The sequence below is a fragment of the Sciurus vulgaris genome (assembly GCF_902686455.1).
Source record: "Sciurus vulgaris genome assembly, chromosome: 9".
Taxonomy (NCBI): Eukaryota; Metazoa; Chordata; class Mammalia; order Rodentia; family Sciuridae; genus Sciurus; species Sciurus vulgaris.
Window position 1 is genome coordinate 77404586 of NC_136469.1, and position 112575 is coordinate 77517160.

Sequence of the window (112575 nt, forward strand, 5' to 3'; positions counted from 1 at the left end):
TGCATGAGACTGCTTGTATATTGAGGGTGTTATTTGAATAAAGGAAGCTGCTTCATGAACTTCAGAAGAGTACGTGTCTTTTGTCCCACTGGTCGGGCCGAAAGAGCAAGAAGCGGCGCGAGCCGCTTAAAGCAACCCCAGCGGCAAGCAGTGGTTTTCCGTAAGTGGTGGCCCGGGCCACGATCAGACGAGGATCAAACTGGGAATTGGTGAGCGCTCAGATAAATAAAAGACAGTTTCGCTAGCGTAATTAACGAGAAGGTTTCCGTATTTGAGGAAATGGTTGCCTTAAGGTTTTAACAGAAGGCTCCCCTAGAGAGGGAGCGTAACGGAAGATTCTCCTAGAGAGAGAATATATTGAAAGGCTGTCCCAAGAGACAGCGAAGGACATCCCATAACGAATATGTGTAAGTTATTTGTGTTACTTTTCCTTGTTTGGTTTCTGTTTGTTGTTGTTGTTGCTGTTGTTGTAGCGATGTGTACATTAGTTCGTTTCTGTCTGACTTCCAAAAAACCAAAATTTCAAAAACAGTTAAGAGAAGGGGAAAAGATATTAGAAATTGTAGAAAAAGAACAATCAAGTCAAGCTTCTGAAAGAGAAAGTAGATGTTCAGATCTCTGTGCCTCTGCCAGAGCAGTATTAACTCCAGAGATGGAAGTACAACCAATGCCAACTTTGGTTGTCGGCCCATTACCTAAAGGAACAGTGGGACTAGTTCTGGGGAAGAGTTCTTCTGCTTTAAAAGGATTAAATATTGTCCCTGGAGTTATAGACCCTGATTTTACAGGAGAAATAAAAATCCTTGCTTCTTCACCAAGAGGTGTAGCAATAATAGCTCAGGGTGATCGCATAGCACAATTGTTGGTCTTACCCAGTTGCTATGATCAATATCCATCAAAAAATATTATTAGGGAAAATAAAGGATTAGGTTCTACTGGCCAAAATATGGTCATGTTAACATGGGGTTTAAAAGATAGGCCTATGACAAAGTTAGTGATAGAAGGCAGAAGTTTTGAGGGCTTATTAGATACTGGGGCTGACAAAAGCAGTATCAAAATTACAGAATGGCCCAAAGCCTGGCCACTTCAGCAGGCAGATCAGACTTTAAGGGAATTGGGTATGGCTCCCAATCCTAACAAAAGCACAGCCATATTAAAATGGAAGGTGGCTAACCAGGAGTTATGTTCTGATACTGCCTGACCGTAATGCAGTTGCGGGCAATCCTCAATGGAATCTAAACATGCTGACAGGCCAAGGACCATATGAAGGGCAAGGTAATCAGATTAATTTCCACCCCGGTGTGTATCAACAAATTAACCCTCAACTTTTAATCTATCATTATATGGATAATATTTTGCTAGCTCATAAGGAAAAACCTGTCTTAGAGCAATGTTATAATCCCTTACTAAAGTCACTGGACCTTCATTTACCCACCTCAAGTTTGGGCCCCCTGATTGATATTCTTAAAGGTGATTCTGACCCCCTTTCTAAGCGGGTGCTTACCCCTAAGGCTCCAACAGCTCTCAAGCTTGTTGAAACAGCTATGGAAAAGGTTCATCTTGATCGTATTGACCTAGCTAAGCCTTTATCATTCATTGTCTTGGCCACAAATAAGTTACCCACAGGAGTGTTTTGGCAAAAGGGTCCTATTCTATGGGTTCACATGAATTATACCCCTAACAAGGTCTTATCCTTGTTTACTGAATCTGTGGCAGAATTAATCCTTAAGGCCTTAAAAGTATCCCTTTCCACCTTTGGATCACATCCCTCAACAATCACTACTCCATATACTACTGATATGTCCCAGGCCTTTAAACAATTTTGTTCCTCCTTTGGTATTCAACGTGTCACAGGAATTCCCTATAATCCTACTAGACAAAGCATTGTTGAGTGTGTCCATTTAATGCTTAAAAACATGCTTTATAAACAAAAAGGGGGAATAGGGGCATCATACAGATTCCCCAAAAGACAAAATATCTGTTGCCTTGTTCATCTCAAATTTTTTAAATCTCAATTCTGAGGGCCAATCGGCTGCTGACCATCATTCAGAGCCTAATAAAAAAACATCTACCTCAAGTGCTCTGGAAGGACATTTTATCAGGACAATGGAAAGGCCGGGATCCGGTGTTAATCTGGACCCGAGGGTCTGTTTGTGTTTTCCCACAGGACACACAATCGCCAATTTGGGTGCCGGAGAGATTGGTCAAGGCCTCAACAGAGACCCCAAAACAGGAAGAAGATGAGGAGGCTTCTCCTGCTGATGGTGTTGGCGATTTCTCACCAAGTTAATGGAGGAGACATGTGTGAACTATGGGGGATAGTAAAGACGTGGCCCTAGCCTGTACCCCTTACCAACTCTTCTATTCTATATCCTCCTGTTTTTACAACAATTGGCCACATTTCTCCAGTCCGCTGTTCAATGGGGAAAAGAATGGTTTGGGTTTTTGTCCGGGGGAGGTCTATTGTGTGTTGTATCTGTTCTGTGCATATAGTGTTTATACAAAATGCGTAGACATCTACGCAGAGAAACAGCCATTATTCACCAAGCTCTCGTCGCAATTGATGCTGGCTCATCCCCCCAAGTCTGGTTAAACATAATGGACCGGTAGTCAAAGATGGGTAAGATTCATGGGGAGCTCATACGGACCTAAGACAGGAAATGAGGGCTAGAGCCTCATTGTCCAATGACGGGTAAGAATGTGGCTCTGCCGTGGACAACCTAAGACAGGCACGGTCTCCTTTATAAACAGACAGGGGGAGATGTGGCGGGCAAGACCCGGGGCCCAGGGTTACACCACATGCATCCAAGATGACGACTGGCAGAGAGCCAAAGGGCATGCTGAATGCACCTTGAGAAGAACAGGAAGCATTACCATTGGCTATATGATAATTGGTTCAGCCACCTGGGGCGTGGACAGATATATCTTACATGTATACTTGAGCTCCTGATCACTTGACCTTTAATAGGATTGGATGGACATATGTGGTTACAATTGCTTATGCATGAGACTGCTTATATATTGAGGGTGTTATCTGAATAAAGCGGAAGCTGCTTCATGAAAAAAAAAAAAAGTGGGCTAAGGAACTGAACAGACCCTTCACAGAAGAAGAAATACAGTTGATCAAGAAACTTATGAAAAAAATGCTCGTCAGCTCTAGCCATTATGGAAATGCAAATGAAAACTAAGATTTCATCTCACTCCAGTCAGAATGGCAATTATCAAGAATACTGGCAATAATAAATGTTGGCGAGGATGTAGGGAGAAAGGTACTCTCCTACATTGCTGGTGGGACTGCAAATTGGTGCAGGCATTATGGAAAGCAGAATGGAGATTACTCAGAAAACTTGGAATGGAACCACCATTCGACCCCGCTATCCCACTCCTCGGTTTATACCCAAATGTCTTAAAATCAGCACACTGCAGTGATGCAGCCACATCAATGTTTGTAGCCTCTCAATTTGCAATAGTTAAACTATGGAACTAACCTTCAACAAATGAATGGATAAAGAAAATGTGGTATATATATATACCCGATGGAATATTACTCAGCCTGAAAGAAGAATGAAATTGTGGCATTTGCAGGTAAATGGATGGAGCTGGAGAATATCATGCTAAGCAAAATAAGCCAATGCCAAAAAACCAAAGGCTGAATGTTTTCTCTGATAATCAAATACTGATCCATTGTGGCGGGTGAGTAGGGAAGAATGAAGGAACTTTGGATTATTCAGAGGGGTTGGGCAGGGGTGATGGGAAGGATGGTGAAATGAGATGGATATTATTACCCTATATATATGTATGGAAAGAGATTTTTTTAAAAAAGATAAAATAAAAAATTTAAACATTAAAAAAAAGAAAAATCCATTAAAAAAAAAACCATTTCCTTAAAGAGCACCTTTCTTAAAAAGGTATGATTTTAGTCAAAATCATAACAATTAGTTCCTTCCTTTGGCTTTGCCTTGCCCCAGGCCTCTTTGGGCTTGCCTTCCCTGTGTCTCTGAATGCTCCCTGTGAGGAAGGAATGCAACCATCATTCCTATGGGACTTGTTTGCTGTGGCATCCTGGGGAGTCTCCTGTGTCTTGCAGACACCCTGAGGGCTTCCCTTCCATCTGGCTGGATAACCATGATTGGCCTGCTAGCTATCATGGTTTGACCCTAGCCTGTTTACCCTCATCTTAAATTTTTAAAGTGATTTACAGGGGCCATGCAGCTATCGATACTTTGGAATATCTTAGTAATTAATAAAACATTTCATTGGCTCAATAGATGCGTCTCTGAAAAAGCTGTTCCAGAGAGGTAGGTGAGTCAGGGCTAGCATGGGGCCCTTCATCTCTCCTGGATTTATCCAGAATCAGAACTATGTTGCTGCAAATCTGCAGGGTGACAGGTTTTCAGAAAACTTTGGTAAAAATGGTTGTGTGTGGTGGATCCCCTCAGAGCTGACATATTTGCCTCATTGGTAAATCATGAGTCAACTGTTCATTCCTTCAACAAAATTGAATGAGCACCTAGAATCATAAGTCCTAAGTCAGTGTTCATTCATTCAATAAGGGTCAATGAGCACATGGAATAACAAGTCATAAACTAGTTGTATTAGCTTCCTGTGATAATTCACTTATAAAGAGAGAAGATTTATTTTAGTTCACAGTTTGGGAGGTTCCAGTTCATGGTTGATTAACCCTGTGGTTTAGGGCCTGTGGTGAAGCAGCCGAGCATGGCAGGAGTGTGTGGCAGCCAAACTGCTCACCGCACAGCAAGAAGCAAAAGAGAGAGGGAAAGGGCTGGAGTCCCACAGACCCTTCAAGGGCACGTTTTCAACAACCTAAGGACATTCCCAAGGCCCCAGCCCTCAAGTGCTCCACCACCTCCCAATAGCATTGTTAGGTAGAAGTCAATAATGAACAGTGAAGTGCATGGCAAGGTCACAGGTTTCCTTTAAGTTTCTTTTAGAGTTTTCTTTAAACTACTTCCAAAGCAGATGAATAAACAACTTGTAGCAGACAACCTGAAGAAGACCATTGGTTCACAGACCTTGAGACTAAGCAAATAGAGACAAAAGGAGCTAATGGGGGAGAGGGACTAATTGCAAAAATGCATCAAGTAAGAAGGAGTAAAGGGACTAACCCTTGACAGGGTCCACTGAGGTCAGGGTAAACCTAGGAGTTATGGTCATTGGTGACTCCATATATCTCACACGGGAGGTTTCTTTAGTAACATGGGCTCCCTAAGAGACTTGCTGACCAGAACCCACATTAATATGGAATTGACTCGAAGCTGAAGCCCCCTGAATAGGATGGCCACCATGACAGTTACAGAAAGGATCAATTAGGGTCAAAAACTCCACCACCCATTGTGAAGCAGGATTGAACACCTGATTGTCCAAGAGTGCAGAAGATGGTTTCCCAGTCTCCAGGCAAACATCAAACAGTAATAAATGTGCAGACAGCATGTTTGTTGTTCTCTACTCAGAGATGATCTACTTTCTCTTTTGAGAGAGCTCTTTGCTTGAGTCTCACTTTGCTTTCACTTGTAATAAAGTTCTCTTGGATGGCTTTTGGTGTCTAACTGGTGCTCTTTCACTGGAACACAAGAACAGAGGTCTGGGGGGAATCCAAGATGGCGGACTAGAGGGTGACTGCATCTCCAGTCGCTCCAGAACCCAGGATTCAAGAAGGGGGGGCATTGAGAGACTCGGACTAAAATAGAGCCATGGGTGAGTCTCCCCCACTGGGTGAAGCTCGGCCTGGGCAGCAGGCCCAGATAGGGGCAGCTTATCAGAGTAGGCCAGGGCAGCTAGAGTCTTTCCCAGGCAGCCCTGCACACTCCAGCGGTGGGCTTCTCCACATGGCCAGCTTCTCCAGCTTCTCGGAGCATACCGTCCAGTGAGAGCCTTTCTGCACAGAACCAGCTCCAAGTCCCTGAGCCAGCACAGTGAGCTCCGGCCCACAGATAGCTTCAGGGACCAGGACAGGGCAGCCAGGGACTTCCCCAAGCAGCTCGGCTCCCTCCGGCGGGAGGCGCCTTTCAAGCCTAGCTTCTCGGAGCAGACCGTCCAGTGAGAGCCTTTCTACACAGAGCCAGCCACAAGTTCCCAAGCCAGCGGAGAGCTCTGAGCCACAAGCAGCCTCTGAGAGACCAGGGTAGGGCAGCCAGAGACTTCTCCAGGCCGCCCTGCCCCCTCTGGCCGCAGACTCTTTCCACAAGGCGATCCAAGATGGTGGAATAGAGGGTGACTGCATCTCCACTCGCTCCAGAACCCAGGATTCAAAAAAGGGAGGCATTGAGAGACTTGGACTAAAATAGAGCCACGGGGTAAGTCTCCCCCACTGGGTGAAGCTCGGCCTGGGCGGCAGGCCCAGATAGGGACAGCTTATCAGAGTAGGGCAGGGCAGCTAGAGTCTTCTCCAGGCAGCCCTGTGCACTCCGGCGGTGAGCTCCTCCCACACGGCCAGCTTCTTAGAGCAGGCCCCCCCCATTGAGAGCCTTTCCACACAGAGCCAGTTCCAAGCCCTGGAACCAGTAGCGGGCTAGGGACAGCTTTCTTTGGAAGCAATGCATTATCAAGTTACTCCAAGACTTCAGGCTATTTCCAGTGTAGTGATACACTGGAAATCTACAGGGACACTATAAGCCAATAGAGGAAATCTGCAATATCTCAGAGTCCCACTGGCATCTGCCCAATATAAGAAAAAAAGGGAAGAAAATGTCCCAAACAAACCTAGATACTATATCAATAAAACCCAATGACAGCACAGCAGAAGAAATGTCAGAAAGGGAATTCAGAATGTACATAATTAAAACAATCATGGAAGCAAACGAGGAGATGAAAGAGCAAATGCAGGCATTAAATGATCGCACCAATCAACAGTTAAAAGAGCAAATACGGGAAGCAAGAGATCATTTCAATAAAGAGTTAGAGGTACTGAAAAAAAAACAAACAGAAGTCCTTGAAATGAAGGAAACAATAAACCAAGTTAAAAACTCCATAGAAAGCATAACCAATAGAATAGAACACCTGGAAGATAGGACCTCAGACATTGAAGACAAAATATTTAATCTTGAAAACAAAGTTGACCAGAGAAGATGGTAAGAAATCATGAACAGAATCTACAAGAATTATGGGATATCATGAAGAGGCCAAATTTAAGAATTATTGGGATTGAGGAAGGCTTAGAGAAACAAACCAAAGGAATGAACAATCTATTCAATGAAATAATATCAGAAAATTTCCCAAATCTGAAGAATAAAATGGAAAACCAAGTACAAGAGATTTATAGGACTCCAAATATACAAAATTACAACAGACCCACCAAGGCACATTATTATGAAAATACCTAACATACAAAATAAAGACAGAATTTTAAAGGCCGCGAGAGAAAAGAATCAAATTACCTTCAGGGAGAAACCAATAAGAATATCAGCAGATTTTTCAATCCAGACCCTAAAAGGGCCTGGAACAACATTTACCAAGCCCTGAAAGAAAATAAATGCCAACCGAGAATCTAATACCCAGCAAAACTTACTTTCAGATTTGACGACGAAATAAGATCCTTTCATGATAAACAAAAGCCAAAGGAATTTACAAAAAGAAAGCCGGCATTACAAAACATTCTCAGCAAAATATTCCATGAGAAAAAGATGAAAACAACGATGCAAATCACCAACGGGAGGAACTAGCCTAAAGGAATAGACAAATAAAGGAGAAAGCAAATCATGTCAAAAAACAAAAATGAGTCAAAGACTGGGAATACAAATCACATCACAATAATAACCCTGAAGGTTAATGGCCTGAATTCATCAATCAAAAGACATAGATTGGCAGATTGGATTAAAAAGAAAAATCCAACAATATGCTGCCTGCAAGAGACTCATCTCATAGAAAGAGATACCCATAGACTAAAGGTGAAAGGATGGGAAAAAACATACCATACACACGGACACAGCAAAAAAGCTGGAGTATCCATCCTCATTTCACATAATGTGGACTTCAAGCCAAAACTAGTCAGAAGGGATAAAGAAAGACATTACATACTGCTTAAGGGAAGCATAAATCAGCAAGACATAACAATCATAAATATCTATGCCCTGAACATTGGCTCATCCATGTATGTCAAACAAATCCTTCTCAATTCCAGAAATCAAATAGACCACAACACAATAATACTAGGCGATTTTAACACACCTCTCTCACCACTGGATAGATCTTCCAAACAAAAATTGAATAAAGAAACCATAGATATTAATAAAACAATCAACAATTTAGACTTAACCGACTTATATAGAATATACCATCCAACAAAGAACAAATACACTTTCTTCTCAGCAACACATGGATCATTCTCTAAAATAGACCATGTTTTATCCCACAAAGCTAATGTTAGCAAATTCAAGAAGATAGAGATACTACCTTGTACTCTATCAGATCATAATGGATTGAAATTAGAAATAAATGACAGAATAAAAAACGGAAACTTCTCCAATACCTGGAGATTAAATAATACACTATTATATGATGAATGGATAACAGAAGACATCAGGAGGGAAATTAAAAAATTCTTAGAAGTAAACGAGAACAAAGACACATCATATCAAAATCTCTGGGACACTATGAAAGCAGTACTTAGAGGAAGATTTATTTCATGGGGCGCATTCAACAAAAGAAGTAGAAATCAACAAATAAATGACTTAACACTACAGCTCAAAGCCCTAGCAAAAGAAGAGCAGAGCAACACCAAAAGTAGTAGAAGACAGGAAATAGTTAAAATCAGAGCCGAAATCAACGAAATTGAAACAAAAGAAATAATCGGAAAAATTAACAAAATAAATAGTTGTTTCTTTGAAAAAATAAACAAAATTGATAAACCCTTAGCCACACTAACAAAGAGAAAGAGGGAGAAAACTCAAATTACTAAAATTCGGAATGAACAAGGAAATATCACAACAGACACGCGTGAAATACAAAACATAATTAGAAGCTTTTTTGAAAATCTATACTCCAACAAAACAGAAAACCTCAAAGACATCAACAAGTTTCTAGAGACATATGAATTACCTAATCTGAACGAGGAGGACATACACAACTTAAATAAATCAATTTCAAGCAATGAAATAGAAGAGGTCATCAAAAGCCTACCAACAAAGAAAAGTCCGGGACCAGATGGGTTCTCAGCCGAGTTCTACAAAACCCTTAAAACCCTTTAAAGGGTTCTACAAAACCCTTTAAAGGCTCATTCCAATACTCCTCAAAGTATTCCATAAAATAAAAGAGGAGGGAACCCTCCCAAACTCACTCTATGAAGCCAATATCACCCTGATACCTAAACCAGACAGAGACTCATCAAGGAAAGAAAATTTCAGACCAATATCCTTAATGAACATCGACGCAAAAATTCTCAACAAAATTTTAGCAAATCGCATACAAAAATATATTAAAAAGATAGTGCACCACGATCAAGTGGGTTTTATCCCAGGGATGCAAGGTTGGTTCAACATCTGGAAATCAATAAATGTCATTCACCATATCAACAGACTTAAAGTTAAGAATCACATGATTATTTCAATAGATGCAGAAAAAGCATTCGATAAAATGCAGCATCCCTTCATGCTCAAAACACTAGAAAAAATCGGGGTAGTGGGAACATTCGTTAACATTGTAAAGGCCATCTATGCTATGCCCATGGCCAATATCATTCTAAATGGTGAAAAACTGAAAACATTCCCCCTAAAAACTGGAACAAGGCAGGGATGCCCTCTTTCACCACTTCTATTCAACATTGTCCTTGAAACTCTAGCCAGAGCAATTAGACAAACCAAAGAAATTAAAGGGATACGAATTGGAAAAGAGGAACTCAAACTATCCCTGTTCGCTGATGACATGATTATATATTTAGAGGAACCTAGAAATTCCACCAGAAAACTCTTAGAACTCATAAGTGAATTCAGTAAAGTAGCAGGTTACAAGATCAATGCTCATAAATCCAATGCATTTTTATACATAAGTGATGAATCTTCAGAAAGAGAAATTAGGAAAACTACCCCATTCACAATAGCATCAAAAAAAATAAAATACTTGGGAATCAATCTCACAAAAGAGGTGAAAGACCTCTACAATGAGAACTACAGAACACTAAAGAAAGAAATTAAAGAAAACCTTAGAAGATGGAAAGATCTCCCATGTTCTTGGATAGGCTGAATTAATATTGTCAAAATGGCCATACTACCAAAAGTGCTATACGGATTCAATGCAATTCCAATTAAAATCCCAATGATGTACCTTACAGAAATAGAGCAAGCAATCATGAAATTCATCTGGAAGAATAAGAAACCCAGAATAGCTAAAGCAATCCTTCGCAGGAAAAATGAAGCAGTGGGTATCGCAATACCCGAACTTCAACTTTATTACAAAGCAATAGTAACAAAGACGGCATGGTATTGGTACCAAAATAGACAGGTAGATCAACGGTACAGAATAGAGGACATGGACACAAACCCAAATAAATACAATTTTCTCATACTAGACAAAGGTGCCAAAAATATGCAATGGAGAAAAGATAGCCTCTTCAACAAATGGTGCTGGGAGAATTGGAAATCCATATGCAACAGAATGAAACTAAACCCATATCTCTCACCATGCACGAAACTAAACTCAAAATGGATTAAGGATCTTGGAATCAGACCAGAGACCCTGCAGATTATAGAAGAAAAAGTAGGTCCAAATCTTCACCTTCTTGGTCTAGGATCAGACTTCCTTAACAGGACTCCCATAGCACAAGAAATAAAAGCTAGAATCAACCACTGGGATAGATTCAAACTAAAAAGCTTTCTCTCAGCAAAGGAAACTATCAGCAATGTGAAGAAAGAGCCTACAGAGTGGGAGAATATCTTTGCCAATCATACTTCAGATAGAGCACTAATCTCCAGAATCTATAAAGAACTCAAAAAACTCTACACCAAGAATACAAATAATCCAATCGACAAATGGGCTAAGGAAATGAACAGACACTTCACAGAAGAAGATGTACAAGCCATCAACAGATATATGAAAAAATGTTCAACATCTCTAGTAATAAGAGAAATGCAAATCAAAACCACCCTAAGATTCCATCTCGCCCCAATTAGAATGGCGATTATCAAAAATACAAGCAACAGGTGTTGGCGAGGATGTGGGGAGGAAGGTACACTCATACATTGCTGGTGGGGCTGCAAATTAGTGCAGCCACTCTGGAAAGCAGTGTGGAGATTCCTTAGAAAACTTGGAATGGACTCACCATTTGACCCAGCTATTCCACTCCTCGACCTATACCCAAAGGACTCAAAATCAGCATACTACAGAGATACAGCCACATCAATGTTCATAGCTGCTCAATTCACAATAGCCAGATTGTGGAACCAACCTAGATGTCCTTCAATTGATGAGTGGATAAAGAAACTGTGGTATATATATACAATGGAATATTACTGCACCATAAAGAACGATAAAATTATGGCATTTGCAGGCAAATGGATGAAATTGGAGACCATCATGCTAAGTGAGATAAGCCAATCTCAAAAAACTAAAGGACGAATGATCTCGCTGATAAGTGGATGATGACACATAAGGGGGAGGGTGGGAGGAGTTAGTGTTAGGGTTAGGGTTAGGGAGGGGGGCAAGAATGGAGGAAGAAAGGACTGTTTAGAGGGAAAAGAAGGGTGGGAGGAGTGGGGGGGAAGGGAAAAAATAATAGAATGAATCAAACAACATTACCATATGTAAATTTATGATTACACAAATGGTATGCTTTGACTCCCTGTACAAATAGAGAAACAACATGTATCCCATTTGTTTAAATAATAAAAAATAAATAAATAAAAGAAAAGAACAGAGGTCTGGAGTTCCAGCTCCCCACTTTCCTGTAACAAACCACACCTAGGGACCAGGCCCTTAACACATCACCATGTAGAAAACATTCACAATGCAAACTACAGCACTCAGTTCACTCACTCAATGAGGATCTGTCAAATAGGTAGAATATGCCAAGACTATTTCATGTCAGAGTTATCAATGAACAAGAAAATCAAAATCCCTGTCTTCACAGAGCTTACATCCTTCTATCTCTCAGGAAACCTTTATTTTAACTTGAGTTCAGACTTAAAGAAAAGTTGCAAAATCTTACAAATAATTTCTGAATTACCCTTAACCCAGATTCCCAAATATTCCCAAATTTTGCTACATCAGTTTCATTTTCTCTCTTCTCAGATCTTTTTTTTTTTTTTTTTCTGAGTCATTTAAGAATAAATTAGGGGCTGGGGTTGTGACTCAGTGGTAGAGTGCTTGCCTACCATGTGTGAGACACTGGGTTCAATCCTTACCACCACATAAAAATAAATAAATATAACAAAGGTATTGTGTCTATCTACAACTAAAAATATTAAAAGCAAATAAATAAAAAGGTATCGTCTATCTACAACTAAAAATATTTTTAAAAACGAATAAACTACGGAGGAACTTTAGATCATGTAGAAGGAAATAGGGGGGTATGAAAAATTGTGGAATGAGACAGACATCATTACCCTGTGTACATGTATGATTACACAAATGGTGTGAATCTACATCATGTACAACCATAGAAATGAAATTATGTACCCCATTTGTGTACAATGAATCAAAATGCAGTCTGTAAAAAATTAAAAAATAATTTAATTTAAAAAAGAATAAACTACAGCACAGCAAAGAAAACAATTAGAAGAGAGAACTCACAGAATGAGAGAAATATTTGCTAACTGCATTTCTGACAGAGGAATAATATCTAGAATATATAAAGAACTCAAAAAACTTTACATCAAAAAAATCAAATAACCCAGTTAACAAATGGGCAAATGAACTAAATGGACACTTCTCAAAAGAAGAAATACAAATGGTCAACAAATACAGGAAAAAAATGTTCAACATCATTGGCAATTAGAGGAATGCAAATCAAAACTATACTGAGGTTTCATCTCACACCTGTCAGAATGGCAGACATCAGGAATACAAATAAAAACAAATGCTGGAGAGGAGAAAAAGGAACACTTTCACACTGTTGGTGGGACTGGAAATTAGTACAACCACTATGGAAAACAGTATAGAGGTTCCTCAAAAGAAGAGGCATGGAACCACCATGTGACCCAGCTATACCACTTCTTTGTATTTACCCTGAAGAATTAAAGGCATCTCACTACAGTGAAACATGCATACCCATGTTTATAGCAGCACAATTCATAATAGCCAAACTATGGCACCAGCCTAAGCATCCATCAATGGATGAATGGGTAAAGAAAATGTAGTATATATAATCAATGGAGTTGTATTTAGCTGAAAAGAAAAATGAAATTATGGCACATTCAGGAAAGTGGATGAAACTAGAGATAATCATGTTAAACAAAATAAGTCAAACAGAAAGTCCTAAGTGTTCCCTCATAAGCAGAAGCTAGAGAGGAAAAAGGAAAAGAAAGGTGGAGGTGGATCTCCTAAAAATCAAAAGGAAATCAGTAGAGGAAAGGGATCAAGGAGTGTAAGGCAGGGAGAGAGGAGAAAAATCCTGGGCGTAATATTGTCCAAATTATATTGTTATACTTTGTGTATGCATAAACATGTAACAAATCTCATCAATATGTACAACTATAATGTACCCATAAAAAATATAAGGAAATAAAAATGAAAAGACTAAAGTATAAACCTGATGCCCTATTACACATACTTCAGTGTGTATTTCCTAAAAACAGATCTTCATATAATCACAATAAAATATCAAAATCAGGAATTTAGCATTATATAATACTATTAGATTGTCTATGGACACTAGTTAAACTTGATCAAGTATCCCGATAAACCTTCTTAAATAAAAATTAACTTGAGATTACACATTGTATTCAGTTTTTATTCCTGCTAGTCCCCTGTAATGTGGATCAGTTGCCAGTCTTCCCTTGCCTTTTATGACCTCAACATTTTTTTACAAATAAAAGGCAATTATTTTACAGAGTATGTGTCAATTTTGTGTTTCAAATGTTTTCTCATAATTGGAGTTAGTTTATGCATTTTTGGCAAAAACTCCACAAAAGTGATACCATGTTTACGGTGCATATTAGGAGGCACTTGATGTCAATTCATCCTATTAAGGGTGAATTGCTATTGGTTAATTTTGATCACTCTGTTAAGATAGTGTCTGCCAGAATTCTCCACTATAAAGTTGCTATTTAACCTGTTATAATGACTCAGGATCTCATAGGAAGTTGTCAATGTTCTATTCCTCATCAGCCCTTCCCCCACTAATTCTTACATTCAATGATGTTAGAATAAATCAGTGATTACTGTGATGTTTGTCAATGGCAGAGTTTACATCTTAATGGGAGAAGAAAACCACAATATAAGTAAGTAAAAGAACAATGGTGAGAAAAAAGCAAAGCAGGTAGAGAAGACTGGGGAAAGACCAATTGGAGCAAAGAGCTAGAGCCAAGGCCTTGAAGTGGGACTTCTCTGGAGTTGCAGGGAGGGGTTGGTAATGGGAGAGGATGACTTCCGAGTGTTAGCAAAGGTCAGAAACTCTAGACCATTGTAAGGACTTCTTAGCTCTCCCTATGAGTAAGCTGGGAAGCTATTGCAAAGTTTTAAACAAAAAGGAGCATGATGGATTCTTTTTTTTTTTTTTTAGTTGTCAATGGTCTTTTATTTTCTTTCTTTATTTATATGTGGTTCTGAGAATCAAACCCAGTGGCCTCACATATGCTAGGCAAGTGCTCTACCACTGAGCTACAGCCCCGGTTCACATGATGGATTCTTGTTCCTGAAATCTTATCCTCTGCCCCACAGAACAGAGAGCAAGTTATTGACCTTCCTAAGCCTCAGCTCCCTCACTGATAAAATGGTAATCATGAAGCCTCCTCCCTGGTGTTGGGGTAATAATTGCATGAGATAATACATGGAAAGTGCCTGTTACAGGGCTTGGCAAGTAAATGATTGCTCAATAAATAACTATTATTATTTTTGTTCTTACCCTGTAAAATGTTTTCACCTGTTCCTGGGGGCAATGAAGTGTTTGGGGGCCTGGCTTCATTTCTCCTGCGTGTTTGCTTACTGGCTTGATTTCTCAGCTTTTCCTGCTACTGTCATTAATATGGTCCCTCACTCATAAAGCAGCATAACATACAGGGATTCTTAAATTTATGGCTGGACCATGACCTTCCTGAAACCTTATGCAAAGTGTCACGTATGTGTAGGTATGTGCGTGGGATTTGAGGGTGAGAGTCTCAAAGTGGTCCATAACACCAAAATGCCATAGAAGAACGGATGCTTACCTAGATTCTGGAGACAAAATTTGGAAAACAGCTCAGTAAGTAACTAACTTTAGGACCCTTTAAGAAGTCATTTGGCATTTGGTGATATCAGTTTTCTCATTTCTCTTGAGGAAGTTGTGCAAATATGGGTGCATATTTATATACACACATAAACACACACATACATATCATGAAACAGGTTTAGAATCAGGGTATATTTTCTATGGGTTTCCCTAGATTTCTCAGTGAAGCTTTTTTTCCCCCTAGAAACCACTCCAGGTAAAAGACAGACATAGACAAGCTGGAATAGAAAAGTGATTGATCCTCATTGGATGAGAATATTTGGTTCTTTCTTGTGACTTTGTAAATGTTGATTTAGTTTAAAATGTTGGTTTAAGAGAGGCTTAAAAGATAAAAGGAATAAAAATTATGAATTAAAAGCTTGAAAAACAAGTAAGGTGAGGATAAGCTAAAAGATTTTGAATTATCTGTGATGAAAAAGAAAATCAAAGAGATGGTATCATCTTCAGTCTGAAATCTATTCTTCCATTGGATGAGGGTCACAGCATTAGATTTATAACATCATTATTATTTATTTTCCCATGTTTTGTCGCACATGATTTCTCTGTTATATTAGGAAAAAAAATCACTATAGCAACATAAAAAAGTTTCATGAAAAAGAAGTCATTTATAATCTTACCATCTTACCATTTTAGAACTTTTAACTTCTTATAAACTGAATCAAATATAGCGCTCTCTCGCTCTCTCGCTCTCTCTCTCTCTCTCTTTCTCTCTCTCTCTCTCTCTCTCTCTCTCTCTCTCTCTCTCTCTCTCTCTCTCTCTCTCTCTCTCTCTCTCTCTCTCTCTCTTTTATACCAGGGATTGAAGCGCCCAGGGGCACTTAACCGTGGAGCCACATCCCCAGCCCTTTTTATGTTTTATTTTTGAGACAGGGTCCTGTTAAGTTTCTTAGGGCCTTGCTAAGTTGATAAGGCTGGTTTTGAATTCATGATCCTCCTGCCTCAGCCTCCTGAGCCCTAGGATCACAGATGTGCACTGGCTTATGTAGATCTCCTGTTTTCTCTCTCTCTCTCTCTCTCTCTCTCTCTCTCTCTCTCTCTCTCTCTCTCTCTCTCTCTCTCTCTCTCTCTCTCTCTCTCTCTCTCTCTCTCTCTCTCTCACACACACACACACATACACATGCACACCGTGAATTAGGAATTAAGTTCAACATTTAAAAAAACCTAGAGTTCAGAGTTATTTCAATGACTCAAAGATGCACACTCAAAACCTGTTTTTCAGTCTGAACCTCCTGGGATCACCTAGTGCTTCTTACACAAAGTGCAAGTCCTTTCAGGAGTATCTGTCAGAGTGTCAGTAAAGACCCAGGATGGACCCTTTCAAGGAGAAGGTACTGGCAAAGTAGCCCATTCTATGGCTTTTCCAAACATTATTCATTTTCTTCCTTTTTCTTTGCTGCAAAGATGACAGGGATCCCCTTTCATCCCAGACCACATTAGGAATTTGTGTTTCTTGATCTATAGAGCAGTCTTGGATTGAGAATAACAAATTACTTATTCTAAGTTGTGACATATTGACGTCAGGCAGAGCAGGGCTGAAGGCCTTAGGCAAATTACTTCTTATAAGCAACAATAAATATTGGTGAGGATGTGGGGGGGAAGATTCACTCATACATTGCTGGTGGGACTGCAAATTGGTGCAACCACTATGGAAAGCAGTATGGAGATTCCTCAGAAAACTTGGAATGGAACCACCATTTGACCCAGCTATCCCACTCCTTGGTTTATACCCAAAGGACTTATTACAGTGTCACAGTCACATCAATGTTTATAGCAACTCAACTCACAATAACTAAACTATGAACCAACCTAGGTGTCCTTCAACAGATGAATGGATAAAGAAAATGTGGTATAAATACCCAGTGGAATTTTACTCAGCCTTAAAGAAGAATGAAATTGTGGCATTCGTTGGATGGAGCTAGAGAATATCATGCTAAGAGAAATAAGCTAATCCCAAAAAACCAAAGGTCAAATGTTTTCTTTGGTATGTTAATGCTAATTGACAGTAAGGGGGAGGGGCTAGGGAAGAACAAAGTTACTTTGGATTAGGTAGGGAGGAGTGAGAAGAGGGGAGGGGATATGGGGGTAGAAAGGATAGTAGAATGAATCTGACATTATTACCCTATGTATATATAGGAGTACCTGACTGGTGTAACACTACATAATGTACAACCAGAAGAATGAGAAATTATACTCCATTTATGTATGATGTATCAAAGTACATTCTATTGCTGTGTATAACTAATTAGAACAATTAAAAAAAAAAAAGCCTATGGAAAGACTCAGGGGGCTGCTGCCACCTACGAATAAAGCATGTCTACTATCCCAACTGTGCCTTGCATCTTCTTTCACCCACTGGGATCTTAAATCTGTTTCCCAGCATCTGAGCCCCTGAAGGACAGAAGAGATCTCATGAAAATCAAAGGGAGATCAGTAGAGAAAAGGCATTAGGGGGTGGGATGTGGGGAAGGAATGGGAAGTGCTGGGTAGTGATAATGGCCAAATTATATTGCTATACCGTGTGTAGGTACAAATATGTAATGACAAATCCCATCATGATGTACAACTATAATGCACAAATGAAAAATGTGGAAAAAATATTTATGTATGAATAGAGGGACATAGAGAGACTGGAGTTCCACAGTCTCTGGAGGTTACGTTCCCAGTGCCTTAGGGATCTCTGGTAAGAGACTTAGGTGAGTCCCACTTACTACAAGTGCATAGCCACCTCCCAGTGCTACCACCCTGAGGAGGAAGCCTTTATATGTCAGCCTTCGGGTGACATTCATCCAAACCATAGCAATGACTTCAACTCCAAGAGAAAGCTGAGTGATCAGCAAGGAAGCAAGGAAGAAGGAGAGATCATTTCTTAAAGATGACACAGCCCAGGTTTGATGACTATGAAAGTATCTGGGACTAGAATAAAAAACAAGGTAAAATAAAGAGGCTGTAGAAACTAAAGCATGCTGGAGATAAGCATGGCAAGAATAGAGAAAAAAATGTAGCAGATGGGAGAAATGGTATAGAGGCTGTGAGGGATGATGATTTAAAATGCCAAAAGATAGCATCTAAGTATTCTCATGTTCAGTCAAGTTCACAGATGAAAAGGACTTAGCTGGAGCAGAAAGAAAGAATGGGCTGTGGACGTGTATAGGAAAAGACCACTATTGCCTGCATAAAGTGAAAACCAGGTCAAGTATACCAAATATGAAATTAATTGTCAGAAAACTAACACATGCCGCTCAGGGATATTGTAGAATCTGGGTGAATAAAGACGTAAAGAGGTGTCAAAGAGGAGCAACATTCTGAGGTCCTAGCAGGACCACACAGTGAAAATACATATTTCTGCACACTTGCTCAGAGTTTTCTTTGGCTTTTCCTGTTTATAGTCAATTAAATTCCAGGCATCTGCATGGTTCACAAGATAGCCACTCTCAGCTCCTGTTCAGAATCCCCAAGGGGAAATGGTCGAGTCTAAAACCCATTAATGTCAACCTCCTACAGAGAACTTCCACAACCTCTTGCTGCTGTGGCTTTCTGATCCAGCTAGGTCTGCCTTATACCATGTGTCATCCCTAAAGAAAAGGGTGACAGTAAAATACCATGTCCTGGAATGCCCCCTTTCCATTCCCAAAAACCTAGCCAAGTTAAGGGAACAATGAGAGAAAGCCTGGGCCAGAAAGTCCAGATACATATGATCTTGAAGGACACTGGTTTTCTCCTATGCACACTGGGAACTAGGGCAAGTTAGTGTTGTCTGTATAAACCTACTTCCATGAATATACCCTAGGATGGTTGCTCCTTAGGATGCTGTTCAGGCAAGCAAACTACGTAAGCTAATTTTGATGACGTCCCTGCTTCTGCAGCCCAACATAAAAAATAAAAAATAAAAAATAAACCCTCTGAATGGGCACAAAACAGAGGGTACTATGGCAAGGATACGTGTAGCTCATCCAGTCAGCAGCCACAGATGAAATGTTATGAGAGTGAAGAGGCTGCTTGGAGAAGCAGCTTGAGGGACAGAGGTGCTATCTGTTCAGCTTCTTGTACTGAACTCCTCTTGGAACAGTCACTGATCTCTTGTAAATCTTTCCCAGTAAATCATATGTCTCCCATGCCGTCTCTGGGCATTTTCTTTGGCCCTACCTGAAACCAACCCAATTGCCCTGGTACATCTGGGCTGTGGACATGAAGCACCAGTTTGAGATTTTTAATAGTTACTCAGATGTATTAGTACCAATGAATCATTGGTAAGGGTGGGTTATGGTAGAATCAGTTTCCGTTGCTTATAATCAAAGAAACTCATTGTTTGGTGAGAACCTGAATTTGGGTTCATAAATGGTGCCGTCTTGCTGGGTCTTCACATGGTGGAAGGATCAAGTCAGCTCCCCAGGGTCTTTCTTATAAGGATACTAATCCCATTCCAGATCATCTAATCACCTCCCACAGACTCTCTCTCCAAATACTATCATTTTGGGGGTGAGGATTTCAACATACGAATTTGGGAGACACAAACAGACTGAGCAATGAAGATTTTATTGAGGATAACAGACAAAAAAGAGAGTTTATATCATAAGCCTAATTAAAATGCCCGTTAAGCATTTCCATCCTCCCCAAAGTCTACCTCCAACAGCATGCCAGCCACAGGATCTTCACATCTTTCTTTTCTTTTTTTTTTTTTTTTTTTTCCCGGTGCTGGGGATTTGAACCCAGGGCCTTGCAAGCACTCTACCAACTGAGCTATATCCCCAGCCCACTTCACATCTTTCTTATGCAGAACATTTTAGCTCTATCTCAGCTTTCTAGTCCTAGGAGAACTACATCCCCAAAGGTGTGGACACCCTGACTCCAAAGTAGATTTCACCAGGAGGAAGGAATGAGGACGAGGTAGGACAGTGGGACTCTGCCGATAGGTTTTCAATGTAGCTTATTGGAAAGTACCTTGGAGGTCAGAACTTACAACATGCTTTCTTTATCAATGTTTGTTCATAAAGGTTTAAACTAGAGCCAAGAGTTAGCAACTTTTCTGAGGAATTTGGGAATGAGGAAAAAAAACATGAAGAAGATTTACAAAGCAAAGAACAGGAGAAGAGAATTCATCCTGACTTCGGAATATGGAATGATTATCCATACATACCACCTCCAGTAGAAGATGTTTCAGAATTTCTTATTGCTGCTTAGTGGGTCATATAATAATAATAATTTATTCTGCTCAAGCATGCAGAGTTTGGGAAGGACCCCTTGTCTTAGCACATGCAATGTGAACTTCCTCACAGTATGATCACTGGATTTCCAGAGCAAACATCTCAGGAGGACAATATACAAGTATATGATATTTTAATAATCTAACCTCATCTCTGTCTTCTCTTCTGAACTTCATTGGTTGAAGCAGTTGCAAAACCCACCCAGCTTTGAGGCTCAGGGACATGGACTCTACCTCTTGATCGGGTATAACAAGGTTCTTGAAGTGTGCACAGGACAGGGGATGCTGTTGCAGCCATCTTTGAAAAGCATAACCTGCCACAGATGCCATGAGGCTCCTGGTGTCTCTCAGGTCACACCTGCGACCCATCTTTTCCCAGTGAAGCGTCTCTTGGAGGTCGTAGCAGTGGTTGCCAGCTATTCAACTTGGGCCATCAGTTTTGATGGCATCAGTTCCATCATAGCAGGTAAGCCTTTCAGAGCATCAGTGTGGTTGGAGCTTGTAAGCAGTGGTTGATCGCTCCAGAGATTCTAATTCAGGTCTGTGGTGGGATCCTGGAAGTCTGAATTTTAATAAGAACCACAAGTATTTCTGAAGCAGGTGCTCCTCCACTATAGAAACTGTACTGTTCCTCGTAGGTGCTCATTGAGAGAGCTCTACTCCAGTAACTCATATATGGATCGTGCATACAGTGTTGGGGATGAGCTTCTGAACTATTGGGGGAAAGAGCTGAGGTTCTGAACTAAAGTACCTTGTTTTTCCTTTCCTCTCTTTCCTCTTTCCTTCCCCCCCCCCCCTTGCATTTCTGCTCTCATTCCTGCTACTGATGTTCTCCACAGGGTCTCAGCCTCTGCTCTACCTTGGGAGCAAAGCATAGCACATCATTAACGATCCTTGGCCTCTCCTGCAATCCCAATCTTCTCTTAATGGCTCTAATGTTCTCCGTCCCCAACAGAATGTTACTGTGGGGATCTCTCAACCACGTCCCACGTGGATGAGAAAAGGGTTAACTGCCGGAGAACGATGTTGGCTATAAATCAATCAATTACCCATAAATTTATCTAATCAATAAACACACAAGAGCCAATACTCCTTTTATGTGAGAGGGGGCATGACAGGTCTGGTCACACCAGTTCTGGCCTCTAACCACATGGAGTAGCCCAACAATCTTTTGTTTATAACACACAGGTAAAGGGGGCAAGACCGGGAGGAGCTTCTTCTGTGATGGACTGGATAGGGTGGAGTTAGGGGAACCATCCTCTTAGGGGGACTATCCGCAGAGGTAGTCAGAGAACCACTCCCACAGTGCCACATATCCCTCCACCACCCTCTGGCCATCTGGGAGAGATTTCCCTATCTGCCAGTTCCGGGAAGTCAGACCTCTGCATCATGAGACAACCTAGTCTGATTCTGCTAGATAAGGATGACTTCCCACATGTTAAGGTTTCTACAGGTCATTTCTATTAGAGGAGTTGCTTTCTCCTCTGGAATTTTTAGGTCTTCTCTGGGGAAGATGTTCATGTAGCATCTTCCAGGTGAAAAACACCCTTCCAAAGATTTCTAAACCCGAATACCACCATAATAATCTTAAAGCCTGGTGCAAATCTCCCCCAACTCTTTTCTTACCTCAGTTTCTTGTCTGGTTGTTATGTAATATCTACTCATATGGTGGCACAAACGTACCACTCTGCCACAAGTGCTCATGAGCAGCAGGTCCTGACTGCATGCCTATTAGTTAACTTCGCTTCTCTTTGATGTTCAGGGCTAAATGTTTATTGTTTCATTTTTGTTGTTTTTCTAATCCATCCTGCTTCTTAAACTAGTTCAGTTCCTCCTCCGTTGTGTGCAAAGTTAAGCCACTGGCTGAATCACATTTCTCAGCGTTTTCTTTCTTTCACAGTTCATGGATTGAGGCAAAGCAAGATGGCAACTAAAATCTTCTGGTGATCACTCTCCACAGACACACCAAGCTTAACATCCATTCATGATCTGAATTACCTTCACCAGAACTAAGGAAATCAGGAGCAAGACTATAAATTCATGCATTGATTACAGGAACAAAATGTATCATAAAGTTGAAAATGAGCCAGGTGTGGTGGCACAAACCTGTAATCCCACAAGCTTGCAAGCCTGAGGCAGGAGGATCAAAAATTCAAAGCCAGTCTCTGCAACTTAGGGAGAACTTCAGCAACTTAAGAAGACCCTGTCTCAAAAAGGCGGGGGGTTGGGGTGCTGGGGATTCTAGCTCAGTGCTTAAACACACCCCTAGGTTCAATCCCCAGTATTAAAAAAAAAAAAAAAAAATCTGAAAATGAAACCCATTTCTCCATTATTTTCTGTTATTTTTCTCATTAAAGTCTAAGTAATAACTTTGAAATTTTCAAAGATAAACAGCATTTGAATTAGGTAATACATGACTATAATAGTATACATTACTATTTGAATTAGGTAATGCATGACTATCAATAGATATGGAAAATGAAAAAATCCCCAAGATAATGGGGCCTGGAAAAAGGGAGCGAAAAAGAAGGCTATACATCTTGATGAAGGACAGCCTTCATCTCCCGAGACAAGTGCTTTCCAGGTGCTGGCTACAGGTGCTGTCCTCTACAGACAGAGAGGAGGTGTTTTATCACCCCTAAAGTAACAGTCTCAAGGAGCATTAATCTCCTTCAAAGTAAATCCTCTCCAGACACTGCCCAAAGACCCTCCACCCAAAAGTTCAAATTCCTGAGTGCCCAAGAAAACTGATAATGCACACTAGACCATCCCCCAAAATAACTTATATCGACCCCGTCCCTTTCTTTATTCAGTGGCTCATTTTACACCAGGAAAGTGGGTCCACTGGCATCATTTCACCCCTGCATCCCCTGCTCAGGTGTGAAACTTCGTTCCTGAATAAACAGCTGAGATGATTCCTGAGGTTTGCATCATGCCCGGTCTTTTTGTGCTAACAACTATAGTTGCTTTAAAATGCCTAATGAGGCCAGAGTGAATAAAGGAAAAACAAAAAAAAAAAAAAAAATTGTTACACAACCTCAGAGAAAATATCTAACAATAAACATGAAAGTATTGGTTATATTTTGTTCCCCTCAATATTTTTAAAAATGAAGAAATTCTTAATATAACATCCTAGTGCTTTTTTCCTTTGGTTATCTTAACTCCTAGAAAACAGATTATAAACATTCTTATATCTACTATCTTACCTGTGAATCTTTAATTAGGCTTAGTTTTTAAAGTTTTCCTACCTTTTTAGCTTGCACTTTCTAATAGCAAAAATTCTGGTACATTTTACTATAGTGTTCAAAGTAGGACCTTTTTTATTTCCTTCTAGTCCTTAAATCTAAGGACTGTGACTTACTGCATCTCACCTCTATTTTAACTCAAAATATGATGTAGTTACTGCACAGTGGAGAGCCCCCGCTCCTCTTTCCCTTTTAATTATTAGCTTTTACCCAACCCTATGAGTCCTCCATTCTTAGGGCCAATTATGGTTTAGATCTGAAATTTCCCCCAAAGACTTGTGTGTGGAAGGCTTGGTCCCCAATGCAACAGTGTTCAGAGGTGGGACCTTCGGGAAGGTGGTGGATCATGAGGGCTCTGATCGCATCAGTGGATTAATCCATTGATGGGTTCATAGTTGAATGGACTATTGGAAGATAAGATGGAATCTTTAGGAGGTAGGGCTGAGTTGGAGGAAGTAGGGCACTTGGGAACTGCCTTGGAAGGAGTGTCTTGTATCTTGTCCCCATCCCCTTCCTCTCTCTCTCTCTCTCTCTCTCTCTCTCCTTTTCTCCTTCCCTCTGATCCATGGCTTTGATGTCTGATGCTGCCGGGTCACACTAATCTTCCCATGGTTTTGAGTCCTACCCTCATCAAAACCCAGGCTCCGAACTGTGCCGTTTCCTGATACACATAACAGTTGTTGAATTGTTTGGAATTCTAGATCTAGATAAAGTTTATCTCAAAGTTAAACATAAGGAAAAAAAAAAAAAAAAAAACAAGAACAAAAAGAGATCTCTTTTTCAGAAGTAAAAAGACCAGACCAACAAAATTCCTGGGGAACAGAGAACAGTTCCTTCCCACAGAATCCAGAGAGCAGAACATGATGGCAGAGGACACAGAGACATGGTAAAATATTGCATATATATATTCAGTCACTTCCACATAGTTTAGTCACTTCCATTTTGTATTCAAATGCCAAACTAATACTTTCATGGTCAATTTACTTTCCATTAAGTATTTCAGAGCTGCAATATGATCTTTAAATATCGGTTTGCTTTAGTTTTTTCTCAAATGGGTGTTTCTGCTGCTACCATTCTTAAATGAAAATTCCATCTTGTGTATTAAAGTCCTGAAGTTGAAACTGAGAGGAGTAATCAGGCAGGAAAACTTGAACTCTAAGAGAGGAAGCATCAACCTAAAATAACATGGAGAGGGGCTGGGGTTGTGGCTCAGTAGTAGAGCACTTACCTAGCATGTGTGAGGCACTGGGTTCAGTTCTCTGCACCACATAAAAATAAATGAATAAAATAAAGGTCTATCAACATCTTTAAACATTTTTTAAATTAAAAAAAAAAAGAAAATAACATAGAGAGATTCTGCCAAGGTAACAAATTTACCCGGAAATGAGCACTAAATGAGGAAACTCTGCAACTTAGTAAAACGTGTGCAGACCCAGGGAGGCCAGGAAGATGAGGGTTCTTAAAGGTAAAGTGAGGACAGTCGCAAATATTGTTCTGAGACAATGATATTTGGCTTCAAGGGTAGCGCAGTCCACGGCTGGGAAAGCAGTGGCTGGTCAGATGTCTTCACAGACATATTTTTCGTGTAAGGCTGTGATGGCCTTTGTACAAGGTTGTGGTTCTGGCAGAGGCTTTTATGTCAGTTCGTGTTAAACACACGCACATGATTCCCTCCTTCATCATCTCCTGGCTTTATTTACTTATTGTTAGGTTTCCACACAAGTGACTCCATTTTGATTCTGACAAATGTCACAAAAGAGTGAGAGAACAAGAGAACAGGAGGAGGGGAGAATGTAGGAGAGGAGAAGGCGAAAAATTCAGGAGGAATAGTCTGTGTAGAGCTCTTATAATGCAACCAGGTGAGAGGGGATCTAGTGCAGACGCCGGCTATCAAGAGAAGAGCAGAGAGGGAGGGATACATGGGCTGAGAACTCCCAGTACAGTGACACGGTCAAGGCTGTGGAAAGCTTCCTGGGGATACAGATAACTGAGATCTGGAGGACCTGGGAATTAACTAGCCAAGAGGTCCAGGAAAGGCAGAACAGGCAGCAAATGGGAAGACAAAGTAAGTGCAAGGCCCTGTGGAAGGCGAACCAGTACTGTGACATTGGCCTTCCTGGAAGAGCAGAAGTATAAATCTATGACTGAGCCCAGAGCATGTTTGTTCAGTAAACAGCATCTTGCCTTGCAACACCTTCATGATTCTGAGGTTTTATACCTGCATGTCAGCCAAGGCACAGAAGAAAGAAAATGAAGAGGTTTTATACCACAGAAGGAATGTAATGCTCCACTTTTGAATTTCCCTGTAGTAAGGTCCCACCCCAAGGAAATGCAGAAATCATGATTAGTCAGAAGTCCAGAGACAAAGTGGTTTGGCTGAGAGTTTCCTTCCACAGTTTTACTCCCTGGTATGCTTCCAAATGACCTCTCTCCAGTCCGCCCCAAGTGCACACAGACATGCCCGTTCACTGCCACCAATTTCTCTTAACATAATAAAAATGTTCAATTTTCCCTTTGTGCAAAATAAACCCTTCATTGTGTTAAACCGTGAGGTGAGGGAGCGTCAATCTGTTTAAATGAAGTAAGATATTTGGTGTAAATAGCACGAGGCCTGGAATTTTCTCTATCTTGCTCACTGGTGTAGCTAACATTATTACCTTCATTTTACAGGAATCTGAAACACTGAGAGGCACCAATCCTGACCAGCGTCTGGATTACACAATTAGTGAGTAATGGGCTATTTTGGTATTTGGTGCATTCAGGTGTACAGGTATGGCCTCCTCCAGGCTCTGACTCAATATTCTTGGCTCTACTCCATCCTCTCCCATCAGTCTTCTCACTCTGCATCTCAGAAAAACTGATGTAGATGGTTCAAACTGAAGAGTTGGTAAATGGAAAGCTTGCAGGTTTGCATTTATGAAATGTCCTTGTAGACTTCTAGTTCAAACCAAGACACTGAGAGGAAGGTCGCTAGCAAATGGGACAGAGAAGAATTAATTCCTGGAAGACATAAAGTAGGTGGAGGAATAGCAATTGAAGAAAAAAACAGAGGAAGCAATATCCCAGAGCATATGTAGAGGAAACAAAAAAGAAGTGGGGAGACACTCCTTGTAAAACACTGGAGATTTGTTTTAGGAGCATTCAAAACAATGGAAGGGTTGTGGGTAGAGCACTAACCTAGCCCACATGAAGCCTCGGGTTCCAACCCCAGCACTGGAAAACAGAAAAAAGGGAGAACAATGGGAGATGGGATTAAGACTAGCACTGGAATGAATCTGACTTAACGTTCCCACATACATACGTGAAGACACCACAGTGAATCTTATATCATGTACAACCACAAGACTGGGATCCTAACTAGAATAAAATGCACACCATGTTTGTATAACTAAGTCATGCATAACTATAAAGAACAAAATTTTTAAGAATTTAAAAAAGAAACAGGGAGTGAGTAGAATGATGGTTATCAGGGTCTGGGGGAGGGTACAAATAAAATCTTGTTTAATGGGTGTAGAGTTTCAGTTCTGTATGATGAAAAAGTTCTAATGATCTGTTGCAGAACAATGTAAATATACTTAACATTACTGAATTTAAAATTTTTTTTTTTTTTTTTTTTTTTTTTTTTTTGCAGTGTTGGGGATCGAATCGGGGGCCTGTGCTTGTAAGGCAAGCACTTTACCAACTGAGCTATCTCCCCAGCCCTGAATTTTTTTTTTTAAAGACTCACATTGGAAACAGAAGCAGTAACTGAAAAAAATAAGAAATTTTTTCCTTAGCACTAAAGGACATGAGTCTTTGGAGCAAAAGTGTGCATTAAAGGCTGCAAAAAAAAAAAAAGCAGAAAACAAAATCCTAAAAGCTTCCAAAATGAGATGGTTTCCATATTAATAAGAATTCAGAGGGGTGGGGGGGATGGGAGAAAAAAATAACAGAATGAATCAAAAACTATTACCCTAGGTAAATGTATGATTACACAAATGGTATGCCTTTACTTCATGTACAAACGGAGAAACAAGATGTATCCCATTTGTTTACAATAAAAATAAATTTTAAAAAAAAGAATAACAAAAAAAAAAATTCAATCAACCTCTCTTCGGCTACATCAAATGGTAGATAGAATAGAGTAATACCTTCCAAATTCTAAAGGAAATCTATAGACAGAAGTGTACACAAGGGCTGGGGTTATAGCTCAGTGGTAGAGCACTTGCTTAGCATGGGTGAGGCATTGGGTTCGATCCTCAGCACCAATTACAAATAAGAAAATAAAGGTCCATTGACAACTAAAAAAATATTTTTTTAAAAAGGTGCACACAACATACAAATCCAGCCTTAAAATAATAATTGAAAAATGAACATACATGAACCCACCACTCTGCTAAAGATGATTAATACTACCAGCGCTTGTGACATACCGGAAGACCCTGCCCTGAGCTCAGCCCCCTTTCCCAGGCAGTGTTGATGTGAATTTTGCACTAGTAGGTTCTCTGATTTTCTTTCAGTTCCACCACATATGCCTATATAACTGATCAATATAATTCTGGTGTTAAAATATATGTTACCATACAATATGTATTCACTGTATGAAATTTCTACAAATATCATCTGCTGCATGTTTTCCTCTGACCTTCCTTTACCCGCCCACTGCTGTGTTTTTGAGTTCACCCATGTTGTGACAGACAGCTAGTTGAGGTGACTAGCTTTTCCTGCATTATAGTATTGCTTGCCTGATATTAATACAGCCATACCAGCTTAGTTTGGGCTAGTTGCCCCATAGATCTTCATCTATCCTTTGACTTACAAAGGTTCTGTGTATTATGTTCTGGCAATTCTTGGTAAGAACATACAGTTAGATTTATCTGTTTATATTTAAAATCTGATCTCACAACTTTTGTATTTTAACAGAGGTGTCCACCATGATTGCTGACACGTATAGGGGGGCCTGCCATCATGTTTTCTCTTTCCCTATTTCTCTCTTTGTTTCCTCCTCTTCTTTCTTGCCTTTAGAATTGGTTGCACACCCCTTCTATTTCACCTCTCTCATAATTTTTAAAATATGAAATTCTAAATTTAGTCAAACCATAAAAGTGGGAGGGAAAAATAAAATTATTTTCAGACATGGAAGGACTCAGGAAGTATCACATCCTCATCTTAACTAGATCATCATTTAGCTAGATGTTCAAATGTGATCTAGCTAAATGAGAGAATAAATCATGAAAGGATGACCTGGAATCTAGAGATCCCAGGGAGGAAGAAAGAACAGTTTCAGATGAACAGAAGCACAGCAGATGTAAGAATAGTTCATCCATATTGAAACAAGAGGGTAGAGGTTTCTGGAAGGAACTATCCAGGGAAACAGAATTCCAAAGATTTGAAAATTAGCATTGAGGAGATGATTAAAGTAGGTAAGTAAGAATATAAATAAAAATGATCAGAACCTTTAGAGAGCCTGGTGCACACCTGTAATCCCAGTGGCTCTGGAGGCTGAAGCAGGAGGATGGCAAGTTCTAAGCCAGCCTCAGCAATTTAGCAAGACCCTAAGCAATTTATCAAGACCTGTCTCAAAATAAAAAGTAAAAAGGGTTGAGAGTGTTGCTCAGTGGTTAAGCACCCCTGAGTTAAAACCCTAATGCCAAAGGAAAAAGAAAAAGAAGCTTTAGAGAAAAAAGTTTCTGACCTCCTTAGTTTAACCTTATTTTAAGATAAGGTTTTACTTATTATTATTAACGTTACTTAACTACTTGAAGTAGTTAAGATTAATAACAGTGCTTCCTCATAGGACTGTTGGGTGGATTAAGTTAGTTAATAATTGTACAGAGGCTGGATAAATGGTCAGCAAATACCAAGGCTACATGAATGTTTATAAATAATTAAAGGAAAATGAAGCCTGGCTAACCCTGTAACAATTGTCACATAATCACAATAAGGTTAACAGTGCTTAACTACTTAGATTCAACCATTAGACAAAATACAAATGACTTAATTGTGATTATAGAACAGGACATAAGTTTTATTAATTTTGAAAACATATAAAAGTTTTAAACTTACATAAAATATTAAAAATATTGGTGAGAGTAGTTGAACTATAGAAATGAGAGAACAGAAGGACAGGGATGCTGCTTTCCTCATCCCACAAATCAAGAAGTCAAGGGATACTGTCTAATGTAAAGAGAACCAAAAATAAAGGTCTAAGTGTATTTTTTTCTCTAAATATAAAGACATCAAAAATGGACCTATGTCTATATTGGAAGGGGAGAAATTGGGGGATCTGTAAATGAGCTAACTCCACCTCCATCATGCAGATAATCATAATGTCTAAAATTATTAATCAAGAAATAACAATACAAGCCAGGCACATTGGTGCACCCTGAAATCCCAGTGGCTGGGGAAGCTGAGGCAGAAGGATTGTGAGTTCAAATCCAGCCTCAGCAATTTAGCGAGACCTTAGGCAACTTAGCGAGACCCTATCTCTAAATAAAATATAAAAGGGCTGGGGATGTAGTCAATGGTTAAGTGCCCTTGGGTTCAATCTCCAGAACAATGAAAAAAAAAAAAAAAAAAAAAAAAACAAAGAAAGAAAAAAGAAATAATAGTACAATATATTATTGAGAAGTTGAAGGTAAATTCCAAGAAAACTAAAAACAGAAACAAGAATAAAAACTAATTCCCTCTTTGTAGCAGGAGTGAGACTACAAAAAAGAGCTGCGGACTGTTGTTTGTCATTATAAAACCTCCTGAAGTTTTCGAAAATTTTTAATCCTTTCCATGTACCGCTTTGAAAAAAACTAAATTTTTTTTTTTTTTTGTCCTGGGGGTTGAACCCAGGGGCTTTTTACCACTGAGCTACATCCCCAGTCCTTTATTTTGAGATGGGGTCTCAATAAATTGCTTAGGTCCTCACTTAGTTGCTGAGGCTGGTCTTGATCTTGTGATCCTCCTGTCTCAGCCTCTCATGTCACTGGGATTACAAGTGTGCACCATCATACCCTGCAAAAAACACTTTTAAATACATGTTTGGAATTTTTCTGGAGAAATTCTGCAATTGTCAAGTTCTTAACTATATTTTGCCATCATTATCTTCTTACATTGTTTTCAACTTCTTAAAGATTAAATTTCTTGGGTCGGGGTTATAACTCAGTGGTAGAGCACTTACCTAGCATATGCGAGGTACTGGGTTCAATCCTCAGCACCACATAAAAATAAATAAAATAAAGGTATTGTGTCCATCTACAACTAAAGATATTTTTTTAAAAAGCATTAAATTTCTTCACGACAAAGGAAGTTCAAGTGCTGAACATACGTTTTTTGTTTTTGGTATAACAAATTTCTACTTTTTCTAGGGGACCCTCAAGAATCTCACTGTTTTAATTTATATGTCAAGAACTGGCAGGTTTGTGTGATAACAGAAGTTTTCTAAAACCTCTGGAAATTTCCACCAAGGCTACAGTTTCTGGTTGGCACTGGGTTTCTTTCTCTCCTGGTTGGAATGGGGCAGAAGCTTGGAAGAGTACGAAAGTTTCCTTGAAACTGGGGAGGAGATTGGAGACAGAGCTGAATCCACAGGGTGGGTGGTGGGGGCAGTGATGTCAGAAGCACACAGCAAAGACCCCAAGGTCCCACTAAGTCAATGTCCAAGGATGAAGGGATTCACTGCGGTGAATTGGCTTCTTGCTCTTACTTCTCCCCAGTGCCAGGCAAGCCCAGGCTGTGGCCGGTGAGATCTTTGCAGTTTATGCTCCAGCCTATAGAGAGGAATCCTGTCATTTCTATGATTTGTGTCCACCCAGAGCCATATGACTACTCCCTATTTCCAAAAAGCCAGTCTGCAATTCAAAAGAACAAAGATGGGAAACACAATGTCCTGACTGTTCAAGTTCCTGGTTCTAGTAATTTCTAAGAGCTATTTATACTGTAGCCCTGCCCTCAGTTTCTTGTTTCTTTTGTTTGCTTTGTCTAGTTGGGAGGAGAGAAGGAAACAGGTAAGTGCCTCTGTTTCATGGCCTCTCCCTAACAAGAGTTTTCCAGTTTCCTTTTCTTTTTTTGGTACTAGGGATTGAACCCAGGGGCACATAACCACCAAGCCACATTCCCAGCCTTTTTATATATTTTATTGGAGACAGGATCTCACTGAATGGCTTAGGGCCTCACTAAATTGCTGAGGCTGGGTTTGAAGTCACGATCCTCCTGCCTCAGCCTCCCGAGTTGCTGGGATAACAGGTCTTTGCCACCAAGCCAGGCTGTTTCCCAATTTCATGAAGAAAGCTCCACCTACCTACAACTGCAAAGCTACCCGGCTATGGAGACACTGCTTCTTCTCCCAAGAAATTGAGTCTTGCTTCTAGTTACAACGGTGGAGAATTTAGTGTGTAATTAAGGGCCCCACAATAAAAATATGATTTACCCAGGGAAAATTTTCTGCAGTGCATACTCATGATCATGAAGCCATACTCCCATTTGTTTTGGCCTGGGAGTGTATTTCCATCTGATATCATCTGACTTCAGTTGCTGGCTTGAGCTCAAAGTAGACAGAGCTCTAACCACAGAAATGTTTACTGATACTCTTTTGGCTATATGTATCTTCTCCCTTACCAAGTAGTCTTTTTTCATGTGGTCTTTTTTGTTTGTTTGTTTGTTTGTTTCATTTTCCTTCTCTCTGAGAAAATGCTTGTTGATGGATATAACTATGTGACCTGCACTACTTCTCTGCACTGCATGTATTGTCAAAGACCGCTCTTAGGTGAGAGATGTAGATTCTTCATTCTTCTATTCTCATTAAACTTAATGACTTACAGTCCGTTTGTAGTATGCTTTAACTAAAAAACAAAGCAGGATAAATGAAAATGATCTCTGGCATGAGAGTCCCTTCAGGAAATATTACTTCCTCTGGAGAAAAGTCATGATTGCTAACCATGTTTATAGCAATGGACCCAGAGAATAAGCAAAGGAAATTAAAATTTATTTATTCATGACCTGATAAAAGCCTGTTGAGGAATTTAAATATTTTGTCCCCATCTGCTTCAGGAAGTACTTAACTATTCTATGAAAATATTCATATAAGGGCCAATTTTCTGGTTGGAAAAATATTAATTGGGATATCATTACCAGAAACTGGCATTTCCCCCCCTAGTATTGGGAATTGAACCCAGGGCTTCACATGTGTTAGGTGAGCACTCTACCACTGAAACACATCCCCAGCCCTTTTTGTTTTATTTTGAGACATGGTCTCACTAAGTTACCTTTAACTTTTGATCCTCCTGCCTCAACATCCTAAACCCTAGCCTGGCTAAAAACTGGTCCCTAATACAAAGGATAATGGTCTGAGTTTTAGTTCCTCTCTACATGACCTCTCAATGGGCTGCTGGATTCCAAGAGTAAGCATCCCAAGAGAAAGGAAAGAGAAGGTGCTGGTTTGGTAAGGCCTGGCCCAGAAAGTGACATGGTCACTTCTGCATTGTTCTGTGGCCATAAAGTCACAGGGTTCAGATTTAAGGGAAGAGGACACAGGTCTCACCTTTAGATGAAAGAAGTATGACACAGGTCTCACCTTTAGATGAAAGAAGTATCAAAAAACTGGGCGGGGTGGGGGCGTGTTTTCAAACTGAAATATCAGCTCTCCCTTTCTTGCATGGTATGATGAGTCCATATAGTCCACGAGGAAAATCTAGCACAAAGGGGGAAAACCCAAGTAAATACTTATGTAATATATCTAACTTCAGGTCTGTCAAGTGACTTTAGGGTCAGATGAGCAGTCTGGGGCAAGAGGGTAAGAGAAAGATGCAGAGTGTAGTGAATGAAAAGGAAAAGAAATGGAATAAAAGTAATGATCTGGACTTGTTTCTCTTTCTCTCTTTCAGATTGGTGTTTTTCCAAGCTAGGTACTTGCTACATAAATAAATGAATATTATAGAAGTGGCATCTTAAATCCCTGGAATTAAAATGAACTTTTATTAAATAATGCAGAAGTAACTGGGTAGTCATCTGGAAAAAGATAAAATAGATCCGCATCTCACACCACACACAAGAATAAAGGAATCAGAGACATTGATGTAAAAAATGAAACCATTGAAAGACTAGGAAGAAATGTGGTTGAAATCACATTAATTTCAGTGGAGTGTGGGAGCTTTTAAACCACAACTCAAAATCCAAGGCAATAAAAGAAATGATTGATAAATCTGAGTACATAAGGTTAAATTCCATGGCAAAAAAAAATCCATAAACAAAGACAGTTGACAAACTGGGAGAAAATACTTGCAACGTATGTTACATTCAAAGGGTTAAGATCCCTGATGTATAAAGAACTCTTAAAAATTGAGGGACAAGGTTCAAAAAATCCAAAAGAGAAATGAAACAAAGATGAAAAAATTTGCACAAAAAGTGACACATTAATTAATATTTTAAGATTTTAAAGTAGGCTCCAAACATGAGTTTGAAAAATGTTCAAAGTCAAAATTAGAGAAATATCAATTAAAACAGCACTGAGATACCTTTTTTCACTTATCAAATCAGCAAAAGTTTAAAATATGCAAAACATTTTCTTTCTGGTGAGAGGGCAAATGGTACTCTCATACATTTCTGATGGGCAAGAAACTAGCTTGACTTTTCTGGAAAGGAATTTGGTGTTATTTAACAAAACTGCATGTGCACCTACGTTTTCACCTAGCAATCCCATTTACAGGAACCTATGCTAAAGACAGACCCCCAAGAAGAGGAATGTACCCAGACACGGTTATTTGTGACAGTATTGTCAGTAATTGTGCATGACCAGAAACTGCACAAAGGAGATGGATGAATAAACTATGGTTCTTCTACACTATGGAAAACTCTGTAGCTATAAAAAGGGAAAGATAGAATGAAGATGATATCTGTTACTAAGAGAGAATGTTTTCTAGGATTTAAGCAAAAAAAAAAAAAAAAAAAAAAAACAAGAGTAGCCACAGTGTGCTAGCCTTCATGTAAGAAAATATAGACATATCTGCTCATTCGTACACAGGAAATAAAGGAAGATAAACTTGAAAATAAAGAGGCCCGTTATCCATGGGAGGTGGATAGGAAAAGGGTGGAAAGAAGGGGAGGTTGGGAATACAGCAGCAGAGACAGGCAGGGAGTGATACTTTTCCAAGTATAGCTTAGGTAAGGGTAGCAAGGGAAAGAACTAATCCAAGTAACTTTGGAAGACAGAATTTGAGGCGCTACTATAAGGCTAAAGACAAAAGGAGCTGTGCAAGTTCTGTATTCTAATTAGTAAATTTGTTTCATGCAGAGGAATGAACTATGGATTCTGAAAACGTGCACACTCAAATTGATCAAATAAGTAAATATTTTGTGAATAATGAGAATTAGGTTTTTCACTGAGAAACAAGTTCCACATCTGGCAAGGAGGAAGGCTAGAATTAACTCTGCAGGTGTTGGATTGGTATTAGATATATTTCCTAGCTGAAGGGACCTAAAAGCAATGATAACCCAACAGCAATGAGCCCATTTGGCACCCAGAACTTGGTCTCTAAAAGCCATTCTCCAATAAAAGAAATCAGGACTCCTCCTAGGTCTGGAACAGGAAATTATAAGAACCTGGAATATCTTTCAATGCCAGAAAATATGAAAGTGCTCCTAAAGGATGGGGGTAGGGTCTGTGAAAAGGACACAAGAGTCAGGTTGAAGCATCTGACCTCTCAGTGGCCAAAGCTGGACCAATTTGAGCAACAAAATAAAGATAGTACTAGATTATAATTCATAGAATAAAATAAATGTCTGTAAGTCTATATTGAAATAAACAATTTAACTAATAAACAGGAGACAAGAGACAACTTTTTCTTTTAGAAGAATTCCAATTAGAGAATTACAGCTTCTGGGACAGGAGTCCCCTGTGTTTCTCCCGTGTTAGCAAAACAATAAACCTTCTTTTTCCTTTTTCTCAAAACCATGTCTTCATTATTGCATTGGCATTGGGACCAAGACTGAGATTTCAGTAACAAATTTAGCACCCCCGGTGGAACCTGAGAGCAGCCCCTGCTCCAGCCTTCTTGAGCAGGCCTGGCTCTCTAAGCAACTTCAGGTCCATCCTGGGAATGCAGGGTGGCTGGTGAGCATGTTAAGAGCCAGCTGCAGCAAAGTGAGGAGATGGGTGAGTTTGCCTCAGATTGAACTGGAGGAGTTATTTCTATTGCTCAATCATGGTCCACTTTGAGGAAAAGGAAATTGAATTCAGTAAAGTTGCAACACCCTTGGCCATCTGCCTCTGAAAAAGAATCTTCAAGGAAGCCTAAAGAAAAGGCTGGAAATGTCCTCCTCCTTTGCATATCAATATGCCTAGGTTTTTAAAAAAGGCCCAAAAGGAGCCTCTGGGTACAATTGACAGTGGGGAACTCACTTAAAGTTGAAAGCATTGTGATAATGATAAAGGAGACTGGTCAGGCTCAAAAATATCCTGTGCTCCAACCCCTTGAATGCAACCTGGGAGAAAAAAAGATTAAGGCACAGTTTTTGTTTATGCTGGATTGTCCATGAAATTTGTTATGTAAATTAAATGCACAGATAACATTCATAAGGACTGTTTCAGAATATGAACTTAAGAGTCCAAAACTAAAAAAGATAAAAGAAAGGTATAGATATGGAAATATATTTTAGACTAGCAAATTAAAAGGTAAAAGAAATGTTTCTGGATGAGGAAGTATTTTGTCTGATAAAGTAATATTCTTACGTTAAAGTCCAGGAGGAAAGAGGACAAAACTAAGGATGTTAACAAGTTGTGAACATCTAAGTAAGTCACAGAAGGTTTGCAAAATCTCAGTTTGTGTTTGTATTTAAATTGGCTATCATTAGCACAGATAGTCAAAGTTATTTGAACTTTAATATACTGATAAGAAGCAAAGTCTGAAACTTTGCACCTCAATAGCAATTTGAGAGGAAAAATTCTTCTCTCATCTCTCCAACATATATCTACACATATGTACTTCAATCAACAGCCAGTAACCACGAAGACCTCGTAAGTAGAATGCTTAAAACAATCTTTATTGTTTACTTGGAACTTCACATTGAATTTTAAAAAATCTTTTTGATCTCTTAAAAAGTAGTTTTCCACTGCTAGGATAATGCAACTTTAAGTACATTATTGCTCAAAAAATTCTCAGCTGTAAAATGACAGAAATTAAATTCAACGTAAGCTTCTTTAACCAAAAGGAAAAAGGGGGACTGGAGATTGGTGACTGTTGACTCAGGCAGCTGTGAGTCTGAGGGACCATTCATAGAATGTGAAGGAAAGCGACCAGAAGCCAGGGCTGTGCAGTAGAGAGTGGACCCTCAGTGCTGCCACGGCTCCCTCCTCTCCTCACTCACCTCTGCCTGCACACTGTAATCATTCTCTCCTGCTCCAGGCAGACTTCCTCCCAGAGGCCAGGGAAGACAGACACTGGCAGTACCAGGTCCCCATTTCAAGTAAGAAATTTGCCTTTTGCTTTTAGCCTCTTTATAGCAATCTTCAAACGTAATTATAACTGGTCCTACTTAGGTCACATGCTCAGTCTTTTGGTCTGATCAGTTTCCAGGGTTTTAAAGCTGACTAAGCCTGGGTCCCCTGCTGTTGCGGGCATTGATAGACACCACCTCAAACAAAGACTGGCTGCCCAGCTGTGAGGAGTGTGTTTTACTAATAGGTTTTACCTGATGGGGTTCTTGTGGCTCCCCTGCCCAATCCTTCTTCCTCTTTCCTTTTCACAGATGTTACCCTCCAATGAACCTTCACAAGCTTAACCCCATCTTGCTGCTTTGCTGAGAACCAATGTGGGACCCACCTCTCCCTAGGGCTGGGGTAGAGTGCTGTACCAAACCACCAGAACCATGTGTAATGTGGGTGATCAGGTTCTCCAAAGGAAGGAATGAGTTGTGTTTAATAATCGTTTATAAATAATCACTAAAATAGACTGTTTTGAGCAATTATCTACAAATAATCCTTGTAATGATAACTCAATCCAGAATACATTTTTGATATTTAGGCCTTTATGGTCACAGGAAATAGAAAAAAATACAGTTCAATTTACATATTTATATACATAATTTCTTGAGACAGTTACACAGGATGATCATAAAAGATTTTCAGAAAAAAAAAGATACCTACATTAATATAAAACAATGGGGCTGGACTGTAGCTCAGTGGTAGAGCACTTGCCTAGCATGTGCGAGACACTGGGTTCAATTCTCTGCACCACATATAAATAAATAAATAAAAGTCCACGGACAACTAAAAAAATATTTTTAAAAAAAGCTGTGAGGGAATCATCAAATGCGAGTTGGAGAGGAAAAGGAATAATGTAATATTACTGACTATTAAAGAAGAACTTGTTTGAACCTTTTTCAAATGGGCATGTGTGGGTATCAAATTGCCACGAGTAGTCTGGAGCCAAAGAGTTTCTTGTGGGGACTGGCCACTGTCAGGATAGATTTGTAGACTCCTCCAAAGTTCTCGGAAATACTTTCAGAATGGATGGGTAGGAGCCTAACTAATGCCTGAGCATCTTAGAGTTGAGACCTGAGATTATTGCAATTGTTATTGAGTATCGTAGAGACTCCTGTGACCCCTGAAGAGCACTGAGACATGTAGATTGTATTATGTACATACGTATATTGCTATTTTTCAATTGAAAGTAGATTTTTTTTTTCCAGTTCTGGGGATTAATCTCAGTGCTTCACACATGCTAGGCAAGTGCTCTACCACTGAGATACAAGCCCAGCTCTTCTTTTTATTTTGAAACAGGGTCTCACTTTGTTACCCAGGTTGGTCTCAAACTTTCTATCCTCCTGCCTCAGTCTCCTGAGTCGCTGGGTTAACAGACCTGTGCCACTGTGCCAGGTTGAAAATAGGCTCCATTATAATTAATAAAATACAATTTAATTAAAGTATTATTGGTGTTGGTTTTATAATAAAAAATGTCAACTGAAACTAGGTCACAGTCATTTTTATCATTGCCTGTTTTCTTAATCAGTAGTTTCTTAAATTTTAGTTAATATCTTATGGAGAAGGTCCTGGAAAATCTGTTACACTAAAAAGAGGTCCTCACATTAAGAAATGGAGAAATTAGCCTCTTCTTCATGAGTATTTCATGCCAATTTCTCAGTCACAGGAGGCTGAGAAAATCTCTCTCAGATTTCCTCCTTCAGCACAATTTTCCTGATATGCATGTTATCATCCCATTACTTGGAAGCCTTCTTCATTTCCTTTATGCTAATAGATGGTTTCACTTTTTCTTAAATAATAGTCATCACCTTAATCCATGCAAGAATTCCTACAACCCTCTCTTACTTAGCCTAGGTAGGCACTACTAGCAATCTGATGAATAGATGAAACTTCCACTCTCCAATCCCTCGGTACCATATTACAGACCTCACTGTCTCCACAAGACAAAGGTTAGCATTTTTATAAGTCCATATTTACCTTTTTCTTGTTAAAAAAAAAAAAACTGAATACACTGTGATAACCTTTTTTATCTACTGCAGGCAGCTTTTTGAGGTTCACTTTCTTTTTTGATTTATGTTAAAAATTTGGAAAGTATAGGGGCTGGGGAGATGGCTCAGTCAGTAGAGTGCTTGCCTTGTAAGCACAAGGCCCTGGGTTCGATCCCCAGTCACTGCAAAAAAAAAAAAAAAATTTGGAAAGTATAAAAAATTATAAAGGAGACAGAAGGGAAAAGTTCATCTTCCCTCTCTCATCCCTTGGAGGCAACATTTTCAAAAATAATTTTTCCCTCAAAATCTTATAATATAGACTATGATTCTTTTCTTAAACATCATATGAAAAGTTTTATTTTGGTTTTAATTGTTGGGAAAATGTTTGGTTTGGAACCGTAGTAGGAAAGCTGTTTTAGCATAGCCACAGAATGCTTCAAAGCTTCAGGCATTCTTTGACCTGTGTTTTACAGTCCACATGAAAGCATCAGGATAAAAAACTTTCACAGGACAGGCCTACGGGGAAATTTAACACAAATGTTACCTGGTGCAAGGCTCAGTCTGCTCACCACACAAGGGAAGTCAATCAGTCCAGAGGCATGCTAGAGACAGAATTTTATTAAGTGAAGCACCATTGGATAGAAAAATGGTGGGCTATCACCCTAAAGGACCATCTTGCCAGGGGAAACTGATTTAGGAGTGGTTCATATAAGATATGGGTGATTTCAGACAGGTGGGCACCTTCTCCTAGGTGGAGGTTTGGGGCCAGATGATGCACACCTGATCTTAATTGCCTAGTCACAAGATGTATTTCAGTTCAACAAATCTCAAGAAAACAGTGATTGTACCAGCCGTGGTGGGTGCATGCCTATAATCCCAGTGGCTCAGAAGGCTGAGGCAGGAAGATCACAAGTTCAAAAAAATAAAAAGGGCTGGAGGTGTCGCTCAGTGGTTAAGTACCCCGGGTTCAATCCCTGGCACAAAAAAAGAAAAAGATAACAGTGATTGTTTTTGTCAAAGAGCATTATTCCCTCAGGCTCCTCTTGTTATTCATTAGTTTGCCTAGATGCAGTTCCTAACATATTACAGGATGGACAGGAGTGAGCTTTGTTTCAAATCAGAACCCCAGTGTGGATGGATAATGGCTGTGATAGAATTGGAGCTGTGATCCAAGTGTAGTGGGAAGTAGTTGGAGTGTTTTTGTCAGTAAGTGACACATGATTTTAAAAAGATCATCCTGGCTGCCCTGTAGGAGGTCAGGCTGCAAAGCAGGCAATAAATAAGGAAGCGTTTACAATAAGGCAGGTGAGAGTTACAGACTTGACTGTAGACATGACAAAAGTAGATGCATCAGGTGTGCACTTCAGGGGAAACCAACAACTCTTGCCCATGGAATGGACAGAAAGTGAGGACGATGTCCCTGCTCTCAGGTTAAACAATGAGTGAATGATGGGACCAACTATTTAGAGGAGGATGGTTAGGGAATGCATGTAAAAGAGGATGAGAAAACCAAAGGTTGAAGTGGGGACACACTAACCTTGGGATTCTAATTTAAATATTTGCATATTCAAAGAAAAGTAAAGTGGACAGTTTTTCTGGAAGGGTCAAATAGATCTCATTATTCCCCTAAGTAGAGGTTTGGTCTTAAAGTAGTCACCTTCACAGCCACATCAATGTTTAAAGCAGCTCAATTCACAATAGCTGAACTGTGGAACCAACCTAGGTGTCTTTCAACAGATGAATGGATAAAGAAAAGATGGTACATATACATAATGGAATATTACTCAGACTTAAGGAAGAATGAAACGATGGGATTTGCTGGTAAATGGATGGAGCTGGAGAATATCGTGCTAAGTGAAACAAGCCAATCCCTAAGAACCAAAGGCTAAATGTTTTCTCTGATAGGCAGATGCTGAATCACAATAAGTCAGGGAGTGGACTAGGGAAGAATAAAGGTACTTTGGATTAGACAGTGGGGAGTGAAAGGACGGGAGGGGTATGGGAGTAAGAAGGATAGTAGAATGAATCGAGCATTATTATCTTAAGTGCATATATGATTACACAATAGGCGTAATTCTACTTCATGTACAACCAGAAGAATGAGAAGTTATACTCCATTTATGTACGATATGTCCAAATGCATTCTACTGTCATGTATAAATAATTAGAACAAATTATTTTAAAAAGTAGTCACCTTACTTTTCTGCTGATTCCTCACTTCCTTTTGGCTCATTCTACTCTACCTTTGTATAATCACCAATTCAAATATTACCTTTTGAGGTTTTTGGGGTTTGTTTTTGGTTTTGGTTTTGGTACCAAGGGTTAAACCCAAGGGTACTTAACCACTGAGGTACATTCCCAGCCCTTTTCTATTAGTTTTTATTTTGAGACAGGGCCTTGATAAGTTGCTGAGGCTGGTCTCAAACTTGCAATCCTCCTGCCTCAACCCTTCAAGTTGCTGGGATTATAGGTGTAAGCCATAATGCTCGGCCAAAGTGTACTTCTATAAAGAGAATTTGTTTACTTTCCCAACTTTCAGTGAAATTTACCAATAATTATTTCCTATCACATTGTGTTCTGCTCACATTTTCTAGCCATCCACAATATATCATCTTGTGGTGATTTCCAGTTGCTTCCATTATCCTTTAAAAAGATGGACTGGATAAGTGAGAACATTTGTTCCCCACTCTGGGTAGCATAATGCTAAATGTGAACACAATCTGACCTCTTCCCTAATGTATTAATTCAGGTCCAGAACAAACTAGAGGCAAACAAGGTACTTACAGGCACAACATTTAGGAAGGCACTCACTCATAGTAAAATTGTAGGGCCAAAGAATAAGTACATTTTAAATTTTTCCATGTATGATATAACCAACACTGGCTCCTTAAAAAGATAGTACCAATTATAATGCCTCCCAAAACCTATGAGTCTATTGGTATTACAAAACCTTGTCAAGTCTAGATGTCAACTCCATGCAGTGGTGCACGCCTATAATCCCAATGACTCAGGAGGCTGAGTCAGGAGGATGGCAAGTTCAAGGCCAGCCTCAGCAAATTAGTGAGGCTATTTCAAAATAAAACATAAAAAAAGAGCTGGAGATGTGGCTCAGTGGTTAAGTGACCCTGGGTTCAATCCCCTATACCAAAAAAAAAAAAAAGAGAAAGACTATATGTCTTTGTGGGGGGAAAAAAAAAAAAGATTTCTATTGCCCAAGTTATAGTTGATACCTCAAACATCCTTTAATATCAGCTTACATATTGCAGCCAAGCACAGTCAACATCAGCCCAGGCAACATCAGCACGCTACAGGGGCTACAGGACATGTGACATACTGAGGACCAACTGGGGCATAAGGACACCATGAAAATACTGGTTTCCAGGACTGGAGACACCAAGCTCACTAAAGATGGCAATGTGCTCCTATATGAAATGCATATTCAACACCCGCATCCTCTTTAATACCCCAGTAGTAATACCCAGGACGTCATAACTAACAACCAGGGTGGTTGTCACTGGCAAGCTGCTCAAACAGGTGGACCTCTATGTTTCTGTAGGTCTTCATCCCAGGAGATGACTGAAGAATTTGAAGCTGCAAAGGAAAAGGCCCTTCAGTTTTGGGAACAAATCAATATTCAGAATAGTCAACTTATGAGTGTGGACTTGAAAGCACAGGTGAGCTGATGGTAGCCACAGAAGCTGGCATGGGGGCAACGACTGTGCAGAGACAGCTTCTGCACTCCTGCACCGCGAGTCCGCCAACATTCTCAGGCTGATGAGATCATGCGAGCTGAAACGTCTTGTCTGAAAGGTTGAACTAAAGCTTCCCCAGTATCATCTGAATCTTGAAGGTGACACAGAATGGTCCCGAGGAAAGTTGCTGTGGAATTTTCATCTAAGCCTCCAGTGATTTTCAAATAAATGTTCTTTTCCCATTTGAAAAAAAGAGAGAGAACACTGGCACTTATTCAAATTATAAAGTTCTGAAATTATGATTATGGTAATCTTTTAATTGTACTGGGTATATACATACAAAGCAAATTCTTTTTACCATGGAATAGGACATTTTTCTTTATCTTCAGTGACATAAAATTACATGTTAGATAAGAATATTATCTATCTTGTTATTAAATATTCCTTGAGGGGCTGGGGTTGTGGCTTAGTGGTAGTGCATTTACCTAGCACATGTGAGGCACTGGGTTCAATCCTCAGCTCCACATAAAAATGAATAAATAAATATTCCTTGAAAAATCAAATTTCAATGGCTTAATAATTCTCCTTATGAGTATATGTTAAATTACCCAACAGTTCCCTCTTGTTAAATAATTATGTTTAAAATGTTTATGCTAATGTAAACAATAGGCAATTGAAGGTTTTAAGCACATGTGCTTCCTTATAAATTTCCATGAGTAAAATTACTGAATCAATTTGACTTTTCATGCTTTTGAAATAGCTTTCTTAAAATGGTCCCTCAGAGAGTTAAGTTGCAAGGGGTAGAAAGACAAGATGTTGTCTCTGTGGGAAACTATATAAAGCGGTCAACATAGAGGCAGAGGTTAAAGAGATGGCAGAAGGCCTGCTGACCAAGGGCCAGAGTTAAGAGAAATAGAAAATTTTCAGACTGACCATATTTTCAAGCTTCAGAACTTTGTGATTATGTGAAATATACAGCCCAAGTCCCGTAGTGTCATTTTTTTTCCACCCAAATTACTGTCTTCTCCTACGTTTCCATGACGTTGTTTCACACAGTTGGTCTATCTCTGCAGTCCTCGAAGATGATGTCCAGTGTTACCAAGCTTTGTAGTTGGAGGCTTGGCAATTTCCTACATTCTGTGCAATGAATGTTAAGTTGAAACCTTAAAAAAAAATATGTGGGCCAAGCATTATCAATGATTCCTTGGTAACTTTGGTAGGTAGGTCTCATTTTTCCAATTTTGGAGGTGAGGAAACCAGCTCGGATTCTTAGGTTGACTTTCAGAGGCAATGTAGCTAACAAGTCGCTTGCCTAAGATTTTATTTCATGTCAACTCAGCTCCAGACTATGGTTGTTATTACTACCAATTTCTTTATATCTTTATTTTAGTATTAGTAGTTCTTTCTTCCTAAATGCTTGTTGAAGCAGGGCAGAGTGGCACACCCCTGTAATCCCAGTAACTCAGGAGGCTGAGGGAAGAGGATCACAAGTTCAAGGTCTAAGTAACTTAGCAAGACCCTGTCTCAAAATAAAAAAATAAAAAGGGCTGGGGATGTAGCTTATAGGTAGAGTGCTCCTGAGTTCAATCCTCGGTACCAAAAGGGCTAAGAAGAAAAAAAAAAAAAATTATATTCTTTGAATTTTTTTGCGGGGGATGGGGTACTGGGGATTGAACTCAGAGGTACTTAACCACTGAACCACATCCCCAGCCATTTTTTATATTTTATTTAGAAACAGGATCTCCCTGAGTTGCTTAGGGCCTCTCTAAATTGCTGAGGCTGGCTTTGAACTTGCCATCCTCCTGCCTCAGCCTCCCTAGCCACTGGGATTATAGGCATGTGCCACCGTGCCTGACTTTGAATTTTTTATTTCATAATTTAACCTGTCAAAAGACACAATTCCAACAAATTTAGTGTAAAGATCTGATTAGCTTTTATTTGTGATTCTAGAATTAAGCAACACCTCATTCCATAAAGTAGAATAAGTGTTCCAAAAACCGAACAGAGGATTTTAGCTCTATGGGCAGATGGGATCTGAAGGAAGCAGGAATTAAAAAGCAGATAGATCATTGCAAAATACTTTCCTGACGGGGTCAAAACAGAAGGGATTCTTCCTTATTACACTGTCTCAAGTTGACTAGAATCTCCTGTTTTCAGAAAACTGGGTTCACCCAAAGTTGTCTTTGGCTAAATGGCAGTCAGCACAAATGGCTGCACTCTGGTTTGGTTTGTCTACTGGTGTCTGCTGCAGGAGGGAGGTCCAAAGCAATGGACTTAATAAAACTTAATAAAACCTCTCAGAAATGAGGGTTGACAGCCTTCCTATCACACACTCAGAGGTTGTTTAGAATGGGAAATCTTCCCTGCTGGAACAAGGCTGTTGTGTTAACTTGTACATACAGGGCAGTGCATGGCACAGACTAGAGGGCACACATCTAAGTCCCAGTGCAGCTACTTCCTAGCTGCCATCTACTAGCCACTTAGCATTTTTTTGTTTTCATTTCCTTGTCAGTCAAATGGGGGTAATAAATCTACCACCCCATGGAATTGTGTGGACAATTCAACAAATGGATGCACGCAAAAAGCATTTGCAGCGGTGTTTAACAGCAAGGGTTCAATCTCTGCCAGGGAAAACAAAGCAATACAATTAAGAAAGAAGTGTCTAATTAGGTATGGAATTCCTGGTAGCGTACTTTCTCCCAAATGCTCCCTGCAAGCTCCACAATAAAAAATAATGGTGTACATTTGTAACCCCAGCAGCTCGGGAGGCTGAGGGAGGAGGATCCAGAGTTCAAAGCCAGCCTCAACAATTTAGCCAGGCCCTAAGCAACTTAGCGAGACTGTCACAAAATAAAACACAAAAAAAGGGCTGGGGATGTGCTTCAGTAGTTAAGCACCCCTGGGATAAATCTCTGGTATCAAAAAATAAACAAGTAAAAATGGCAATAAATATGTACTAGGTAGTATTATTGAATTTAAAGGGGAAAAATGAAATTTAAAAATTAGTAAGTGTTGCCCGGCATGTAAAACCAATCAAACTACTCAATAAATCAAATCTTTTCCTGCCCAAAGGATGTATGAGTGAGTGCACTTAACACATGTAAGAAAAGGAACACGCCTTATTTGGCAAGAGATATTTTCATTCTTAAGATAAGAGAAACAGCTTGCAAGCATTTTTCCTGGATTGCACTGGCCAATCAGAACCTTGGGATTTGTTCTTTGTACTACCCTGCAGTAGAAAGCCAGTTACCTCTTCACAGCAGAGCTTCCACTTCTAGTAAGATCCTCTCCTGGGCCACAAGACACTTCCTGCTCTGAGCCCATTTCATAACTGTAAGTACTTCGAAATTAAGAACTTCTTTAAAAACTTATCTCAGCACTAGGGGGGAAAAAGTGTTCTTTACAATGATTTGATTTTCTTGCTTTTGTTCCTAATATGCCATAGTTAGAGGTTCAGCTGAAAGACCATTGCTTTCTTTATTTAATTGCTTTAAATTTAATAAATTTAGTCAAATTCAACAATTACATGTTAAGGGTTTTGCTACATACTATGCTTTCAAAGTAATGGAAGAGCCAAGCTTCACATCCTCCAAAAATAATGCTTTCAGCAGGAAACACATGAGTCGTATTCACTAACTTGATCATTAATTTCACCACATATGCATGTTTACTTGGGCTTATCTAATTTCTTTCTAATTTTTTGTATGTGGAAAATATTATATTTTATCTATATAAAACATGGTAACAAGAGATGAAATTTTTGTAGATTTAGCTAATGAATTGTAAGAATCCTTGAATTCTCATTAGGAAAGTAAGAAAAACAGACTAATATCAAAATTAAATTCTGGTATTCGCTGATATGTATAACGAGAGATGCCGCCCTTCACATCTTTAAATGCTTTCACATCTTTAAACACCTTCACATGTTTTAAATTCAAGCATTGGATGCTTTCATGAAAGATTATGTAATAAAAAAATGTTTCAATTAAAGCAAAAAATTTAAATTTAATATAAATATACAGTAGAAAGAAAAGAGAAATCTAAGTAATATATCTAGTATCTGGGTTAATCAGTATAAATGATACTTATTATGATTAATGCAATATAGCATATTAATATTCAAAATATTGAACTGTCCTTCTCTTCATAGGCAGAGGAGATAGGTACAAGGTTGGTCCAACTAAAACTAATGAATAAAATTAAGTTGTCCAAAATGTGAGTCAAGTTCTGCAAGATTTCCTACAACAAGACCATTCCCTGTAAAGAAAGTTCTAAAGAAAGACACTCTTCAAAGCTTGTCCACCAAGAGCCCCACTTCTGTTCTTCCTGCCTTCCATTTCTCCTTTTTCCTGAATGGTTCTCACCAATTTTATCACTCTTTCTGTTCTTGTGGGATCAAAGATGGCATGAAACAAAACACCTGTGTGGTCAGGCAGTGATGAGGAGAGCTGCAGGCCATGGGTGGGGAACCTGGATACCAGGAGATGCCGACAGCTCCTTGGCACTTATCGAATCCAGCACAGTTCTTACAGAGGGGGTTCAATATAAGTTTTCTAAATGGAATTAGACTTGCTGTTAGTTATTAAGAACAGAAGAAAAAGGAAAAGGCAAGGACCAGGGGTTACAAAGTATGCTCTGCTAGACTGCTGACATTGGAATGTCCTCCAATGTCACGGCTCTTTATTGGTGGGCAACTAAGGGGCCATGAGGTAGTTTAGTATGTGCTCCTTGGGCATGTGGAAGGCTCTAGCACATGCTACATCTTCCTGGAGAAAAGCACACATTTGTCTAATTCACCAAAGCAGCCACATACTCACCAAGCTGGCTACACAGAGGGGGCACCTTACTTGATAGTGATAGGTACAGCACCAGCAGCCCTGCTGGTGATCATCACCAGTTCTCAGACCTTGGTCTGTCCTAACTGAGGCACAATTTCTGAAGATAGTGTCCAGTTATCTACAAATGTTCCAAATATTTCTTATACTTATTAAGCTTTGGGAATCACTGAACTAAGGGGACAGGCACAAGCATAACGTCCCTGAAAAATCTTAGAAACACCCCAGCACTAAGATCTCCAGGATTATTATTTTTTTTCCTTCTACTTCCTTAAATGAAAGGAAGGTTAAAGATTCTTGGATACTTAATGGTTGAAGCAGAGTGAACTACAGTGGTTTAGGATATTTTGCATTTGCTTCTGTTTTATATTTGTTGCAACTTAAAAGAAACCTGGAATTTTGAAATGATCACAGAGCTGTGTACAAGTGAGTGTGTCAGTGAGTGTGTTTGCTTTCTTCTCTCAGGTTGTTTTTGTTTTGTTTTGTTTTGTTTTTCTTGGAGGGAAGGTTGTTTTGTTTGCAGTGCTGGGGGCCAAATCCAGACTTGCATAGGCTAGGCATGCACTGCCCCACTGAGCTGCACTCCCTGCCTCTCCTCTCAGGTTTACAACTATAAAAATACCTCCTCCAGTAAGAAATCTCATGGGAGAAGTTACAAGGCTCTTTTCAGAATGAGTTTAAGGTGACAAGGGGCAATCCTGGATGCTAGTACCCTCTAGGACTGCTCTTCCGGGCAGGACTGGACAGAGCAGGCTTCTCAACAACTGTGGGTAACCTTCACTGGAGAGGAACTTCTAGCATTAGAAATCTCTTGGGTCCCACACTCCACTTCTCTGGTTCCTGGGGTTAAAGTTGCCACAGGAAACACCTTGATCACCACAGTTTCTGACATTTCCAAAAGAGGAAGTCAATAGTAGTGCAAGAAACCAAAGCATACAATGTTGACTGTTGGGCTGAAAACTTTTGGGCCACTACAAGGAGGAAATAAACTTTCATAAAAACTAACTGGCAGTCAGCATATGTGTAATTTGGATGCAGCAGCTTGCTTCAGATTATAAAGATTGTCAGTGATTGGACTTCAAAGTCCCTCAGCAAATGTCCAGTCTCAAGGTGCTAGAAAGTCTAGCAGTAGACAATTTGAAAACACAAATACATTTGTTATATACTGAGTAAGGGCAGTTAGATAAAGGAAAGGACAATTAGATAATGGCAGGCCAGTTTTTATTCTGAAATCTTCAAATTGCTGGTATTGTATTTAAAATCACACTGTAGGTCCCTTGAAAAATAAGTGAGCTAAAGGAAGGAACATGTTTTTCCTCTGAAAGAGATTATGGAAAGGATATTCACTCACTTACCCATTCAACTACTATTTATCAAATGCCAACTGTGTGCTAGGTATTGGTTCAGGTTTAAGGGGGGTGACGGGGAAGGGGGACAGCTACAACTAGCATGGTCCCTTTAAATTTTTCTTTTTAGTCACTGGATTTGCTTTTTGTTTCCAAAAGGCTATTTCTTGTTTTGATTATAAAAGAAAGAAATGCAAACTGTAATTTTTGCAGTACTGAGACTCAAGCCAAGGGTCTCACACATGTTAAGCAGTCTACCACTGAACTACACCTCAACCCTCAAATTATTCTTCACACAATACAAAAAATTATAAAGATAAAAGTGAAAAAAAAAACCCTACCAGCCAATCACCCAAGAGCACCCATGTAACATTACTTTCATAATTTTTCTGATATTTGATTTTTTTCTTTTTTTATTTATTGTAAACAAATGGGATACATGTTGATATTTGATTATTAAAAGGGAATACAAAAGAAATCTGAATATGCTTCCTTGAGCATGTCCTGTAATAACTTTTCTTCCAACACACTGTAGGAAGCCACTACCCAAAATATAATTTTTATCATTTTAGCGCTGGAGTTCCAGATGTAGGGAAGTCCTGGTCTCCAGTATATGTGGAGCCCCAGGGGTCATGTGAAGTGCGACCTTCCCCATTACTAAGTGGTTCCAGCGCTGGGCAGTTGGCAGTGTTGGAGTCGGGGATGCGGGTTGGGGGGCGAATAAGGACTGAACCGAGGGGCGCTTAACTCCAAGCGACATCCGCAGTCCTTTTTTATTTTTTATTTTGAGACAAGATCTCACTAAGCTGCTTAGGGCCTCTCTAAGTGGCTGAGGCTGGCTGTGAACTCGGGATCCTCCTACTTGTCAGTGTTTTAAATGCATTTTCTTCCCTAGCAGCAAGCACAGCCTCAGCAAGATGGAAAGAAAAAACAGTGGTGGCGGGGACGTTAGTAGCCACCTACTGGATACCCGGTGCCTGCTGTTTCAAAACCTTACATCAAAATTCCCGGTCATTTGGTGCCTACTTTTCCCCGAAGCAAGCTAATTATTGCGAAAAGCAATGAAAACTGAATTATTGCAATTTCTTTGCTTCCTAGTTTCTGAGATTGACGGAGTGAGTTTAGAGAGTTGTGCTTTCGTCCTATTAAGTTGGAAAGTAGGCATGCGCAACAGAAATAGAATCTAGGACCCACCTAATAAGTGTTCAAATCCCTGTCTTACTTTCCGACCACATTGTTGCTAAGCACACAACATTTGCTAACAAGTTTCAAATTTATAAACTCCTGAGAGTGAGACTGGCGCAGGAGGTCCCGCGGAGCTGCAGGTGCCAGGGTGGGAGCAGCCCGCGCCCCAGCTCCCTTGCGCCTGCCCCTGGGGCTCCTGCTCTGGTACAGCCCGGGCGGTCGGGGTGGTTCCCGCCAAGTCCCGGCCGCCGGCAGCCCAAGTTCTGGGCCCTGGGGATCCCGCCCTCCCTCCAGCGGCCCCGCAAGGTGCAACCACCTGGAGCTGGTTGTTCCAGATTGTGTGCACATCTTCAGTTGACGGTCTCCTTGCGGTGAACTCTGTGCTGGCTGCCCTGAGAATTCAGAGGCAAATAAGGTCTGGTCCTAATAGAAGTGACACGCGGATAAATACGCAACGCCGTCCGGAGCAGAATGGGGGTGAAACGGCGGAAAACCTCCAGCGCCCAACTGCAGCACAGTCACCATCCCTCGTCCAGACCAGCCTGGGGGCGGGGGACACACCCCACACACCCCCACACAGCCGGAGCACCGTCAGTGCGGCGGGTGGGCTCTTCGCTTCTGTGACCCTGCTCCCTGGACAGGAGCCAAGGCCAGGGCCAGAGCGCAGCCAGCCATCCCATCCTCCCCTGATGAAACCAGAACATAATGTTGGTACAATACTGTTCGTTAATTAACCTGTGGATCTTCCGCAAGTTTGGCCAACTGACCAACTAATGTTCTGAAAAAGAGAAAACCAGCCCCAGACGTGAAGGAGCTGGTGGGGATGTTTGGTGTTGCTTACAGGTTTTGAGGCTCCCCTTTTACTCATAAACAATTTCACTGAGCATCAGCATCAGATAAGAGTACTCTGTGAACATAATGGGTCAAGATAAAAACACCAGCATTCCATAGTCATACCTGGACACAGTGAACTTTAAACACTGTCCAAGGAGCAACAACAACAACAACAACAAAAAATCACTAAACATTTCCCTTTTCTGGCTAATAAAAGTGACTGCTGCCACTTTACCTGTTGCACACTTAGCCTCCTCTTGTCAGCCCTCCTCACAGATGATTTATTAATATACCTGATCATAAAATTGCCTGCACTTTGACACCTCCTTGCAGATCCTCTCCAAATCACTCAGCGAACGCCTCAATTCTCTAAGCCCTCTATAACACTGAGACAATTCACAGTTCCCCATCCTGTGCTTTCTCCCTTGCACAGTAATAAGCCCTTGTACAAGTAATAACCCTTACTTGTTCAACTACAGTAACTCTTGATCATCTCTGACTGGACAATGCTGACAGTCCCTTTTCTGTTCCAGGATTCAGTTCAAGATCCCACATTGCATTTGATCACCATGTCTTCTTGGTCTCCTTCAATCTGGAACATTTCCTTAGTCTGTACTTGTCTTTCCTGACCTTGACACTTTTTAAGGAGTACTGGGCAGGTACTTTGTATAATGTCCTTCAACTGATGCAGAGGGGCTGGGGATATAGCTCAGTTGGTTGAGTGCGTGCCTCACAAGCACAAGGCCCTGGGTTCAAATCCCCAGTACTGCAAAAAAAAAAAAAAAAAAAAAAAAAAAAAAAAAAAAAACCAGCAGAAAAAAATGTTCCATCACTGGTAATATTAACTTGGTCACTGGTAATATCACTTGGTCAAGCATCTGCCAGTTTTTCATCACACTTTCGAAGCCAACTAATTTTGGTATCTGTATGTTATAAAAACACAGTTTTCCCTTGCCTTCACACCACAGCAATCAACACAAAAGACTTCTTTTAATTCAAAAGGTGTGGGGACTTCTTCCAAACAGCAAGCAATCCATCAGTTCTGCAGCAGACACCAGCTGGGTGTCCTCTAATTCAGTTCGGTTCTAAAGTGTCAGAACTACCTGGAAAAAGCATCAAATTCCACAAACTGAAGCCTCAGTCCCCAAGATTGCCCTTGCCCCACCTTGGATGCCAGTCATAAGCCCCAGGTAGTTTTACCTGTGCATCTAACTGACTGGCTATAAATCACGTTTACCATAACCCCTTCCTCTGGATTGATGAAATTGCTAGAGCATCTCATAGAACTCACGCAAACTCTTGATGCTTACCAGTTTATCACAAAGGATATTGCAATGAACACTGATAAAAGGATGCATAGGGCAAGATATGGGGGCAGAAGTATGGAGTGTTCATGTCCTCTTTGGGGTACTACTCTCCAGGTACTTCCACAACTGCCTGGAAACTCTCCAGATCTGTCTTCTTGGGTTTTGTTGGTTTTTTTGTTTTTTTTTATAACCTTGTTTTATTTATTTTTTTATGTGGTGCTGAGGATTGAACCCAGTGCCTCGCCAGTGCTAGGCAAGTTCTCTACCACTGAGCTACAACCCCAGCCCCTCCTCTTGGGTTTTTATGGATACTTCATTGCATAGCCATTGTTCATAGACTGGGTAGGTGCTTTGATATGACACTCAGTAATTGGAAGAAGTGTCTATAGGTATCTACAAATAAATCTATCATGGATAATGAGATCAAGCCTATATGTTCAGATTCTTCAGCATTTTTTCTCTGGGATATGGGGCCAGACTCCTTCTCAAATGGGGGCCTTTCATTATGACCAGCTCCCACTTAGAAAAATGGAAGAGAATTAGAGTTTTATGATTTGCCTTGGAGAAGGGAAATTCTAGTTTCTATGACCTGCCTTGGGGATGGAGTTATGGGCCAGGAACCAGGAACCATAAGTGAAACTATATATATTTGTTGCCTCAGGCCCTGAGTGCTGGTACCGCCCTGTTTTAATTTTTTTCTCATTCCTTTGAGACAGAGTCTCACTGTGTTTTCCAGGCTAGCCTTGTACTCCTAGATTCAAGTGATACTCCTACTGCCACTTCCCAAGTTGCTGGGACCACAGGTACATGCCATCTCATTCATTATGCCATCGTATGCACCTGTAATTTGGTCACAAACCTGAAGTTCGGTCAAAGTTATATTGGAGTGATCCTGAAAGACCCACAGGGGGACTTGTGATCTTTACAAGTGTGTGTGACCTGAATATCCATGAGTTCATACCTTTATTCCAACCTAACAACATAGGACTCGTTCTAGCTTTCCTCTTTTCCTTATCTGTAACTTCTTTCTCTAACAGTGAAAAACTTTGAACCTTGATCTCATTATCCATGATAGATTTATTTGTAGATACCTATAGACACTTCTTCCAATTACTGAGTGTCATATCAAAGCACCATGCAATTAGGGGGGGATTGAATTCTGGGGCGCCGAGAGAGAGAGAGAGAGAGAGAGAGAGAGAGAGAGAGAGAGAGAGAGAGAGGGTGAGGGAAGAGGTTAAGGGAGGAGGGTTCAAGGTCAAGGTCAGCTGGGGGCAACTGTCTCAAGTCTACCTAGCATTCTTAGACAAGGAAAGAAGGTACATTAGCCTTTAACTTATCAGTGAAATTGATCTTTGAAGTTAATGCTTCGAGAAGCATAAAAAGGAAAAATAATCTAGATGATGGAAGTTGGGTTTGTTTATTCACTCTGGTTGTCTTACTGGATTACAGGGGCAGATGACTCTGTCTCAAAAATAAAAATAAAAAGAGCTGTGGATGTAGCTTAGTGGTAGACCACGCCAGAATTCAATTCCCCCCAAATTGCATGGTGCTTTGATACTACACTCAGTAACTGGAAGAAGTGTCTACAGGTATCTACTGATAGTGATTGTGTTCAAAAGATACAAATATTAAAATAACATTCCAAGTCTCTTTTTTTAATTAAACGGCTTTATCCTCCTCCAAAATAACTGAGCATCCTTAGCATGTGGCTATTTGCTAGGATTCAGAGAATCATCTATAAGACCAGATCTGATTGATTTATAATTATCTGTGATGTCACCTGGGCAGACTTAGACATGTTTGAAGCATCTCTACCATTCATTTCCAGTTGTGTGGAGAAATACCTGAGACATTGCCTAACTTTTCAAACTCTTCTTGGTTTGGTATATGGCTCTCTTTTCTTGTTCAAGGGGACTACCAAGCTAGCAGGTGTTACGAAGCAATGAGATCTAGAAAGAAAGCAGCTAATTCAAGAAATAGAGAGGAACAAACTAATGTGAAAAAAAAAAAAAAAAAAAAAAAAAAAACAGAGGCAATTTGCCTGTTTTTGAGATTGTTCTATATAGGAAAGAACATAAGAGAACAAGGGGTATAATAACACTGCTAAAGTATCTAGAGGCACTATAGTTTAAATTTTTTAGTGTTTTTCTTTTGTGCTTTTATAAGTAAGCACTGAATTCTAAAGTGGAAATGTATTACTCCCCAGTGCCTCACGCCGTGAGTCATGTATATTGTAAGTGCTTCGTTCTACAAGATGACTAAACGTAACTGAGGACCCAACCTAGAGCTTGATGCTAAAGTTCCTGTTCTCCAGGGGGTCACCACAAACCAGTGACAATGTCACACTGTTGGGAGGGAGTGGGGCCCTAAGGCTGAGAAGCAAGGGGAGAAAGAGGGCCTGTGGAGCCAGCCAGAACGGACTTGAATTTCACTATTTACTTAATCTCTCTGAGTCTCTATTTCTTTATCTACTCCAAAGAAGATGATAATTTCTACTTTGCAGAGCTGCTCTGAAGATTAAAAGGGCAGTGTGTGTCCATTACCTTGCCTGATGTGGTGTAGAAACTTAATGAATATTAGCTGATGTAATAGCCAACAAGTGTTTATGGAAACCATCAAGACACTTCTCTTCTGTATTTTTGTACATTGTGGCCACCTCTTTATTTTTTTTTAATATTTACTTGATTCTTTTTCAAAGGTATTTCTTGGTACATTATCATCATATATAACAGTGGGATTCATTATACCATACTCGTTCAGGCACATACACAATTTGATCAATCTGGATGAGGTTGGGGATCCCTGCACATTCCCTTGCTTGATTAGGGAAAATGTTTATTAAATTCATCCACAGACTGTCTCATTTAGTGAGCAATGTGAGGTGGGCAGGTCAGAAACCATTTCCATTTTATAGATTAAGTGTCTAGTTAAATGACTAATCTAAGATCACAAAGTTTCAGAAACTGTGACATGATCAAAGATATTCTCACTCCAAATCTTACTCATGTTCCATGACTTCACATAGCCTCTCACTATGGAGTGAAGTTAGAAGTAACCCAACAAAATTGGTTTCATGCAAACTTTGCTGGGGGCCAAAAGTGTAGCTTAGTGGTAGAGTTTGGCTAGCATTCTCCAGGCTCTGGGGTTCATTCCCCAGCACCAAAGGGGAAAAAATAAAGCTTAGCTGGGACACACTCTGAGGGCTTGCCCCTACCTTGTGGCAAGGGTCTGTCAATTCAGCACTGACAAAGGGACACAGGTTCCCAGTAAACTGGAAGTGATGGATCAGCCTGGATGCAGGAAGATTGAAAAGGACTGATAATCAGAAACAAGCCCAAAACAAGAGGGAGCAAAATAAAGGAGCAAGAAAGGAAAGGGTACCTGGGATGGTGGCACATGCCTGTAATCCAGGAGACTTGAGAGGCTGAGGCAAGAGGATCGTGAGCTGAAGGCCAGCCTCAGAAACTTAGCGAGATCCTGTCTCAAAATCAAATTAAAAAGGCTGGGCATGCAGTTCAGTGGTAAAGCACCCCTGACTTCGATCCCCAGTTGAAGAAAGCTACCAAAAAGAAAGAAAGAAAAACAGAGAAAGAAAGGAGGAGGGAATGAACACTTAAGCTTAGAATGATACAGTGTCAGAGAAGTTGCCTTTCCATACTTCACTGCTTGCCATAATTCACTAACACAGGGCAGTCATTTGTTTCCTTGTCTCATAAATACCAGGTACCTGTCTAAAAATAGTACATGAACAACCCTGTTCCACCCTGTGCCCCATGAGGAGCACCTGTTTACCTTACCAGTTCAGTGAATTCCTTTTCCCCCTGGGGCCCCCTGTCCTCTGAGGGGTGGAAATAGAAATTATGTTCTTCAACAATCAACAGGCAACTTCATCTAAATGGCCTCACTAGCCAACAGAGCATAGTACTGCAAAAGAAGGCCTTTCAAGGAGCAACATTCAGGCTACTAAAGCCAACATTTTCTTTTTCAGATCAGAGTTTTTAAGACCTGATCTGGAAATGCAAACTCAGGGGCCCACCGTCATCGTGACTCAACCTGGATTTGTTCGTGCGCCCCAGAACTCCAACTGGCAGACGGGCCTGTGTGATTGCTTCAGTGACTGTGGAGTCTGTAAGTGTGAGGGGAGGTGCCTGGGAATTGCCATCGAGCTGAATTACCAGAGTCCAGATCCTTCCCCTGTTTCTCCCTTATTGTGCAGTAAAAATTCCTAAGTTCTCACAGGCAGCTGTCAGGCAATGGTGTGTTTAAGAGAAGACTGTATTGATCTTAAGTGAACTCTTCTCCAATCAGTAAAGAACAGTCATACCCACAAAATAAGTTGTAGAGATAAAACAATGAAAGTCCTGATTGATTCTAAAGATGAACAGATCTGGCCTAATAATGAAAAACAGTTTGTGCCTTAATGAAAAAAATGTCAAGTTTAAATTGACTTTTAAAAAGACTGTTCTTGGTTACACATAAATTAAAATCTGTGTTCATAATCACATTGTGTCCACACACAGTGGGTAGTTTTCATCCATAGTTTCAGCAGAAGCTTGGAGTAGAAGTATTTTAGTTTATACATTTAGGTCTTCACACACCTGAGAATAAAGAATTTTGAAGGCAAAATTGAGAATTCAATTTCTCAATTTCTCATTGGGAAAAATATCTCTTTTTGTAAGATCTCTCTAAATGAACTTGAACTTGGAATCTTGACAAGTGAATTCAGAGGGAAGATTGGGACTGAGACAAGGGTGACAGAGGGGACTAAAGTACTTTGTTCTCAATACCAGCCAAGAATCAAACCTGCTTTCAAAACATTTTCTCTGAAATCTACTTATCTGTCTCAAGTCTACACAGTATTCTTAGACAAGAAAAGAAAGTGCATTAGCCCTTAACTTACCAGTGAAATTGATCTTTGAACTGAACAAGTTAATAATTCTTTGAGAAGCATAAAAAGGAAAAATTATCTAGGTGACGATGGAAGCTGGGTTTGTTTATTCGATCTAGTTGTCTTACTGGATTACAAGGGCTGATGACTCACCCAACTCAGGATATCAGTTCAATATCCGCAAATGCAAGTGATAATTGAGATGAGAGTTGTAAAGTTCTCTGCAGATAAACATTTTATCCTCCAACCCCTAGTATTATTACCCAATTAAATAAATATAAAAGTTCTAATACAACTTAATTGCTTCATGCCAAATGTTCTTAAATGTGAATCTGATCAAATCATTTTCCCCTCTGAAGATACTTCAGTGGTTCCTCATGACTTTCATGATAAAAATCTAGACACTCATGTTTCTCCATCAACTGGTCCCCAGCCTGCTTCTCGTCCCCGCTCAGCTTCATACCCTTGCTACCATGAGGCTCCGGCCATACAGAATGAACCCTAGCTTTGCCAGCTCATGCCACGTCATCTCAAAGAGGCTCTTTCCTTTAAAAGTCCTCATCAGCTTTCAATGCTCAGCTCAATCGGTTCTTCCTACTCAGGACCTTGTGGCACCATTTCCGTGCATGACCCCTTGCATCTTGAGCAGGCTCCTGCTGGAGATCATTTCCTATGACGTCCCCACTAGCCGTAGTCAGGGGTACTGAGCATAATGTGTGGAACATGGAGAGGTGTTGGTGAATCAATGACTAGGTGGACAAAGGCACTGCAGTGAAAAGAATGGCATACTTTCCATGGTGGGGTCATTCCTGAGATGCTTTGGGGTTTGGAAAAGCTGATGCAAAGCCAAACAGAAAAGCTAAAGATGGATGTGACAGCATGGTAGATGGCAAAGATTCCAGGGTGTGGCCTGCTTTTCCAGGAAGTGAACTAATTTTCTGCTGGGATGGAGGCAGCCTGGAGTAACTTGTACCCCTGCTTTCATATGTCCAGGTCTCTGTGGCACGTTTTGTTTCATGTGCCTTGGGTGTCAAGTTGCAGCTGACATGAATGAATGCTGTCTGTGTGGAACAACTGTCGCAATGAGGACTCTCTACCGAACCCGATATGGCATCCCTGTGAGTCGCTCGTGATCCCTTATTTTTCAGATATGGAACCGCATTCAAAATGTACATGGAGAACAATTAACTCTCTTTCTGCAATGTATGTCATACACCGTAAGAGGATAATTTAGAACCTACTGTGTCCCAAGCGCATTGCCTAGGTTACCTCACTAAATCTTCACACCATCCCTGTAAAGTGGGTCCACAACATTTTACAAATGAAGCCCAAAGAGATGCCCTAGTAGAAGAGCCAGTCAATATCTGTCTATGAACTGTCCGTGTATGCACCTTCCATTACACCTACTTCACTCTGTGCAGCAGGAGAGTTATTATTCAGGGGTCCACAGAGCCTCAGCCGAGAGCATGAGCATGGACACGTGTGTGAGCATGGATACATGCTCACATAGCTCTCTATATTTAATATTTAACATAGAGAATGATAGTGTGCGTATGTATGTGTTTACATATATTTACACATATATGCCTCCCTGTAGGTTTGTGTATGTATATATGGAGAGAGAGAAGAGAAAAAAGAGAGAGAGATCCATTTTGAGGAATTGCATCATGCAGTTATGGAGGATGGCATGTTCAAAATTCACAGAGTAGGTTCACAGGAGATGTTCTTGTGAAATCTTTCTTGCTAAGGGGACAAGTCTCCCCCACCCCACCCCCACATAAATTTCATCAACTGATTGGATGAGGCCCACAGAATGGAGGGTATTCTGCTTTACTTAGAGTCTACTGATTTAAATGTTAATCTCATCTAAAACATTCCTTCAAGAAATGTTGAGCCAAATATCTGGCTACTGTGGCCTACCCAAGTATCACAGGGAAGAAATGAATATGCAGATTTTTAGGAACTTATTTAATTTCATTAAGATTATTTTATCTTTTTACTTAAAAACATTTATCAGTGTTTAAATTACAAAGAATAATACATGTAATAGACTTTTATGACAGACAGGTAGGGTGATGCATATCTATAATCCCAGCAACTTGGGAGGCTAAGGCAGGAGGATCGCAAATTCAAAGTCAGCCTCAGGATCTTATCAAGGCCTTGTCTCAAAATTAAAAAAAATAAAAGCTGGGACTGTTGGGGATGTGGCTCAGTGATTAAATGCCCTGGGTTAAATCCCTGGTACTTAAAAAAAAAAGAATTTTATGACAAACTCAAACACAGAAGTATATAACTTAAAAAGTGAACCTCTTTGTATGCAATTTAATTACCTACTGAAAAACTCTATTAATAATTGATGTGCATCCTCTTTCAGATTTTTTTCTATGACTAAGTCATAAATACAGTTTAAAGGTGAATATAGCTATAGACATAGACATGGGGTTTGGGGCTTTAGGAAATGAAAGGAAGAAGAAATAGAAGTATTGGTCCTAAAGACTGTATCTTATTTGACATTGAGGGTAGATAAATATAAATACAAACCGTGGATAAAAATTTAAGGATAATCATTAGTTAGATAAAATAAATTGTGAAACATGTGAAAGGAAACAAAAAGACCTGGTAAAGCTCTATTCAACAAAAAGAAGAAAATTTTAAAATAAAATTAAAACCACACCTGTACTCGCGCCCGCGCGCGCACACAGACACACACACACACACACACACACACACACACACACACACTCACACACTCAGTAAATACCAAACAAAAAATGATTTGGTCACCCATGAGTAGGATTGATTTAGATTTCTCTGCTGTGATAAAATGCCATTACCATTTGGTTGGATATTTTCTCGTATTCTCAGAATTTAAAAGAACATTTTATATGTCATGAAGCAAGACAAGAGTTATACAGAAAAAATTTCCTGAGCGTATCCATCTGAACTGAATCTGAAGGATCAGTGCCTTCTGCTTCTCAAAATGCCTGAAAATCCACAAGTCTTAATTCCAAATAGGTGCATCTTACATTTATATTTTTTTTGTGTGTTTTCAAACAGGGATCTATTTGTACCGACTACCTGACCACTCTCTGCTGTCCTGTGTGTTCCCTTTGCCAAATCAAGAGAGACATCAACAAAAGAAGAGCTATGAATGCTTTCTAAAGGAGCTGGTGGTGAGTTGATGCCAACACTCCACCCAGAGTCTGTGGGGTTTAGATGTGTGATTCAGGGTCTTGCAAATTATTCACTGTCAGAATAATAATTCAGTAATAACTATTAAGTCTCCCAAAGTGCTATCTTAATAAAAGATTGATTTTAATGTCTTCTTATCTATTCTTTGAACCATATTTTAGTAAAGGAATGGTGAGTTTTTTAAACTTCTCAGAATTATATTTTTCAGTTAGTGAAGCCCTTACCAACTGTGAAATACCAGAGTATGGTGAAACAAAAGAAGTAGAAAATACACTCCCTACTAAGACAAATAAAAGGCTTATAAAAGAAACTAGTAATTATCATTATAAAATAGTAGAGCAAATAAAAATGATAGATTCTGGAACATTTTGATTGACTGTGCTGGAAAGCATCTATCTAGTGAGGTAAAGCTAAGTAGGTCCGACTGAACAGAAACATAATGTGGTATGAGGCCAGACCAGGCACATAGCCATCTGCCCTGGTAGGAGCTTTCCAGATGTCTCAGGTCATTCATGCTGGACAGAGACCTCAATGGCCTCTTTAGTAAAACTAGCTTTGTTTGAGAACTATTTACATATATAGACATACTTAAACATATTTATTGATGAAATGACTCAAAACATGTACATAATCATATAAATATGTCTGTGTATATAACAAATTTATGCACATACACATGTAGCTCTATCTGCCCAAATAGTATGCCCCACTCAGTGGAAGAAAAGCTACATGTACAGCATTTGATACAAATGTCTATAAACACAAATACAAACATGTGTATTTCTAATAAATGACATATACCTTATAAAATATATCAATTTATAGCTAAGTGTACAAATACCCCAAACAAAACACATTAGTAAATAAATATAAAAAAATTAATAAACATATGGAAAAGCAAATAGAAAAATCATCCTTATAGAGAAGGGGGACTTAAAATGGGTGGATATAGAATTTAGAACATTTGGAAATGTTATATAGAATTTCACTGTCTGAAATTCAGTCCAATCTTTTTCCACTAACTTTTCCCAGGATTAGCTATTGAGGATATAGTTAAATAGAAATCAACAAGAATCTGTCAGTTATCTCTATGGATTACAGCTTGAGTATAAGAAGAAACATTATTTTTTCCATTCTTTGCAATCTCTCACTTCCTGTCTGGAGTGAGGACCTTGTTTAGGTAAACAAAACAGCAGCTTAGCAGTTACCACCCCCAGGCCCAGGAGGCCAGGAGGGAGCAGTTACCTGTTCTCCACGAAGAGAACAGTGAGGACGTTGCCCTGAGAGGAAGAGTGTCCTCTCAATGGAGGGATAAGAGCAGTCTGAGGCAACCTCCCAGAATGGGGTCAAGGGAAGCTTTCCACTGTCCTCTTGGGCTTCCCATTGGCTGAACCCACCAAAAAGGCAGAGGGCAGCAAAGAATTGCTCTAGGCCACAGACCAGCTTCCTGGACATATAGCAAGGTAGACAAAAGTGGATGTGGACCAGAGGGGGCAGACAGGGTCACTGACAGAAGATGCAAATAAAATGAATAAAAATGGAATGTTGCTTTTGATCGTCAACATTAGTAATCCATAGATTTTCCCCCCCACAAAAAAACAAAAAACATCTTTATGAGCTTAGGGTCAACGTGCCTAGAACATATGGTATAAGTAGGAAAATATTGAGAAATACAAGAATATTTTTTTCTTTTCATATTTTTTACATTAATAAAATGATGTATGTATACTGTAAACAATGTAAGAGGAGTGAAAATAATTTATCAAGTTAACACATCACAGCTACAAACATGAATCAAACATATAATCTTAATTCAATTGGGAGTTTTCTAATTTATGCCTGATATTAGCTTCATACAAAAAAATACATGTGTGTGTACACATGTATATGTATTATTTATCATTAGCACCAGAGTCTTTCCACATTTTTGTTGGTGCATTATAGCTGTACATAATGATGGAACTTGTTGTTACATATTCATACACACACACAATATAACAATATAATTTAGCCAATATCACTCTCCAGCACTTCCTCTCTCCTTCCCCTTTTCCCAACCCCTTAAAAATACAAGATTTTTAAGAGTTATTTGGGGCCTTGGCATACAGTCTCTTGAATATTAAGTTAATGACTCAGTAACCTTTGGGAAGTTACTGCAGACTCAAGTGAATAGAACTAATTTAAGAAATGATAACTAATATTGGTATATAGCTGATATGACAGAATAAGGTCAGAAGCAAAGATGTGAGCCATTGCAACACTGTTAAATACATAAAATGATTTGGATACAATATGTATCCCCACACATAACAACCAGTCCTGACATCTGAATTAGTTTTTGTCAACCTCAGAGAAATTATCTCATTGAATCTTTGAACTGGTTTAAAGTAAAAATATCTTGGTGGTTCTGACCCCCTGATCATCAATTTGGACCCTACATGATTGATTGACACTAAAACTAGATATAAAAATATCTTAAAAAGAATCAAGAGACAAAGAGCAAAAAATGAATATTTAGGTTGAAATATATTAACCACTAAATTAGAGGAGAAGAAGAGTAAGAAAGAAAAGGAAAAACAGATTGAGACAAAGGGACATAAGAAACAACTGAAAAGGCTTCCCACAACTCAAACTGGAATAATTTGAGGAACAAAATAATGTAGTATTGGATTGTAATCAATACTATCATATTATCAAGAAATGTAAATGTAAAATAAATGTCTATGAGGCCATACTGATATAAACAATTGAATACAATTTGAAAAAAAGTATGTGTGTTGAAGGCAGGGAAAATTGGGAGTTTTTAGGCAAAGAAGAGGTAGGAGGATTTCTCTGTAGAAAGAGACCAATTTCCCATATAGGACTCCAGATATGTACTGAGCTGGTGGTGCACACCTGTAATCCCAGCTACTCGGGAGGCTGAGGCTGGAAGGTCATAAGTTCAAAGACAACCTTAGCAACTTCTCGAGATCCTGTCTCAAAATTTAAAAGCTAAAAATAAAAAAGACTGTGGGTGTAGTCAGTGGTCAAGTGCCCTGGGTTCAATCGTCAGTACCAGAAAAGAAAAAAAAAAAAACAAAAAACTTCCAAATATTTGTGTAGCTACCTCCTTCCTCAAGGGAATGGAACCTGATTCCCCTCCCCTTAAGTGTGGGTTTGCATAGTGACTTCCTTCCAAAGAACAATATGAAAAGCAGGGAGAACAAGTATACAATAGAGAAACCTGAGAAAACTATCTCAGCCAAGTGATCAGAGTTGCCATATGGATGGATTGAATCCCAGAAATGATGTTATAAGAATGGTCCTTGACCTGTGTGATAATTCCTCCCCAAACTTCAACTCCAGTCTAACCACCAGGAAAACATCAGGCAAACTAAACTAGGGCACATTCTACAAAATACTTGACCAGTATCCTCCAGTCCCAGAGACTCAGAAGGCTGAGGCAGGAGGATCACAAATTTGAGGCCAGGCTTGGCAACTTAGTGACCCTCAGAAATTTAGCAAGACACTGTCTCGAAAAGAAAAAAAAAGAAAGAAAGAAAGAAAAAAAGGACTAGAGATGTCCAGTGGGTAAAGCACCCCTGGGTTCAATTTCCATTATCAAAACAAAAATAAAAACAACAAGAACATGTCAAGGTCATCAAAAACAAGGAAAGTCTGAGAAACTCAGTTTAAAGAAGCCTAAGGAAATACAAAAACTAAATGTAATATAGTATCCTGGATGGGATCCCAGAATAGAAAAAAGACCTTAGGTTAAAAACTTAGGATAAAGTATGTTTTGTTTTATTTTGTTTTGGGGTACTGGCATTGAGCTCAGGGACACTCAACCACTAAGCCACATCCCCAGCTCTATTTTATTTTATTTAGAGACAGGGTCTCACTGAGTTGTTTAGCATCTTGCCATTGCTGAGGCTGGCTTTGAACTCTAGATCCTCCTGCTTCAGCAGCTGCTGGGATTACAGTCATGAGCCACCACGCCTGGCTTAAAGTATGGTTTGATTAATAATAACGTATCTATTTGTGTTCATTAATTGTAACAAGTCTACCATAGTAGCATATAATATTAACCAACAGGAAAACTGGGTACAGGGTATATGGAAACTCTCTGAACTATCTTTGCAACTTTTCTATAAATATAAAATGATTCTGAATTTTATTTTTATTTAAAGTTAATTAAAATTAAAAAGTAGATTGAGAAAATTCAAAACTATTATCCATGTATCCTTTCTAGGTGAAGAGTTCTTACTGAAGCAACTAAAATCAGCAGACAGCTCTTCAACTTGAGTCCTCCATCTTTTGCAAGTGAAATATGATGGATACGTTTAATTATGATGCCACAACACAAGAAATCAAACTTTTGATGTATTTTACATAAATGTTGTCCTTTAGCATAGTTTCTCCTTGCTCTCACACTATCAAATTTTCTGGCTTATAAAATGTTTACATTACATTTGAAATATTAAAAAAAATAAAATTTTATTAATAAGACTCTTTGTTTTGTTCTGTGCATGTAGTGTTGGGGATGGAACCCAGGACCTTGTGCATGCTAACCAGGTGCTCTATCACCGAGCTGCACCCCTGCCCTTAGCAAAATTCTTTATGCTTCTTTGCTCTAAAAATATCTTGGTCACTAGTTAAGTTCAGGGGTCAGTCTCAGAATTTTTTCTTGTAATTTGGTTGCTTAGTAGGACATTTTAGTCCACAGTAACTCAGCTCTTTCATCAAGAACTTCAGAGACCATTACAGCACTTTGAGTCAACACTTTTGCTCCTTTTCATGTTATCTACAAGTCTAAGCAATGCCAACAAAGCAAGATTTTATGCAAAGGACACCCAATGCCTGGCTTCCCAACTGCATACTCAAGGGTTTTGTGTTGTTGCTTTTCTTCTGTTTTGAATATGAGGTATCAGAGGAAGCAATAAAAATTTCATTATCAAATGCAGTATGACACAATTTAAGTTAAATATTTATGGACAAATGTGTGAGACAATTTTTTCCACATTTCTTATTCTATTTGATTCATCTGCAACATTTTGCCCTGAAGGAAAAATCTCACTTCTTAATTTCTCCTAGTCCTCCTCAACTTCTGAGTTCATTTCAGGGGCAAGAGAAGTGGGGCAAAACTATCTATTTTATAGATTAATTGTGAAATTTCAGTGAGATGAACATCAAAGCCTGGAATTTAGTAGGCACTCAATGAACTCGAGTGCACTGTCCCTGCCTTCCTCCCAGTGTAGACATGAGTGCTTCAGAGCGCTCTATCCTGGGTCAACCCTTTCATGCCAAGTGTTCTTGGGTAGCATCATCTACTCCTACAGCTTCACCTGCCTCCTATATGCCAGGAAGGACACCAAAAACTGTATTTCCACCGGACTCAGGGGTGCATGCATAAAACCTCAGCAACTCGGAAGGCTCAGGCAGAATGATTGCAAGTTCTAGGCCAGCCTGGCCAATTAGGGGAGTCCCTATCTCAAAGTGAAAAATAAAAAGGGTTAGGGTTGTAGCTCAATAGTAGAGCGCCCCTGGCTTCAATTCCTAGTACTGCTAATAAACCTGTATCTCCAAAAATCTGGAGACTTGGGTGACAGAAGATCATCCCAACTGAGGATCAAAGAGCCGCTGACAACCATGAACTCATAGCTGTGCAGAGATTTTGGAACTTCAGTTATCAAAATGAGTTGGATTTACCCTAAGCCATTAAGTCCCCAGTTGTCAATTCTGCATATATTTCAACGTAATTGACACAGGTGCATTAAAATCAGTTGGAAATCATAATCTAGAGCTTATATATCCTTTGTTATCATGAAGACCGAAATACAGATTGTCCTGTATAGGATACTGGGACAATATAGTATCTTTCACACATATATAAGCCATTCTATAAATAGGTCATCAGGCAAATATGATATCCTTTCATACACTACACAAAAAAGCAACTTTCATGATCTGTTCAACAATTAATTTTGGTGGAATAAGCAAAACACTTCAAAGGGTTAAGTACTTTTTTAAAATATATTTTTAGTTGTTGATTTACCCTTATTTTGTTTATATGTGGTGCTGAGAATCGAACCCTGTGCCTCTACACATGGTAGGCAAGTGCTTTACCACTGAGCCACAACCCCAGCCCCAGGGTTAAGTACTTTTTGACGATGTGTTGTTGGTTTCCCATGACATGGTTTGTTTTGACATCACTGGTGTTCTTGTCATTTGAGAATAATACAGCTTCTCGTGTCAAATCTGATATCATCTTGGACCATATTAGGTCTGGGAGTATTACACATTCTTGTTTCAGGAATGTTGAGCAGATTTCTCTTTTGAAACGCAACAAATTTGTGAGATCTTTCTTGTCTTTGTTCACAAATTTGTGTTTAATGCATATATTTATGCTACACATAGAGATACCAATATTCAAGTGAACAAAGGCCCACATAATTTTTTACTTCAAATAGAAGTGGAGTATTTGGAAACCAACCCATCGTGCTTATCTGTGATGCCATTGAAATTGTTACAGGTACCTGCTATCTTTTGGTGAGGCATATGGGCTCTCCTCTGCATTCTTTTTTCTATCCTTGAACTTTGCCAGTTCCATCCTATCTTTCCCATGTCTCCTTCAATGAAAATAAAAATCTCCTTATGTACATTGTCACCATATCATCAGATTCATGAACTGCAGAAAAAGAGATTGCGAGACTATAAGGCGGGACCCTGTCTTTCTTTTGTAATTTTGTATTTCTGTCCAGCAGCAGTGTGTGCAGAAAATATTATGGAGATGCCATTAATTTTTCCCTTATGTTTACATCTTGAGGCAGAAGCATCCATCTGTAGCTATAGACAGTCTAAGGGTAGTCTCACTCACATCCCACGTGGGCAAGGGAATGGGTACCCATTGGAGAGATGGGCTGGCTACGAAATAAAAGCTATGAAAGTAATATATCAGAAAATAAGACCAAAAGACAAGAATATTTTTAAAGCACGGGCATGATTGGTTGAGCCGTCCAGAGGGTCTGGCTCTAACAGAATCTCTGGTTTATTTATGGTGGTACAGATCAAAGGGGATTGGAAGGTATAAGGTTTCAGTGTGGGAGGAGTCTCATTTCTGTACTTGCTTCTTGGTGTGGCAGGGGTCTAGCTGTTAGGGGTCGCTGGCTCAGTTGTGGCTCGCCGGTAGCTCCCAGAAAAACACTCCGCAGACACGAGATCTCACGCAAAAGACTTTATTTTATAGGGACCGATAAGGTCCGCTAGGGTGGAAAAAGAAAAAGATGGCGTATGGCTTCTCCCAGATATTGGAATTTCGCTGGCTGGAAGGAACCAATTGCGGAGGAGAATTCTTGCAGACTGACTGATGGACCAATAACATGTTAGAACATAACGTGGGAGGCAGCAAGATGGCAGCAGCATAAGCTGGAAATTCCTGTAACATAAGAGGCGGGTGGAAGGCAGATTGACAGGTGGTTGGGAGGCGGGAAATTCCTGCAACGGGAGAGAAAGGTGGCTTTATACCTTACACTAGCAGTAAACAGGTTATTTGGCATTTGGTTCTTGGCAGGTCATTCTGATCCCTGGGGCTGTGTTTGAACTTGAGCTGTGAGCTAGAACAGGGTGCCAGCTTGAGTTGGCATTCTCCACCAGGGGGTTTTCTGCCTGGGAGTTCCCAAAACAGGGATTCTCTGTTTAATGGCTCCAACGTCACCCATTTCACACATAGCTCATAGATGGCTTCCGGCAGGATAGGCTATATGAGAAAAATATCTAGACTATTGGAAAATGTTTTATGTAAATTTTGAAAATAAAATATACCAAAGGGCTTCATTTTGAAAGTTTTAAAAACCCAACTATTTGACATTTGATTTACTAGCTCCAAAGAAGATACATGAATCTGTGACCAGAGCAAGATCTTCTACTGCCTACTGAACAAGTCCATCTTTACCCAACAGGTCTAACAATATCACTTAATTGTTCAATGTGAAAAGTCTGGATATCAATCTCCATTGTCTCATCATATCCTTCTCCCATGTCCCCACGTCCAATCAGACTCCAAGTTCTGTTCCTTAAATTCCATTTGAAACCCCCAATGGGTGATCTCATTTGTTACTGTTTCCTCAGTGCCTAGAAAATGACCAGCACCCAGGTACCTATCAAATCATTTACTGAGGGGATGAATCTATCCTCTCCTCTTTGTCTTCACTGCCCTGAATGTAGTCCTTGTTATCTCTTTGGTAAATGATGTTTATCACCTCTGAACTAGTATCCTCACCTCTGCTAGCTCCAGCTCCCCTTGCCCTCTCTCCAGTCCATCCTATTTAGTGTCTGATGAGTTAATTTGTAAATTTTCTATAAAATAGAACGTAAAATTTTCCTTGGTCTTTCACAACGTAGCTTCAATTTACCTCTTTAACCCACTCTCCTGCTACTTCTTTGATGTCAAAATTCCCAATATGTCCTGCCTCCACTGCACACGTTTTTTAAATTCCAAATTCCAATTGTTTGTTGCTGGTATATAGGAAAGAAATTGGCTTTCATCTATTAACCTGATTTCCTGTGACCTGCCACAATTGCTTATTAGTTTGAGGAGGTTGTTGTTGTTTTGTTTTGTCTCTAATTATTTGGTGGTTTCATGTGCCAGGTCACAGCAGTGACATCATTAATTTGCTTCATTTGCTTTGTTCCTTGTGACTGGCAGCCCAAGGAGCAGCTGTCATGGCATACATACCCTAAAGCTGCTTTCTACAGACAACATTAACTTGCCCTAGGTCCCAGCACAGTGAGGGAGTCAGTGTCCTCCTAGATAACACTTATCTAGGCATATCTAGGACCTGACTGGCTCTCATAGTTTGACAGGCTCTCATAGTTTCCAGACTTAGCTAGGTCCTTGTGAACTGAAAGGGGCATTTCAGGGACTTGGTGTTACTGTCCTTTTTTTCTTTAAGGATGATAGTGTTACGGAGTATTCAAGAATTATACACCACAACGTATATTGAGCCAAATTGAAAGGGAAGAAAGGGTTCTTTAATGAGCAGGCCAGACAAGTTACAGCTGGGAGCAGGCTAACACCTCAAAGAACTCCCAGCACCTGAATTTCGGAAGTACAAAGTTTATAAAGGCAAAAACCACAAGAACAATTGAGGTACATGTAGGTCAGAAAGACTCTATTTAGACAGATATTTTGATTACGTGAGTGAGCTGTTTTGATTACACATTTCAGAGACATTTTGCTATACATCAGGGCATGAAGGTCCTACTATACTGTCAACATAGATGCAGCTTCAGGAAGCTGAAAGGAAAACATTGTAAGCAAGCATACAATGGAGTCAGGTCAGAAAGAAATGGTGTTACTTTGATTCTTTTCCATTACAATAGATCTACTTTTTCTGTAGCTACTGGTACAATCATGTGATTTTTCTTCTTTAGCCTATCAATGTGATGGATTATAATTGATTTTTGAACGTTGAACTAGCTATGCATACCTGGAATAAGTTCCACTTGGTAGTAGTATATAGTTTTTTTTAACACATGATTGGATTTGATTTGCTATTATTTTATTAAGAATTTTTGCAACAGGCTGGGGATACCGCTCAGTTGGTAGAGTGCTTGCTTCAAGCACAAGGCCCTGGGTTCAATTCCCAGAACCAAAAAAAAAAAAAAAATTGCATCAATGAGAAATATGGGTCTATAATTTCTCTTACAGTGAATTCAGTCTGGTTTTGGCAAGGCTGTCATCAGACAATGGGTTAGGAAGCAATTTTGCTTCTATTTTTTTGGAAGCAGTTGTACAGAACTGCTATTTCTTTCTTAAATATTTGGTAATGTTCATCAGTGAACCCATCTGGTACTATGCTTTTTGTTATGAAAAGTTATTAATTACTGACTCAATTGCTCCTACAGATATAGGCCTGTTTAGATTGTCTGTTTCTTTGTGTGTGAATTATGGCAGATTGTGTCTTTCAGGAATTGGTCCATTTCACATAGATTATCAAGTTCGTGGGAACAGAACAGTTTATATTTATTACCCTTTGAATATTCATGGCCCCTCTTTCCTTTCTGATTTTATTAATTTATCTTCTCTTTTTTTCTTTATCTTAGATTAGGTTTCAGCTTGCCAATTTTATTTTCAAAGCACCAGTTTTTGGTTTCATTAATTTTTCTCTATTAATTTCCAACTTTCAGTCTTATCAATTATCTAGTCTGCTTTTCATTTTTGTTTTTCCTTGCTTAATTGATATTTGATTTGCTTTTTTTTTCAAATTTCTTAAAGTGGAAGCTTATTTTAGTTCTTTTTCGACTATATGCATTCAATGCTATAAATATCACTCTAGTACTATATCCCACAAATTTTGACAAGTTGTATCTTCATTGTATTCAAAATATTTTGAATTTTGTCTAGAGATTTCTTTTTTTGTCATGTATTATTTAGAAGCATGTTATTTAATCTCCAAGTATTTGAGGATCTTCCAGCTATCTTTGTGTTATTAATTTCTAGTTTCATTCTATTGTGACCTGAAAGTATACATTGTGTAAATTCTGTTCTTTTAAATTTGTTAAGGTGTGTTTTATGACCTAGGCTGTGGTCTTAGTGAATGTTCCTTATGACCTTGAGAAAGTGGATTCTGCTGTTGTATGAAGTGCTCTATATAAGTCAATTATGTCTAGTTGATTGAGAGGTTGAGCTTAACTATGTCCACAGTAATTCTGTCTCCTATATCTGGATATTGCTGACAGAGAATGTTGAAATCTCCAACTATTGTAGTGACTCCATCTATTTCTCCTTGCATTTTAGCCCTAAGGCTGTTGTTTGCTTTGGGGCGGTTTTGTTTTGTTTTTGACAGGATCTTGCTCAATTGCTGACTAACGTGCAACTTGCTATCCTCCTGCCTCAGCCTCCTGAGTCCCTGGGATTCTAGGTGGGCACCATGGTGTCCAGCTTCTGGTTTACCCCACATAATTTGATGCTGTATTATTGACATTCTAGTTTTAAGGAAGCATTTTGATTCCATTTTCTCTTAGCATAGCAATTATAATTTTAAAAAATAGTAGTGGTTGCCCTGGTGTTTGCAATATACATTTCCAACCAATCTAAGTCTGCTTTCCAAGAACACTATTGTTTCATGGTAGTGCAGGTAACTAAAGAGTATTCTCAATTCATTACTCCCATTCCTTACAACACCATTATTATTCCTCTTATCCATATGTTATAATCACCCATCATTGTTGCTATTACTTCTTTGAACAGTTATCTATTAGATTAAAAATTTTACAATACTCCTTTAGCTTTCATTTATTTCTGCTGATTTTCCTTTATGTAAATGTTTTTAATTTTTACATTTTACTTCTGTCTGAAGAACTTCACATTTTCCTAAGACAGGCCTCCAGACCGAAAATTCTTAAAAGTTTTTGTTGCAATATTTGAAGGATATCTTTGCTGGATAAAATCCTATGCTGGTAGGGTTTTTTCTTTCAACACCTTAAATATTTCCACTTTGCTCTTGTTTTGCATGACTTCTGATGAGAAATCCAATGTAATTCTTACTCATGTTCTTCCATAGATAAGGTGTTTTATTCTTCTGGCTTTTTTCAAGATTTTCTCTTTTATTTTCTGCAGTCTGAATATGATATAACCAGGTGTAGGTTTTGTTTGGTATTCACCCTACTTAATATTTTCATTTTGGCTCTGAGGTTTTTGGGGGGTGGCTGGTTATTTTGGTGCTGTGTATTGTACCCAGGATTTTATGCAAGGTAGGCAAACACTCTACCACTGAGCTCTTAATGTTTTGAGCTTCCTGGGACTGTGGTTTGGTGTGTATCAATTTTGGAAAATTCTTACCATTATTATTTAAAATATTTCTTCTCTTCCTTTCCCTCCTTCTTTTCCTCCTGGTATTTCCATTATACATGACACTTTTTCTAATTGTTCCATACCTCTTAGATATTGTTCACTTTTCTCATTCTTTTTCTCTTTGTATTTCAATTTGGGGAGTTTCTGTTGACATATCTTTAAACTCATGGATTCTTAGTCACCTCCTATTAACGATAATCCTGCCAACAGCATTTATTTCTATGGTAGTGTTTATTTCTAGCACTTTGCTTCTTAGTTCCCATCTTTCCACTTATATTATCCCTGTGTTCTTGGATGTTGTCTACTTTCTCCATTAGAACTCTTGGTATGTTAATCATAATTGTTTCAAATCCCTGGTCTGATAATTCCAACACCCCTATCACTTCTTAGTCTAGTTCTGATGCTTCATATACCTCTTCAGATGTTTTCTGGCCTATCAGCATGTCTTCTAGTTTTTTGGTTAAAAACCAGACATGATGTTATCAGGCAACAGGTAATTAGACTTTTACTTGAAGCTTTTGTTAATCTGGGCAGGGCCTAGACTGTTTGCTCTACCTAAAACAGAATGAGGATTCTCATTTTCCCCCTCTTCCATCAGTTTGGGTTTCCCTAAGAATTCCTTCTTAAATAGAGTGTGAGTTTTGTAATTTTAATAATCCAGTTATTATACTGGATTCCTATTGACGTGGTAGTAAGGTATTTGAGAAGCCTTCTATAACATATTTGTTTTTTAGTTTAGTCCCTGGTTGTCACCTTCAGTAGTGTATCTTAATTATTCCTTCCCTTATGTGAAAGAAAGGTTTAAGGAAGCTAGAAATATCTACATTTTCTTTCTCTAGGTCAGGCAAGAATTTGGCAAAGTAGTTTCCCTTAAAAGGCAGGTCTTTCATTTGCAAAATGACTAGGTTCAAAGTTAGTTACTTTTCCCCTCTGTTTTTCATAATAGTTATTTTCCCCTTCCCTGCCCTATTTGAAACACAAGGGAATCCCAATTTCAGTCATGAGAACCTATTAGGGTTCCTTTGGTTAACTCTAGAGTCTTAACTAAAGCTAGTCCACACTCAGTCTCTACTATTGTCAAGAGTTAGAGTTTTAGTGTTCCAACCACTTGCTGGCTCCAGCAGTTTCTTCTTCCAGTTAGTTGATCTCAACTGTGATTCTCTATACCTGCCAATTTCTCTAGTTTTGAAGGTGGTTTGCCCTGTGATTTCAATCTGTAATGAACCTAAGAAAAGTCACTGATTTTCAGTCTGTTTAGCTCTTTTTGTGCTGTAAGGATGTCACGCTGACTTCTGAGCTTTTTACATATTGACCGAAAATGGAAAGTCACTCATATACTTTTTTTTTTTTTTTGTGGTTAAGGATGCTTTTACTTCCTCTCCCCAGTCCACCCTCCCCTTCCTGCTAGCAAAGACCAAAAAGTAAAAGGAATTATGGAAAATTCCATCCTCTAAACATCATGAACACTTTAGCTCAAGGATGAGGTCAAAGATTAGCCCAGTGTCTTTCCATCTTCAGTCATTTGGGTTTGGGCCACATCTGTGTGATAGCTGTTGTTATTATTTATTTCATTTTAGTTAAGTTGGCTCATTGATTTTTTACTTAGCCTCATGAAAAGCAATGAGACCCATAACACTGGAGAGTTTTGAGATGCAGTTGTAATTTTTCTAGAACACATTAAAGTGAGTTTAGAACTATTCTAAAATGTAGGTTCATCCAAGTGCCACCTAAAGTCATCCTGTGAGCCACTATTGATAAGCATACCTGACTTGGCCAAGACTAGATAAGGTGGCCTTGGCAAATCCAGCTGAGCCATGATAGTCTGTTCCCATTTTTGCACACCTGCATTCATTCAGCAAACATTACTGGATCTATTATGCATAGGCTCTGTCACAGGTATGGGTGAAGAGAGGGCAGGAGCCTCAGAGTCTTGGAGAGCTTAAGTTTAGGGGAAGGGGCAGGCTGAAACAAAGATGCAGGTTGTAATATAGTGTGTTGTACAAAGAGCTAGAGAAGCACAGAAGAGAAATGAACTCTCCGGTCAGAGCACAAATGTCGGACAGAACACTTTGGATGGACTCAGAAGGATGGGTAAGACTGGCTCTTACAGAGGGAGAGAAGGAAGGCATTTCGGGAGGGCGAACAACCAGGTGCAGAGATTCAGGGGCCTGTGGCAGGAACCATGTGGTCAGAAGGGGCCGGAGAGGGGACAATTTCTAAGCTCAAATAGGAGCAGGTTTTTTTTTTTTTTTTCTTTTTTCAATTTTTGTTTTTTTGGTTTTTTTTGGTAGATTTTGTGAGAACATTTTTAAGGACCATCTATTTTGTAGCATGTAACAGGATTTCCTTTCCTTTCCATATGATTCTATTATATTAAGGATTGAATTGTGTCCCCTCAAAAAAATTCATATGGAGAAATCCTAACTCCCAGTGCTTTTGGAGATTGAACCCTTGGAGAAGTAATTAAGGTTAAAGGAGATCATAAGGGTGGGACCCTAGGCCAGTAGGAATAGGAGACTTATTAAAAGAAGAGGCAACACCAGGGAGGCACAAAGAAAGAAGACAGTGAGGGATGACAGCATGAAGGCAGCACTTTGAGAGCCAAAGAGAGAAACTAGTGCTGCCAGCACTTTGATCTTGTTTTTCCAGCCTCTAGAACTGTAAAAAAATAAATGAACATGCACACACAAGTCTCTTCAAAACTCTACTTTCAATCCCTTCACCTATGTATCCAGAAATGGTACAGATTATATGTTAATTTTATTTTTAATTATTTTCTGAAAACTCCAGGAAGATGCACTGAACTTTTATATCCACAGTTTTATTGGAGCTTCATTGCATAGGCACACCTAATTAAGTCCTTGGTGATGTGATTGAAGTCAATTCTCCAGTCCTCTTCCTCTCCCAGGAATTTGGTCTGAGCCAAAGTCCTTACTCTTGAGTCACCTGGATGATATTTCTAGTGACCAGCCCTCATCTGGAAGCATGAGTCACCATGAGTCACCTTATTAGCATAACAAGGGTACTCCAATCTAACATCCTTACCAAATTTTCCATAGTTGCTACACCAGTTTTTAATTCTACCTACAGTATACAAGAGATCCTCTTTCTCCACGTTCTTGCAACACTTATTTTCAGTGTTGTTTTAAGTACCTACGCTAACAAATGTGAAGCAGTATCTCACTGTAGTTTTTATTTGCTCTTTCTTAATGGTCAGCATCATTGAGCATCTTTTCCTGTGATTATTGACTGCATGTAAATCTTTAGACACTCAACATCTATTCAAGTCCTTTGCCTATTTTTGAATTGCTGTTTGTTTTTTGGTTGCTGAATTTTAAGGGTTCTCTGCATATTTTGAATATTAATCTATATCCAGATATATGATTTGGAAATATTTCTCCCATTCCATTGGTTGCTTTTAAAAATTCTGTTTATGTTACATTTTTATGCATAGATTTTTTTTCAGTTTTTATAAAGTTCAATTTGTGTTTTTCTTCTTTTGTTACCTATGCTTTTGGTATCGTATCCAAGAAATCATTGTCAAGTCCAATGTGAAGTTTAGTGCCCATGTTTTCTTTTAAAAGTTTACTGTTTTCAGTCTTACATTTATATCTTTTATCCATTCTGAATTAATTTTTGTATGTGGTGTTAGATAAATGTACAATTTCATTATTTTTTTTCATGTGGATATCCACTTTTCTCAACAATGTTGACTGAAAAGACTGTTCTTTTCCCCATGATCTTGACAACCTTTCAAACATCACTTGACCACATATGCAAGGATTTATTTCTGGGCTTTCTATTTATTCCATTGGTTTATATATCTCCCCTTATACCAGTGTTATCCTGTTTTGATTACTAGCGTTTCATAGTAAGATCTAATATCAGGAAGTATAAGTCTTCCAGCTGAGTTCTTTTTTAAGGTTGTTTGACTATTCATAGTCCCTTAATATTTCATGTGAATATCAGGATAGGTTTTCTCACTTCTGCAAAAATAATCTTGAGGTTTGGAAAAAGATCACATTAAATCTATAGGTCATTCTGGGTAGTATTGACATCTTAAGAGTATTAAATCTTCCAGTCCATTCACATCAGATGTATTTCCATTTAATTCCTAGTATTTTATTGTCAGAAGAATTAGTCTTATAATTTCCTTGTCATATTGTTCATTTTTAGTGTATAGAGGTGCAACTGATTTTTTCTGTTGACTTTGTATCCTGTTACTTTGCTGAATTCACTTATTAATTTAACAGGGTTTTTGTGGAATCTTTAGGGTTCTCTACATGGAAGCTTATACCACCTGCAATCAGAGATAATATTAATACTTCCTTTTATTACTTTTTTTGCCTATTGCTCTGGCTAGAAGCTGTAGGACTTTGTTGAATAGAAATGGTAAAAGTGGACATCCTTGTCTTGTTCCTGAACTCAGAGGAAAAGTTTTCAGTCTTGTATCATGGAGCTTAATGTTAGCTGTGAAATTTTTTAGGTAGTTTCCTTTTACATCTAGTTTGTTGAGTATGATTTATAACTTTTATACTTTTTTTAAAAAAGTCCTTCACCATATTCTCTATAGGCCCAGCTGAAATCACACTCCAAGAAACCAGCCTTCCCTGACTTCTTCCTACTAAATAAAGACCTCCTCTGTTGTGTGTTCTAATACTTGATACAACTCCAAGCTTTGAATGTCTGGACACTTTGAATGTTTGGAGAACAGGCATTATAGCTTTTCTTTTTTTTGTAATAAAAATCGATATCCGCTGAATTGGAGGAAAAAATACTTTTCACTAATTAAAAACAAAGAACTACTTTTATTTGGCTCATTTCTCCATTTATTAGAATAACCACATTTGGAGAGGCACAAAGCACTTAAGTTTACATGACTACAAAGTTATCACAAATCCCAAACTTTTTAGCCATTTATTTTTACCTTTGTTTAAAGAAAAAGCTTCCAAAACATCTGAATTAGCTCAATACACGGACCCTGAATATATGGGAACTACATATTTTTAAATGCTTGTACTTCCTGCTCTAATGTCTTCTTTAAGTGGAATCCAGCATAAAAGGGATTGAAATGTATAAGGTCATGATGCAAATGCTTTGGAGGGAAAGTGAAATCAATCTGCACAACATGGAAAAAGATGTAGTGTGTACAGAAGTTCTGTAAGGGTTCACTGAGCCATCTGGGCTTCCATGGCTTGTGCTGTCCATTCTGGGGCTGTTTGACTAATTTTCTCCAAAAGGTTATTCACTTGGAAACAAAGTGATTGGATCTGCTTGTCCCATGTTGGCAGGGCTTCTCGTGCTAAAGAAAAAAAGTAAATAATGCAAAAAACTGAAATGACTCCTTTGTATTCATAGCAAACAGGAGTTAAAAAGATAAATAAAGTAATATTCATTTTTTAAAGTGTTTTCCAAAAATCTTAGCTAAAGCAGGTAAGCTAACTAAGCAATAGTTAAGAACTTAAACCACTAACAAAGTATGTAACAAAACATAAAATATATACAAAGTTATTAACTCTTGGAAACCAAAGTCAGCTAACTTAACCTCAATCATAAACACACACACACACACACACACACACACACACACACACACACACACACACCTCTTAGGAAAGCAGTTTTTCCCTTATCAGGTTTCTGATCATACAACACTGCCATCTACTGGGGAAAATAAATCTACTTGCATATTCAAGGCTGCCTCGCTTGACTCAAGAATAACATTTAAACACAAACAAACCCAATAATAACCACCCAAAACACTACCTTGAATTCACCAGATTTTTCTCTGTACTAGCAAAATGTAGTTAGAATTGAAAAAAAAAAAATGAAGCTGGGCAAGGTGGAGCACACCTGTAATCCCAGTGGCTCAGGAGGCTGAGGCAGGAAAATCAAGAGAGTTCAAAGCCAGCCTCAGCAAAAGTGAAGTGCTAAGCAACTCAGTGAGACCCTGTCTCTAAATAAAATACAAAATAGGGTTGGGGAATGTGGCTCAGTGGCCAAGTGCCCCTGAGTTCAATTCCCAGTACCAAAAAAAAAAAAAAACCACAGAAGGAAAAAATGAAGGGAAGTCTCATTCAGAAGAATAGTAAAATTGCCAAAAAGGGTCACAGATTTAATGGGAAAAGATATATAAAATCATAATAAAGGAAACAAAATAAATTGGGTAGATACAAATCATAATCCAAGTAGAAATATGTAATGTCATAAAACTATCAATCCTCCCTTGTATTACAGAAATTTAATGAAATCCCCAAGATGATCTCATTTTTTTTCCTATTTCATTTTATGACCAGAACAAAGTCATTAAAGTTAATATAGAAGATTGGTGTTTGAGAATAGCCTAGATAATTTTGAAAATGAAAAAGAGAGGCAGAATTTTGAAATGCCACAACATGGATGAATCTCAAACCTAACTATGCTGAATGAAAAAAACGAAAAGTTCACATCTTAGATGATTCCATTTATAAGAAATTCCAAAATAGGTAAATATAGAGACAGAAGGCAATAGGTCAGCGCCAGGAAGAAAGAATAGGAATAACACTCATGGGCATGGATTTTCTTTTGGGGCAACAAAATTTTTTCCAAAACTAGAGATGGAGGTACACTACATAGGAATGGAGTGTGTGCTATTGAATTGTTTGCTTTAAAATGGTTACTTCTGGGGGCTGGGGAGATAGCTCAGTTGGTAGAATGCTTGCCTTGTAAGCACAAGGCCCTGGGTTCGATCCCTAGCACCCCCAAAAAAAAAAAAAAAAATGGTTACTTTTGTTATGGGATTTCAATTCCATAAAATGAAAAGCAGTGATGGGGGGGTTGTTTTTACCAATAGTAACATTTATAATAAACTTATTACCACATTATTGCAGATCATGAATGAAGTATATGCAAACATGTATGTGGAACCCAACATATATCAAAGATCACAATTCTATCAGAAAAGATACTTTACTTAATAAATTATACTTGCATAATTAGTTATTCATCTAGAAAAAAATTAGATCATACCCTAATCAACCACAAAAATAAACTGTAGATAGATTAAATTTCTACATATATAATAATAAATACAAATATTAGAAGAAATTTTAGGAAAACACTAGCTTTATCCTAACATAGAGACTTTTTCAATACAGGAAACTCAAAAAACATAAAATATAAAATTGACATATTTGGCTACACAACAGTTTAAGAAAATACATTTATAATATGCACTTTGTAATGACATGATGACATGATAGGGGAAACACCAGTAACACATAAAACAAAGTTAAAACAATATACCAAAAACTATAAAAAATAGATGCTGGAAGGTCAGGAGAGGTATGGTAGGAAGGAGGAAACAGACAAGAAAAAGTAATATTAATTCAAAGAAAGGCAAATGCCAAATACATGGAAAGTTATTAAACTTCATTAATGCCAAGGAAATGCACACCTAAATAATGTCATTTCCCCCATCAAATGGCAAAAGGTTTAGAAAGCCATGATATCCAGCTATTGAAGATTCATTTTCTCATACTGGTGGAATTCTAAATGGCCATACTTTTCTAGAAAGCTAACTGATAATATCCCTTGAAAGTAAAAATACACATATCCTTTGATGCAAAAATATTACTTTTAAGACGATTCGATAGAAATAAGTGTAGTAGTACATAAAGGTATATGCAAGGAAGCCAAGCAAGGTGATTCAGGCTTATAATGCCAGTGGCTCACGAGGATGAGGCAAGAGGATGAGGCAAGTTCGAGGCCAGACTCAGTAGTAATGGAAAAAAAAAAGACAACCACTTGACAATGCTAAAGAGTTGAACTCAATGAAATATTATATAGCTATAAAACAAATTACATTGCTATTTTATAACTTGAAAATATGTCCATAATACAATAAATTTAAAAAGCAATTTGAAATACTACATACTTTAAAATATGAACTTGTAATCCCACTATATATATATATATATATAAACTAGGTATTATATATACCTAGTTGTTGATGGACCTTTATTTTATTTATTTATATGTGGTGCTGAGAATGGAACCCCCAGTGCCTCACACTTGCCAGGCAAGTGCTCTACCACTGAGCCGTGACCTCAGCCCACTTGTAATCCCACTTTTATTAGACATCTATGGGGGGCTAGGTTGTGACTCAGTGGTAGAGCACTTGCCTAACATGCATGAAGCACTGGATTCGATTCTCAGCACCACATATAAATAAATAAAATAAAGGTCCATTGACAACTAAAAAAAGTTTTTTAAAAAAGACATCTATGTTTTTACATATATCTTGCATAAGCATCTGGGAAGACACACAAAGTTGACAGACAATATTAGTTACATCACAGACCTTAGATTAGAGGAAAAGAAGTAGAAGTGGAAAGATATTATGAGTGCTTTATAAATTTATCATTGTAATGCTTTACTTGTTATTTACCATTATAATTTTTTAAGATCTAAGAAAATTAGAAAAATATTTTATACTAACTTGATATAAATTAATCTAAATGACCCTTCCTTGGTGATACCTCTGCCACGCTACTCATCAACTACAGTGTTTACTTCTCATTCACAGTGTGCTAGTCACTAGATGTTGAATATACTGTGGAAAATATGACAGTCTTAATATCTGCCATCAGGAAACTCAGCTTGGAAGCTGCAAGTGACACTTAGACAAAGATACACAATTGAAAATAATTAAGATTATGCTAGGGAGAAATTCAGGGTGACAAAAGAACATATAAAGCCACACCTAATCTGGAAAGATAGGAAAATCATTAATGATTAACATTGTTCAAATTGAGACAAGGGACAAAAAGGAGATTGCTAAAGAGGATGAATATTTGGGATGTTTGACGGGCAGGAATTTACAATGCTGAAAAAAATACAAAAACTTTTGTGGTTGGTTTGGCAAGAGAAAACTAGAAAGAACCAGGAATAGCATTTTGGAAACTTTGTAGAACTTTGTTCAACAAGCAACAGGGAAGCCATTTGTTAGAGTGCAAACAAGAATGATTCAATCATTTGGGGTTTTAAAATTTTTCTTTTTTATGTTTGCAAGTTTAAAAGATCACAATAACTCTGGCCAGTAGAAAAAAAAAAGATCAGAAAGGAGCAATTGTAGATTTGAAGGGGGAAAAAGGCTATGTCTGAAGATCAGAAGAGGTTAGGATAGTAGGGTTCAGAATAGGTTGGCAGATGGTACAAAATGAAGAAAAGCACAAAGATTCCACATGTCAGTGGAAAAACTGACAGGTTTCTGGGCAATGAAGAAGAGGAGGATGTTAAGAACAATGAATGTTGGAGAAAGTGAACACTGCAGTTTTTGAATGGCTAAGAGTCTACAGGAAAGCATACAGGAAAGAGAGATAATGAATTCAGTTTTGGATATGAATTCATTCTAAATTGCCCATGAAGCAATCAAGTACAAACACCTTAATAGTGAACTAAGCCTCGGGCCTGGGAATCAGAGATAGACACGAAGGTAAATCTAACCATCCTCTACAAACAGATAGTAGCTGAATCAAAGGGACTAAATGAGATTACCTATGGAAACACAGTAGTGTTACATAGAAAAGGCCAAGGATTAAGCCATAAGTAACTCCAATATTTAAAGGTACCACAGAATCTAAAATGACTGCAAATACCTGGGAAAGCAGGAAAACGGGCTGAAGAAGAAAGAAGTCAAGGCAGCAGTAGTGATTGTAGTGAGGTGTTCAAAAAGGAAAGTGAGTAACACTATTCATTTTGTTGAAAGTCAAGATGAAGCCTCAAAGATAAAAGGCTCTTTCTTTAAATGGGAGTGACCTGAGTACATTTAAATATTAATGAAAAGTAAAGACAAATAAAAGGGTTTCACTGACTGGAAGGAAGTACAAAGCCAATGTACTCCCATGTGGCCAAGGAAGAGCTGTGAAATGGGAGTAACTAGAATGGAAGTAAAAGACAGACCAACGGAGAAAAAGGGAAAAGGTTATGGTCAGAGTGAGGTATTTCAAATTAAAATTTTACAAGTGGAACAGTTCTGGATACAGCAAAAACCAGGATGTAACGGATGTGGGAATAAAAAGCTGAAAAGATATCAGGCAATAACAAAATCAAAGGATCCACTTACCTGTTGGTTTCCATTAGTTTAATGAGTTGCTGAATAGGAAATGCAACTGGCATTTCCACATGCCCAATACATCTTATGAGGTCAGTAAATGATTGATAAGTATCTGAGTGAACTGATAAAATTCAAATTTCAATGTTTTCCTTAGTTTAGAAAATGCTGCATTAAGCAGATTCATGAATATAACTTTTTATTTAAAATTATTTCTCTTAGAAATAAGCTTATTCCAGTAATAAAATTCTGTCAAAATAAATTATTCAACATATTTTAATCATACATATGCAACATACAATGCCATTTCACACAACAGAAATACACAAAACTTCTTACTTTCAAAATGAACTATTCCATCAATCTGGTCAATAAATCCATTCATACGTCCTTCTGTTATCATTTGAGATGCTATCTTTTCTGCCTATTTAAAAAAAAAAAAACAAGTTCTCAAAACTTCACTTACCACATCTAAGTCATTCACATATAAGAGAATTAAAAACTTTTGGTTCATATATCTCTAAGCTTTACATATAAGTTCATCTGCCATCCTTTAGAAAAATACATCTTGTAAATGTGCCTATTTTCCTAATTCTTTCTGGGCATAACATTATTTTAAGTCAATTTGGATATGTTCTTGTGAGACTTTAAACAAGAATATAACCCTCTGATCAATTCTCTCCTCTGCTCAAAATGAAACTAAAAATTTTTCTTCCTCTGGGGAAACTAGTTTTTATTTCATTTCAATTTCCACAGTATTTATTATCCCAAAAACTCTTTAAGAAAGTTATATATTTTAAGAAAAAAATTGAAAGAAGGAATAAATGTCAAATTCAAAAGGGAATAAAAGGATTTAAAAGACAGTTAAAGGGGAGCAAAAGATCTTCCATCTAGCTCCTGAAGACATATTTAATGTCTACTATGTGTAAGCAGACTGCATTGTGGGTCATTTACTAATTCTGACTCTCTTCAAAAGCAATCATAAATCATTCCTAACAGACTATAACTAACATATATTGTTTAAAGTACATTCATTTCCCTTAGGGGTCAGCAGGGGATTATACCTCAAAATCTAAGAAGAAACCATCTTTTAAATGGTAACTTAAGTCTTGGTTCCCAAAAAGAAACTGTTAGAAAATTCTAAATTGAAATTTCACTACCAGTTAAAAGGGGAATTTGACTTATAACTATGTGACTTTTAAGGTTTGCAAGTAAGGTGAAAGTAAAGTTGTTTACTTTTAATACTATTTAAAATTAAAAGAATGTTTTATAAATGATAACTGAAACACCCTTTATATACTATTGGTACATTGTTGGAATTTTTATATGGTCAACCAACATCTAAAAGTGAAATAAAAATTTTTGTAAGTCTCAATAAATTAAAATTCCCTAGTAATTCAATCCTAAATATGAAATTAAATTTATATATGGTCAACGAATCCTTATGAAATTAAATTACTTAGGATAAATTCCTCCTATATATTTAAGATACATTTTTAAAATTAAACCAAGCACAGAAATTGCAACAGAATAGCCTTGGGTATTGCCATATCATTCTCTCAAAAAGATGAAATATTTAACCTTTCTGTTAATCTAGCACAGCAAAAAGAAGACATGAATGTATCAAAATCAATTTTAAATAAATCAGAAATCATTATGAAGCAGATATAACTAAACACTAAACAAAGATATCCTCATGAAATGGGTGTCATAACCTGGAAGTCAATAGCTTTCCATTCTAGGTAACTTTATCATAGAACACAATTTAAAAACCAAAAGTACTAAGGCAATTTCATTACAAAAGTATTTTAACATTTAAATAACTTATCTTCATTTACTTGAGGCTTTTTATGTGTTGTAGTTTTATTTTTGCTGTAGCAATTGACAATATTTGTCAATTATGTATTTTATTTTCTCATTACTTCAACAGTTCAGGGTCTTAACTTCCTTTTTTATGTATTAGAATCAAGAAAATACCTTAGCTGCAGGGATCTCTAAAAGAGCTCCAAGTTCTTCAAAGGTAATATTATTATATAATTTGCTTGCAGACAACAAATTGTGTTCAATAACAGCTCTGTCCAAGATGCTGGAACCTTAAATATAAATAAGAGTTAAATATTTGAAACTAGTTTTTTTGTTTTTTTTTTTTTAATGTTATTGGTTGTTTTATGCCTTTATTTGTTTATTTTTATGTGGTACTGAGGATCGAACCAAGTGCCTCATGCACACTAGGCAAGCACTCTACCACTGAGCTATAGCCCCAGCCTCGGAAAACTAGTTTTATACTTTAAAAAGATGCATCTTTTTTTTCTGAAAATTTCTAGGGATATAATAACTAGCCCTTTTACCAATTTTCTCCTCTGCTCAAAATCATTACCTTTATTTCTCTTATCAATATTTTAAAAATAACCAATATTCCTTATTTGATACAATCTGATTAACATACAATTTAATAAAAGTAAAACAGCATTTACAAAATTAGTGATTGCTAGGTACTTACTAAGTGAATGGATTTAACCATTTGGATTCAAAATTACAAAATAAAAAGGGCTGGGAATGTGGCTTAGTAGTGGAGTACCTCTGGGTTTTATCTCCAGTACTACAAATAAAAACAAACAAACAAAAATAGAAGTGTATCTGTGAATGGAAAATGAAACAAAAATGTTGTAGTTATTTTTAAATCTTATTTCTTAAAATTTGCTGTTATAACCAGGAAAATTATTATTGTGCTAATTTAGTAGCTCAGAAATAGGAACAGTAGAGGACTATGGGGTTGTAACTCAGTGGTAGAGCACTTGCCTAGCATGTATGAGACACTGGGTTTGATCCTCAGCACCACGTAAAAATAAATAAATAAAATAAAGGTATTGTGTCCATCTACAACTAAAAAAATATTTTAAAAAAAGAAATAGGAACAGTATTTTTGTAGAGGCAGAACTGAAATCTCGTAAAGGTGTAAGTTATAAAAATCTATCTACAACATCAATCATATTTATATATATCATCAATGAACAATTAAATTTTTAAAAATTGTGTCTAAAATAACATCAAAAAGGACAAAGTACTTAGGAACAAAAATATAAAAGTTATAGTTTATAAAACATTGTTGAAAGAAATTAAAAATAACTCAGTAAGTGGAAAAAGGCTAATATATAGTTAAGGTGGCAATACCAGACAAATTAATCTATAGGTTCAATGCAATCCCCCTATCAAAATCTTAGCTTGCTTCTTTGTAGAAATTGACAGGATGGTTCTAAAATTCATCTGGAAGGGCTGGGGCTGTAGTTCAGTGGCAGAGCACTTGCCTAGCATGTGAGGCTCCGGGTTCGATCCTTAGCACCACATAAAAATAAACATAAAATAAAGGCATTCTGTCCATCAACAACTACAAAAAAAAATTTTTTTTTTTTTTTTTAAATTAATCTGGAAATTGAAAGAACCCAGAAGGGACAAAGTAATCTTTAAAAATAACAAAGTTGAAGGGCCCATATTTCCCAATTTAAAAATTTACTACAAAAATACAGCAATAAGACATTGTAGTACTGTCATAAGAGTAGATATATTATTCAATGGAACAAAACTTGAGAGTCCAGAAATACACTCTCACATTTATGGTCAACTGGTGGTCAACAAGAGTACCAAGACAATTCAATGGAAGAAGTAGTAGTTTTTTCAACAAATGTTTTTGGGACCACTGGATATACACATGCAAAAGAACTGAGTTAGACCCCTACCTCACACCATATTAAAAAATTCATTCGAAATGAATCAAAGACCTAAATATAAGAGCTATAATCATGAAATTTTTAAGAAAATAAGAGTAAATCTTCATGACCTTGGATTACGCAATGGTTTCTTAGACATGATACCAAAAAAGGACAACAACAAAAGAAGAATACAGATAAATTGTACTTCATCAAAATTAAAAACTTTCATATTTCAAAAGATACCATCAAAAAAGTGAAGTGAGAAAAAAAGTGAAGAAGGCTAGAGGTATAGCCCTAGGTTCAATTCCTAGCACTGAAAAAAAAAAAGTAAAGAGACAATATACAGAATGAGAAAAAATATTTTTCAATCATTTATCTGGTAAGGCATTTGTATCGAGAATATCTAAAGTTTTCTTACAATTTAATAATAAAAGGGCACATAACCCAATTGAAAAATTGGTAAAGGATGTAAAAGATATTTCTCCAAAGAAGATACACAAATGGCCAATGAGCATAATGAAAAGATCTTCAACATTATTAGCTACCAAAGTAGAGCAAATCAAAATCACAATGAATAGACCACTTCACCAAGTAAGATGGATAAATCAAAAAGAAATATAATAACAAGTATGGATAAGACTGTGGTAAAATTGGAAACCTTACACTTCACCAAGTAAGATGGATAAATCAAAAAGAAATATAATAACAAATATGGATAAGACTGTGGTAAAATTGGAAACCTTACATCAGTTGGAAGGAATATAAAATGCAGCTACTGCTTTGGAAAAACACCTTGGCAGATCCTTAAAAGACTGCTTGTGGTGCACACCTGTAATCCCAGGGATTCAGGAGGCTGAAGCAGGAGGATCACAAGTTCAAAGCCAGACTCAGCAACCACAAGTCCCTAAGCAACTTAATTGAACCCTGTCTCAAAATAAAAAGTAAAATGGGATGGGGAAGTGGTTGAGTAGTTAAGCAACCCTAGATTCAATCCCAGGTACCAAAAAAAAAAAAAAAAAAATAGACTAACAAAGTTACCATAAGATCCAGTAATTCCATTTCTAGGTATATACTCAATGGAACTGAAAAAATATCACACAAAAACTTTCATGTGAAAGTTCATAGTAGCATTAATAGCCCTCAAAATAAAAACAACTTAAATGCTCATCAAATAAAAAGCAAATAAGTAAAATGGTACATCTCTGTAATAGAATATTCTTTGGTAATATAAAGGAATGAAGTACCAATGTGTGTTATGTCTGAACCTTGAAAACAAATTATGCTAAGTGAAAAAAGTCACCCACAGAAGACCATATATTATACAATTCCATTTATTTAAAATGTCCACATTAGATAAATCTATAGGACAGAAAATAGGTTAGGAATAATGTTGCACAATTCTGGTAATATTAAAAACCACCAAAAACAAAATAAAAATTGTTTTAAGATCAAAAGCTTAGAGCTGGGCATGGTGGTGCAAGCCTGTAATTAAAGCAACTCAGGAAGCTGAGGGAAGAGAACTATAAGTTTGAGTCCAGCCTCAACAACTGAGGGAGGCCCTGTCTCAAAATAAAAAACAAAAAGGGCTGGGGATATAGCTCGGTGAAATAATACACCTGGGTTCAACCCCCAGTACCAAAAAAAAAAAAAAAAAGATTGCAAGCTTAGCATCAGAATACCAGTAAACCAAAATGCCCAAGAAAGATAAAGAATAAGGTCTAACAAGAAAAAGGAGTAAGACACATATTTCCTCTGTATACAGTCCCATGTGAGAATCATTTCTTCCTCAGAGATACTAAGGGAATATTCTTCTTTTCTAAAAAGAATTATCTAATTAACTATATCTTAAAGTCAAAGTTATACCTGAAGCTCAACTATATCACATTCAGCAGCTTTTAAATATTTTGTCCAGCTTTTAACTGGTGTGTCAGACAACTTAAAAAATTCATATCTGCTCAGAATACACCAAAAAGGGGGGTGGGGAGAAGCTGGGCACTGTGGCTCAGGCCTGTAATCCTAGCAACTCAGGAGTCTGACAAGACGATTCCAAGTTCAAGGCCAGCCTCAGCAACTTAGTGAGGCCCTGAGCAACTTATTGAGACCCTGTCTCTAAAGAAAAAAATATTTTTTTCAAAAGGGCTGGGATTGTAGCTGTGGTAAAGTGTCTCTGGGTTAAATTCCCATTACCAAAAAAAGAAAAAAGAAAAGCAAGACTGGTTACAATCAAAACAATATATACACTGACAGTCTACAAATTTAAAGTTTTCTAGCAGCCAAGCAAAATAAGATCAGATTATTAATTCCCAATGTGTTTAAATAAGGTTAAAAACTAAGTGCTCAGAAGAATCAGAACTAATTCTAAAACCTTAAAGGAATTTTTTCCTGAAGACCTGGATAAAGTAAATTCTATGGAAAAAATATCTTATTTACATAGAAAAATGAGAATTAGCTTCTTAAAGTACAATTAAACAAAAGAAATTTAATAGGAAGTCAATACAATCCCTTCACTGATCTGGTCTAACACAGAACAGTAAGATTGGGTGAAGTGTGCATTCTTCAGCTTGTCACTACACTTTGTAGCTAAATCTAGTCAGCTTTACTGCTGACTCTTTATAGTTAATTTCTCTTTGATGCAAGATGACAGTGAATTCAAGGCAGCAAGCCTAACCAATGTGCATGCTTTTCTTGATATTTTCCATGTTTCTAATTGTCTACACCTATATTTTTTAGTATCATGTGTATTACCATTACAAGTTACTTTAAAAACCTCTGTATAAAAATGTACACAAAACAATTTGTTTTCAACAAGGAACAGTTTTCCGGGCCAGGTGATTTGACTGAAGAGATTCATCCGATTACTAGGAAATATGACACTAAGTTCTATTCTTATTGGCAACACTACACCTTGTGTAACCTTGGGCAAGCTACTGTGTCAAATTTTGCCCTAAAATAGAACTGGATAATTATAATCTGATGTTTAAGATTGAGTTATTTATCAACGGTTGAATTTTCCTTAAAAATAGGATTATCAGTATAGTGTATAATTTCTTTTGCTTTCACAAGTTTCCAAAACCTGCATTATTTCACAAAATGCTTTACAACAGGGGCTATTTAAAAATATATGTCGGGGCTGGGGTTGTGGTTCAGTGGTGGAGCACTTGCCTAGCATGTGTGAGGCACTGGGTTTGATTCTCAACACCACATGTAAATAAATGAATAAAATAAAGGTCTATCAATATCTAAAAAATATTTTTAAAAAATAGGTCAAGCCCATGTCTGTGTATCATATTCATCAGTCAATATAATATTCCTCTTTTTTAATCAGAAAGTGGTTATATAGAAATATTATAAAAAGGCAGCAAGATGCTTCTAATCTAACATACTTTCCACTAGTTTATACCTACATATGTGTAAGACATGATCATTACCATCAGCTGTAGTTGCTTTTTGGTGAGGCATCAGCATGGCAGCAAATTCTTGCAGTTGATTTCCTCTGATGATCCTATCTAGGTACATTTTCTCTAGGATCCCATATGCAGCAAGTTGCTGGCACCTTTCATCTTTAAAAAGAGTAGCCAACATTCGAGAACGCTGCTGTCCTAAGGGAAACATATGAGCATCAAATACTTTTACAATGTTTCTTCAGTGAAAAAAGATCACAATTTATGATCTAATTTTTGCCTATCAAAATATAGTCAATCCTCAATCAAAGTAGATATGGTATATAAACAAAATTTTTTAAAAAGTTCTCTAGGGTTCTCAATTTTTCAGAAAGTAAAGAGGTCTTAACACCAAAGTATTAGAGAATCAGAAGTATTCAAAAAAAAAATGAAGGAATTGAATTTTAATATATAAAATATATTTTATTTAATATATAGTTAAAATATATATGTAGTATGTACATATGTACTATATATAACATATAGTTAAATGTGTGTATATGTACATACAACATATGTATTTTGACTATATATTATATATACATTTATAAATATTATATGTTATTATATACATATATGTCAGAGTAGGAAAGACATTTCTAAGCCATACAACAAAACCTAGAAGCCAAAAAAGAAGGATTAATAAATTTATACAAAAATTAGGGACTAGGGTTATAGCTCAGTGGTAAGAATGCATGCGTGGGGCTGGGGTTGTGGCTCAGTGGTAAAGCACTTGCTTAGCATGTGTGAGGCACTGGCTCTCAGCACCACATTTAAATAAATAAAATAAAAAGGTCCACTGACAACCAAAAAAAATTTTTAAAAAGAATTTTAAAAAAGACGCATGCTTGGCACGCACAAGACAGACATATATATACATACACACAAACAAATTAAGCTTCTGGGAAACTTTTTTTAATTGGAAAAAAATTTCATAAACAGAGCCAAAAATTTTGAAAACAAATTTTTGTTAGTCACCTTTTATATATGAAAAGCTTTCACAATTCACCAAGGAAAGAATGAACAATTCAAAAAATGACCAATGAACATAAATACATAATTCACTCAAAAAGAAAAATACAGGTTTTTCAACAATGATTTTTTAAACACATAAAAAATGCTCAAGAACATTCATAACAAATGAAATATAAATTAAAACTAAAATCAGATATCATTTTTCATCTATCAGATTGGCAAGATCAAAAAACTTGGTAATACCTATGTGAGGAATCATGCACTCATGAACATTTTCTTTTTAGTATAAAATTAAAGGGCAATATATAATTTCTACCAAAAAGTTTAAAGTATGTTCCTTTAGACCTGGGAATTTAATCTAAACATGTACTTGCCCTGTGCATAATCATCACAACATTGTCTGTCATTGACTACATACTTTATGATGAAGCCAGAAAATAGAAATGTATGTATATATGTACTGGCACAAAGATCACTAAGCTATTTAGTCATATGAAAAAGTAAGTTGCAAAACTGTGTAACATGCTATTAACTGGGTATAAAAAGTACTTCTGTATTGCAAGAAATACAAGGAAGAAGTGATAATTCTTTAGAAAATCAAGCAATACCATGTTTATGTACTACTATTTTTAGCAACAAAAAGTAAGTAAGATTACTGCTTCATAAAGAACAAAATGTGTAGCCTGAATTTGTCATCGGGCTGTCAAATGAATATGGTCCAAGACTGAAGATTTCGGAAGGATTTAGAAAAGCCATGGTTTCCCCTACCTCTCCAAGTACTGGGGATAGAAACCAGGGTTTCCTACATGCAAGGCAAAATCTCTACTGCTGAGCTGTATCCTCATCCCTAAAATTATCATCCCTTCTTCTCTCTTTTTGTACCAGGGATTAAACCGAGGGATGCTTAACCACTGAGTTACATTCCCGGTCCTTTTTTTACTTTTCATTTCAAGACAGGGTCTCACTAAGTTGCTGAGGCTGGCCTCGGACTTGTGATCGTCCTGCCTCAGCCTCCCAAGACACTGGGATAACAGGCATGTGTCACTGCCCCTGGCTAGCATTCCTTCTTAATGTTCTTCTTAATGTCCTAAAGTCCTTTGTACTTGAGTGATTTACCTGCTATAATTGAGTAAAAAGTTTACTCATTGTATTTACTGAAGAAAGGGATGAAGCCGGGTGCAGTGGTACACACCTGTAATCCCAGTTGCTTGGGAATCTGAGGCAGGAGGACCACCAGTTCAAAGCCAGCCTCAGCAACTTAGGAAGACCCTAAGCAACTCAGTGAGATCCTATCTCTAAATAATATACAAAAAAGGGGGCTGGGAATGTGGCTCAGTGGTAAAGTGCCCCTGGGTTCAATTCCTGGTACAAAAAGTGTAAAACTGAAAGCCACATATAAAACATGCATATTAAATTTTTAAAGTTAACAACCCATGTTATTGCTGTTTCTGACTATTTAAACATTTAAATTTAACATTTACATTTAAATTTGCCATATTTATAAAGATCTTTTTCAATTTCTTTCTTTAGTGTAATGCAGTTTTCATTGTACAGGTCTTTCACCTCTTTTATTAGATTGAGTCCTAGGTTTCTGTTTGTTTTGTTTTTGTGGTTATTGTGTATTGTGAATGGGGTAGTATTTCTAATTTCTCTTTCGGTGGACTCATCACTAATGTATAGAAATGCATTTGATTTATGAATATTGATTTTATATCCTGCTACTTTACTGAATTCATTTATTAGTTCTAGAAGTTTTCTGGTGGAATTTTCTGAACCTTCTAAATATAGAATCATGTCATCAGCAAATAGTGATAGTTTGAGTTCTTCTTTTCCTATTTGTATCCCCTTAATTTCTTTCGTCTGTCTAATTGTTCCGGCTAGTTCCAAGGATGATGTTGAACAAAAGCAGAGAAAGAAGGCATCCTTGTCTTGTTCCAGTTTTCAGAGAGAATGCTTTCAAGTTTTCTCCATTTAAAATGATGTTGGCCTTGTGTTTAGCAGGTATAGTTTTTACAATGTTAAGACTTAGAAGATCGAAAGACCTTCCATGCTCCTGGATAGGCAGAATTAATATTGTCAAAATGGCCATAATACCAAAAGCATTATACAGATTTAATACAATTCCTAATAAAATCCCAATGACATTCTTCATAGAAATAGAAAAATCAATCATGAAATTCATTTGGAAAAATAAGAGACCCAGAATAGCAAAGCAATCCTTAGCAAGAAGAGTGAAGCAGGAGGCATCACAGTACTGGACCTTAAACTATACTATAGAGCCACAGTAACAAAAACAGCATGGTACTGGCACCAAAATAGACATGTAGACCAATGGTACAGAATAGAAGACACAGAGACAAACCCACATAAATACAATTATCTCATACTAGATAAAGGTGCCAAAAATATACATTGGAGAAAATATAGCCTATTTGACAAATGGTGCTGGGAAAACTGGAAATCCACATGTAACAAAATGAAATTAAACCACTATCTCTCACCCTGCACAAAACTCAACTCAAAGTGGATCAAAGATTCAGGGACTAGAACAGACACACTGCACCTAATACAAGCAAAAGTAGGCCCAAATCTTCACCATGTTGGCTTAGGACCTGACTTCCTCAACAAGATTCCTAAAGCACAAGAAGTAAAATCAATCAATAAATGGGCTGAATTCAAACTAAAAAGCTTCTTTTCAGCAAAGGAAACAATCAATAATGTGATGACAGAGCCTACAGAATGGGAGAAAATCTTTGCCACACGCACCTCAGATACAGCACTAATCTCCAGGATATACAAAGAACTCAAAAACCTCAGCTCAAAAAAACAAATAACCCAGTCAATAAATGGGCTAAGGAACTGAACAGACACTAACAGAAGAAATATAATCAATCAACGAACATATGAAAAAAATGTTCATCATCTCTAGCAATTAGAAAAATGCAAATTAAAACTACAGTGAGATTACATCTCACTCCAGTCCAAACCGCAATTTTCAAGAATACAAGTAACAATAAATGAGGATGTGGGGGAAAAGGTATACTCATACATTGCTAGTGGGACGGCAAACTGGTGCAACCACTCTGGAAAGCAGTATGAAGCTTCCTCAGAAAACTTGGAATGGAACCACCATTTGACCCAGCTATTCCACTCCTCAGTTTATACCCAAAGGGCTTAAAATCAGCATACTATAGTGACACAGCCACATCAATGTTTATAGCAACTTAATTCACAATAGCTAAACTATGGAACCAACCTAGGTGCCCTTCAACAGATCAATGGATAATGAAAATGTGGTTTATATACACAATGGAATTTTACTCAGCCTTAAAGAAGAAAGAAATTATGGCATTTGCTGTAAATGGATGGAGCTGGAGAATATGCTAAGTGAAATAAGCCAATCCCAAAAAACCAAAGGCTGAATGTTTTCTCTGATAAGCAGATGCTGATCCATACTGGGGAAGTTGGGGGCCGGAAGGGAAGAATGAAGGAACTTTGGATTGGGCAGAGGGGAGTGAGGGGAAAGGAGAGGGTATGGGGCTGGGAAGCATGGTGGAATGTGATGGACATTATTACCCTATATACATGTATGATTAAACTACCGGTGTGACTATGCATCATGTACAGCCAGAGGAATGAGAAGTTGTGCTCCATTTGTGTACAATGTATCAAAATGCATTCTAGTGTCATGTAAAACTAATAAGAATTTTAAAAATTTAAAAATTAAAATTAAAAAAATTGTGTGTTTACCTGCTGATGCTAAGATGGTACAGTGCAAAGCATGTTTTAAGGCCTCTAGTCTTTCACTTTCATGGACTATTGTCTTGTAAGAAAGCTCATTGTATCTCTGTGCAGCTTCAATGAATTTTCTTCTATAATCAAGAACACGTGCATAGCATACCTATAGAGAGGAAAAATGTTCCAATTAGGGGCAAAATTAAAAAGCAAAAGCAATAAAGAATGACACACATACACAAAAAGAATTTCTAAAATATAAAAGCACTTATCAGATGATCTGGAATATCTCAGTATGGTATGATTCTCTAATACAAAATTAATTCCAAATTAGTTTATCTGTTACCTTATAATGTATCTGTAACTGTTCATTAGTTGATTCATTCTGAAGCAATGATGCCCGATTTATGTAAGCCTCAGCCTGGACAGGATCATCATCCTCCAGATAGAGCCTAGCAATCTTCAGGTAAGTCTCCAGTTTATAATCTACATTGTACTGTCTAGAACATATCAGAAAAATACAGAATGACTCAATATTTTGTAAAGAAATTTTTTAAGAATAATAAAAAACATTATTTTTCCATATATATATATATATATATATATATATATACTGTTAATATAAGGAAATCAAACTTTTTATGCTTTATATTAAGAGAAAACCTAAAAATGTTTTATTTTGTCATCATTGATCACATTATATTTCAGCTGCTTATAATTCTTAGCTAATCTCATAAACCAAAGATCTTTAAAGAACAACTGCCAATTCTGGGGCATATCATATACCTAGTGGTCTACACTTGGCATAACTTTCCTAGAGAACAATTTTTGGCAATAAGCTCTCCAACCTTTAATCCTTTAAATTATATATGCCCTTAACCCACTATATTTTACCTCCAGAAAATAAATCCTAAGAAGATAATCAAACCCACATATTTATGTACAAGGATATTCATTTGTACAGTTATTTATAAATACCTGTAATTGAAAAGAAATGGAAATCACCTATTATAGTATTTATGGTACTCAAGTTGTAGTACATAAAAAGGTAGAATACTTTTATAATGTAAATACAGTTATAATAGTTACTCTGTGATTATAGTCACCATATGCTTTTTGCTAAATGACAGTATGTAAAACACCATTAAAGTGTATGTGTGTGTGTATATATATATACACACATACATACATACATACACACACATATCAAAACAATAACAGCAATTATGGTGGCTGGTAAGATTATAGGTAGTTTTCATTTTCTTCTTTATCCTACTGGTCACATTTTATGCAGAGAATGTATAACTGAAGACCTCACATACTTCAAAATTCACAAAATTCAAGATTAATCCTGATGGAAAATTTATTCTTTCTATGGACCAGTAAAAGTGCTTATATACTATGTGACAAGAATAGAGTTTATAATTCATTTGGTTTCAGTTTTGAAATTAATTACTTTTTTGATTTTTACGTGGAGGGAGGAAGGGGTAGAATGTGAGAGGAGGAATTTATATAAATTCAAATTTTTGTTTAAGCCATTTATTATTATTATTTTGTACAATCTTTCCCTTCACAACTCAAATTTATATGAATTGCTATACACAGCACACACTTGTTTGAATTTTCCGATTTTCTGCCAAGTGTATCTATTATATCTATTACTTTCAAAATCAGAATGAATGGTTTTTAAAGAAAAAAAATTCCAAGCTGGGTGCGGTGTTGCACACCTGTAATTCCAGCAACTTAGGAGGCTGAGACGGGGCAAATTTGACACCAGCCTCAGCAACTTAGCAAGACTGTCTCAAAATAAAAAATAACAAGGCTCAGTGGCTCAGTGGTTAAGTGCCCCTGGGTTAAATCTTTAGTACCAAAGAAAAGAAAAACGTTTTCATTTATCCAGTTTACATTCTTGTCTCTTAATTTCACAATTCCTATCCCCATCCACAGTTACAGCTGATGACTCTGATTTTGACTTCACTAAGAAAACTGAAGCAAAGAGTACTTGCAGAAACTCCACTACATCAATAACAATTGCATCCATCTACTCTGTGTCCCCAGCTGTTACTGTCATCACTGGAAGGCAATTTTGCCACCAGGGAACATGTGGCAATGTCTACAGACACTTTGTCACTAGAGATAGTAGTGCCATTGGCATCTAGGGAATAGAGGGCCAGATGCTTCAAAACATTTTTCAGCACACAGGACAGCCTCCACAATGAAGGATTATCCAATCTAAAATGCCAATAGTGCTGAGTTAGAGAAACACTGCCATTGATGAACTATCTATGCCCCCATGTGAACCCATTCCTCTATTAGATTCCCTTTCCCTCTTGGCTATTTCTGTAAGAACCTTTCCCCAACTCCTCAATATCAAATTTTTTACTTTCTACTGGATCATACAAGAAAAAAATTACCTCTTAGCCTAACTTGCACTATTATCTTCTACCCTACTTCTTTGCTTCTTTTTTGAAAACTACCACAGAGTAGCCCTACTCTCTCTCTAATTCTTCTTTTCCATTCTCTCTTTGTGTGAGGGGGGCAGGGTAGAGTGGGGATTTAACTCAGGGGCACTCTACCACTGAGCTACACCCCTGGCCCTTTTTAATTTTTTTCTTTTTTTTTAATTTGGAGACAGGGTCTTGCTAAGTTGCCAAGGCTGGCTCTTACCTCAAACTGTACATCTCGAGTTCTACCATTCTCTCTTAAACAATTTCAGGCTTTCACTTTTGTCAAGGTCACCAGTGGTTTCCACATTACTAATGCCAATGGCTAACCCTCACTCCTCAACACCATATCTGAATACTTGCTCCTTCTTGATACAGATTCCTCATTTGGCTTCTAAGACAGCACACTCCACATTCCTCTTTTCTTCTTATCCCGATGGTCAATCCTCATTTACTACTTCTTCCCTGACCCTGATCTCTTACTGTTGGAGAGCACCAGGCCTCAGTACTCAGTCCTTTTCTCTTTTTACATTCCCTCTCATAGGGATTTCATCCAATCTAAAGGTTATAAAATCCATCTATACATCAATTACTACCAAATGTATACCTCTAGCCCATATCTCTCTTCTAAATTCTAAACTAATATATTCAACTCCATACTAGATATTTCCATTTAGCTATCACATGTCCAATATGTAACTCTCCATCTTTTCATAAACCTATTCTTCCCCACTCAGAAGATGGCAACTCCATCTTTCCAAATACTCAGGTCAAAAATCAAGGCTGATTTTGACTCTGTTTTGCACATTCCACATCCAAGTCACCAGGAAATTCACATTCTACCTTAAAAACACATCCAGAATCCAACATTTCTTAGAATTCCATCTCATCTGTAGTAGTACATAATCCTCTTAACTAATATTTTTACTTTGATCACTGCTTGCCTACAATTTATTTCTCAACTCAATAGCCAGAGTGATTCTTTAAAATATAAGTAGGACTTGAGACTCTTCTGTTTAAAATCTTCTAATGGTTCCCCCACCTTTCACTTAGAGCCAATGCTTTACAATGGTCTATAAGATCCCACATAATCTAGTCACCAGTACTCTCTGATCTCATCCCCTATCCCTCTACCCTTTGTTTACTAAACTCTACCCACACAGGCTTCCTTGCTTTTCTTTTTTTTTCTTTTTTTTTTTTTTTTTTGCGGTGCTGGGAATCGAACCCAAGGCAAGCACTCTACCAACTGAGCTATCTCCCCAGCCCTCCTTGCTCTTCTTAAGAAAATACTTCAAGCAATCTCCCACGCTTAGGGTCTTTATATTAACCACCACTTCCAAGAGTAGATGGTGATTCATTTCCCTCAGATTGCTCATAGACACTCTTTTATCTCCTTCAAGTCTTTGAGAAAGTGACATCAGAATCAACACACTATCTCAATCACCTATTTAATGATACATACAACCTGCCCCCACTTAGTCCCCTTACTTTTCATTTTTCCATAGCATTTATCACATCCTAACATACTACAAAAATTATTTATTAAATTGTCTGTTTTCTGCACTAGAATATAAGAAAAAGTATAAGCAAACAATTGTATATATATTCTTCCAATATCCACTATTTACTATACTTTTGTCCTGTTTCCAAAGGAATTCCCACCAACACTTGGGCTGCATTTCTCCAGTCTTCTTCTTTCTCATATATAGATGCAAGATGCTGTCTTATGGAAGCAACCTGGAACAGTAGGTACATACGTTAAATTATTTTAGCTGACATTAGTAACTAATCAAACAGATGATAAGTTACTGTGACAATGCTGTCATTCAACATATTAAGATGACAAGTAAAGGGTAAATACCACCCAAAATTTTCAATGAATTTTGCATTCACAGAATATCAAATAGTGAGCTAAAATAACACACTTCTGCAACTAAATTAAGGCGATATTTTAATTTAAATGTTAAACTTTGCTCTTATGTTACTACATACATGATGCTAGAATTTTCCTGCTTTGGGTCTAATAAGTTTATGGATTTTAAAAATTATCTAAAGAGCAATATTTGGTTCATAAAATCAAATATTAATACATGAGCAAATATCAGCTAGAGTTACAACATCCTAATATTTTTTTGATTTTGCATTATGAAATGTTTGGCACACTGTTTTGTCAAAAATGAAAACAAATGATTACCTCCTTTAAGAATTTAGTAACACCAAATTTTAAAAGCAATTTCTGCTATCTCAAGTTCAAACACCACTGCTATAGATTTTTACCTGCTCCTCAAATGAAATGACTCTAGGCTGGATCTTTTCCAAGGTGAAATGATAGATTTCTTTGGCTGTGCTATCAGGCAGGTTAGGGAGATGTGTGCAGAAATCAGTCAGCAACTGTCTTGAGATTACAAGACTGACATTCTCATTTACCACTTGTTTTAAAAAATAAGAGATAAAAAAAAAAAGAGTAATTTATAAATTTTCATTAAGTAATCAATCTTTCCTTAAAATTAATACTAAAACAAATATATGTTAGGGCAGCCTTCAATGCATCATTCAGGGATCTCCATACCCTTATATTATACAATCAGTTTTCCTTATGCTGAATTACTTGATTATAAAATGACTATACCCAAACAGTAAAAATATCATGACTATTCAAAGAAACAGATATGGTTGAAAGAAGTTTTGTTTGGTGATTGAGAATTTTATTCTCTTCCTTTTTCTTATTTTTCTACAACACAAAGGCACAGAAACACCCATATTTTTAATGGATGTACTTACAGTACATGTAGCTTAAAAACGTTAAAGAAAACATAATAATTTTCATGAAATTTAAATAAAGCAAGTATTGCAGTAAACAAGTAAACTTGTATTTTCCAAATAAAAACAACAAATAAGAACTTTAGTCAGCATTAGATGTATCAACATCATAAATACTTATGAGATTAAAGTCACACTGCTTCTACCATTCCCAATTATATAACCTCAGAAACTCCTCTGTGCTTCTGTTTTCTCATCTGCAAGATGAGGACAATATCATCTACCTACTTCATGAAGCTTAAATTCAATAATATACAAAAAGCACTTTGATACCTGGCACACTATACTTAACAAATGTTAATTACTATTAATATTATTATTATTATATTTTTGCTTTGTGGTACTGAGGGTTGAACCCAGGGCCAGGCCCATGCTAGGCAAGGGTTCTACTATTGAGTTACATCCCCAGACCTATTATATTTTTTAAATGCATCATGCTTTTGAACCACTGCTTAAATAATCCAAATCTTATACCAGCAGTTACTGTGAAAATAAATGATGATTCACAAGTGTTCAGATGATATAAATGATTTTAACAGTAGCCTATTTTTCTTGGGGGAATCAATTTATTCAAAGTTTATATAAAGATTAAAGTTTACAAAAAGCATTATTCTTTTACAACTATCATGCAGTGTTCTCAATAAAGTCACTCCAAACAGTTTTCTGAAATCATTGCCAGTATTTCTCACATTGCAGGCTCTGATTTTTTGAGGCAGTAACTTACAGGACTTATAATTATTTAGCTTACAAGATATTAACTGGAATTCAATATTAGGTAATACTGGATGTGACTTAAAACAGTTTCAGTACAACTGCCACTAGGCATTTATAACAGAAATTGCTACACAAATTAGTATGACTCAGGGAAATATAAGTATATGAGTACTGAAAGTCAGAAAACCTAGTTTCTTGTCTGGGCTCTACTGTCCTCAGGAACAAAAAAATATCACTTAATCCTGAGATTCATTTTACAATATACACAGCATATCTATACCTATACTGTCTAGTCACAGTGTTATTAAAAGGACTGTATGTGATGGACAAAGTAAGTGAAAACATACTGTGAACTATAAAGTACCATCAAGTACTATTAATATTGTTAAGTCATAAATTCCAGCCTCAGTTTTGAGTAATTTTCAAGATAACTCTATATATTTGAAGTTTGGGAATAGGGAAAAGTATCTCAAAGAATGGAAATTTCTAGTTTCTAATTCAAAAGGACATTCCTAACATTAATAAATAACATCTAACACACAAGACTTACTGCTTGCTAGGTACTATTCTAAGCACTTTATTATGTTTATTAACTTCTTTAATCTCCCAACAATTCTACAAGGATAAGCATCACACACTCATTTTTGAGGAAAAGGAAGCACAAAAAAGCTAAATAACTTATTCAAGATCATAAAATAGCACACCAGAATTTTAAACCAAACCATTCTCTTTACATTATGTTATACTGTCTTTCATCAGGTACTATATCAAAAACTACACAAACCTTCAATGAGATTGTAATTCAGAATAAGATTCACTGAACAATAAACAAGTTGTAAACAACTTCAATTTTAGAATCAATATCAATGCATATTTAATATGGATACTTTGATATAAACAAGGTTTGAAAAAGTTTTAAAGTACTAGCTCAAAAATACAAGGCAAAATTGAATTTCCATTCCACTTACTTGCTTCCACAAAAGCTTTCAGAGCTTCTAGTTGTTCTGCACCAGTTAGCTGAATGGCTTTTTCCAGAATCTGACGATACCTAAAGTAATATCAAATAAAAATAATATCCACAGGTTACTATGTTTTCTAATACAAACTTTGAGATATAGTTATTCATTTCTAATGCTAACTTTCATGTGTGTTTATTCATTTCTATTTATACTGATTGTTTAATGGTGATCTAATTTGTGACATTCTTTGTAGTATGTCAGGTTTTTTTTTAATTTCCAGCTCAACACAATAAATACTAAATCTATAATTCTGAGATGTCACTTCTAGATTTTAGTACAATATATCAGACTTTGAAAGTTTTTAAGTCCATCAAAAGACTAAATCTAGGGGTTAGGGAGATAGCTCAGTTGGTAGAGTGCTTGCCTTGTAAGCACAAGGCCCTGGGTTCGATCCCCAGCACCCAAAAAAAAAAAAAAAAGACTAAATCTATAATTCTATGTTATTAACTCTAAGGGACTATCTTTTCTTGAAAGTTTTAGTTTTGAATTCAAACTAGAAAGTCAGTTTCAATTTTCTTAAAAGATAAACTAGCTGGGCATGATGCCACATGCCTATTATCCCAGTCATTCAGGAGGATCACAAGTTTGAAGTTAGCCTGGGCAATTCAGTAAGACCCTATCTCAAAATCTTAAAATAGGGCTGGGGTTATGGTTCAGGGGTAGAGCGCTCACCTAGCATGTGTGAGGCACTGGGTTTGAGTCTCAGTCCCACATACAAATAAATGAATAAAATAAAGGTCTATTGATACCTAAAAAAATATTTAAAAAAAAATCTTGGGCTGGGGAGATAGCTCAGTTGGTGAAGTGCTTGCCTTACAAGCACAGGGCCCTGGGTTCGATCCCCAGCACCGCAAAAAAAAAAAAAAAAAAAAAAAAATCTTAAAATAAATATAAAAAAGGGACAAGGATGTAGCTCAGTGGTAGAGGATTGAGGCCCTTGGTTTGATCACAATATCAAAAAGAAAAAGATAAGCTATATTTTCCTTCAACTGTGTATGACACAGATATATCATTTGAAATCATCCAGAACCTTTCTCTCTTGTGGACCTAATGAATTTGGATCACCAACAATAGGATATTATTGTCCAGACTAAACTAATGTTTAGTTAAAGAACTAAACATTAGAATTTGAATATTTCTTGAGGACATAATGACAAAGGACTACAATCCCAGCTATTAGAAGACTGAGGCTGGAAGATTGTAATTGTCCAGGCCAGAATGGACAATTTAGTAAGACCATCTCCAAATTTAACAAATTAACAAGGGCTGCTGATAGATACACACATACAAATACAGCACTTACAAATTGAAATTTTTCATATATCACTAGGCATAGTGGTGCAAACCTATAATCCCAGCAATCCTCAGGAGACTGAGGCAGGAGAGTCACAAATTTGAGGCCAACCTTAGCGACTTAGTAACATGTTGTCTCAAGATAAAAATTAAAAAGGGTTGGGGATATAGTAACCTAGGAGTAGAGCACTCCCTACTACCAAATGTTTAAATGTTCAATCCCTACTACCAAATGTTTATCAAGCATCTATTATGTATATGAAACAAAGTCTAATACACATTGATTCCTGGTTTCTTGGCACTTGAAAGAAATTTTGAGGTAAACAAAAACAAACATTAAAATGTACCACAGTCATTATTTAGCATTAAAATGAGTGCTAACTGGATATTAATGATAGTTCTTCCACTTGATGAGTATATGATTGCACTAACCTTCCCTCAAAAAACATCAAAAAGGGCTAGGGCTGGGGCTGGGGAGATAGCTCAGTTGGTAGAGCATTTGCCTCACAAGCACAAGGCCCTGGGTTCAATCCCCAGTACCGCAAAAAAAAAAAAAAAAAAAAAAAACTAACAACATAAAAAGTTGAAAGCAGTGGCACATGCCTAGAATCTCAGTGACTCAGGAGGCTGAGGTAAGAGGATTCCAAGTTCCAGGCCAGCCCCAGCAACTTAGTGAGGCCCTAAGCAACTTAGTTTATCAGTTCTTCAACTGTTTCAAAATGAAAAATAAAAAGGGTTGTGGCTCAGTGGTTAAAGGCCACAGAGTTCAATCCCTAGTACCAAAAAAAAAAAAAAAAAAAAAAAGTTTAATAGCATATAATTCCAACAAGAAAGAGAAAGCAGGAGCACAAAGGTGAACCACAGCTTCTGCCTGATGGCATTGACGGCATTTGCTGACGGTGAAAAGACAGCTGACAGGTATAGAGTAGCATTTCTGGTGGGGACAAGCTATGGGACTCCTTTCAAATTTGCTGGGAACACTGGGAGGCAAGCTGCAATATCTGGCCAATTAATAGAACTGGAAACATGAACACTTTGGGAGTACAGTTACAAATTCTATTCCAAGTCAATCACCTAAGTAAATCAAAATATTCTGAAGCCTTTGTCCTAAACTATTAGCATCCTCAGGTACCTGGAAGAAAGAAATGAAAATTTTCTCTGAAAGACAGCATCCCAGACCTCCAAATGTTCCTAAAAAATTATTTTTAAATAAATCACCTAATAAACAAAAATTAAAAAGGCACATGATAATACAGCTAGAATCTGTTAACAAAAGCAACAGACCATAGCAACAACCAGTGACTTCAGATACTGAAGTTATTGGAATGACAATACAATTATGCTTACCATTTTGTGGGGATAAAGACAAGCTTTTAAGTTTCAGCAAGAAACTGGGAACCAGGTTAGGGTTATGGCTCAGTGGTAGAGTACTTGCCTAGCATGTGTGAGGCACAGGATTCGATCCTCAACACCACATGAAAAAAATAAACAAATAAAATAACGGTGTTGTGTTCATCTACTACTAAAAAAAAAATTTAAAAAATTAAAAAGAAAAAAAGAAACTGGAAACCATAAAGTGTCATTTAGCAAAAGAATCACCAGAAATCATAGAATTGAAAAATATAACCAAGCTTAAAACTCAGTAGAGTACTTAGCATATTAGACACAGTTGAAGAACTGATAAACTAGTAAGACGGGTCTGAAGAAACTAGTGAAAAATACACAAAACAAAGTAAGAAACATAAGAGGTTATGGTAAGTGGGCCTAACAGAGATTTCCACTGGAGCCTAGAGGAGAATATAGGATGGCACAGAGGCAGCACAGCTGAAAGAGACATAGCTACAAACTTCTCAGAACTGTTCAAAGAATACAATCCATTCATTCCAGGAACCTAGTGAAACTGAGCCAGGATAACTTGGTATTTACAAAGAGTGGCCACAATTCTTTTACTCCCTGTATCCATGCCCCCTTTGTAATGTGACTTTGTAGCTCTTTAAATCAAGAAGTAGAGTTTTTCCCCTGTCCCTGACTCTGAACTTGTTTGACCAACAGAATATGGTAGAAGTGAAAAGCCAGTTTGGAGAACCTAGACCTCAACAGACCTTCAATATGTCTTTTTTTTTTTTTTTTTTTGGTACTAGAAATTGAACCCAGGGGCACTTCACCACTTACAACTACATCTCTAACATTTTCTATTTTTTATTTTGAGACAGGTTCTCATTAAGTTGCTGAGTGTCTTGCTAAAGTGCTGAGTCTGGCTTCAAATTTGTGATTCTCCTGCCTCAGCCTCTGAAGTCACTGGGATTACAGGTGTGTGCAACCTCACATAGCTTAAATGTCCTTTTGAAATCCTGCTGTTGTCATAAAAACAAGGCCCAGATTAACCTACTGGTTGATAAGTAGCCTGTCATCTGGCCAGCCAACCCACAAAAGCAGAGCAGCCCTACACAGTATGTGGGAACACCTGGAAGATGAGCATTTGGAACAGACCATCCAGCTTGGCCCAAACCAAATCGCCAAACCAGAATTGTGAATTAAATAAGTGGCGTAGCTTATTTCACAGCAAATACTAAGGGACATAGGTAAATAAAAGCAAATGCATATATACATCTCAAAATGAAGCTGCCAGAAAGTTAAAATGGAGCTGATACAGAGGTCCATGCCTGTAATCCCAGCATCTCAGGAGACTGAGGCAGGAGGATTCCAAGTTCAAAGCCAGCTGCAGCAACTTAGCAAAACCCTGTCTCAAAATAAATATTCAAAAAGAGCTGGGGATGTTGCTCATTGGTTAACCACCCCTGGGTTCAATCCCCAGTACATTAAAAAAAAAAAAAAAAAAAAAAAAAATTAAAAACAGGTTGAGTGCTAATATTTAGGACAGAGAAATAATTTCTAGTAACCTCTTGATCTTTAAGAGTTCTAAATATTTCAATTTAATGACAGTGGTAAAGGCATACATTCTGGGCAAAAAAAAATGACTATCTAAAATGTAGTCCAGTTTGATGAAAATAACATAGTCAAAAGGTATGTTTACAGCTATGTTTACAGTTAGGAGCTCTGAGACAAGCAAGATGTAGGCTGTATTCCAGCTCCACCACTAACTTTGTGACCTTATATTCAATCTTTGTACTTTAGATTTTTCATATGTAATATAAATAATATCCCCTTCTTATTAAGATTGTAAAATGCAAGTACAGTTGTGCTTGGTAGAAAGTAAACCCTAGGTGTTAACAACATTTATGCTACAGATAGGAGTCACTAAAACTATTGTATATGGGGGATTACCAGAGAATCAGAAGACTAGAACCAGAGTTAGAAGGTGCTTCTGAGGTCATCCAACCTTAATCTCCATTTTATATGTGTGTGTATTCCCATTTACAAAAATGTATATTTATTTATTTATTTTTGTATTCTCCGTTTTTAACAATTTTATTTCACTTTATTATTAGACAGTTCTGATTTCAAAGTCTACCTCTTTGGGACAGAGTACAATCTTATTTCATCTTCTGAAAAATAGCTTTTCTAATAGGCTAAGGCAGCTAAGAGGTCTCCCATTATTAACGGCTTCTTGTAAAATAAAATGTTTAGACTCTGAAATCCTACTATCCTCCTCTGGGTACTTTGCATACCCCAGAGCTGAGAAGGGGGAGAAAAGGACATATTTCCATAGGATTAACTCAACAAAGATCTATAATCCACAGCCTCATACCTGTCCTCAAATAAATAACATTCTAAAAAACACAAACAAAAAATAAATCACATTCTGGTTAGGGAAGCAGACAAATTAGTGTTATATAGGGATAAATATAGTATGCCACACACAGAGTATAGGATGAACAACTAACCAGGTTGTGTTTGTGGATGGATATCAGTGTGTGAGTTAGTTATTCAGAGAAGTTTGCCAGAAAGAGATAATATCTGGCACCAGATGATGTGGCACACACCTGTAATCCCAGCAACTTGGGAGGCTGAGGCAGGAGGATGCAAATTCGAGATCAACCTCATCAACACAGCAAGACCTCGTTTCAAAATAAAAAACAAAAAAAGCCTGGGGTTGTCACCAGTGGTGAGTACCCTGGGAGTCAATCTCCAGTATGGGAAGAAATAAAAAAAGAAAGGAAGTAGAAACATCTGCCTGTGTTCTAAGAACCAAATCAGTTTTAGACCCCAAGATAGGCTATCACAATAGCTATCTACTCAAATACTCCCTCTGAAGGCCCTCCTTCTCTTCTAAAGTTTATATGAGATAATTAACACAATGCACATACATAAATATACCTATAATATTTGCAAAAGTGCGTTTTATATGGCCCTTTTTTTTTTTTCCAGTGCTTGCCTTGTGCTTGTAAGGCAAGCACTCTACCAACTGAGCTATAACCCCAGCCCTGGCCTATTATACCAACTTTAGACAGCTGTGTTAATTTAGAGTTTTAGGAAAGCACTTCTAATTGAGTTTTTAACAAGAAAACCAGTATAGTCTGATGGGTTAAAAAATGAGCTTAAGCCATGTGTGGTGGCTCATGCCTATAATCCCAGTGACTCAAGAGGCTAAGGCAGGAGGGTCAGAAATTTGAGACCAGCTTCAGCAATTTAGTGAGGCCCCATGTCAAAAGAAAAAATAAAAAGGGCTGAAGATGCAACTCTGTGGTACAGTGTCCCTGGGCTTAATCCCCAATAATCCCCCCCAACCCCTCCAAAAAAATAGCTTTTTAAAGTAGATAAACCTGGGTTCAAATACAAGCCCTGTCCTTTTCTAGCTGTTCATTGATTCAACCAACATCCATTGAACAACTACTGTTATAGATATGCAGCTAAATGGTGGGATCACACAATGATGGGATCACATAGAATCAGTATTTAGGAAACCAAAGTATTCCATCATTCTTTAGGATGGAATCTCATTACCCAGCTTCTAACATAAACCCTACCACCACTTACTTATTTCAAGAACATTTCCCTTTTAAGTATGTAGGTAGATAAACTGTTTTGTTAAGAGGATAAATACCTGACAAATTCTTGCCAAGATAGAATCAGATATGTGTAGTCAAGGATAAAACTTTTCTCAGAAAACAGCTGTGAAAGAGTTGCTGGCTAACATTGCACTAGCTATTAGTTATCAACCAAATTATTTCATTTAGTCTTCACAATAACCTGCAAGGTAGATTAGATTGTTACAGTAATGGCTTCTAATGAATCATTCCTCCCTCTATCCATGTTCCTTTGCAATGTCACTTTGCCACTAAAGAGGTAGTGGTAAACTCCATTTCCCTTCCCCTTAGGCTGGTCTTGTGACTTACTCTTATCAGTATTAGAGAACTGATGATGGGAGCTTTTATTCTCACCCTCTTGGAAGACTTGCAAGAAGAAAGCCCCAGCTAAACTAAGGAATAATATATTATATGCAGAGACAGAAGAGACTCACCCAACAGTCAGATATGCATGTGAGTCTACGGCTGAGCTTCCAGCTGATATTATATGCATGAGTGACCCACACAAGATCAGCACAACTCAGTCAACCCACAGAATCCTAAGAAACAATAGTTGTTTTACACCACTAAGTTTTTGTCTAAGGTTTGTCTGTCTGCAGGGCTGAGGTTCAAACCCAGGGCCTTCAGTATGCTAGGCAAAAGCTCTACCTCTGAGATATACCCTCTGCCTATTTTTGGTTTATTTAACAGCAATGGGTAACAAAAGCCCCCACAGGATAGATATTATTGTTTATCTCTAATTCAGATCTGAATAAGTAGATTATAAGCTGAAGTTTCAGAATTTTGCAAAGGCTTGAAAAGACAAAAACATACACTGACGCACTTATTTGTTCTCCAATACAAAGCAAACCAAGTATGGTGAAATATATAAACTGGTTTTACTTTCATCCAAATCTATAAAAATTATGTGCAAAAAGGATTGAGCCATGAAGATGTATTCGACATATTCCCAACCCACAGAATAAGTCACTATGTATTTAATGACTGCTTAAAAATAGTAACAACAACCTTTATGGTATTTTCTTGTGCCAGGTACTGAACTAAATCAATCAAGTGTGACAACTACACACACACAGAGACACAATTTTGTCCTCAGACAATCTTAAACAAGAATAAGTCCTATTATTATCCCAATTTGGGGGTGAGAAAATGCTGCACAAAGTAATTAAGCCCAAGATATACAGCTAAATTTCCCACTGGTAAAACTAGATTACATTTAACATCAAGGAAAAGGGAGCACAGTTCATATAAAACATATTCATGATTTCAATATCCAGGTAAAAGCAACAGATCAAAGTGATCTCAGCTGTAAGGATATGAATATTAGGATCACGTGAAAGTCAAACTTTAAACAAAAAGCAAGTTCATCATGAAATAGCAATACTGCAAAATCTACAAAGAAAATATCTATCAACCCACCTACCTAGATTAACACTGTTGAATCACTGCTTGCAAGACAGGCACATGTCACAAATTTTAACTTGGAATGAATCTAAGCATTTTAAATGGTTCCTTCAAACATTAGTACTCTAGATGTCCTAACCCACATGAGTACATTTTGCCTATGTGCCCTTCCTCAGAGTTAGTGAAGGAGTGAAAGTATTCAAAACTCAAGGATCCACAGATGATGGACCGAATGGTTCAGAACGACATGACAGCAGCCATACCTCCTCAGACTCCGTCAACCCCGAGAAGCCATCTCCTCGGAAAACTCTGCACCAAGATTCCAAAATATAAAATTCCCTGCATCAAAGGGAAGGGTGCGTCCAAAGAGAGGGAGAATTCTTGTGACGGGTTGGCCATGTATGAGAAGGGACACTAGGGAAGGCTGTGAAGGCCAAGGGAACAACATCTCTCTGACCACGCTTCCAAAACCAAAGGAATCAGTAAGATGTTATCAAGGACTGAACAAGTTGACAGTCATCCCAAAACTAAGGACTGGAGGGCCCCTGCACAAGGTCTCCCTCCAGCTTTCTGCTGCTCCCAACATTTGCCTCTCCAGCGGACTTCAGGCCCGCCCCCTTGGTCTTCGGGCCCACACTCCTAGCTTCACACCCAAGATCTTCGGTCACCTCCAGAACAACAAATCGGTGACTTCCCTTCCAACCTCTCTACTCATGTGCTCCAGAGAAATACTCACTTGCCCGCCAGATCTTTATGAGAGCCGCTTGAATTCATGAGCTGGGCCAAATCCTGTCGCACGGCGGCCGCCATCTTTCTTCCAGCTCAGCCACGGCAGCCGGGCCTCTCGCAGCCAAAAAAGAAGACGAGTGCGGTCCTCCACAGTGCAGCTAGAGGGAACCCGAGATACCACAGAGTAATGTGTTTGTGGGCCAGAGCGCCGGGTGTGGGAGCCGGGTGCGCTAGTTCCGCCCCCAGGGTTGATGACGCGTAACTCACGTCTGAGACCCGCCCAGGCCTCTCCCATAGACTGTCGCTCACGCTCCGACTTGGGATTGGTTAATGAACTTCAAGGCAGGGTGTCGCTTGTGCAACTTCATCAGGGGCCGGGTACGTTAAGCCACCGCGTTTTCACTCAGTTCCGTTTCTCACATCTGTGGTTTACTGCTCGTGGTTCTTTAAGTCACCCCTTAACTACCTATGGTGAAGATTGACCTGTTTCTATTTTCATTTCATCACAATTCGGTGCTCTTAAAAATAAAAAATAAATCCCCATTCCCCCTTCCACCCTATGTCTTTTTAAAGGGTTCATCGTATATCCGAAAGTGACATTTTCTATGTTGTCCCGAAACAATTATTAGTAACACCCCCTTTCTCTCTAGAAACGTTTCCATTTGAATGACAAATTTATGGTTTCCCTATATTTATACGGGATTACACTCATTGCTCTTGTATTCTTACAGAATTTTTTTCTGCAATTACAAGCAAATAAATGTAAATTGTTCCTTTAAAAAAAAAAATAACACCATATTACTGCTCTGCCCTTGATGTTTTCACTTTTTCTGGGATCTTACCATATAAGTCGAGTCTTAAAATGTCATTATTTTTAGAGCTGGAAAGTATTACATAGTGAAGGCATGTCATAATTTGTTTAATCCTTTAAGGACAATAGTTATTTGTAGTAAATGTTGAAGAACTGTACAAACGTATATACACATTATGTATAAAACATTTTTCCCTGAAATCCAGAAATATATATTAAACATTATATATGACATATATATATGTATCCATAGTCCAAAGAATAGACACAATTTTTGGTAGATATTACCAAATTGCAGTTTTTAGGAATGCTATCATTTTGCTTTCCAATCAGAAATATATTGGAGTGCAATTTCATATAGCCTTACCTACAAAGGATGTTAAACTTCAGTTTTTTTTTCCCTCTTGATATGTGAAAATTGGCATGTTCCCTCTTTGAGGAAGGGAAAAGAAGACTTAACAAGAAATTATCTTTTGCAAGAGTAGAATGGAGATTGCCAACATCAATTGAGACCTCATTCCATTGGCAAGAATGCATAGTGACACTGAGACTGGAACGTCAGTCTCAGTTGACAGCCCTGTGCCCACAATAAAGGAAAGATGGAGTTAGTGAGACAATCAGCAGTCTCTACTACAACCTGTCCTTCTGACCAGTTAAATCTGTGTGTCCTTCTCACAGAACATACCCCTTTCCTTCATAAAGAATAGAGTTCAATTTCCCATTCAGTTTTGTCTAAAGTTAAAATTATGGGCTGGGATGTAGCACAGTGGCAAAGTGTCTGCCTTGCATCTCCAAGCCCTGGGTTTGACACCCAGCCCCCCAACCCCCAGCAAAAAAAAAAAAAAAAAAAAAAAAAAAATCACCAAAAAGAATAAGATAAACAAAAATTATAACAATTTAAAGACATTAATCACCTCTTTTTTCCCCCCAGGTACTAGGCATTAAACCCAGGGGCACTTTAGCACTGAGCTACATTCCCAGTTTGTTTTTTAAAATTTTTTATGTTTTTTTTTAATTTTTATGTTAAATTACCCAGGCTAGCCTTGAACTTGTGATTCTCCTGGCTCAGTCTTCCAAGTAGCTAGGGTTACAGGCATGGACCACCATGCCTGGCTTAATTGACTTTATATTTTATTTAAGAATCAGTCAAGAGATCCAAGATGGCAGTCTAGAGGGAGGCTGCGTTCCTTGTCGCTCCGCAACGCTGGATTCAAGCAGAGGATATCTGTTTCTCGATGAGGCAGTTTTTGCTGCTTATCGATCCCCTGCTCTTTACCCCATTTGTCTGCTGTGATCACCCGTGATCACCTGCAATCTGCCAGCATATCGACGCCTTTTTTGAGAGCAGATTGCTCACTGTCAGGCGTCTATCATCCACCATTTGCCTGCCTCTCGCCTGTCCGTCGCCTGCCTTACCCCTATCCAGCACCCAACGCTCGAGGGTCACCTCCTGATCGTCCTACAGCTGCCAGCAGACTGACCACTGACCACCAGTGGAGAACCAGCTGCCTACTGCTGCCTGGAAGTTCATTGTTACAGTACCTGCAGGTTTGATTACACGTGGCTGCCACCATTTTGAGACAACAGCCAGGCCCTTTAGGACCCCTGGCCGGACTGACTGAGTCCAATCTCCAGGATCCCTCAGCCCGACCAACCACTCCCTACCTCTGGGGCTCTCACATCAATTGACTGCTCCCTGCCGCCAGGACCCCCAGACCAACTGAATGTGCCCTATCACCAGGAACCCAGACCAACTGATTGCACCCGGCCTCCTGCATCCCACAACCACACCAAACACACCTGACCTCCAGGACCACTGCCAAACAACTGCATCCTGTCTCCAGGACCTCCAGCTGACCACGTCCACCCCTGAGCTGCAGCTCCCCATTTGCCAACACATTTGGAAGCCAGAGCAGCCATCTTGGATAATCCTGGAAGCCATAGCTCCGATCTTCGGGTGGGGCAAATCCCATCCTGAGACGCCTGCTGGAGGCAGGCGTCAGTTACCTCTCATACATCAGGCTACTGAACACTGGGAGGT

General features: G+C 38.0%; 2 protein-coding genes and 1 long non-coding RNA gene across 4 annotated transcripts; 1 reads left to right on the top strand and 2 right to left on the bottom strand.

The window, feature by feature from the left end:
- Positions 1-46120: 46120 nt before the first annotated feature.
- Positions 46121-64878, top strand: PLAC8 (placenta associated 8). Its single transcript, XM_079152935.1, has 5 exons — positions 46121-46275; positions 56438-56577; positions 58331-58455; positions 60395-60510; positions 64761-64878. The coding sequence occupies exons 2-4, from the start codon at positions 56466-56468 to the stop codon at positions 60497-60499; spliced, it is 342 nt and encodes a 113-aa protein (XP_079009061.1). The 5' UTR covers positions 46121-46275; positions 56438-56465; the 3' UTR covers positions 60500-60510; positions 64761-64878.
- LOC306669102 lies at positions 48247-49522 on the bottom strand. Its single transcript, XR_013766029.1, has 2 exons — positions 48400-49522; positions 48247-48369 (listed from the first exon to the last, which is right to left on the bottom strand). It is a non-coding gene; the product is annotated as an uncharacterized lncRNA (long non-coding RNA).
- Positions 64879-77150: 12272 nt separating the features above from the next.
- On the bottom strand, positions 77151-109891 carry COPS4 (COP9 signalosome subunit 4). 2 transcript variants are annotated; one of them, XM_079153313.1, is made up of 10 exons: positions 109731-109891; positions 101259-101338; positions 99034-99185; positions 98390-98493; positions 94659-94812; positions 94328-94478; positions 89591-89761; positions 84433-84548; positions 82795-82879; positions 77151-77664 (listed from the first exon to the last, which is right to left on the bottom strand). In XM_079153313.1, exons 1-10 carry the CDS (start codon positions 109802-109804, stop codon positions 77531-77533), a joined length of 1221 nt encoding a protein of 406 aa, XP_079009439.1. In that variant the 5' UTR covers positions 109805-109891; the 3' UTR covers positions 77151-77530. The 2 variants fall into 2 exon arrangements, with proteins under 2 accessions (XP_079009439.1, XP_079009440.1); XM_079153314.1 differs by lacking the exon at positions 82795-82879.
- Between the last annotated feature and the right edge of the window lie 2684 nt (positions 109892-112575).

Coding starts and splice junctions, on each gene's coding strand:
- PLAC8 (XM_079152935.1), top strand. CDS start 56,466: ATGCAAACTCAGGGGCCCACCGTCATCGTGACTCAACCTGGATTTGTT. Junction 56,578..58,330: donor CTTCAGTGACTGTGGAGTCT/GTAAGTGTGAGG, acceptor TCATATGTCCAG/GTCTCTGTGGCACGTTTTGT. Junction 58,456..60,394: donor GAACCCGATATGGCATCCCT/GTGAGTCGCTCG, acceptor GTTTTCAAACAG/GGATCTATTTGTACCGACTA.
- COPS4 (XM_079153313.1), bottom strand. CDS start 109,804: ATGGCGGCCGCCGTGCGACAGGATTTGGCCCAGCTCATGAATTCAAGC. Junction 101,339..109,730: donor CATAAAGATCTGGCGGGCAA/GTGAGTATTTCT, acceptor ATATTACTTTAG/GTATCGTCAGATTCTGGAAA. Junction 77,665..82,794: donor TGGAATAGTTCATTTTGAAA/GTAAGAAGTTTT, acceptor TTTTTTCTTTAG/CACGAGAAGCCCTGCCAACA.